This window comes from Mytilus trossulus, chromosome 11 (genome assembly GCF_036588685.1).
Source record: "Mytilus trossulus isolate FHL-02 chromosome 11, PNRI_Mtr1.1.1.hap1, whole genome shotgun sequence".
Lineage (NCBI taxonomy): Eukaryota > Metazoa > Mollusca > Bivalvia > Mytilida > Mytilidae > Mytilus > Mytilus trossulus.
Window position 1 is genome coordinate 17,849,724 of NC_086383.1, and position 144,179 is coordinate 17,993,902.

The following is a 144,179-nucleotide window of genomic DNA, read 5'->3' on the forward strand; positions in this document are numbered from 1 at the left end:
TTTCCACAAGATTTCAAAATTTGCGCGAAATCTTTAGACGTTTGTTTAATTTTTGAAAATTCTTTCTGAAATACATTTTTTCCGATTAATGAGCTTCCTATAAATTTCATTGCAGTAAACAAAATCTGTAGTTCTGTCTTCCAAATGTCCTTAATAGTTTTGATATCACATTTTTAAAAAGAAGAGTATAACAATGTTTTTTTAACCTAATAGAAAAGTTTCCAAATGTTCTCGAATTTAAAATTTCACTTTTATTTGAAGGTGTACATGTATCAATATTTTGAATGAATATTGACCGCGTATTTACAATTTTGTGGTAAAATAGTGGTAGTTTATTCATATCTAAACCATTTAAACTTAAATATTTACATACAAAAAATGCATCATTATATTTTTCATCGAATATCCGAAGCAAATACTTACCGATCGCATTCCATCTTTCCAATGGCTCATGCCTTAAACGATATACAAGTTTTATTTGTTAACTTTTTGTAAACTTATCTATACTTACCATACCCACCACTCCTTTTATTTCACTCAAATATCAGACATGTATATCTACATGATTCAATTTTCCGTCCCATATAAAGTTTCAAAATGCATTATTTAGTTCTTTAGTATATTTATTCGGAATTCTTCGTATTTCGATCTAGTAGGAACAGAGAGAAAGTATCATATAATTTTACTATAAAAGAGAGACGAAACTTATAAATCGAAAATAAATTAACAACGCCAAAAGTGTTTTACAGTACAACCCGTGACATCCTCTTAGTTATGTCCACTCTCTTGCATGGTCAACATCCAATGGTGAACATTTATTGGGGTATTCAATCTTAAGATGTTAACCATTTATTGGGGTCATAAAACATAGGTAGATTTTTTTATCTAATTATCTTACCTGTTAAAATCAATCAGGGTTGAAGTTTTCAGCTGGTATGTTTCATTAAGATTTACCTGTACAGGTAACTCAGGTTCCTTTTAAAATTGATATTTCAACTTTTTTTGAAAATGTAGAGTAAAATATTGATTTAGTCTGTAAATTTTTTTTTATTTTTTTTTTGTCTTTAATTTTATATAAAGTTTTTATTTTTCTAAATAATAATTGTTTTTTTTCATTTTTGTATGTTTTTTTTTCATTTCTTTTTGTTTTTTTATTCTTTTAATTTCTTCTTGGTAAGACTCTGGAGTAGAAATAGCAAAAAGTGAAAGATAAAGTTATTGACTAGCCTTTGTAATAAACACTTTTAATAATTGTTTTTTAGTAAAAGGTTAATGTACATAATGTACATTGTATTCAATTATTTGTTTGCATTATTAAATGAATTACTGCTATTATATAATAACTAATAATCATGCAAATGATTTCTTTTTAAATGAAATTATAAATAAGTCAGTTTCTTGAAAAATTAAGATGATCAATATCAATCCTTTTACAATTAATTTGATAATATCTAATATTATTCAGGTAAACTACAAGTATTATTATATGGTTTAGGAATACACTAATTTTGTTTATCTAAATATTTTCAAATCTCAAAACAAGAGTTGTGCACAAACAATCTCTGAATTTAGACTTATTTTCCAAATGCCCATCATCATCAAATTTTGATAGATGTTCATTAAAAATGCTAATCATAATGAAATGTTCATATATCTGAATAAAGTGAAACGTATGAAAAGAAATTATTTAAAGAAATCTTCTTAAAAATTATTAAATATGTTATCTTCAGTTTGGTTAATTTCTGTCAAAATCTGTCTCCAGAAAAAATTAAGTGCACTTATAAAGATGGTGACACTTTTATGGTCTATTAATTAAATCATAATTTTGTTCTGTGTATCATATTTTCGAAGTGCTGGACTGGCATGATACATATTTTTGGTATACATTTGAAAAGGATATTTCACTCAACAAAGGCAATGTTGGCATTTTAGATAAGTTAATACATGTAATAATTGCAGGGACTTGAATGAATTTAGACTTTTAAAGTCCCTAATAAAAAATGATTTAAAGAAAAATCTGAGAATAAAAACGTATGATAAAAACTATAAACTCGATTGTGTCAATAGGTAGAAAATTGTTGGTCATAATTTAGAAATAGAAAATAGTGGACAATATATAATTCCTGGAAAGGATAGTATATATATGTAAACTGTACCACTTGTTGGTCAATGAAGAACATTATTTATCTTCTCATAATAATGTCTCTTAGCCAAGAACAAAAACTAAAAGAAATGCTTAACCTCTAAATCATGGATCATGTTTAAAATATCATATGACAATAAAAATATGATCAAATTTTGTTGTAATGAATATTTCTAATATTTATATTTTATTCGATAGAGAAATAATGAATTGCCTAAATTTTATTTAGCATAAGTCCTCAGACAATCATAAACATTTGTTAAACAATGTTGAATGCAGATCAGTCTATCTACAATAATAAAACATTTTGATTTTAGAAAATTAATTTAAGAAACACCTTTTTAAAAGAAAAAGGCAGGCAGTGTAAATGTTTGCAGTTGAAAATGATATTCATTTATTCTTCACTTACCAAACAAATAGACTTAATACATATAAAATAAAAATAACTTAAATTGATTAAAAGATATTTAAAAGGTAGTATATCAAAACCAATAGTAATGAGACAATTTTTTTTTAATAAGCAATTTGTTCAACTTGTTTTATTATTTCATTTTGTTTTTGAATTTCTCGTCATAATCACAGTTAGCATTAAATTTGGCAAACACATAGAAAACTCCATCATTTTCTACATTAGAAAATGCCTGTACCAAGTCAGGCATATGAATCCACCATTTTCTACATTAGAAAATGCCTGTACCAAGTCAGGAATATGGCAGTTGTTATCCATTCGTTTGATGTGTTTGGACTTTTGATTTTGCCTTTTGATTTTGGATTTCCCTTTTTGAATTTTCCTCGGAGTTCGGTATTTTTGTGTTTTACTTTATACATGTATATTTTACCTGAGACATATGACTTGTAAGTTATATAATTTTAACACTTATATGCATACAGGATTTCCCTTTATCCTTGACTAGTTTTTTTATTAATACCTTGTGTATGAAAAAACAACAGGGGGTATGATGATGGACATATAGGGTCACCATGGCCAACATATTTTTTATGGCCACCATTTATATGATAAAGTCGCAGGTAGTACTGTACCTGTAAATGTAAGCTTCATACTCTTCCATACGTGTATACAAGTTTTAACTTTATCTATTATTTTTCTCCAAATATCATCGTCATCTATTTCATAACCATGACACCACCCCTAATGTTTTAACATGCCTGTGATCCAATTGATTTTAATATCAAATTTTAGTCGTTTTCTTTTAGAAGTCCCTAAAAGTAAGCCACATGTTTTGCAATAGTTTATTCTAGAACCCGAAGCTTTTTTCTAATTTTCGTATAAAGACAAAATTTTTAAAGTATTTCCTACAGATTTTTCATTTTTATTAAATACCTTGGTGTCATCTGCAAACATACATAATTTAGTTTCTATAAAATTCCCTCCCTGGCCTAGAGATTATTTATTAGTTCATATACCCTGTGTGTATAAATTACAAGTGGTGTTTGACTTATCACTTTCTCGACACGTCTTATTAATCTAAAATATTCACAATTATTAAGACGTATGACGACACTTCGCATCTAGAAAACACCATAAATAAAATATGTGTACTTAGTCTATATCAATATAAACTTTACAGACAATTGGTTTTAATGTTTGAGAATACTTAACGCTCTCTGTATGCTAAAATAACAAGTGTACTAAAATTATCATATATTACAGTTTATTCGTTATTTTTTTATTTTTTTTATGCCAGAGACCAAGGATTTTTATTTTGAAATAGTTGAAGAGATTTTCCCAACATTTCTTATGAGAAGATAAACAAAGTAATAAGACAGGATATCATTCTAAAATTATTGTACATTTAGAAATATAATTACGTTTTGTTGTGTTGAATTAGTATAAATAAATGTATGTTTGATGTTTACAGCGGGAAACTATGGTAATAGGAAACCCAAACTAACTATGACTATATTTATACTTCAATTTGTATTTGTTTTCAAAGACGTGAAATGAAATATATTATAATTGAAAAGGTCGACAATAAATTTTCATTTTGAATGCACAATATAGCGGTAATAAATACAAATGCAGCTGGTGATTAAATTCTGTCCTCAACATCTACAAGTTAGCTGCTGTAATTTGCAATTAAGACAACACTATTTCAAAGGACAAATGAATTAATAGGATACACACATTTACAGGTCTTCGTATTGTTTCTACATGAGCATTACGATAGCCTTGTAAAAGATGTGCCACATGTAAGGCAATATATCTAGGGTGTGTCTTGTGTACTAATATGATGCAGGCATTACCTGTAAATGGGGACGAAGTCTGTATGAATTATTTTTTGTAACTTATTCTGTATTCTGTAACTTAAATATTTGTTACAACAAAGAAACGGAAATATAACGTAACGTTTCCGATTTTGGTTCTGTTGTGAGGGATTTTAGTTGTGACGTTATTTAACTGTGACGTCATATTCAATGTAAACAAAGAAACGCTATCTTCAGGTAACGTTTTTTTCAAATCAAGGAAATATTAAAAATGAAATTGGTATTGCATTCCTTCCTATTTATACTAGACTGATAAATAAATAGTTTACTCAAATATTCATACAACACGAGACCGGAAAAAGGAAGTTCATTGTAGATTTCTACACAGGTCCGGGATTTCAAAACATGACATAAAAACAATTGAACGATTTTGAGTTCATTAGTACAATAAAAAATTCGGGAAATTTTCCCGTTTTTTTTTTTATTGAATTTTCTACTGTTATTGGGGACTTTGTCCCCATAATATGAGGCAGCCATTACCTGTAAATGGGGACGAAGTCTGTATGAGTTATTTTTTTGTAACTTAAATATTTGTAAAAAAAAAAAAAAAAGAAACGGAAATACCGTAACGTTTCCGATTTTGGTTCTGTTGTTAGGGATTTTAGTTGTGACGTTATTTAAGTTATGACGTCATATGCAATGTAAAGATGAAAGGCTTTCATCAGGTAACGTTTTTTCATATCAAGGAATTATGAAAAAATGAAATTGGTATTGCGTTTCTTCCTATTTTATACTAGACTGATAAATATATATTCTACTTAAAGTTTCATACAAACGAGACCGGAAAAAGGAAGTACATTGTAGACTTCTGCGCAGGTCCGGGATTTCAAAACATGACATAAAAAAAATTGAACGATTTTGAGTTCATTAGTACAATAAAAAATTCGGGAAATTTTCTTTGAAATTTTTATTGAATTTTCTACTGTTATTGGGGACTTCGTCCCCATATTATGTGTCTGTTTGTCATTTTCTCTTTATCCATGTTGTTATCAGTTTGATTTTGATCTATGAGTTTGACTTTCCCTCTGGTATCTTTCGCCCCTCTTTTGTAGAAAGCTATATATATTAAAAGGTTCAAAATAGCGAAATATTAATCAATACAGTGGTGAAGCTAAACAATATTCTAATGAAAGCCAATTACAGTAAAGGACATGCATTGCTAGCTTGCATGAAACAGACCAATAAACTATATGGCGGGGTTAATTGTGTTAATAAGCACCCGAATTTTCTAACGATTCTTTGGCAGTAATATGAAAACACAATGTATACAAATGTGAAAATCGGTTGACAAAGACTCTTAAAATCAATAACTATACAAAACAAAAACAATAAAAGCAACAAACAAATTGACATAGCAAAAAATAAACTCACAAAAATACTGAAGACAGAAGAAAATTCAAAACGGAAAATTCCTAATTAAATGGCAATATCAATAAATTAGCACATCAAACTAATGGACAACAACTGTCATATTCCTCACAGGCATTTTCAAATGTAAAAAATGGTAAATTGAACCTGGTTTTATAGCGTTAAACCTTTCATTTGTACGACAGTCGCATCCATTCCTATTATCTTAGATGCTCATAAAAAATAACAAGATTGGTATTGGCAGGAAATGGCCACAGCATTTATTAACAGATATGATATATGTACTGTTATATGAAATGCAATTTGTGATATGATATATGTACTATTATATGAAATGCAATTTGTGATACATGTAGATATATGAACTAAAATTAACTGATAAAAATGCATATGTGTCTTTGAAAATGTTATATGATGATCGCCGAATATGTTTGAGGTGGCAGACCATATATGAAAAGGGGAAGTTCAAGATAAGCTATTAACCCTGGAAATCAGAGGCTAAAGCTATCATACGATTACAATAAGTCTGTAAACTGCAAATATGTTATCTAAGCGCAGCGAAATCTGCCATAAATCAAGCGACTAACCCTGGATATCAGAAGTTATCGCTACCAACCCAAAGTTTAATAAAAATCAGAAAAAAACAACAACAAACTAATAAATTTCTTTCCAAGTTATCCATTCAATTTCTATATGCATGCACGTCCACTCCTCGTCCAGGATTAATCTTTTTTCTTGAATGACCGTCTCGTCATTAGAACTTTTGTACATCTTTCCACATAGAGTGATGATTTAATTGATGTAGTCTAGACAACACAATTCTGAAATAAACAAACAAAACCAAACAGCAGTATTTTCCTTATGAATTGCATTCTACTCATAGATTTAAGGGAGGGTGGGCGGTTTTTAGAAGATAAATCTATGGCTAAAAAATGCGTCTGCTTTTCCTAAATGTCGACGTCAAAAAGGAGGATTATGGGTAAATCAATCACTTGCAAAGATCGATAATCCAACTAGAAACCAAATACTATTACTTGACGATGTAGTATAACGACGGACAGTGATATGAGCACTACCGATAACCGCTTTAAATTTTAGATTTAAATCCTATTATCTTAGATGCTCATAAAAAATAACAAGATTGGTATTGGCAGGAAATGGCCACAGCATTTATTAACAGATATGATATATGTACTGTTATATGAAATGCAATTTGTGATATGATATATGTACTTTTATATGAAATGCAATTTGTGATACATGTAGATATATGAACTAAAATTAACTGATAAAAATGCATATGTGTCTTTGAAAATGTTATATGATGATCGCCGAATATGTTTGAGGTGGCAGACCATATATGAAAAGGGGAAGTTCAAGATAAGCTATTAACCCTGGAAATCAGAGGCTAATGCTATCATACGATTACAATAAGTCTGTAAACTGCAAATATGTTATCTAAGCGCAGCGAAATCTGCCAAATTGGCGGTGCTGCGACAATTTTAGCCTATAGTTAAAATTTTCACAGAACCGTCAACCGCCAATAAAATTGGGGGGAGCTGCGCATAGCTGTGCCATTTCAAGCAAAATTTGATTAAAATAATTTTCTGATAAATGAATATGCCATTATATGATATAAATTGTAAATTAACAAGCAACTATGTGTATTATTTATAAAACAGCCCAATAATGTCGATGTTTCGTTTAACTGTTCACTAAGAACATATATAGGCAACTAAAAACAGTCAAATAGATATAGGAAGATGTGGTGTGAGTGCCAATGTGACAATTCTCCATCCGAATAACAATTTAAAAAAAAACGTAAACCATTATAGGTCAATGTAGGCCTTCAACACGGAGCCTTGGCTCACACCGAACAACAAGCTATAAATTGCCCCAAAATTACTAGTGCAAAACCATTCAAACGATAAAAACCAACGGTCTAATCTATATATATATATAATGCAATGTTTGAAGACCGTCATTGCAGTCTTGGCAATAAAACTCGAGACCAAATCAAGTTGTAACAGGCAAATCAATATATAACCTTGATATAAATTGAACTAGCTAATGATGAAAGTAACCTAGTTTGATATTTTAAATATGTCATTTCCCAATGTGCACTGTTATATAGCTGTGAGGATCTTCCAATCTTCGCATTAGAATATTCTTCACCTTAGAGATAGTTAAGCCATCGGTAAAAACAAACCTACCATCAAATTTTCACTTCCGACCTTTTCAAAGCCAAATTACCTCCTCCCGGTCGTTGTCTTGCTTCCAAAATCACATTCTTAATAATTGACGACCTAACAATCCAAACCCTTATAGGAGAAACGGCAACATACACACAATTAACTGGGAATTCGTATATGTAACGCAAATATGCACACGCTTTCAAACACCTAAATATTTTATTGGATAATCCATCACAACACAAGTTCTCTCCATATATAGATATATGAAGATGTGGTATGAGTGCCAATGAGACAAATATCCATCCAAGTCACAATTTATAGAAGTAACCATTATAGGTCCATACCTATGTTGAATGAGTTCGACGAACAACGAGAATGTTTAATACCTAAAACATGTAGAGATCATATTTTGAGTATTGTAGAAAATTGGTATTTAGTCAAAATAGCTAACCATCAAAAGACAAAATAGCGGTCCACCTACTACAAGTCTATCTGGCAAATAGCAAAGCAATAAAAGCCACTGGACAAACACATTTGTCTAATTGCTCAGGAAGAATGTGTATAGTTGTATATTATTTTGAACTGTTTAACCATCAGACAATCTGTGATCAACTGATAACGTGCCTTGCTATAATTTGCGTGTAAATTTGAACTATATTTATTTATTTAACTTTCAATAATGATACACAATGTACAGTGCATCATAAGCCTATTTGGCTGGCTGAAAATTACTTGTATATATGAATGTAATTGTTTGTTATAATTCAGGTTGCACTTTAATATTAAAATACTCTATTCTATAGTTAACCCTCTACCAAACTGATCGGTCTTAGATGAAACCAAATGAGTTTCTACATATTTCTTGTAAATTTTGATATCAGTCTTGTTTAAAGCATGATTTGTAGACCATGTATTGCTCATATTTTGAACTGTCAACTCCCCAACCATACACAAAAAGACCACGACAAGCCAAGGAAAAAAAGCCTGGAATATCATAGCTTTGTATGCAGAACTTCAAATACCTGATAATATTGACAAATTACGATGCAATATCTCTCTTAAAAAGTCAACCACTGTCCATCTGAAGCAACCTTGAACGCTCCAAACCAACGCTTACTGTAAAATTTGAGTTAAGTCTTCATAAACATTTAGCTTATTGTAAATGCTTAGGCCAGATCAAGCTGATCGATGTGTACGTATTGTTGAATTAGAAAATCCTAGTTTAAAATATATGCAGTAAAAGCACAATGTCCTGCAAGGACATAAGCCATACATTGGCAAGACCGAAATCTTTCCCGAAACTGTTTAACAAATGTAAAGCCCGTGTAAACTTTTCGTACTATCTACTACCGAATTGTGTATTTGAAAGTCTATTCCAGTTTCGAAATGACTATATGAAAGTTATGTGTGGTATAATAAATGCTTCCGGTCCCAATGTACGGGATAGGATCACCCGAAAACGAGACAGAGAATCTGCAGCTGCATTACTTGAGCCTGGAATATACAACGCTCAAATCTGAAATTATTTACCATTAATAACAATACTAGAGGACGAATCAACATCCTTACTAACTTTGATATTTGCTTGTTAATCATCAAATATAGTGCTTGGTTTAAATATAATCTTAATAAATAATAATAAAAAAATATTGTTGCTAAATTGAGAGGTTAGAATTATCTTTTAACAAAAATTTTAATAAGATTAAAAGTATCTGATCCAAGTATAGCTCTTGATTGATTTTACATGATAGTAATACGAATTTACGTTAAATTTATTTGCGGTAGTTTAATTTTTGATTTATTCCCCGCTTTTCATATGATAACCTTAAGCCAAAAGTAAACCCCTCAGTCGGAGCTAGGAAGCTACACTTTTGTATAACCCCAAAGTTACATTCTTTTATTTTTTATTTTTTTTAATTCAGTTGTGTTTATTGGAGTCCACCCTTTATCCAATAGATGATACATCAATTTGGATTCGAAATCAATGCAATCCAACTTCTATACAAAATTAAACACAAGATTAATATTTAACAAAAATTCTCAATTTGATATCTCTTTAAGATCAATTGTAATAGCATGTGCTAAAAATTCACTTCATATTTTGCCCAGTATACGAGTTCGTATTGACGGGATACTGCAACGAGTTGCTTACACGTGCCTTAAATCTCGGTCTAAACAGAGGCCTAGTTTGCTTAAATCTTACATTTCTGCCTGCTTTCAGGAAAACAGTCTTGTATGGGGCACTGAATCATAAGTGGGTGTTCCTCAAAGCAACTTAAACAAGAATGAGTATAAGCACATGAATGATTCCCGCATGAACCTTGGTAATTGAATGCGTAACATATCAAGCGCCCCATTCTTATTGCCATTACCAATACTAGACGGAGGATACATAATGAGTAGCCATAAGTCAGGGTCAACAACAGCCCAAGAACCAGCTGGATCCTGTGACATTCTGAGACGAAATTTTTCATCGTACGACTTCCATCCTAGTGCGCACCACTTAGCGCCTAGCCGTATACTATGTATGTACTGATGTAAATCTTGAAAAACAGTCGAGTGATCAGTAGTACAAAATATACTAATATAGACTAAAAAAAAACGCATCTGTCCAGTTACCCAATGTACCTATTGAGTAAATTTCTGTTTTGTTGCTGTCTTGGTTGTATTCCAGGGGAGGGGAGTTACTGACTATCTTTTCAGGTATAACTGTGCCGACAGCACTTTCTAAATCATACCCGTTCTAACCAGAAAACATTGCAAAACATACCCTGTTCTAAACAGAAATATTGTAGAAAAAAAAATTCACCTTCTAGACATGCTTAGAATGCGAAAATGTATACCCTGTTCTAGACACGCTTGTAAAATGTATACCTTATTCTGGCCAGAGACCTTTATTTTCTAGACTAGTTCAGAAATATAAATCCTGTCACCAAACAGTTTATCAATGTAAGCAAAAAACATACGTGTTTCAATATCCAGTATCCAATCTGTTCTTTTTAATTCAACTAGAACACACCCGTGATATCGCGGGTCCGTGACTAAATTAAAGTATATAACTATGCGCAAGACTTATTTTTGTATTAGTATTGTCATCTGATAAAGTCATGCCGCCGATTATAAGATAGTTATCACAGTTTTCTCTGCTTTCAAATCTTTCTGTTTGAACCCGTCTAACTGGAACTTATCAATTATTGGTAATATTAATTATTTGGAAAACAAAAGATCCTGGGATGGAGTATTTTTTTAATCAACAGCATTGTCCTATATTAGTTATAAATAAAGTTGAATTCTTTGATTCGCTGTTTTCATGACGTCATGCCCGCTAACAAATTAAAAACTGTACCTATACGCCTTATTTTTAGTATTCGTATTGTTATCTTATAAAGTCTTACTGATTAAAATACTACAATAGGTAACAATTTGACAATTTAGTAGTGTCAACCCTGTGATTATGACCCGTGTATATAGCATATCCTGAATACACCGTTTGGTGGTGCGCCTGCCAAATGCGGAACGTACAGATAAGGTAATAGGTAACAGATGAATATACTATTGGTATCGGTATCGGACTCGACCCGAAACTTCTTAATTATTGGCAATATTAATGATCATTAATTACGTGGAAAACAAAAGGGCCTGGAGTGGTGTAATTTTTAATCTACACCTTTGTACTATATTAGTTATATATAAAGTTGAATTCTTTGATTCGTCGTTTTTACGTGATGACGGCTGACAAATTGGACCTCGTAATTTTAGTATTATAGATTGTTTAAAAATTAAACCTGTTCCAGACAGCAGGGCAAGAAAAAGCAACCCTGTTCTAATCAGCAAGACATGAAAATAAGGGGCCTGTTTCTGTGACACATTCTTACATATAAAAATAAAGGAAGACCCCCCTTTTCGGGGGGTATCACGAGTCCTGTGAAATAACGACTTTCTAATTATCCACAGAAGAGGCCTCTGAATAAGCTAATGGTAAGGACAGATCAACATAGTTGCCTGAAATGTTTTATAAACTTATCGACATTTCTTGCAAGCTAAATCTATGGCTAAAAAATGCGTCTGCTTTTCCTAAATGTCGACGTCAAAAAGGAGGATTATGGGTAAATCAATCACTTGCAAAGATCGATAATCCAACTAGAAACCAAATACTATTACTTGACGATGTAGTATAACGACGGACAGTGATATGAGCACTACCGATAACCGATTTAAATTTTAGATTTTAAATCCTATTATATTGACACTGATGCGTGAACAAAATGCCACAAATAGGGGTACAAAAACAACACGAACTAAAAGAAACATAGTGTTAATCTGTAGAGTTTTCAGAGTTACTTAAATCTAATGTAAAGATCAATTCCAACTTAAACAAAGACCATGTTTTACTCAAATATCTTTTAGAACAGATCGTTTGGATTGAAAAACAAGATAAAACAAGGGCCAACATGCTTATCTACAACTAACATTTGCTAAGGTATCTGCTTACTATAGGATGCCAGTTTCATTTATATTTGCAAACTCACAAAATATCCATTCCCTTCGAGACCCTCCCCTTTCAAACCAAAACCAACAGCCGCAAGTAACGTTTAACCATCAACGACAAGAAAAAAATAAAAATAAAAAAAAATACCGAACTTGAAAGTATCTAAGTTATCAAATAGCAATTTCCAACGCTTAAACTTATCGAACAAATGAATAACACTTTCATATTCCTGACATAGTACAGACATCGTTATGCTGAAAATATTGGATTAAACCTGGTTTTATATTTAGTTCTCTCTGTCAATAAAAATTTTGTATGGTCATATATAAAAAAAAAAACTAGCATTAGTCTGAAGTGGAACATATATATCAGAGTGACAAAGAAAATTTAAAATAGAAAACTAGAGTCTACTTCAATCTTTTTTTTTCATTAGCAGAGTCAATAAAAAAAAGAAGGTTTATTTACATGTGAACTAAATAAAAACATTGGCACATTTGCCTGAGAAAATAAATAATTTCTTGTCAGTTAATTTAAAGTTAATAATTTAATTTTGAAGAGGATTTGGAAACAAAAAGTACAGCAAGCCGGATTACAATACCAACAAACGGCCGTTTACTTGATTTGGCCGTTTTAACTTTTTTTTTGGATTCGAGCATCACTGATGAGTCTTTTGTAGACGAAACATGGGTCTAGCGTATATACAAAATTAAATCGTGGTTGCTTTGATGAGTTTATTTACTTGATGTATTTGCTACATGTAGCATGTGCTTCAATGTACTGTGTTACATTAAAGAAGCAATTACTTTACATACGTAAGATTAAACTGATTTATGATGAAGTTCAGTTCTTAAATTTTGTTTTAGGGTTGCAATTCATTATATTAAACATCCATCATTGTCCCTCCTTGTAAATTTGGTAAAAATAAAAGTAAATATTGACTATTTCTAACAAAGTTACTGATTTTCACATCCATCTCAATTACATGTATTGTCGAGGACTATTTCATTTCTCGTCGGTGCATTCATTCAACAAAGACAGATATGTTTGAAAAAGTAGAAAAGGAATTGTCTATTCCAAAGTAAGTTATATTTATATTTCTTTGTCTTTCGGGGAGTTCGAACATTTTGATTTTTTTTTTGTCTCAGTTCCTTTACAATGTGCGATACATTTAAGAAATTATTTTTTTGTTATTTCAGATTTTATAATCGGTGTGAATAAATATATGATGTAACTTTTCTGTGTATGTTAATTCACTATTAATCAAAATGATTAATAATCATATTAAGTTTAGTAATGATTAAACTAATATTAATAAAACAAATATATAATATTCGTCTTTATTAACCAGCATGCACAGCAATTTTATATTACTTTTCCAAAGAGTTCAAAAGATATCTTATTTTGTAATGTTTAGCCAGATTTACCAAATGAATGAAAACAAACAATCATAAACGTTGTTATTAATTTATTATTTGTTTACGAAGATCAGAAAGCCTCCATTTATCGTCATAAGAAATTGTTTTCTTATGAAGAAGAAGAAGACATTTTATTTCCAATTATGGGCCCCAAAGAGCAAAAACGTTACAACATCAATAATTTTCATAATACAATACAAAAAATTATATACAAAAAAGATTTATTAGAACTATTTAAGTTCTCAAAGAATAGGTAGATAAAAAATCTATAATATGTTTTTGTTTTTAAATACTAATGCATTTTAATGCAAGTGTGGTTTATATAGATAACAAACGTGAAGCAGCCCAAAAAAGAAAATATATATGTATAGTACATAATTTAACATATAATAACTAGCCAAAACAAAAGTAGAAGTTAAGCATGTCTATAACTCATCCTGTGTCAGCAACAAATAGGAAAGTATTATGGTTTCACAAAAGGCAACTTATGGACCATAGGCATGTCAAATGTGTGTAAAAGAGGGAAGAAAGATATCAAAAGGACAGTCAAACTCATAAATCTAAAACAAACTGACAACGCCATGGCTAAAAATGAAAAAGACAAACAGACAAACAATAGTACACATGACACAACATAGAAAACTAAAGAATAAACATAAAACATGATCTCAGGTACTCCGAAAGGGTAAGCAGATCCTTCTCCACATGTGGCACCCGTCGTGTTGCTTATGTGATTACAAATCCGGTAAAAAGTCTAATTCGGTAAATGTCTCCTTCCTACCTGTATCAAAAGCAAACAAGCTATATCATAAGTAACTTGAATGCAGTTGATAACAGGGGACGATGCTTCATGGATATAAGAGAACATTTGAATAAATAATATATCTTTTTAATAATATTTTTTTTTCTTTTAATCGGCTAATATGAATATATTTTTGAAAACGGTAATATTTAAATCAGTGCTAGACGACGAAACCGTCTGCACTATATTAAAAACAATGTATACGCATGTATATCATTGGTAGTAGCACTGACGCACCTTGATTATTGATATTATGTTTTTATTCGAATATAAACAAAACACATCACACGATTAGTGACAAACAACAAGTTGTACATAGTGTGTCAAAGGGACTTTTTTTCTTTAGCTTTTTATAAACAAAACAAGATGGATGGCAATTTAAGGTTCATCTCAAACATTTGTCAAAACGTGGCTTTATCTACACAACAACATCTCATTACAATATATAAACAAACCTGTGATATTGAGAAATTTTTAAGACCTTTCAGTACATAGTTATAACAAGAATGTGTCCCTAGTAAATGTATGCCCCATCCGCACTATCACTTACAATGGTCAGTGGACCGTCAAAATGGGGTAATTTGGCATTAAAATTAGAAAGATCATATCAAAGCGAACATGTGTACTACGTTTCAAGTTGATACATGCATGACTTCAACTTCATCAAAAACTAACTCGACCCCAACCTCTAACCTGAAGCAGGACAGACGGACAAGACGAATGGACGCACATATTTTAACAGAAAACATAATGCCCATAAATGGGGCATAAAAATATCAAACACAAATGGACACTGCCTACCAATATTTAAAATGTGTCATATTGATTATGTCAGCGTGATAAGTAATATTAGTGACAAACAACAAGTCCGTTTCTGTGTGTGTTACATTTTAGTGTTGTGTCGTTATTCTCTTACATTTAATGCGTTTTCCTCTGTTTTAGTTTGTTACCCCGATTTTGTTTTTTGTCCATGGATTTATGAGGTTTGAACAGCGATGTACTACTGTTGTCTTTATTAGGTATATAACCGCTTTCATCAGCAAAGCAGATATTCCATAACGTTCAACCAACTCAGATAATCATTATATATAGTATTCGCTTTTTCTGCTTAAAACAAAAATAGGAGAAATGGAAATTAAAGGCTACTGAATATTATTGCTAATGAAGCTGACATGTATATTAACAGTAGCACACTATGAACATTAGTAGGCTGTGTCCAACTAGGAAATTATTTTTTTAAACCCTTCTGCATCGAACCCCACTCTCCTAAAACATCAAAGGTCCAATTCTACTTTGCAAATGAGTCATTTTACATAGCTGTACTGCTTTAATAGATATGTCTGTCCATTATAAAGCTGCGACAGACACATCAAATGATGTAGTAATTTAGCTACCCATGGAACGCACCTCTTGCAAGATCTTGTCTTCAAACTTGCAATTTCAATCGTTCTATACAATGTTAAAATATTTTACAAAAAACAGAAAGTTTGTATCAATTTGTAAAAAAATATCTCGACATTTGTTAACGAAATATAAGGTCATAAAAAAGTATGGTTAACAAAGCTATTAAAATGCAAAATGTACTATCGGTTACGGGTTAACATCTCCGGTCATTACCACAATAGATGTATTATATTTCAAAATTTGTAAACAAACCAATTTTAATCACTCAAATGTGTATGTCAATGGAATAAAAATTAGCATTCTGCATTCAATCATATCACTATGATCCTTAGTATTCTAATTGGTCTGATTTCTGATGAGTTCACAAAACAATCAAAAATATATATTATAAACAAATTATTTACACATTGTTCATTACCAAAAATACAATGCCGCATCTGATATCTGTAGAGGAGGCCATCGCAAGACAATTATACAATGGGAAATTTAATAAAAGGTAAGAGATCTTATTTTGATTACATTCTGTGGTTTTTAATATGCATGTCCACTCCATCTGTAATACCCCTATTTTTGGCATCATTGCTTTCTATGCTTAATTCCGCAATTTCAAGCATTCCTCCCCATTCAGACTGTTTCGTCTTTTCTCAAATAAGTAGATTTAATGTCAAAAGTACACCTCATCCCGGTTCCACGAAAGTTTGGTAGTATAAAAACTTGTACGTGTACTTCTGATCTAGGCAAAAGGGTATATTTGACCTGGTGAACCCTTTGACATCCTTTACAAATTTTGTTTTTATTTTTATTATTCAAAAGAAATTTTAAATACGTATCAACCAAATATATTAATCACAAAGAAAACAAAACTTATTTGGTATATTATTAGAAACACTGCCCAGCTCATTTGATTTTTATGTTCTGAGTAATAGATACTTCGAATATACTTCGGTATATACCAAAGTTGTCACACATTAAGTGCTGCCACATTCCGTCGTTACTTTTGACTCTTGCATATAGATGTAAATGTCTTCCCTGTAGCAAAAAGTAGAAATCAATAAGTCTAGTGTCCGGTGTTTAGAAGTGTATATAATTTAAAAAATAATATACATTGTATTAAACATATTCAACCCCGCCGCATGTTTGCGCCTGTCCCAAGTCAGGAGCCTCTGGCATTTGTTAGTCTTGTATTATTTTAATTTTAGTTTCTTGTGTACAATTTGGAAATTAGTATAGCGTTCATTATCACTGAACTGGAATATATTTGTTTAGGGGCCAGCTGAAGTACGCCTCCGGGTTCGGGAATTTTTCGCTACATTGAACACCTGTTGGTGACTTTCTGCTGTTGTTTTTTTCTATGGTCGGATTGTTGTCTCTTTGACACATTCCCCATTTCCATTCTCAATTTTATATAGTATGTACCCAGGATTAATATCTTGGAACACAATTTTTATTTGCCTATCATTTCTGTTGCCTTGTTGCAGAAAGGTCGTATCAGCAGTGAATACGCTTTGTTATGACTATATGGTAAACAATTCTATGATTTTCTTTACTCTTTGGAAATTTAAGTTGAACTTAGAATATATAAGAAGAACATGTACATGTATTTAGATTAATAACATATATTCTTAATTTAATTTTAAATGATCAATAGATAGAAAGAAAAAAGTTAAAAATGAATTACATCACAGATAAATGTACAAAATATCAAGAATTGCAAAAATAAAGGGCAGATATTTAACACGGCTATAAATCAGTTTGATCACAGATTTTTGTTACATATTTATACCTTCTTTGTTCGGAAGTCATAAAAGGCAGAAAGCGGAACACTATATCCTGATAACTTTACACTGTTTTACCTTTTACATTATGTAAACAACAGAATACAGCTTGTTGTGGTAGGCTGGAACAATACATTTTCCTTGGAAATGCGTATATTTGTAATCATAAAATATTAAAAAAAAACAAAAAAAAACAAGTGGAATGGGTTCTGCTCATTGATTCAAGGCCGTACGAGGAGAAATAGCTTTGAACTGTCTTCATATATCAGAAACCTTTTTAATACATTTTGAAAATATAAGGTTTCAACTCCCTCAGGTAAATTGGCCTCAGCAAAGCAATAAGTTTTCTTCTTTCTCTGTACATGGACTGTCTAATGCATATTTTAATAAAAGTAATTTTCTCCAGATGCTTATCCTCGTGGTGAAATATCTCCGAAAATATATGTGTACAGGTAAATTGGCGCAAATGAGTCCCGAATATTGGCGCAATTGATACATTTGGGGAACAAAATTTGGCGCAAATGAACCCCTGAAAAACAGTAATTGGCGCAAAAATACTGATGCCGAAGAATTTGACTATTTTGTTTATGTTCTTTTTTGTTATATAGCTCAGCTGTTTCGTTTCTTATTCATCCTTGGCTTTTATCGTTATTTTTTAAGGTAAATCCTAAATGCGTGTCGAACGCATGCAACCTATATCGTGTATTTTCATATTATATTTTTTTTAATTGGGGAACACTTTCGTTAGGGAATCTATGTTTAAAATTTTTATCATTAAACTTGTAATGTAAAAGTTTATATTTAATTATTCATATAAAACTATAATATATCTCAGCACGTGTCAAATGACAAACATGGCATTAACTTATTTGTTTATTGAATGTACAATTAACATTTAATTTGACACATTCCCTGTTTCCCTTCGAAATTTCAGTCAAGGTAAAAAGACCAAACTTCATTGATTTTTATCAATCCATCAATGTATAAATAGTAAAATTTGCTACTGTATCACTCTTTAATTGTCATAACAAATTCATCATTTTGGGGGCGTTTTAATATGCTAATAAATAGCATTCCAAATTGAGATTTGAAAACGAAAAGTTTGAGAAATTTATTCATCTTAATCTGAAAAAAACAAAAGGGATGCGGTTTTTAGATTCTGGTACGATATCCCAGGATTTGTATTTCCTTTATATAATGATTTTCTTTATCATGTTGATAGAGGATTTCTGATCACAAGGAAGCTATTAAACCAAGAGTTCCAAGTGATATAGTTGAAGGCATCCCTTCGTAAATTTTTACGGACGCCATCGCGAGTTGGTAGACAGTTATCGAATATTTGTTTCACAGATGATATTGGATATGTTTCTCATGTCGTAACTACAATGATATCATCCCCTTTTCTCGTATGTTATTGTCTGGTTTGTACTAACTTGAGCAACACACGCGTACGACGGGGCCACATGTGGAGCATGATCTGCAGTGCCTACCCTTCCAGAGTTCTGGAGTTCTTGTTACTCAGTTTTTAGTTTTTTGTGTTGTGTTTTGTGTATCATTGTTTGTCTGTTCATTTTCTTTTTCTCTTTTAGTCATGGCAGTGATAGTTTATTTTCGACTTATGAGTTTTTATGTCCCTCTGGTATCTTTCGCCTTTCTTTTGCACAACCACATAAAATATGGAATTGTTTATTACTAGACCATATTTGTACTAATGCGTAAATTTGACAGCCCTTCACAGGATCCGGAACATAAAAAAAATATGTAAAACATCCGATGTGTTTCAAGTCGTAAAAGTTCAGTTTTTTTACTTCTTCGTGGCCATGGATATTAAACGTGACGGAACTACTGCATCATGGGAAACAGGAACAGATATGAATACCTTGTTTACATGTATAACAAAGTTTCCAGTTGAACTTATGTAAGGTGGGAGAGGAAGCCGGAATACAAGGAAACAATCCTAGTCAATTAAAGTTGGAGTCGAGTGCACCTGCCACTTGTATACTTAATATCGACATTCATTGGTATAAATTTGCTTTTTTAAGGCCAAAACTATTGTTCTACGTCATAAATCCAAAATATGATTTGTTGACAGTTCAAGTTCAGTTTGTCCCTAATTTTTATGTAAAGTTCAATGAAACTATTACTCTTTTTGTATGTATATCCATCATATTTAGTAAACAAATAAATCAATTATGAATTAATTAATTTTTTTATCTTCTAAAAATACCCTACCTAAGTTGTATGCAGATCCAATATAGATTTATGTCGAAAAGTGTTTGTAAATAAATATTTCACATTTATCACGCTAATAACTATGAAAGTTAAAAATACGATTGCAGTATGTCTAGAGTTTACCTGGGGTGGTGTTCTCGAAGCTATCTTAGGATTAGGACGCGTAAGTCTATCTTATGACGTCAATTCTTTGTCCTGAGTCGTGCAATAAGGTGTCTTAGGAGCATCCTATCTTCATCCTAGCATTTTAAAGTTTGGATTTCGCTTTTTGCTCATTATTTTACGTGAAAATGAAGATGAAATGAAACGCACCATTAACTCGTATATAAAGAAATTGTGCACGATTTTAAACTTTGAATTTCGTGTTTCACGATACGATTACACTACTGACAAATGTAATTCTCATTACAAAACAAATTGTTTTCCAGTTTAAATAAATAACAATCTTGTTTTATATAAAATTACATTGGTAATTATGCATTTAATTCTGTACATGTTATTATAAAATTCGTAAACAATTTTAATAAATAATTTCGTCATTAATAAATGTTTTGTCAAAAAATATTTTTAACGATTTAAAATGTCGACTTAGGATATGTTTAGGACGTCCTAACATAAGATTCGTCTGAGATAGCTTCGAGACTAACCCGAATAATGTCAGTCGTTATATTTCGCTGATCTCCGTCTTATCTCCGATTGCTACATTAAGGTCCTCGATAGGCTATTATAGGCCGCTAGAGGGCGCAGAATTATTCGAGTTACTTCGAGACACAACTTTCATTTTGAAATAACACAGTCCAAAACAATCTCCGTACAGCGCTCGTTTCCTTACCGTATATTTAGTACACTTTAATACAATGCAGTGATACGAAGTAAGTACGGAACGGATGTGAGCTCTACGCCGGTTCATTTATTAGAAGATTAATATTAACTTAGCCACTGAAATTGCAAAATAGTCCTTATAAATAAAAAAAGATGTGGTATGATTGCGAATGAAACAACTCTCCACAAGAGTCTGAGACCAAAAAAAAATGACACAGAAACTCTAGGTCATACTTAAAACTTTTTAAATCATGTTTGGATTGTTGATAAATGAACGAATACGATGCTAATAAAAAAATACTTCAGGCTATAAGAACATAGTAACTCACCCGTTCTCGTTCAATGAAAAACCAGTTTTTCCCCCTCTAATTTTCATAGTACATGGTTTTCCATGCACTATGAAATGCTATACATAAGTGACTTTTCATTGTCAGTTAATTTTGAAAGTGAACTTTTAATAACTGCACTAACGAAGTGTACAATCCCCTGACCAATTATTGTCTAACCTAATTATGTAAATTCACATTGCTGACTAGCAAAGTTGTTCCGCTAAATGTGATTAATGTGAAAAAATAATTTACTAAATATTATTCAATGTTATACTATTTTAGATCTGAATACAAATTAGTTTGGGCATTTTCAACATATATGAATACGAATAATTGATATAACTAATTAATTTGTTTACTAACTATGATGGATATAGCAAAAGAGTAATAGTTGAATATGAACTTCTCATAAAAAATAGGAACAAACTAAACAAACAAAGGAAAGGTCAATGAGTCATCTTTTGAAGGAATAATCGGCTTTTCATGAGCTTGTAATATAGTGGTTGTCGTTTGTTTTATGTGTTACATATTTGTTTTTTTCTTTTTTTTATATATAAATAATGCCGTTAATTTTCTCGTTTGAATTGTTTTACATTGTCTTATCGGGGCCTTTTATAGATGTCTATGCGGTATGGGCTTTGCTCATTGTTGAAGGTCATATGATGACATATAGTTGTTAATGTCTGTGTCATTTTGGTCTCTTGTGGACAGTTGTCTCATTGGCAATCATACCACATCTTCTTTTTTATATTTTCAAAATCTTAATAAATATAATTGTTGGTAGATGTGGCGTCGAGTGATTGTTTTTCAATTTCAACAAGCCAAACCTAGCACATGCCTTCTCCTTTCATAGTGTTAAAATGTCACAGGTAATTTTAGAAACTTTAACATGGTAACGATCAATAGATTTGCCATGACAACCGTAATAACTGTGAAGTAATAATCTAAGACGTTTTTGTCATAACCTTTTCTTATCATTTTCTTCATAAAGTGTAAAAATATCACAATCAGAGCGGTTATCAACGAAAGACAAGCAATAGTTTGATACAGGTAACGACTAGTAATTTAAAATACACATCGTAACGTATTTGTTTTTGTCAGTTTGGATAATACATGTATTCATAAATTGGATAAAGTTCTCTTGTAATTTTTGAGATTTTTTTTTTTTTAAGTATTAGTTTTGTAGCTGTCCTCTCTTAACCCGGAAACGGGTATATCAAACCGGTTTTTTAGAGATCATTTTTACTACGAATAAATTTATAAATTAGTGTTGCTTTCTGGGACTTATTCAGAACGAAACTGTTTTTACATCATGATAGAAGGTGATATTTTTATATGAGAATGATATGACTGTGCACTTCAATTAGACAATTTCCGATTAATTCATTGCACATTTTGAAAGCATACTTCTAAAGTTACCAAACTATTTGAAAATCTAAAACCCGATATAAACGTTGAAGAGCTGAGAAAAACTGAAAGGGACTTAATGTGATGATGACTTGTTTTCATTTCGTATAAATTAAACATAAAGCATTCAAATGTCAATAAAACAAAAACTACATGAAAAGAAGTAACGGCTGTCCTCGGAACAAAATCTGCATAACATGTTAACATCAATTTTACTTTGAATTGAAGCTTAGTGATTAATTCAAATAATTGTTCCAACGTATAATTATCAGAGATGTATGTTTAATTAACTGCAACATTTTCAGTAACAAAAGTCAAATCGGGTTATCTACCTTTGGCGGAAAGCGATCTTTTTGATTTCCTTCGCTTTGAATTTCTTCCTATCGTTATCAAACAATTATAAAAGAACCGTCTGACGATAGAAATGCAACTTATTGACAAATTCTTGTGTGATGTAAATGAAACGGAATATTATTAATCAAATATCCATACAATTTGTACTTTAAAATGTGTGTCAACATCTTAAAATGTCATCTTAACAATTTATGCATGTCTTTGTACTAACACAGATGTGGGGTTTATATCAGAAGTCAAATATATAGGCTTTCTGATAAACTGGTCCGCCATTCCATCCAAGTCTCCGCACCCAGTGGCGGATCCAGGGGAAGTTCTGGGAGTTGCAATTCCCTTTTTGAAACGCCGGATCAATTCATTTGAATGGGGACATGTGGTTGGACCCCCCTTTTTCTCCAGGGTTGGGAACCCCCTTTTAAAAATGGCTGGATCCGCCCCTGAGTCTGATGTTTAGTATATGCGATAGGTGACACAACAGGGGTTCAGTTTAGATTTCAGACCCCATGTATCCACCTGCATTTGTTGTGACGTATGCACTTTTAAAACTATTTCAAAAGGATTGGACATATCTCATCTTAACCGATTACATAATCTCATTTTTTTTTATGATACTGGAAGAATGTAGATATCATCGAATGGTTTAATCCCCCGTAGTCGTTTAAGTTTATGTGGTATGTCTACAATACAGTGATAAATTCTGATCATATCTTTCTCAATGTCGAGGATCACCTCTTAAAACTTGACATATATATCTAATTTAGGGCATTAAAGATACATAAATAGAAAATTGTTTAATATATGTTATAGTTTTAAAATAAGGTTACGAGTTCCAAAGACTTTTTAGGTTTAAAAACGATTGAGCAAGAAAACGTATTAAGAAAATAGTTTATGATATTCTTAGGCCAACGCTGACCTGACCTTACAATACTTAATTAATAACAGTTTTCTTAAAACGTGTTCTTGTTCAATCATTTTTAGTCCTAAAGATGCATGCCATGCATATCTGACCATAGCTCTGGTGTCAAAATAACCGTAACTCAAATAATTCAGCGTCCTCTGTCCACTACCGTTTTTCGGAAAACGGAGTGATTGTCTTGATCAGAATATAACGACTGGATTAATCGGGTTAAAACAACTGAGAAATATTTTCGTATGAAAGGCAAGATGTCCAGTTCAAGCACTAATATTTTCTTAAAAGAAATATGTTCTTTTCATCTATGTAATCTGTATGATGCGTCAGTAGATGAAGTTGTTTGGCATAATATTTGGTTTTTTAAATTGATACGTTTTCAGCATTTGAAATAGTTTTATCACAAGCCTTCAGTGAGGACAATTTGATATCAAATACTAAAAGAGGTGGGGGGCGCTCCCGTCATGATTCAGTGATTTCCTATATACTGTAAATTCAGAAATTATTGCGAAATTATTACGAGGTTTTTATTTTTGCGAATAATGCGACTGAGTTGTAAACGCAATAATTAAAACTCGCATTTTGTAATATTTTAACTGAATTAAGCATGACTTTTCCCAAAATCGTAAAAATTAAAACCGCATTCAAGTGTAAAATGACAAAATCGCAATAATAAATGCACGCAATAATTTCTGAATTTACAGTAGTCAACCGAATTTTCGCAACCAAAAGGGATACCCCACCCCAAAGGCCCCTGGGTCTGCCTATGAATATTCTGACGCACTATTTGCGAAATGTGTCATATTTTTACTTCTATTTAAAGCATCTGTTTAATTAATACATAAACAAGCTGATATTAAAATATGCACTGTAAATTTGAAAAAAACAGTTGTAATGTCAAATATATAAAACTTTACCTATATATCTTTATTTATAGGTCATCAGTAAATTATTGTACACATCTGATTCACATCTGATGATATCAAATCATGTAATTTTTTTTGCGGATTTAACTCGCGCACTTTTATTTTGAGACAAACTGCAATTAAAACATTCTACCTCCAGCAAATTTAAAATGTTTCACCCTTAAATAGAAAAACGCACGGACGATGAAAACAAGTTATTGGTAAGTCTCAAATAATTTTAAATTAAATAGTAGAGAGACACATCTCAATATTATATTCTTTTGCGGTACGAGATTTGCTCATTGTTGAAGACCGTATGGTGACTGATAGTTTTTAACTTCTGTGTCATATGGACATTGGTCTCTTGTTAATATTAGCAGAGTTAGTTTTAGTAATTTTGCAAAACTAATCTGGTGTTGCATACGAAAAATAAAAGAGGGGCAGTAAAAAATTATAAAATTGAATACTAAAAAAAAACATCATTATTTTGTAACAATGTCTTGGTGTTCTTCTTGAAAGTACAATGTAATACACCTACTCTGATCGTAAGTTATCGCTTCATGACGAAATAAAACAGTTTGTGTGCATTTGTTCTATACAAACCACCCTTGCAAATGTTCCTTAGGCCGCGGTGCATAGTTTTATTAACATGTGAATGGTCCAGTAATGTATTCCGTCACAAATATATAAAAGTGCACCCACTAAGCACTAAGTGTTGGTCAGGTACTATATATTACAATGCTTAATTTGATAATTGATTACTGTCTCGGAGTAATTTTGATCCTTTTAAAAAATATATTTATCTTTGACGTGAAAATCTCTGTATACTAATTTGCCTTATTCTAAACACACAGCGTATTTGCCGTAGGAATTTGTTTTTAATAATGATAAAGCGATTGCATCCAGAACTATAAATGTCACAATGGATTATAAAAATATGTTAAATACTGCAAAGTATTTTGTTATCAATTGATGATAGCTGGTTGCATAAGGTCCAGTGGCAAATGTTTCATTGATGTATGTTCAACTTTTTACCTATTCAAAAATTGCAAACCTTCCATGACATTGTCATTAAAACGCGTTAAATAGTATTCGTTACATAACTTATGGAGCATGTACCACGCGTACGATGTCATATATAGGTCATATAACTGTCCAAGTAAAAGTCTTACAATTACAATTGTAACTACAGTACTGATAAATTGCTTAAGCCAAATATTCCACCATATTTTCGATCAATGCTTTAAAATGGGGACATATAGTTGAAACTCCTCCTTTATTTTTGGTTCGAAACACCATTCCTTTTTAAATGGATCCGGCCCGGTACGCAATGACAGCAGAAAAGTGTTGAAATCATTTTTAACTTGAGTTCGAAACTATTTACTTAACTGCTATTTAAATCAGGGACCTCAATGCCATGACCAAGTTGACCAATACGTGGTTCGTCTACAATTAACAGTAGTCTTTCAATGTTGAGTTTGGGTTTCGACACCAGGGGTGGTGTTCTCGAAGGTATCCTAAGATTCGTCCTAAGTCATAGATAAGACTGATTTTAGGATGGACTTAGGATCGACTTAGGACACTCTTAAGTTGTTTCTCGAAGCTCTCTCAGACGAATCTTATGTTAGGACGTCCTAAACATTTCCTAAGTCGAAATTTTAAATCTTTAAAGTAATTTTTTGATAAAACCTTTATTAATGGCGAAATTATTTAACAAAATTGTTTACGAATTTTATAATAACATGTACAGAATTGAATGCATAATTACCAATGTAATTATAACAAAAAGGATTGTTATTTAAACTTGAAAACAATTTGTTTTGAAATGAGAATTAAATTTGTAGTGTAATCGTATCGTGAAACACGAAGTTCAAAGTTTAAAATCATGCACAATTTCTTTATATACGAGTTAATAACCGATGGTGCGTTTCATTTCATGTTCATTTTCACGCAAAACAATGAGCAAAAAGCGAAATCCAAACATTATTACACTAGGATGAGGATAGGATGCTCTTAAGACACCTTATTGGGTGTCCTAAAGTTAGGACGAAAAATGAGATATATCATTAGTTAAGAGAGCTTCGAGAACACGACTTAGGACAAAGACTTGTCATAAGATAGACTTAGGACACGTCCTAATCCTAAGATAGCTTCGAGAACACCACCCCAGCTCTTGGCGAGGTGTGTTCATTCAGATCCTCTTAGAACAAAGCTGACAAGTGTTCTACCTGTGCTTACAATCTTCCGTCCTTTTTACAGCTAATTTTCTAATGCATGTAGGCTAAGACTTTGGTTATCTTGCTTGCGTTGTTTGTAAACTGACAATTTAAATTGCAATAACTTTCAATCAAATTTAAATATGATATGTACTGCTTTAGTAATGCATGCCTATATTATTTGCAGATGTCAATCTCAATAACAATACTTTAGCTAACATTTATACAAACAAAGCAAACAAGCCAGCCAAAGTTTTACTCAACAAGCATTATGAAATTAGCTGTAAGAACCTTAATTTCTTATGTTTATATTCAGTATGCCATGATCTAGAACATTGAATTTTTAATAGGGCTTTGATTTATAAAGATCTCAATTCGAGTGCGTTTGAGAAATATGATGTAATGACCTTGTTAAAGTATTAAAATATCTAGGTGTAATATTTATGGACGATTTATTGTGCGTTCATTGCTCCCCAATTTGTACGGAAGTCAATATTTATGACATTATTTACATCTGAATATATTAATTCGGTTACCGTCACCCTATAACTTGTAAATGCTTAGTGTAACAATACAACAATTTAAATATTAATATCATTATTTATTAAATCGACAGTAACATAATATTTATAGGTTTCATAACGAGTGAGAATTAGATATCGCTTGATATCAACTCGAGTTATTTAATTTCAATATAATAATAAACGAGCCTGTGGCGAGTTTGTTATTACTATTTAAATTAAATAAAGAGAGTTGATATCAAACGATATCTAATTCTCCCGAGTTGTGAAACCTATTTCTCTTATGGTAAACATGCTTTTTGTGCTTAATAAAAAAAATCCGCGAAACGTCGACCCAGTCGCTTGAACATAACTGCATTGTGACGTCATATGTCCTGTTCGTCGTCAATCTTCAACATAAGACTTTTTGAAACATTTTGTACGCTTCAGAATGTAATAATATTTGAATAAGAATATATAATAAGGTGAAAAGTGTGCGTATTTTCTATATTATTGAAGAAATCGCTTATCTCCGTTGCAATGGAGGAAATGTACATCATTGTGACCTTTAACTGTCAACAATGACCTAAAGAATAGCCAATGAAAATGCCGCAATATCGTTTCAGGAGGTTTCGTTGGCCAATCAAATTAACGCATTTTTCGTATCACTTTTTCGTATCACACTCCGGACAGTGTGATACGAGAATTATCTATTCATTCGAGAAATAGATAACAGGCCCCAACCATAAGAGAATGATCATTACAATCATAAAATGTTAATTCTGTATATTTGACCTTATTTTTAACAATTTAGTTCATATCAATAATTCATTCTAGAACAAAACTTATCAGTAACAATTGTGTGTGTTTTCCCATAGCAAACACTGTTTTTGGGTTGCATTGGCGGGTCCAGGGAATGGGGGGGGGAGTCCGGGGATAGGAACCCCCTTTTTAATTACAGTTTATAAAGATTTTCTGAAACACTTTCTCTGTGCTTTTCAAAACACAATGCAATTGGGTGCAAAACAAAGCAATTGCATGAGATTTTTGTTTTCCGAGGACGTTATACATGTAGCACAGTTAACTATTATATCATGATCTCGGTTTTACTCATCTGTGAACGTATTTTTTTTGTTTTATCTCCGTCTTTAATCTCCAATCATTTTTGGCCATTCCTTATTTTAAAAACACGACTTTGATATATATTACGCTTGACTCGTGTCTATACAGATGAAGAAATCAAGAATTCTTAATTTAATGAAATTTGAAATTCAGTCCCATAAACTGGAAATGATAGTTTATTTAGCGCATAGCATTATTGATCATAAAAGTTTTGGATTCGCATAAATCAGCCTTCAAATTATCTATTTTAGTTGTACATGACCTGAGTGAGAAATGTTATTGTAATTGATGATTTTTAAAGGATAGGCGGAGGGACCAATTTGAGGGACGTTATTTTATATTCAATAGATAAAAAACCACTTAGAAACTGTTGCTACGACAAATACTTGCCACTGCTCCTGGTGAATTATGGCGATAGACGTTTGTTTAAGGATTAAACAGTTGTGTTTAGTATTTCAAACAGTAAAAGAAAAAAAAAATGAAGAAATGATAAATCCAAGAGCCTAATTCAAAATTTATAAGCTATTAATACATTCATTAATTCGATTTCCATATAATTCCATTTATCTTCATATTTTATATGGGCAATTACATATTGCTGTACCACAAACTACATCAATAAACCAAATAATCATTAGAATTTATTGGGCATGATACTACAGCGATTAATATTTCAACATATTTCTGGATCAAATAGATATCGTTGTTTGACATTTAACAAACAAATCACACTTTAATCCTCTACGAGTCTAAATAATTTGCATTTTTTCATGCCATAATATCAAAGTCGATATTGAATTTGTCATCGTATATTTATCGTAAATTATAACATTTCACACACAAATCATCCTTTAATCTGCAAAAATACACATAGTTCGCATTTTATATGCCAGATTATCAAAGGATTTTTTTTACTTTCTCGTATTGTTATGAATATATGCTGGGTTTTTTTATTTTGATTTTAACAAATCATCGTAACAAATAACACATCAATCTGCTATAATTACACATACATGTAGTTAGCTTTCTGTATGCCAAATTGTCAAAGTCAATTGTTTTCCATTTTCCCATATTGCCATTCATATAGTTTACGTAAATTATGACTTAACGAGTGACCGACTTCTTTTTTTATTTTATTTCAAAGGGTATGGGAACGTTTTATTTCTCACAGAAGGCAAAACGAGGTTGCATATGCTGATTACATGTATTTGTCCTCCTATATAGGCACACCTTAAAGACATTTAAGATTGTTATCATAAACTGATAATATATCGGTTTGGCTATTATAAATCTTTACCTCCTTGGTGTTTAATTCGTATCATTTCACATTTGCCCACTGCATAGGATTAAACTTTTTTTCACATCAAGTGCAATATACCTATTTAGAATAGAGACGACTTTGGATTTCTTCAATTTCAGAAAGGAACATATACGTATTTAATTCATACTGCAGAAATTTAAAATTAAAAGGTAAGTTATTAATGCAACACTTTCATCACTGTGCGACGACTATTTTGTTTTTTTCAATTAATCGTTTCATCTTAAAAAAATCTTGGTTAAAAGATCCCACAAAACATGGATAATCCCACCGTACGTCTGCGCCTGTGCCAAGTCATGAGCCTTTGGCCTTTGATAGTCTTGTATGTTTTTATGCCCCACTTACGATAGTAGAGGGGCATTATGTTTTCTGGTCTGTGCGTCCGTTCGTCCGTTCGTCCGTCCGTCCGTCTGTCCCGCTTCAGGTTAAAGTTTTTAGTCAAGGTAGTTTTTGATGAAGTTGAAGTCCAATTGACTTCAAACTTGGTGCACATGTTCCTTATGATATGATCATTCTAATTTTAATGCCAAATTAGAGATTTTATCCGAATTTCACGGTCCACTGAACATAGAAAATGATAGTGCGAGTGGGGCATTCGTGTACTGAGGACACATTCTTATTTTTTAATATTTCATTTACATGTCGTGGAGTTGAGTATAACGTACACATCTTTATTTATGGGCCAGCTTAAGACTACCTCTGGGTGCTGGATTTTCTCGCTGCGTTGGAGACCCATTGGGGCCTTCTGCTAGTATCTGCTCTTTGGTCGGGTTGTTGTCATTATGACATATTCCCCATTTACATCCTCAATTTTATATTTTTTCTTGAAAATAAGATTTTAAAGGACCAGTTAAAGTGAAAAAAACTCCCGATTTTAATTTTCTTTTGCTCGACACTGAACGTAGATACACAAGCTTGCCTTAGAAACAAGCAAACAAGTTGCCTGCATTCAAAATGGATATTTCAGTGGAATTGCAACAACCGGAAAAAAATCGCATTTATATAACATTTTTTTTTGAAAATTATATTCACACAGTTTTAAGACTGGAACAATACAATGAGCTATTAAGTCTGAATAGCTGCTTGACCTTGCAAGTTAGTGTACAATGTACTTCCGTTTTTGTTTTAATTTGTTTTACTTTGCGTTATATACTTTATATACTATTGAAAGCAAGATGATATGGCGAAAAAAAGTTTTCAAGCTTTAAAAATTTTCTATGACGTGCTTAACAAAATACAATAGCTGCAAGAACTTAAAAGTATGAGAAAAAAATTATATTGACAAAAATCAGTCTAGTTTCGTACTTACTGATTTTCGGTGCAGTTTACATTAGAAATGTGTTTGTACACTTTTATAGAACGCGAAAAAAATATAAACTAATAACTTATATGTTTGTTCTGCAAAGTGTGTCTTCTGTAAAATAGGTAGGAAACTTAGTACATCATTGTAAAACGCAGCTACATGTATTTATTTTAAAAGTTCTTAGGACACTTTCGATGACACGGTCCTTGCAAACGCCGACCTAACCAGACCTACAAACCCATTGCAATAGTGTTCCAACCAAGGTTAAGACGAAGAGGGCGTCCCTGCACGATGCATGGAGATTATTAATTTCGATAGAACGGGACAATATATTTATGCAACTCGCGATCGCGTAGCCATTTCCAAATTCGCATATATATCCATACATGTTGGAAAATGTTGTCTTAGGTCCGAGACCACAACTAATTCGTAGTGCATTTCTTTTAGAACATAAATGAAAATTAAAAAAATCCCTCCTGCGCTTTCTCAATGAAATTTTTACAGTGTGTTGTACTACTTTTGGGACTAATTATATCAAAATTATAGAAAACTTCATCGTCTCTAACTCAAATTATGGACAATTTTGGTGTCTTGAAATCTCTTGACAGCTTCCGAAGTGCTAATTTTTAACCTTTTTCAGCTGTACCAAATCACTACTTTCCTTTAAAATTCTGGACCCAAATTTTTTTACAGTGTAATTTCACCCCCCTACTTACAATTTGAGGCATTAAACATGGAGAAATAAATTTGGAAGAGGTATACAAATTAATGGCAAGTAACCCACTGTTAACACTAGGGACTATATAAAATCAAGGGACGACAATTGTGGATGGACCACATTACAGAGTTAGTCGCAGATTTTAAAGGAACGCCTTTCTGTACGGTTTCATGCTTATTTATTTGGAGACGACGAACTCGTTTTAAACAATGACTTTCCATTCGATTCCAATCGATTACTCTACGTTCGATTCACATCGATAACTCTTTAATCAATTCCAATCGATTACTCTACACTCGATTACTCTACATTCACTTCCCATCGATTACTCTACATTCAATTCCCATCGATTACTCCACATTCAATACCAATCGATTACTCTACACTCGATTACTCTACATTCAATTCCCATCGATTACTCTACATTCAATTCCCATCGATTACTCCACATTCGATTCCAATCGATTACTCTACATTCGATTCACATCGATAACTCTTTATTCAATACAATACCAATCGATTACTCTACACTCGATTACTCTACATTCAATTCCCATCGATTACTCCACATTCGATTACCATCGATTACTTTACATTAAAAAGGTTGACTTTACAAAATAGTGAACGACTTTACAAAATAGTGAACGACTTTACAAAATAGTGAACGACTTTACAAAATAGTGAACGACTTTACATGACCATCGATTCATGCATCATTTAATGTAAGTCCTGAAATCTAGAACGAAGTTTGCAATGTACTTATGTAGGGTAGTGATATAAAAATTTCCATTCATACATTCTCATATTTAGTTGGAATGTTCTGTCAAATTTGATGATGATGATGATGGTGATAATGATGATGGATAGCTGTTATTTACGTCAAGTGTCAAAATTTAATTTAAAATTGCATATACATGTATATTCAGGACCAACCTACTTTGCACTTGACTATCGCAGTGTGTATGAAGTTTAATTTCGTTAAATATCAAAGTAATAGTAATAGTATGAGTCGGCATGATATATGTCACCTTGCCCGGACATAGCATTATCATCACGATACTCCCTGATGTCACGTGATTCGCAGACGGTGGAGCAGAAAACAAACCCACCATCACATATTTGAGATTCTTTGAAAGTTGGTCTGACACGGCTTGGGATCGCATTCGTGACTTCCTGTTCTCAGGACGATCACAAGACAATTCACTTGAACTTAATTGACTTTTTTTATTCAATGGATAAAATTTGTATAGATATAATAATAAATCAAGATGCTGAGCACTACATACTTGAATTCGGGTAAATAAAACAAAAACTATAGACGTTTTGTTAATATCTAATATTGACGATCGTCCTGAATATTCATGAAATATTTGCTACTGGATGTTTAGCAACCAGCAATCAATCAATCAATCAATAGACTCTTATCTGCTCTATGGCCGGGTTGTTGTCTCTTTGACACATCCCCTATTTTCAATCTCTATCCTATCCTGACGACATACTGTGTTTGTATAATTTCCTTTATAATGCACTTGCTTAGATTATCTTTATCACGTCTGGGCTGTCGGCAAATTTGAATTTGTGTTTGAGTTTTAATTTCTTTTACTGCCATGTGTACAAAGAAGGTTTTGTTGGTGTGCTGTCAATGGTAGAGAAGGGTGGCATTTGTGTGTCTGTCGTCTATAGTATAGAGAATAGTATACACAATAAATATATATATAGTTTTTAGAACATCGGAAAATTACAATTTTTTAATAACAAATTCGTATGTCAAAATAAACTAGAAACGATATATTGCATACACTTTATACACTTGAATATTACGTTTGAATGTTAGTAACTATTTATGTATGCATTTTGTCTGCACGAATTCAGTCAAAATAGATAAAAAAGATATTACCCTTTAAAATATCTATGTACGAATTGACGATTTATAACATTAAAATGTTATATATCAAGGTTGCAGAAAACTGAATATATACATGTAAATTTATAAGAATTTATATTTCATTATCATAAAAATTACATCATACAATATATGAGAAAATTCTTATTACTAACTTCAGAAGTATGTTCAATAAATGTTTTGTCTTAATTCCAATTGATTAAAAAAAAAATGACGTGGATGTTGTAACATCACGTGACCATACATTTGCTAAAGGAGAATAAGTGAAAAATAATGGACTTTCATTCGTGAATTTATTGTATCTTTTACACCCTAAAACACGTTTTAACTACTGCAGTTGTATTATGCTTTTTACATTTAACCCATCAATTCTATAAAGGTAAGTTGTTTGTATTTTCACCTTTCATATGCGATACACAATATTTTGAATGAACTTTGATATTACATCAATAGAATGTTAGTAAATTGGATAATAATATTATGTGCATTTCGTTTGCACGAAATCATGCTGTTATGTTTCTCGTTTAAGGTGGTACCTAACACTACAGGCAGATAACTCTGTAAAATCAGCTGAACGTTTTAATTACGTTACGTTGTCAAGTAAAGGAATATTAAGCCTCTCAATGATCAAAATGAGTGAGCCTGTGATTCAGTGGTTGTCGTTTGTTTATGTGTTAAATATTTGTTTTTCGTTCATTTTTTGTACATAAATAAGGCTGTTAGTTTTCTCGTTTGAATTGTTTTACTTTGTCTTATCGGGACCTTTTATAGCTGACTATGCAGTTTGGGCTTTGCTCATTGTTGCAGGCCGTACGGTGACCTATAGTTGATAATGTTTGTGTCATTTTGGTCTTTTGTGGATAGTTGTCTCATTGGCAATCATACCTCATCTTCTTTTTTATATTGGCAAACTGCTATATAACCAGTGTAATTTTCCTGATCAAACGGTTGGTTCAAAATTTTTGAAATTTGTATATCTTTGTTAAAGGGTCAAAGTAAATACTTTGTCAACATTTTATGAAAAATAAACGAGCCAAAATATTTTTAAATATTAAATTCGGGGCTATTATATATCTGAATATACGGTATCATGGGTTTTATAGATCTATTTTGTTAATTTCTGTGTCGATTGTTCACTTATGGAAAGTTGTCTCATTGGCAATCATACATTTGTACCCCATTGTCTTTTTTTTTATAAACATTTCTAGATTCTCAGATCTGAAAAGATTGTGTAAGCATTGAATTGAGAACGGACAAGCTCTCAGTAACTGTTTGACAAGCCTGTTGCTGGCTTATTATAAGTTCAATATTTGCCTGTTTTAAATAACAACTCATTTTCAAATGATCACCAAAAGCTACAAACTATCATTCCTGTCGAACATCTGCGTACAACCAATCTTGATAATTTCTTTATGCATATAATATTAAAATTTGAAAACTGACGAGCAAACTTGGTGTCTTCATTTAAATTACTTGGGAAATGGAAAGTTGACAATATGGAGCATAGAAAGACATTAAACATGATATCGCACAAAGTTATACATTGCGACATACTGCCCTGTTACTTATGATGTTGACTGTGTGACGACCATTCTGTTTTCTTCTCGTTAATGCAGCTTGCAAGTGGAACATGTTGTTTGACCTGCAATTGATATATTCAGGGATCTTTCTTACTAAAAGGACCATCGTGTTACACAAATAAAACTCAGTAGACCTTTTCTACATAAGGACGCTTCAAAAAGTTTATGTACTGTAACAATAAATGCAGAAGGAGGGGTGTCAATAATTTATTGCTTTGTTTTTTTACCCTCGTCCACTAATTTTCAGGAAGAAATGTATTAAAAATAGAAAAATGAAAATGAATAAGGACACTGAATCACTAGTAGACTATGAAGTTTATATTTTGTCTTCCCTTTTGACGTTAAAGAAGTCTCACCTATAAGTCTTAGTCTTTTCCTGCGCCACTGCATATGAATTAAAAAAAATGATAAATTGATTTGATGACATAATATTGGATTAGTTTGACACAAAAGCAAGGCTTATAAAAGCTTTCAAATACATATAGAATAAAGCTAACTATCACACGAGAGAGTGCATGTAATTTAATGCATTGAAAAGTATCGATTGCGAAACAGAAAGTGCAACTGTAAGCTTCTGTATAATGTATGCAATGCTATGTAATAGGATTAGCATAGTGTTATAATTTTCTATTTGACAAAATATATCACAACGCATTATATAATGAATTGAAATAGATTATAACAAATAGTAGATACATGCACTAAAATTATATATTATTACTTAGGCTGATGCCGCTACAAGGCAGCACTCGCACCCGCAAAGTGGAAAGGAATTAATATAAGTTGCAAAACTTGTTTCCCAATCCACTATAAATAAATATGTTGAAACTAAACTAAACTTATTTTGTTTGTTAAAATTGAAAACATTTTTGTGACTTTATTTATCCACAACATGTTTGCATTTCGGAAAGAAACAAAAGCAGGGGAACCAGTCGTCTGGGTTCCATAGTTTAGGCAGTGGCCGATTAACGTTTTTTTTTTAAATCGGTTATGTCTTAAGATATATATTTTTTTTCAAATCATGAGTTGCTTTATTACATTAATATCTTTACCTAACGTACTTACATGTATGTTGCACAGAAACAAATGGAGTTCATGTATATACATGTAGTATGACAGATTTTGATACAAAGTGTGTATGAACGATTTCTATTTTCTGCAATAAGATAGACAGGGAAAATATAGCGTTCCAAAATGCGAGAGGTACTGACAAGTAATTATTCTAAAATAATATTTAATCATTAAATTGAATAAAGGATTAAATAGTTTTAATGGTTACATGTACTTCTGAAAAGAATAACACAATCTGCTTGACAATTATCATAAACATACTATACTAAGTTTAAAATGTGTCCAAATTGACAAACAAGACTTTAATATTTACATTCAGATTATATAATAGGAAACTTATTCAGGAGAATTTGAATGAGAATTCAAAACGGCTAAGCTCCAAGTCATTGGAGGACTATCACCAAAGTTCTACGATAGAACATATATAACGTATAAGACTCATTTAAGACATATAAGAACATGTTTTAGTCCTATGATGCTTTCGATAACCAGAATTTAAATATAAGTGGGTCTGGATTTGGGGGAGGGGGCGTCCTAATGTCTGTATTCTTTATTTTTAGCCCCACATTCTTTGCCCATTATTCTCTGACCTTTATATTTTAAAATCCTTTTATTCTCTACTCTCTATTTTTTTGGCCTATTGTTTTCTCTTCCATTTTTTTGGCCCAATGTTCTGTAGCATTGGTCCATTAATCTCTATTCTGTTAACCCAGACCCTCTTGTAAGGAGAAGTATGATTGCCAATGAACATTGATCAGATAAAATCATCTTCGGTGGGATTTTTAAACGTGCTGTACCTCCCATGGATAGACCACTGTAGACAAACCGTATTTCGTTCATTTTTTTTACATAAATAAGGCCGTTAGTTTTCTCGTTTGAATTGTTTTACATTGTCTTATCGGGGCCTTTTATGGCTGCCTGTGCGGTATGGGCTTTGCTCATTGTTGAAGGCCGTTCTACGGTGATCTATAGTTGTTAATGTCTGTGTCATTTTGGTCATTTGTTGATAGTTGTCTCATTGGCAATCATACCACATCTTCTTTTTGATATGTTCCTCCCATGGATAGACCACTGTAGACAAACCGTCAAGAGGGTTAATAATTATCTGTTTTTTCAACAGTCGTGTTTAAAGTCTACAGTGGAGTGAGCACTTGAAGATAAAGTGCATCTTAACAGAAAATTGCAAACTCTAAAAATCTTCCTTAAATTTTTCACATACAAATAACAACAAATATTAAGGTTTTCAAACTTTAATTATTTACAAAATAAAAAAAAAAAAACATAATAGAAAGGTACAATTATGATTGATTTGGGAACTGCTTTTGTAGACACCTGCTGTGAAGACTGTAAACTGCATTCTTGATGTCTTTTATTGCCTAGTTTTGTCTTGTAGGTTGCTGTCTCAACGCCACAATTTATTCAATTCAAAGTTGAATGACAAAAATATTCAATCATGCACAATGCACAAATCTATAAATTCAAATTCCAAACTGTAAAATTGTCCACTTGATACATGTACTTTTCTGATAAGATTCGAGTAGGTCGTGGTATATCTTGTCTAACGGTGTTTATCTTATACTTCAAATAACAGTGATACTCTAGTGGACACTAACTGTTTGTAAACAACTAAAAACAGATTATAGTATCACTAGAAACTAATGTTGACATAAGCTAAATATCTACTGAAGATAAAAACAATGAGAGAATGTTTTATCTTGCAATCATCCAATTATTGTATAAATAACATAGCGAATACATTTTTGCTTTATTTGTACTTGTACAAATATCCCACAATTTCTTCAATTCAAAGATCTTCAAAACTTATTGACAAAAATGTATCCTGTTACCCTGCTAATATGTTGAGCAAGCTATGATGATAATGATGTGGATATTTCTTTTTGTGTATCAGTTCATTTCGGGTCTTCTTCGCGGTCCGCGTCTAAAATATTTCAATTTGTTTTAATGAAAAAATAGAGACGATTTTCACAACTAAAGTTTAAGGTTCCAGATGTAAATTGCAGGATAAAAACAAAATATGTACATTGTTGGAAATATAAAATTTATTTGTACCTGCTATACGATACAGGAGAAATGCTCGACGAGCCTCGCTTTTCATCCTGTTTCTAAAGCTCGTACACAATGTACATATATTGTGTATGGCAAGTCAAAGACTTATTAATAAATAACTTGCATGCACAAAACTCTAGCATGCAAAATCTAATTAAAAGCATGATTTCTAAATCTTAATGTAGTAACAATGTAAACGAATTGATGGGAAAAGACGAGATATAATGAGACCACTTTCTAATTCATCCGTCACCGGAAAATAACTCGTCAATTACACACGCCTTTATGACGTCATTTACCAGATAGAGGGGGTCGCCTGTATTCCTGCACTATTTATTTTCATCAAGCGTCTTAGTGATCGTCATTGTGCAGGATAAACTAGAAATAATGGTTGTTATGTAGGTACTTAATGACAATTCCCTGATAAAAGCAATGGTTTTCCAACCACTCGCTCAACATTGGAATGGAAGTGACGACGCCCCTAAACTATAAGTTATATGGTTCGCTACTGACCCCATACGGATCCATAGAGGGTTAGTAAAATCCATAGGGGGTGAGGCCGGAGGCCGAGTCCCATATGCATTTTATTCACCCTCTATGAATCCGTAGGGTGTCAGTAGTTAACCGTATAACGAATTTATCGCACGCTAGACTTTTTCTGTTGCGTTTTGTTGTAAAATAAACAACGAAACACAACAACATTAATAGATGATGTCACCATTACCGCGTCACGAACCCCCTATGAAACTTACTAACCCCCTACGGTCTCATAGGGGGTCACCACGTGACGGCGTTAAACCAATCACAACGTGATAATTTACCCGCGGTGCGATAAGCACAAATGTCGTTCACTAAAACCAGAGTTTTTGACGAAAATGCATCGAACTCGAACGTTGTCTTGTGATACGATTGGTCATCATTATAGAGTCGATGGTATATCAATGATCTTCAATTGGGGAGAGATATTTTGTATTGATATTCGTAAAATGGTCCCTTTTCTCAAGAAATAGACTTCAATTACAGAATTTGAAAATAATCTAACAAATCAATACAATTCCAGGATTAAAAATGAATGTACGCATTTGATAATAATAATAGAAAATAGCTATGAGAATTTAAGCTAATCTTAATTTCCTATCAAATACGAGTAGGATAAGATAAATAGTCCAATATTTTGCTACATAAAGTCCAAACGCAAACATGTTTGCATGTAAGCATATTCATAAATCTACGAAATATTTATAACATGTTTTCTTTCCGTCCAGTAGCTAATATTTCATATATACTAAGGACAGAATAGTTAAAAGAAAAATATATTCAGAAAGATGAATGGAAATAAGCGTTGACTTCAAGGAAAATATGGTGGTCAAGGCAAAGTGTTTTCCTCTTTTCACTGAATAGCTCGCTTACGTACCGTATTTACCTAATCAGTATGTTACTGACATATTTGAATTTTTTAACATTCCGAGATCGTGATAATTTCCCACGGGTGTGTGTTGAATAAGTAAGTTACATGTATGTAAGCAACGCAATTATTTAAATATACGCAGATATATCATTTAATGTCAGATGTGACGTCCTCATTCTGTGCGGGCGTATACAGACAACCTTCCCATCATGCAGCAGGGTAAATAGTTCAGGGTAAAATGTAAATCTTTTGTCACGTGTACCACTATTAATCGAAATCTTATATGATTTGATATACAGAAATTCAATCAATGATAAGTATCATGTCATACCTTCTCCATCAAAAAGTATTCGAAAAAGAAGTTTAGAGTAATACAAGAACAAACGTAATAAAACAATAGACGATATTTTAATTCTAAATAATGGAAAACTTTCAAATCAAAGGGGTGTATGACCTCTTTACGTCACAACAATCCCTTCATTGAAAATGCCACTGAATCATATCTTTGTGCTTTTGTAATTAAAAAAAAAGTTGATTGAAGGTGCATGATAGTTTCTGTTAGTGTTACAAGTCATTTGCAAAAATTTACAATCAAGACCATTCATAGCATATGGTATCGCCAACTGTCAATGGTAAACATCGTTCATTGCCCTTTTGATGACTTGGTTATTGTTGCCGTTGTGTTTAATTCTCATAGACGGATACCCTACACTCTCTTGTATTTAATTTTTCATTAATTCTTAGAGTATTACACTGTACCTTATGGAGGTTCTGAAATAAGTCATTATTGATAAGACCCTGTAATCAGTATAAGCTTCTGAAATATATCTTGATTATTAATTTGGGACAAAGCAATGCTACGGTTAATCTCTAAAAGGTTCGTGTTGTTTATTCTTTAGTTTTCTATGTTGTGTCATGTGTACTATTGTTTTTCTGTTTGTCTTTTTCATTTTTAGCCATGGCGTTGTCAGTTTGTTTTAGATTTACGAGTTTGACTGTCCCTTTGGTGTCTTTCGTCCCTCTTTTAAGAATACATGTAATTGCAACATGTACACCTGCGTCTTATATTCTTTAAATATCAAACATATCACAGTGTCATCTACCTTACGGCTCGTGTTGCTGAACTTTATTTTTCTATGTTGTGTTTTGTGCACTTTTGTTAATAAAAAAAAGAAGATGTAGTAAGATTGCCAATGAAACCACTTTCAGCAAGAGACAAAAATTACACAGACATTAACAGCTATAGACAAACGTAGAACGGCCTTCAACAATGAGCAAAGCCCATACCGCATAGTCAGCTATAAAAGGCCCCGAAATGACAATGTGAAACAATCCAAAGGAGAAAACTAACGGCCTTATTTATGTTCTATTGTTCGTCCGTTTGTCTGTTTGTCTTGTTCTTTTTGAGAAATTACCTTTGTAGTTGTTAATTTCTGTATCATTTTGGTTTCTTGTGGAGAGTTGCCTCATTGGCAATAATACCACATCTTCTTTTTTATATTGTCAGTTTTTTTCTCAATTTATGAGTTTGAATGTCCCTCTGGTATCTTTCACCGCTCTTTTGTAAGTACAATGGTACAATGTATTTTAAATATACGAGTCTTGATGGAAGATCTTTCAATTCTTCCTTTATCTTTCTGTTAGGTAAATTTTCTCTATTTTTTTATTTTTATTCATTTATTTTTCGATTTATCTAAATCATAGCACCATATTAAAATTTCTTAGTCTTTATTTTGTTGGCCTATCTTTCTCAATTGTCTTTTTATGTCCATGTTTTGTTTGTAGATTTAACCCCTCATTATCTTGTCTCAAAACCACATCTTGTCCCCCAAACATCCGTAAAAAATTCAGTGATAATGTTTCCATATCGCTGTATCCCGGACTTTGGGAATGTGATATTTAACATAATTCCTAACTGTACGTGTTGGTATTCAGTGGTTGTTAGGTTAACGTGTTGGTTATAAGATACCACGGTGATGGTATCTAACATACTGCCAATTTCAGCACGTCAAGTTAAAGTATTTCTGTACATTTTGATGTTTAACATAATTCCTAACTGTACGTGTTGGTATTCAGTGGTTGTTAGGCTATCGTGTTGGTCATAAGATACAGCGGTGATGGTATCTAACATACTGTCAATTTCAGCACGTCAAGTTAAAGTATTTCTGTACATTTTGATGTAAAAACTACAAACTATTCTAGTAGTGATGACAGATCTTGAAAGGTCATACATGTATACTTGTCGGGGGTTGAGGTCACGTGGCTGAGGTCAAGGTTAACAAAAATAGTCAATGACGGGGTGTGTTTAGCATGAAGATACATTTATGACAATTGTAACAACGCAAGAATGATTATGTGAATATACGCAGTTAATTCAATCTTTTGTCTTCAATTCCCTTTAGCTCATCCGAACCTTTGCGTCCATTGTCGTCCGTCGTCGTCGCAGTAAACGCTAAGTATTCTTAAATCTTATATGAACCAACTGGAATAAAACCAAAATAGGCTGAATAATTACCAGGTATCATTTAGGTTTTATTTTTTTTGGTTCCTAGTTGTCGAGCAACCATCATAGTCGCCATGGCAGAATAGAGAATACAATATAACATGGGGGTAAAATGCGAATATTTGTCTCAAATCTTGAAAACCATAATACATCACTGAGATACTGTTATGAAAATATGAACGCAGCAAGTTATCAGAATATCAAGATTTCTTATTTTTTAAGACACAAGATCTAAGAAATAAGACATTGTATCTCGTTAAAGGTCCCACAATTTAAGAGACAATAAAAGTTAATCCAAAATACACAGATCACAATATAAATGAGGATTTTTTTGTTTTGTCTATTTTCTGTGTTTTATGCAATTTACTTGGAACACTTCAATAAAATTATAAAAATGTTAACGTAGAAACGATATATTTGTATTTGTTAAAATCATTACAAATATTCTTTAATTTTTTGGGGATATCATTTTTAAACGGTGTAGGTTCGAGATGGATTATTTTGAATTAGAAAATATTATACTGAGTACAACCATACTAAATTCGTCATTACATTTAAATGTACATTTTGTTAGGTGAGGGTGAACTATTTGTTACTGATAATAGATAATCTCATGTTTACCTTTTTCAGCCTACCAATTAATTACTTAATTTTAATTTCTTAAAACAGTGTTTAGCAAATTCAGTAACTATTAGCTTTAAGATGAAAGTTGTTTTCTTCTGTTCATGTACCCCACTATAGTAATTATATTGCTTATAAGGAACTAAATGAAAGTTACATTCAGAAAAACAGGACATGTTCTAAAAACGTATATATATATACAGCGGATATAGACATTTTGTAGGAGTTTTACTAATTATATTACGTATATACATTGCAATGATGCCGTTGGTAACTGAAATGAAATTTTAACCTGCAATTAGACAAACATGATCTTTATACTAAATCCATTGGATGTTGGATGTGTACGGATTGATAATTTAGTCTTAGATACATGATTTTTTTTATTTATTAATTTAGTAACTGTTGTTAGTGACTTTGCACTAGCTGTCAGTCAACTGCGAGTACTCTCAGATCTGTTCCTAGTGTTTTTTGTTGTTGTGGAATGTACGAGTACCCAGCCACGCTCACTTTTATTTACGTCCATCTGATGAGTTAAGCCTTTTTTAACTGATTTTCATAGTTCGTTCTTTCATGTATGTTATACTGTTATACCACTGTCCCAGGTTAGGGGGAGGGTGCGGATCCCGCTAACATGTTTAACCCCGCCTCATATGTTTGTATGTGCCTGTCCTCATTATTAATTAGTCAGGAACTTGCAATTAAGTGGTTGTCGTTTGTTTATGTGTTACATATTTGTTTTTCGTTCATTTTATTTTATAAATAAGGCCGTTAGTTTTTCGTTGGAATTGTTTTACATTGTCATTTCGGGGCCTTTTATAGCTGACTATGCGGTATGGGCTTTGCTCAGTGTTGAAGGCCGTATGGTGACCTTTAGTTGTTAATGTCTGTGTCATTTTGTTCTCGTGTAGAGAGTTGTCTCATTGGCAATCATACCACATCTTCTTTTTTATATGATAATAACCAAACTATTGCTTCACTGAACCAATGTTTATAAATTTCTCTATCTTTACATAAATTAGCGCTGTCACAAGGGAACATAAAATAACGATACCCTTTTCATATTTCATTTTGATTCTGGGCATAATAGAGCATGCTTAATTGTAATTGTATGTATGGAAACCTGTGGTGGTGTTCTCGAAGGTATCCTAAGATTCGTCCTAAGTCATAGATAAGACTGACTTTAGGATGGACTTAGGACACTCTTAAGTTGTGTCTCGAAGCTCTCTCAGACGAATCTTATGTTAGGACGTCCTAAACATTTCCTAAGTCGAAATTTTAAATCTTTAAAGTAATTTTTTGATAAAACCTTTATTAATGGCGAAATTATTTAACAAAATTGTTTACGAATTTAATAATAACATGTACAGAATTAAATGCATAATTACCAATTTAATTATATCAAAAAGGATTGTTATTTAAACTTGAAAACAATTTGTTTTGAAATGAGAATTAAATTTGTAGTGTAATCGTATCGTGAAACACGAAGTTCAAAGTTTAAAATCATGCACAATTTCTTTATATACGAGTTAATAACCGATGGTGCGTTTCATTTCATGTTCATTTTCACGTAAAACAATGAGCAAAAAGCGAAATCCAAACATTATTACACTAGGATGAAGATAGGATGCTCTTAAGACACCTTATTGTGTGTCCTAAAGTTAGGACGAAAAATGAGATATATCATTAGTTAAGAGAGCTTCGAGAACACGACTTAGGACAAAGACTTGTCATAAGATAGACTTAGGACACGTCCTAATCCTAAGATAGCTTCGAGAACACCACCCCTGATTCGTGTTGAAGACTTATGGAATGGGTTTTGTTCATTGTAGAAGGTAATACGGTGGCCTATAGCTGTTAGTTTCTGTGTCAGTTTTCCGCTTGTAGAAAGTTATCTCATTGTCAATCTTTCCACATCTTCTTTTTTATAATAATTTTGGCTGTTACCATCTAATCGTCATTTTTTGGTTATTGTAGGATATCTGTCGTATTGAGAATGACAAAACCCAAATCGTCTTTTATTCATAATACACTATTAAGTTAATCAGCCAATATTTTATAATTTATTAACCCAATCAGAAATTCAATAAATTGTTAGATTTCTTGATTACATAAACATGTACATTTGTATATATACATGGATAAACAGATATTTTTTTTCGCGATTTAAGCTCTCTTTTCATGATAACATTCTCTACGGAATCCGTAAAAGAACCATTTCATGCTTGTAAATCTTCCTGTTTGAAAACTTTATTACATCATCGGAGCATGAAGGCATATGACACGATGACAGCGCCAGTTAGAAATTATATATAGTATTGAATATCTATCAATGATAGAAATCTCACATTGGATTATCATCATTATGTACTGAATATATGGATCGTAGAGATCAATCCGGGTACTTTGAAGATTTTTTTCAAGGATTGTTATTTAAAGAAGTTACTAAAAAACATTTGGAAAATGGTGATAAGGTAAATATAAAGTATTTCTCATTTATTTGGTGGATTTTTTAATTGATGTCGTAAATTAAGCAATATTTAGATTCATCTGGAAAAAAGAACGTGTATCCTAAGACTACGTGTTTTAAAACAGACGAACGTCGTTGGACTGTACATACATGGAATGTATGATATACCTAATTATGAATGTTCAATAAGTGTTCTTTGAACGCACCTTACTAACTAGCAGTTACATGTAGTACATGCGGCTCCTAAAAAAATTGACTTGTTGAATTTGTGTTTCCATTTTTTTTAAATACACATCGGAGTGAAAAAAATGGGTTTCAAGTAAGTTAACGTATTTCATTATTTGTTAATTGATAATTCAATAATATTGAATTAGAACGTTTACTTTTTATGATATTAAAAATTTAAATCAAGATAATTATAAGCAGTATAATTCATTATTTTGATTACGTATTAAAAATATATTGCTGATACCGACAAATTAAAACTAGGAAAATAAAAAGCGATTTTTGTTTTCACGCGAACGAACATTTTTAAGTAGTTTTTCGACACTACTTAGAAAAACATGACACTTTAATAATTAGGGTAGGCGTTGGGGAAATCTGGATTCAGGATATTTTGTTTGTCATCTTCATAACCAGGATATTACTAAATTAGTTAGTGATCATAATATCTTTTTTTTAAGGAAAATACAATAATATATCTATTTTGCCTTGTACAAAGTAATGCTCGTCTTTGTAATGGTAGGAACTTAATGCCTTTTTTGTATATGCCCTTGCTTGTGTAAATACAAAATGCAGTTCTGCTTTTCAGAAATCACCTTAGATGAGGTTATAAAAGGAAGTTCTTTAGTGAACTTTGGACAGAACTTCATAACAACTTGGTGGTTATAACTGAAACATTTGACCAATAATCTCGATACAAATCACATAAAAAATTCCGAATTTGACGACCTAATAAAATGGTCAAGTACAGTGTACATTTACACATAATTCAAACACGCACACTTTTTTTTCATGGACCTGTATCAAAAGCACTCAACATTTATGAAATGTTTTTATCTCACCTAAATAAAAATATTGAGCTTTCTGCAAAATGTTAGAATTCAATGTTGCAGGAAAGGGGTTGACGTGTATGGGGGAATAAAAAGGGCGGGAAGGGGTATAGTATCAAATAAATTGATCTTAGTTAAAAAAAAAACATGATGAAGGCTAGATGTAGAAATATATTTAATGAACTCTTGGTATAAATACTTTATACAATTGTATCAAAGTTTAGTATCATTGAAGATAATTAGCATTTTCTCAATCAGTTTATTATTGACACACAGATATGTATAGGGATAAACAAATAATGGAGTTGATACACATTATATTGTTTGTTGACACAGAAACAAATAATACAATATGGCTCTTGTTGATAGTGATTGATGTTTAACGTTACAAGAGCTTTTAATCGATACAGCAAGAATACATGTTCAATATAACATAAACCAATAAACGCTTTTCTAAAAAGCTTGACTAAGGTTCACTGGGGTAAAGCTGATGACCGTAACTGCATTCACGGTCATCCCAAGATGTCGGATGAAAAATTAGGTAAGTTTTTTTATTGTCTGTTAAGGTGTTTCTACATCATTTTCTTTACAAAGCATACTTTGATACGATGTAAATTTATAAAAGATTCACACGGAAGTCACAAATCTCTACCGAGGAACGTGTATAAAACGGGAATTTGGATTTGAAAAATTCGCTAGGATGACCGTAAATCGTAATCGAGATGACCGTAACAGGATTAGCAATCATAACAAGGCTGACCGTAATTGGTTAAAAGATGACCGTAAATTGTTAAGGATGACCGTAAATTTTAAAGGATGACCGTCAATTCTAAGAAATATTCATATTTGTATTCATAACTGTTTGTCGAGTTTGTCTTAATAGAGGTTCGTTTAGCGGTTATAAATATGTTTTATCAATTTCTTTTCAACTATTTGCTGTATGTAGAGTTTATGACAATGATAGTAAATTGCATATTTCTCGTAAATAATTAAATTTTAAGGAATGACTGTAATATTTTTTCTGTCTATGAAGAATAACATAAAAAATTTGGTGCACACTGAATAACGCGCGTATCGGGTTATTTAACAGTGTGCATCACATTTTTTTTTATGTTATTTCGAATAGACAGAAAAAATATTACAGTCATTTCCTTTAATTCAATTCTAAATTCCATTTTAAACCATAGAAAACCATGAAAAACGTTGATGACGTCACGGTCACATGACTAAATTATGTCTATGGGCTCATAACAAAAAAACGTCAGCCAATCAGAAGACGCGTTACATCCAAAATTAAATTATTTATTGATAACAACGTTAAAATTTGAATACAAATCAAATATTTTATTTTTCCAATCAGGGTCCCAAAGCGGGCATTTATACAATTACCAATAATGAAAGTATATGCAACAAACATTGAAAATTATATAACGTGACAGATATTATAATAGACAAATGACAATAAATTTGTTCATCTGTATAGGAGACACCAATTCAATGGACGGTGCTGTAGGATATACTGTTGATTGCGATAGGCAATAACAGCAATCCTCCTCGTGTCAGAAGCAGATGAACAAAAATAAATAGAGAAACTGAATCCTGTCACTTAAAAAATATTTTTTTTAAATAACAACAATAACTAATTTTGCGAAACATGGAATATAAATCTGCTATTTGCAGTGTTTAACCAAGAATATACACAACTCTTTGCATACAGTTGAGTTCTCACAAGACAGCAGCCGTAGCAATTTCTCTTGGGAATTTAAGTTAATGAAATTGGAACATGATTCAGATGTGATATAAATAGTGTCTGTCTTCGTTATATTTTGTGCAATAAAAGAGAAAATGAACTTCATTTTCAATATTACCAGAATTACATTGCTGACATACGGTCTAAGGTTTGGAGGAGTACCCTGGTATCGTTCTATTTTAATCTGCAAATGGTGAGATGACACCCTCAACTTTGTTAATGATCTCCTACGCTAAAATTTTGTTATGATATTTATATAGATACTTTTCGAAACCATAATTATCCTTAACTGTCACATAAGTGCGGAGCTCTCCTTCTGATTTCTTGGTCAGTTGATCCTTCCAAAATTTTATGCACGTCTCTTTCAATATTTTCCTGATGGTATTATTTGGAATATTTTCCCCATCATTTAGATTTGCAAAACCAGGAAGAGTTTATTGTTCCACCATCCACCTTTGTTGTTATTTGCACAATCATTACGTTTGGAACCATCATTATCATGAAGGAATGATAAAATGTGTTGGAGAAAGCTATACCATGACGATTTATACTGAGAATATAGAGATTTGAATGCTGGTATGCAGGAAATTATTCTTATTTTTTAGTCTAAGCCAATAATTCAAAACAGACCTCACTAATTAAAAATACAGTGGAAACCGACCAAGTTAAAATAAGGCTGCACAATTTGTGTTTTTATTTGTGTCGACCAGAATGAATTTACAAAATTTACTGTGTAGCTTTTCACAAGTTAAATTTGAATACATTTTATCCATGCAAATTAGTTGGTTTCCATATCTAAATTTTGCTATCAAGGGATTGAATGAGCTCCAAATTTCACTTCCATATAGAGGGATAAGCTTAATAGCATGCTCAAAAACATGCATACAGTACTAGTTTTTAAGGATTTAGAGATAATATGCCTATTGATATTTACATGGTCTAGAGATTTTTCCAAATAGTTGGGAAGGTCATTGATGAAAATCTTAATAGGTTAGGACTTATGTTATCTCCTTGTATAACTCCAAACTGTGTAGGGAAGAATTTAATACAAATTGACAGCAATGCGACGAAAGTAGAAGAAACAAAAATTGATTAAGCATAATATTATCCAGCTGAATCAGATTAAAATCTTAACATCTGCCTTGAAATATACAAACAGTCCATTGACAACACCGGATCCGATGGAACTGCAAAATTTATTCGGCATTCAGTTGGTTTGACTGAGATTAAACCTTCCGTAACAAATGAAAAGCAATATGTTCAGTAAATATTCCATTAGATAAGGATTTCAATACGGAAATGAAGTCTTCGTATCGCCCTATCTCTTTTAGTTTTGCTTCAATATTTGGCAATAGTTCATAAATATAAAAAGATGTGGTATAATTGCTAATTAAACAACTCTCCAAAAGACAATTCTCCACTGGAGATCAAAATGACACAAGAATCAACAACTATAGGTCATCGGACGGTCTTCAACAATGAGCAAAGTACATACCGCATAGTCAGTATAAAAGGCACCCTAAATAACAATGTAAAAGAAATTCAAACGAGAAAACTAACGACCAAATAAAGTTCATTTTTAATTCCGTTGGACACCCTTCTTGGACATAATCACCACTGACTTTAAAATTGAAGGAACATCTTTTGAATGCTATAGTTAGTTCTTCTAAATTTATAATTTGGTTTTCACTTGCATAATTTAGATTTTTTACAGGTGCCCTCCAATAATATATATGCAACACTATCGTGCAAAGCAGGTGCAACATATATACACCTGTTTCCTTGGGTTATAAGTTACGGGCAGGTTAAAATGTTTACATAGTAAGCACATTGTCTACAAGATAGCTCATGTTCAAAGCTAGCAAGATTCCTCTTTCATTCGGATACAATTTAATACAGTTGGTGAACTATGTATTTGAAGCAAGTCTTATTTTCTTCTACCTTTAGGATAATGCAGTCTTATAAATACGTTTTATACCAACACAATTAATTATTTGATACAAAAAAGGTAATACAAATACGGATATCTGTTAGAATCGATGGTCATCCTTTATAAATAACGGTCATCCTTTACAAATTACGGTCATCTTTTTACCAATCACGGTCATCCTAGTTTTATGTTACGGTCATCTTAAAAATATTTTACTTACGATTTACGGTCATCTTAGCGATTTTTTCAAATCCAATTTCCTGTTTTATACACATTTCTCGGTAGTAATATGTGATTTCCGTGTGATTCTTTTATACATTTACATCGTACCAATGTATGCTTTGTAAAGAAAATGCTTTAGAAACACTTAAACAGACAATACAAATACTGACCTAATTTTTCATCCGACATCTTGGGATGACCGTGAATGCAGTTACGGTCATCAGCTTTACCCCAGTGAAGGTTGATGTTGTAGTTGTATTTTGATAATTTAATAGAGAAGTAAACAAAGGAAAACGATGTGATGTTCATAAACTAATTTACATAAGTTATCGATCTATACCTAAATTGTGTTAATTGATTGATTGTTAGTTGGTTAACGTCCAGTGGCAAATATTTCATGCTTGTTTAAGGGCCTGGAAAAGAGAACATGTTACTTATCAAACCAAAAATCTCCTGCACTAAACTGGACAATCGTTGTGTTCACTTATAGCTACCTTAAAGTTCCAATGAGGAGATTTAGATTCAATGGCACTAGTGGCGAGCACACGGTCGTGGTCATAACAAAGACGATGTCTAAATATAGAACAAACGAATATGGATTTATATAGATTATACCGTTGGTTTTCCCGTTTGAAGGGTTTTACATTACTAATTTTTGGGGCTCTTTATAGCTCTTTATAGCTTGCTGTTCGGTGTGACCCAAGGCTCCGTGCTGAAGACTGTACCTTGACCTATAATGGTGTACTTTTAAAAGATGATATTTGGATGTAGAGTTTCTCATTGGCACTCATACCACATCTTCCTATATTTATTATATAGTATCACTCTATTTTGTAATTTGATCATTGTCTTACTATAGAAAGAAAAATATTACCATTATCACAAAAATGATAACAACAATAATAGATGTATACATAAAGGAAAGTGTTTCCCTAATAAACTTGAGCGGACGATAACAAAAAGTCACGGAACAAAAATATACCATGTTATTCGAAATACCATTCGGTAAGTCCTAACTACAATGTACGTATACCACACAGCTTTAAGATTATAAATGCACAATATTTATTCCCAAAAAAGTGCTATCGTTCAAATAAGCCGTTTTTTGTCGAAAGAAAATGTGTTAAAATGTATAAGAAATTATGGTTCAAATGTATAATATGCTGGCGAGTAAATTTTATAACAAGCGTTTCGAGATCTCTAGGGACATTTTTGCCCTACCAGTTAAGGAATGACTGTAATATGTTTCTGTCTATGAAGAAATAACACAAAAAAATTGGTGCACACTGAATAAACGCGCGTGACTAAATTATGAATATCGGCTGATAACAAAATAACGTCAGCCAATCAGAAGACGCGTTACATCCAAAATTAAATTATTTTTGTTATGTTGCTGTCTTGTTGACTATTTCATTTGACAAACTAACGGAGAAAAATCTATTAGTTTTATTGATATTTATCGTTTCAAGTCCACATTTTCGGTTTGATTTAACTAGTATCTTATTTATTTCACAAAACTACAAAAGAGGATCGGTATGGGGTTTACAGGATAGAGAAATATGGACCTAATGCACAGAAAGTACACCAAAACATAAAGAATATAGAGGAACAAAAAGTGAAAAAAGAAAAAAAAAACATAATGTAGACAGTTCTAAAATATATACATTTGTAAATATTATGATAATGGGCACAACATAAATAAAGTGAAATTACAATAAGTTAAGGAATAGAGAAGAAAACCCCAAATCATGAACCTCATAAAAATATTGATGTGATCAACATCCTTGAGAAATTAACTTATTTTACTGTCAATGTACCACCTGTTAATATTGTATATTATTCAAGATTACCGATGGTACAAACGCGTGCATAATATGCATTAATGTAGTAACGGATTAGATGAATGCAAAGTCAATTTATAAAGTAGCAGTTTTAAATGTGAAACTGTTTTGCACCATATCTATAAAATTATCCTTGCATCAGGAAAAGGCAAATCATTTGCAATAAAATTTTAATAAAAGTATTTTAAAGAGCCTCCTCATGGGGTTTATGATGTGATCATTTGGCCGTTTATATACTGATCATCTTATTACCAGACCAAACAGGGGCGGATCCACTCATTTTTAAAAAAATGGGGGGGGGGGGGTGTCCCAAACCAGGACAAAAGGGGGGGGGGTTCCAACCAAAAGTCCCCATTCAAATGCATTGATCGGCCAAAAAAGGGGGGTTCCGACCCACGGACACCCCCCCCCCCTGGATCTGCCAATGCCAAATATTTCATGATTGTTTGATTATCTTGTTGAGATGATTAAGTAATTGATAATGATTTTGTGATTATAATGGCAAACCATTTGTGATCATATGATTAAGTTAAACACCCCCACGAGGGCCTCATTAAAGAGGGTGGTATGATGTAATAAATAATTGTGATATTTTACCATGCATGTTTTATATGTTTTATATGTAATTCATATTTCATGTGTGACTAAAATTATCAAACTATGTGCTTTTAAAGTATGAAGAAGACGAGAGGTTAAAAAAGAGTTGTGAGTTTTTAAATATTTTAGAAAAAAAATGAATTGAAATATTTAACTGATCATTATATTATTCGTTACTTTTTCGACCGTGCATGCGTGTAAATGTATATAGTATGCAATTGTATAGTATGTTAATTGAAATGAAAGAAAAAAATAAGGCACCTTGTATATTTTCCTTTCGAAAAGTGAAAATAAATGCAACGCACTATTTCGTATCCGGTTGATCCCACATTAAAATGAACGGTAGAAATTTTAAGTATTATTTCCTTAGACATTTTTAAAAGATGTGTTAGAAAATCAAACTATCATTATTAGTTCAGTATAATTTTGATCCTAATATTCCTGATGTAAGTAATTCATCTTTTCTGAATCTATACTGCATTCTCCACAATATATTATCAAAAGTGTAAATATTGAAATATTTCTAACCTTTTTATGTATGTACAATATGTAAACAAACAACCTAACAATTATAAGATTTAAACTGTTTAACTGAACCTTCAATTACCCCGGTTTGATAAACTTTACATACACGTATTATATATCTTGCTCTACGGTACGGGTTTTACTCATTACTGAAGACCGTACAGTAACCTATATTTTAATACTTCTACGTCATTTTGATCTCTGCTGGAGAGTTATCTCATTTAAAAACATTCAACATTTTTTTTGATAATTAATGATCACCCCATGTAACCCCGGTACAAATGAATCCGGACGTTGACGCGTGCGAAGCAAAAATCTGGACAACATTTTGGGATGAACACAATTGCGGACCCATCTCTAGAACTAATGTGAGTATATTTATATCAATGTGCATACATGTAGCATTATGCATATAATATCAAGCGTACGGATACATTAGATGCTAATATAAAAAAGAAGATGTGGTATGATTGCCAATGAGACAACTATCCACAAAAGACCAAAATGACACAAACATTAACAGCTATAGGTCACCGTACGGCCTTCAACAATGAACAAAGCCCATACCGCAAAGTCAGCTATTAAAGGCTCCGATAAGACAATGTAAAACAATTCAAACGAGAAAACTAACGGCCTTATTTATGTAAAAAAATGATCGAAAAACAAATATGTAACACATAAACAAACGACAACCACTGAATTACAGGCTCTTGACTTGGGACAGGCACATACATAAATAATGTGGCGGGATTAAACATGTTAGCGGTATCCCAACCCTCCCCTAACCTGGGACAGTGGTGTAACAGTACAACATAAGAACGAACTATAAAAATCAATTGAAAAAGGCTTAACTCATCAGATAGACAAAATAGACAAAAAATACAAGTGGACGTGGCCGGGTACTTATACATCCCGACACAAAAAGACACATTGAACAGATCTGAGAGTACTCGCAGTTATCTGACAGCTAGTTCAAAGCCACTTACAACTAATAAAAAAATCTAAGTAAAGCTCTTTCCAACATGATTTGATAGTCTGTTCCTATCTTGTGTTTTACACCAATGTTCTGGGTTAAGATCAAGACTATAATACGGTGGTTGTCTTCGATTGGTGTCTGCAATGTTTTGAATATTGTGTTTCTGTGTAATTTTTTTTTTCGGTTTTAAATTAAATCAAGTTTATTTAGCCTCTTCGGTATGTACTTTGCTTATAAGCGAACGTGATACGTAAGCATAAAGTAATGAGATGGGGAAAATGAAATCAGATAGATAGTCGCACGTGCCTATTCGTCCACTCGGTTACGCGAATCTGTAATTTGTCGAACAGTAATTTGTTGTTTGTTTTTTCTAACCAATTTACACACTTTCATGAATATAATAATATAGTTTGTTTATATGTTGTGTTGCTGTCCCACTGTCCCAGGTAAGGGAATGACTGTGCATCCATAAACATGTGTAACCCAGTCAAATTCTGCATGTGACTGTGCGAACCTGGACCATCATGTATTTCAAGGTTAATGGTTTTGTACATAAATCAGGCCATTGTTCTCGCTTCAATTGCTTTGTATTTGTCATTAGGGGCTATTGTGGCTTTTAACATGTATGCAGTATGTGTCTTGTTCATTGTTGAAGGTCTTTCGGTGACCTGTAGTTGCTAGCTTTGTGTCATTTGGTCTTTGGTGTAGAGTTGTCTTATTGGCACTCACGCCACATCAATAAATGACACTTCGTATAAACTATGAAACTCAAATATCTCCAAGTGTATTTCTACTATACGGTGGTCAATTAGATTTTTTTAACATAGTTACACATTATTATAAACATACAAACACCAGTTGTAATAAATATTCTTTATGCAATAGAAACATGTATTTTGAACTTATTGGCACTAGATCGCGCGTTTTCTCCCAAATATTTATCCATCAAAATACAATTATATATCAAAACAAAATCTTATTATATTGAAGCAACATATATGAACAGTAGATGTTGAATTTCCCTTTAAGAAACAAATTACCAAGGTAAACGTTCGTTGTATTCGATTTGAACGCGTCAATGTCCGTAGTTATTGTATTGGGGACCGGTGTATTAGGGGTTAATCGGGGTGATGATCCCAGAAATAAAGAAAAACGTGGTGCGAGCACTGAAATCGGTTTATATAACTATCTGTCATCTGCTGTTCTTTTGAAAGTAGATCGGCTATTTATGTAGTCCGTTTATTAAAATCATTTGTATGTAGTAGTTGGTTAAAAAAAGACAAATGCTTAGCTTACGACAAACATACATTCGCATACTTGATACTATAATAAGTAAGTCAATTGTAGTATGTACATTGAAACTGATTGGTTAATATTGAAAACTTATAAAAAAAATCAACGAGTTTTTTTGAAAAGTTTTTTTGCACGAACTTGACGTCATTTCCGTATTTGAAATTTTCTCATTATTTTCTTTAATGTTTCTCTGAATACCTTTGCAGGTTGGCAATACTTTTGGTCCTTTATGAATCGTCGATTCTATTAGCTCTTCAACGTTTCTTTCATGTTTTGATTTTTATAGTTTCTTCTCGAGCAGTACGCAAGACACATTAATTGAGCATCGCGTTCAGAAATAAAAGAGAAAAAAAAGATACCAGAAATGTCTTATCAATATCTTTCACTGTCCTTTGTTTAATGTTGACAACGCATCATTTTCTGAACAAGTAAATTCAAATTTTATCGATCCATTGTAAAATTTTCAACAGACAATCAGCTAGTATTCATTTATCATATTTATTCGGAAACACGTACACAATTAAGCATCCTTTTGAATATTGCTCTTTACACATCAGAAATTGATGACATGCATATCTGGTTAAATTTTAAACAATTGAAACAAAACAAAATCGTCCATTACAGGGTTATACAGGTAACCCATTGTCTATTTATTTTCAATTAACCGGAAAAATCCAGTTGTCATATTCAACTCCATTAACTATATCTACAGGAGCTAGGACACTGGCCGTTGGAGGGCGCTGCATTGTTCAAGTTAAAATTCAATCGATAATTTTTCAATCACAAAAATTGACGACTCTGTTTTGAACTCTTAGGCTATCTTAAGTCCGAAGTATCTTATCCTTTGATTAATCATAATCATTAAATAAATACGATGCACAGATGTTTCATAACTATGTCAATCTAGTGAATTTAGGTGAATGAAACCAATTGTGAAATAGATTTCAATAGGATGGGTTTAGGATGTGGAGTCAAGAACGTAGAACTTGTCGCTTACATAGGAAAGCAAACTCAAGGGAGTGAATCCAATGAAAGGGCAACAACTCAAGGGAACGAATCAAATTCAAGGTAATCACCGTGAGTGTTTACCTTATTTATGTTGTGAAAAATGGAGTTATTCGGGACTCAATTTGTTGTTGTTTTCTTTTACTGTTGTTGTGTTCTTTTCAACTTCTTTCTCTTTGTCATGGTAACGTCTGTCAGTAAGCAAATTGTCATTTTTCATTGTTTCCTACGTATTTTTCTTATTAGATGTTGTCTCTCATTGTCAAAATTGCATTGTGGTTAATATTTTGAAAAACGGTACAGCAAAACGTTTTGATTGGTTAAAAAGAGCCTCACATTCAACCAATGTCAAGTCTTTATTTTCTTTTTTTTTCTTTTTTGTCGTGAAAAAGAAATAACCCATAAGCGTTTTATTTGGAAATGGCGAACATTGATTTTTTTAACAATTGAATTGACCGACACGAATGCGCGTTGCGCTTGAGTGAATGTTCAGTCTTGTTAGACCATGATTTGAACTTTTTTTAATGTGTGAAATTATTCATTTGTATATTCTACAAATTCTAAGGCTCGGGTTGTTGTCTCTTTGATACATTCCCATTTCCATTCTACATTTTATGTTCGGGACTAGAAACAATCAACAACAAAACATAGAAAATTCTTTTAATAGATGTCGTCCTATTTTAATGTCGGTGAAATAGATTGTATTAAAATGATTACAGTTTTTAAATGTAGCCAATCTTATTTAATATTTAGTAATCTTTTTAAATAGGATTAATCCTTATTTAGACGATCTGGTTTATGCTAGTGTTAAAACAATACAAAATCATACATAAGGCTCTTGATGGGTGTTTACAAAATAGAGAATAAAGGACTAAAAAAAACAGAATAAAGTGAACCAAGGAGCTAAAATATAATGAATAGAATTAAATATGGATAAAAAGTATAAAGAAAAGGGGAAAATGGACATATTTTTTTTATATAGATTAGACCGTTGGTTTCCCGTTTGAATGGTTTTACACTAGTTATTTTGGGGCCCTTTATAGCTTGTTGTTCGGTGTGAGCCAAGGCTCTGTGTTGATGGCCGTACATTGACTCGTAATGGTTACTTTTTTAAATTGTTATTTGGATGGAGAGTTGTCTCATTGGCGCTTACACCACATCTTCTTATATCTATATCAATTAAAGAATACAAAATGAAGGATCAGCATATAGACCCTCGACCATTACAAGTTTAGAAACGTCATAAAAGATTTAACATTGCCAGATATTTTATTTTGAACTAACCCTAATAATCCAGTCGTATATACCATTCGTTACAAACAACCTATTGGAAATTTGGTGGACACTGACCGTTGCAGTAAGCTGCATTATTCGACTGACTCATATAATCCAGTCGGTATATTCCTTTTTTTTAAGATCTGGAGAACACTGGTTTGATCTCCATATTAAGTATCAGATTAGCTTAAATTATCCTTTGGTCAAACTTTTAATTGAATAAATAGGAAGCACAGTTGTTTTATAAGTATTTCAAGCTAGTGAATTTATTTGAGTGTGTCAGACATACTATTCAGATGGGAGTTAAGAGTGTAGACCTTGTAGGTTACAAGGGAAAGCAAGCCCCAGGGAGAGAATCAAATGAAAGGCCATCAACCCGAGGAAGCGATTCAAATAAAAGGTAATCACCGTGAGCGTTTAGTTATCTAGTTTATTTATTCATGTTGAGGGGGGTTCGGAAGCCTAGTGATCTAAGTAGTAGAATTACTGTATCCCTAGCCTGTCAATACCGAGTGAGTGAGTTAGAATCCCGTACGTGCAAGTTATGTGCATGCGTTCGACACCAATCTTAATTGACTAGGATTCTCAGTTGTCCTACTGAAGGTCGATGGTTCTCTCCAGTCACTCCGGCTTCCTCTATCATTTAAAACTGACTGAACGAAATAGCACAACAGTGCTGGATGTTGCATTACACGCATATCAATCAACCACTCAATCAATAATTATGTGGGGAAAAATTAAGTTAAGCGATACATAATGTGTTGCAGTGTTCTTCATTGTTGTTTGTGTTTCACGATATTGTCTGTCTGCAGCTGTCAACACAATCAGGATTTGTTATTGCATTAAGTATTTATTTATATTCCATTTTTTATTGTCAGAAATTCACCATGCATAATCGGTAATAGTTTGAAAAAGGGTAACGTTTTGATTGGCAAAAATAAATTAATCTCAAATTCAACCAATGAAGTGGCTTTTTATTTGTGTTCAGAACAATTCTTTACCTTTATTTGCATAAACAAAAGATGACCATAGAATCTTTAGCGATTCATCAACACGACGGCGTGTTGCGCTTGAGAGAGTAATCAAAGTGTTGCGCCTAATCTCTTTATGATTTTCGATAATCTCGAGATGAATCCTACCTTTGCGGGGATAACCTTTATGTCGAAAGGTTCCTGTCTCATTGAAGTATAATAAATTCCCAGCAACCATTTCATTCAATGAATTTCCTAATTTTCAATATAAATGTGGTACAGATGTTTTAACTTGTAGCTACTCTAAGTGTCGCTTGGTTTTTATGGAAAGCTGCATACTTAACTTTGAAAATACAATTGATTTGTATCAATAACCGCTGACAAAGGTACTTCCATTATAAAGCATTTGATGTTACACGTATTGCGTAATTTATCAGACTTATAATGTGACGTAATATTTAAATAAAACAGATGTGGATGATTTTTTTGGAAAAATTCAATGTATAAAGACTCTTAAATTAATGTCATTGTCCTCAAATTCACATTGCACAAGCTTTAATCTTCCATTTATCGACAAATACAAATGATAAGTGTTTTGAGATAAAGGGATTATTTCAATACTAATACAAGCACAAGGACAGATTTTATTTTACCATGAGTTTACTGTTTATAGTACATACCATCAGGGTCCAACCAATCACGATTATAAATTGCAGCAGTCGTGATATTTTTGCGCACACTTTTTATTCAATTTTGTATAATCTTTAAAGTTTTAATCTTCTACCAGTGGCGGATCCAGAATTGTTCATTAGTGCCTAAGAGGGGTCATGCTTCAGTGATTCCCTGTATAACCAACCAAATTTTCTCCAGATATGGGGTGGGGCGCCCCCTCCCCCCCTCGGTCCCCTAAATCCACCTCTGATCAGTATTTTATTTGTACATGTACTATTTTATATTCCATTAAGGAAATCATACATTTCTTCATATCATTTCATATGGCAGAAGTTTCAAACTATCACATATAAACAATTCAAGTATTTTTTAATCATCGGATTTTAGAAAAAAAACATAACATATATATTTCTTTATTTTCACATAGTTTTTTGGACCTTTCATGCATACAGTATCTTTTGAAAAAAATCGGATCCAATTTTTTTAATCGCATTTTGACCAAGATTTCAAGTGGAGCAATAAAACAATAAACGAAAAGGACAATTTGTTTTCGTTGTTGATACCTATGACAGACTGGCATATTTAGTTCGTTTGAAAATATACATGATTTGTTTTTTCCATTTCACAAAGAAATAATGCTTACAAAGTCGAACAACACTGTTTTCTAAATGGATTTACCTGATTTATAAAGAAAGACATTTAGAGCGCAGAAATATCAGAGAACTACAAAATGTATGCTTCCATACCTAGTTCACATTAATTGTATTTTTTATTTATTTGCATGGTTTCCTAAACAGTCTTTAAATCCTATTAGTATAATCTTTTAAACGTCACAGGAGTCCTTATTACAAGGCATTGAAAATCTACTGGAATTAATTCAAATATCATGTTTCATGACATAGTTTAGGTCTAATCAAAAGAATGAACTTGATATACTTACAATAAGTACTATGTTTCTTTCACATCAGAGAAAGATTTGAAAACTCATACCATCCTAATCATGTAGCTGTTTATGTGCATGTTCCGAACACAAAGCTTACAAAACAGGGATATAAGTAAAAGTGCCTGGCATCTTTTTCAATCGGAATCACACAAGTTGTCATGTGGAGTCAGAGTGCAAAGGAAATATATTTCTTTTTGACATCCTCGCATAGATTGGATTTCCCGCAATATTATATAGGCGAAGATGTGGTGTAAAACACCTCCAAATCAATCAATCAATAACCAAAGAGTCTATAGCCGCCGAATGCATATATTCTGGTAACCAGTAAGGTCAAATAAAATTGTGAATAAATAGGGAATGTGTCAAAGAGACAACAACCCGAACAAAGAGCAGAACACAGCCCGTTTTCGCTAATGTTAAAAGAACTTTCTCATTCAGTTGTTCAGGCTTGATCTTGTGTTTTAGTGGTTGAAGTTTGTTGTTATATATCACACTAACTTTGTTCTTCGTTTTGTTTTATATATATTAAATAAGTTTCCTCGTTTGTAGAGTTTTACATTTTTCATTTAGGGGACTTTTATAGCTTATTTTGCAATATAGATTTTACTCGTTGTTGAAGGACATACGATGACCTTTATATGTTATTTTGTTTGTCTTTAGTCTATGATGGAGAGTTGTTTCATTGGCAAACATACCACATCGTGTTAGTCTTAGTTCGTGTCATGCAAGAATTTGATTGGTTTATACGAGGGACATGATTTACTCTATCCCATGGCAACTACTCTATTACCCTTCACGGAAACGCCTGATCAAGTGTGCGCGCCTTTATTGATTTTGTAAGGTTGTTTTATACAAGACCTCAAATTTGAATATGCAAATTAGTAGACAGCAATAACAGAACATTATGTATAATAAACTGAATAATACATTGCTATTAAAGAGGTTTTTGCAGCAGATTGGCTTAACCTCAGTTGACACTGTTTTCTTAGGGTATTTTAAAATCTACTATATCAACTTTTTAGCTTACATACTGTTTTATAAATTACTAGCACAAGTACAGGAATGTCAATGGTGTCTGATCAAACAAAAGAAGTTGTAAAATATTATTTTTATTTTATAAAAATGTAATATATCAAATACATCTGTTATGCTATCATATAGGATGTGTTTCAAGTAATAATCCATTATTAACAGTGACCTTGTATTCAACGTCGCAAATCACTTTACATTAATCAGGATAATAGCGACAAAAGTAATGATTTTTCACATTAGATAAATGATAAATTTCATTCAAGAAAAATGGCATTATCTTATTTGACGGTTCGATTATAAATTGCTGACTCTAGAATAAAAAAATCATTGCATCTAAGATTCAATCTACATTTACACAAGGTCAATGAGTCCAGAAGAGAGATTCCGAAAGGTCATTTCTTGAATTAGGGCATATAATATCATTATGAAAAACTTTTGAAATCATATGATATGAGCAATTTTTTTCACGATTCATGATCACGTGCTTAAAAAGTAGACATGTTGACCAAATGCATTTCCCATCTTTCATTTTACGCTAAACCTTTTTAATTCTCACCTGATCGGTTACTCTGTGGACTGCAGGCGTACACGATACTTCACGTGATTTGTCAATTATCGAAACTGACAATCGACAATACAATTTCCGCTGGACTTTCTGCTGGAGTTTCTTATCACAAAAGTAAAATATGCCATAGCTCTAGCAAGGCGAAAGATACCAAAGGGATTCAAGTATAATTGATAAATGATTGATTGCTGTCTGCTTTTAAATATTCATAGTATTTCATGAATATTTAGCTAGGACTATGATATTAATAATAATAAATAACCCGGATATGAACAATTTTCTTTGATCAAATAATACAACCAAAATTGCAAATTTCGTGTTGTTGGGTTGAATGAGGATGTAAAACCTACACCACCTTTCCGTCCTATAAAACACTAAAACAGAGGTATTTTTCATTGATGATATTTACGTAAAAGAAAGAAATAGTAAATTAAAAAGCTATTAATCAAACAATTTATTTAAAGACCGCCCTTTATAATTACGATAAGATATATGAAGTCCACCACAACTGCAGCTATTTGTATATTTACCATTTATATCAACGTTACACAGTTAGCTTACATAGGATACAATACGAAATCTTGGGCAAATAAAGGAAAGTTAAATTTTAAATGACCATAACTTATCAGTAGATACTGTAAGAGTTGTATTCTTCTTAATCTGGAGTGGTCACTTAATTTTTAGCATTTGTAACTGTGTGTGTTTTATGGTTGGATCTCGAGAGTACTAGCTTTACGATATAGAAAGTTATAAAGGTAAATTGTGACATTTGTAATTAATACTTATTGTTTTGCATGAAATAGTTTCTATTATTATAGAAAATATAGTACAAATGTACTTAATAATTTTCAACGGTATTTTCAAACATGGCATATACGTGTCTCTCATTCTAAGACAAAGTTTGATATTCTGGGGGGAGTAAGGGATAGAAGGATCTTGGAAATAAATTTGATTTTTCGCCTGGTAAGAACTGGAAGTAATAATCTTGCTCAAGTCACTGAAAATAAACATTCTACATATAAAAATGTATGACATAATTGTGAACAAAAGTGAAAATACTTTTTTGAGCAGCTTTGTCGATTTCTACTTATACCAAACGTTTATAATTTTACTTTTAATACTGCAGCTCTAATAATTTTTTTTTATATAATTTTCTTTCTTACTTTAAAAGGACAGTTACTTTATATACTTAGTATGTTCAAAACATTGTTTTTTTACATCAATAAGGCCGTTAGTTTTCTCGTTTGAATTGTTTTACATTGTTTTTTTACATCAATAAGGCCGTTAGTTTTCTCGTTTGAATTGTTTTACATTGTTTTTTTTACATCAATAAGGCCGTTAGTTTTCTCGTTTGAATTGTTTTACATTGTTTTATCGGGACCTTTTATAGCTGACTATGCGGTATGGGCTTTGTTCATTGTTGAAGGCCGTACGGTTACCTATAGTTGTTAATGTTTGTGTTATTTTGGTCTTTTGTGGATAGTTGTCTCATTGACAATCATACCACATTTTCTTTTTTATATTGATATTATGCCTTTTCCTCACAAATATGGGCTCATATTTTAATTTGAAAATTTAGATGTCTTTAGGAGAAAAACAGATCGTATTACACTCGATGCGATGTAAAATCTTTAATAAATATTAGAGAAATATTCATTAAAATCAAATGAATAATATCCTTGATCTACAGGTTATATTCTTATATCTTATTTAATTATCTTTGTTTTTAATACAGATCCCCTATGGTAATTTATTTACAAGTTAGAAGCAAAGTATATAATATATTTAAGTGCGATGCGCAAACATTAATCAATCGCCAAACCTCAAAAACTTTCAAAATGGAAATTTTACAAAAAATCTACCGCAACCTCTTTTAATTTCTAAATATCTATAATATAATTCTATATATTTTATGCTAAAGGTTTCTATATAATATTGAAAACATACTATTTAAAACACAAATATACGATTTAAAACGACTTTTTTATAGTAAAATTCTGTAGTTGTGACCATATCTATAAATTGATTAAAATAAAATTTAAAAGAAAGAGGTATTAAAACTTGTTAATTCGTTATTTGACAGCAAATGAGTATTTATGTAAATGTACAAAATGTAGTTGACATGTAGACGCTCCTTAAATATCAACGTTTACAAGTATCTTAACCGGAACTTGCGCAGACTGATGCACTCTGTAATCAATCTCAGCCATATGAACTTCTCGAAGTCACGCCAAAATGGGAAAGGCGACATTCTATAAACATGTACAAATTTGTATTATTTACAGAAAACTACTATCTTATCTTTGATAAATATTGACTTGTCACACTTACCTTCGACTTATCTACCTTGTATACATGTATCCATACTGTTTGTCAACAAAGCAAAATCCAACTTGTTAGAAATCTATCGCAGATACACGCCAAGTTTTCAATGGATTTAAAAAAAAAATTGAGAACTTACATGTACATAGCATTCATTTACAGGATAGTACATTTGTAGTTAATAGTTAACCATGATACTGTTGTTTTACATTTGAATTACGAGTGTCAGTATACATGTATGTATGCTTAGCTAGACAACTCGTGCAACCTTTTGTTATGCTAAGTATACAATATTCTGATTGCTAACTTATTATACGTATATATAATACTCTCTTTTTTTTACATCTGATAATTTGAAGTCAAACAGTTTTGATCAAGAATGCTTCACAAAATATTGAGTTATTGAGAGTTTAACACTGAAGAAGTAATACATTCAAAATCATATCAATCAAAAATAAGATCAAAGATGCTGCTAATCCAAGAAAAAAAATTCTCGGTTTTACAAGGAAGAATATTTATGATGTAAAAATCGCGTCAAAAGCGACATAAAAACTGGCCATTCGAATCGCATTTGAGAAATTTCTCCTGCTGAACCTCCTGGAAATTAGTGCAAGTTACGCTTTAATATTAACGTAAGTAACACATTTTGGGCCAATTTGATGTTACATCTTTCATCAGTATAAATATTAAATTAAGTTCGGAAATATTTCTGCTACAGTACTATAATTGGTATATTATTTAACTTTCTTGCTGACTATTTTGATAAAATTGCCAATTGCGAAACTAAACTTCGACAAAACACAGAAGACACATTATAATTTGATTGTGACTTCAAGGCTGATATATATATATACAATTAAGAGGACGAGTTTTAAGAACTAAAACGGTTGAAATAGCGTAATTCTCGTTTTATATTACGACAGTCAAACCTATTTACAAATTGATTTTTTTTTCACAGTTCAATGTTCATTTGAAAGCGACAGTTTATATGTGCTTCTGTTTTGATAATTTGATAAAGGAACTTCCAGGCTCAACAACTTTTGGTTGGTTCGTTAAAGTGCTTTTAAAATAGAGTTGTCTCATACCACATCTTTTTCTGTTAACAAAATATGTTGTTTAAACTTTTCAAAATTAAACAATATGTCAATACATTTAAGTAAATTAAATAAATATGATGATAAAGTAAATATTAAGTAATGTAACAACCATAAATTTGCACTTTTTTCGTGCCTTTTATAGCTTGCTCTTTGGTGTGAGCCAAGGCTCCGTGTTGAAGATCGCACTTTGACCTATAATAGATATAGGAAGATGTGGTGTGAGTGCCAATGAGACAACTCTCCATCCAAATAACAATTTAAAAAGTAAACCATTATAGGTTAAAGTACTGCCTTCAACACGGAGCCTTGGCTCACACCGAACAACAAGCTATAATGGTTTACTTTTAGAAATTCTGACTTGGAGGGAGAGTTGTCTCATTGCACTCATACCACATCTTTTTAAATCTTTTATACACTATAAAAAACTAAATGAGGTCGAAATGAAAAAAATATACTAGTATCACCACTTAAAGATATCCGTTATTTTTGTTTTAATTTTTTGTCATATATACAGAACCCTCTATATATTTGTGTTGATTTGTCGAATGTAAAAAAGGATTGTTGATTATTTTATTGTTTGCACTTTAAAAAGAAAAAATACACGTCACGTTTTGATTAAACTCCAGTTGCTGATGACGATGTGCATGTAGGCTAATCACAACGTTTTGGTTACCCAGAATTCATCAGCTTCTGAAACAGCTAATTCGATAGGTACATGTATGAAAAAAAAGAGTCATATGCGTCGATCGATCGAGAAACAAAATGATGTTTTTATGATGTAAATAAGAAATAGTTCATTCCCTTACAGCGAATAGGATACTAAGACAGGATTAATAACAGAAACGAAATACTTAAATTTATTTTTTAACGTCAAGTGACAAATATCTCATGCATATTCATCAGACCGGAAACCAGAAAAAAGCAACATGGGATAGATTTAATCTAATTCAACCGAACATCTCTTCATAACACGAAAACCTGAAGAGGCGTTCCGACTATATTATCTATATGAAATGAATAATGTGTAGCAGATTAAAACATCAAGATCACAGTGACATATTATTACGAGTCATTTCTGATGTCTTGAACTTAAAACATAGTTCACTTCACTAGCTAACATTTAAATGTAAATTTAACAACGAAGGTCATGAATAAAGGAAAGAAAAAATATATCTAACGAGACGTAATAAAAGAGACAATCACTACTGCACAAAAGTTTAAAATGTGTTTTGGAATTATTCAATCGAAAACTTTTACATTAAAAGCATAAACGTCCAATATAAAAAGGATTAAGACAGTTATGTAATGTAGTGTTATTGTCAGATTTCCCGTGCGACTTTCGTCCTCGCCCAAATCGTCATCTTTGTGGTCTCTTTCACAATACTAACCGATTATTTAAATTACACTGTAGTGAGAAAACATCCCCAAAAACGAAATTTAATGATTTGGGATCAAAAGGGAAATGTGCATTTAATGCTATTTAATTTTGCACATTTTGCAATCTCCAACGCAAGTTGGTTACTGTCATTATTGAGAACTGACGCTCATTCGATCCGGACATACTCCGTTTTAGGTAAGGAAAATTCATTTTAATTATTTTACATCATTGACAATCAAATGATTGAAACATAATGTATGTACCAATAATTTAAAAAAAATGAAATGGATTGTTTGAAATTGGATTAACTTAAATCAAATTTAAGAACATTTTTCTCCGATTTTATGTGCTTTCTATACAAATAACACCGACTATTGTGGCAATGCGCGTACAAAGACATTTACGTTTACTAAGTACAATGTAATTTTTCCATGTTTATTTTGTTATTCTTTTAAACTCTTGTAAACGTATTATATTTTGATTAAATATAATTCCTTGCTTGGGGTTTTCATATTCGTCCTGAAATTGCATGTTATATTTGCCACTGGACGTAAGCAACCGACAATCAATCCTTGTGATTCTTTCTATTTGTTTGTTATTCCTTAATTCCAAATGATCTAAATCGTTTCAAGAAACGTATACGGTGTCATATAAAGAAAAAAAACTTATTCATGCATTTGCAATATTTATATTTCACGTTTTGGTTCAATATCCTGTCGGTCAGAAATTTAGCAGTGATAATTCTAAATACATTTTTTCTTTTGTTAGACAATGCTATTTTCATTTTTCCTATAACTTTTCCTGTTGATACTTCGAGAATTTGAAAGTGATAGGTAACCTTTGCACATGTATACATATTTTAACCTATAATGGTTTACTTTTTAAATTGTTATTTGGATGGAGAGTTGTCTCATTGACACTCACACCACATCTTCCTATATCTATATATGACTGAACGACACTTGTCAGATCATTTAATGAATCAATAAAACATATTAGTTTATTTATTAACTGAAAATGAAAACAAAAAAACGAATTAAAAAAATATTGAATTGCCTTTTGCATGTCAAAAAATTAAGAGTTAATAACTGGCTCTTTATTGCTAAGGATATGTCACAACTTGTGATCTTTCGAGTTATCAATTAGATTTCGCCTCAAAATAAAGTGCAACTTGTTTTCATTTTTAGACATCAAAAAAGCAAACGACGTGCGTAAAACAGTAAATGTGTTTGATACTGTTATACTTTTTAAACAACATTACTTTAAATGGTGCAATTATTTGTACCTATTTGTTATCTCATTAAGTGTAACAGATAAAATGTTTTTTTTTTTTAAATCTGAAGCAATAAGATACGATGGATTAAAAGATATTCATTGTAACAAAATTAATAAGTGTTCCTGTAAGAATGTAGATATTTATCCTTAGTTGATCTTTAGTCTGACCGAATTATATAATCGGCTTATCTTATTTACAAACTATAAATCTGTATAAATCTGTATGTATATAGTTTATAGTCTACACATCAGCCTAAAAATTTTAATTCTGTAAATGTGCGTAAGCAAAATATTATGTTCTGCCCTAGCCGAGATTCGAACTCGTGCTACTCAGATATCGTGACACCAAATCACCTTACACTGTATCCGATACGCTAGACCACTCGGCCACCTAGACGGCATTCGGTGGTCTGGTGGTACCTTTCCTCGTCAGTTTTAATCTAGCGTCGTAGTATATATAAATAGTAAATATAGTCTAAATATTTTGGCTTTAAATTGACATAATGAAAAAGTCCACGGAACTGTTACTGATCGTATTTGGCATCTACACAAAGTTGCCTTGTAGTAATTCTCCTGATGTCAAACATAAATACTTGGTGATTTGGCATCTAAACAATGTGGCCTATATATTATTCTCCTGATGTCAAACATAAACACTGGACGTATTTGGCATCTAAACAATGTGGCCTATATATTTATTCTCCTGATGTCAAACATTAACACTGGCCATATTTGGCCTCTAAACAATGTGGCCTATATTTATTCTCCTGATGTCAAACATAAACACTGGACGTATTTGGCATCTAAACAATGTGGCCTATATTTATTCTCCTGATGTCATACATAAACACTAGACGTCTTTGGCATCTAAACAATGTGGCCTATATATTTATTCTCCTGATGTCAAACATAAACACTTGCCATATTTGGCATCTAAACAATGTGGCCTATATTTATTCTCCTGATGGCAAACATAAACACTGGACGTATTTGGCATCTACACAATGTGGCCTTATATTTATTCTCCTGATGTCAAACCTAAACACTGGACGCATTTGAATTATACTTTTTAGTATATACTTTATAAAGTTGGAATGGGAGTCTAAATATTTTGGCTTTAACATGACATGATGAAAAGGTCCACGGAACTGTTACTGATCGTATTTGGCATCTAAACAATGTGGCCTTGTATTTATTCTCCTGATGTCAAACATAAACACTGGACGTTTTTGGCTTCTAAACAATGTGGCCTATATTTATTCTCCTGATGTCAAACATAAACACTGGACGTATTTGGCATCTAAACAATGTGGCCTATATATTTATTCTCCTGATGTCAAACATAAACACTGGCCATATTTGGCCTCTAAACAATGTGGCCTATATTTATTCTCCTGATGTCATACATAAACACTAGACGTCTTTGGCATCTAAACAATGTGGCCTATATATTTATTCTCCTGATGTCAAACATAAACACTTGCCATATTTGGCATCTAAACAATGTGGCCTTGTATTTATTCTCCTGATGTCAAACATAAACACTGGACGTTTTTGGCATCTAAACAATGTGGCCTATATTTATTCTCCTGATGTCAAGCATAAACACTGGACGTATTTGGCATCTAAACAATGTGGCCTCTATTTACTCTCATGATGTCAAAAATAAACACTGGACGTATTTGGCATCTAAACAATGTGGCCTATATTTATTCTCCTGATGTCAAACAAAAACACTGGACGTATTTGGCATCTAAACAATGTGGCCTATATTTTTTCTCCTGATGTCAAACATAAACACTGGACGGCATTTGGCATCTTAACAATGTGGCCTATATTTATTCTCCTGATGTCATACATAAACACTGGACGTATTTGGCATCTACACAATGTGGCCTCTATTTATTCCTCTGATGTCAAACATAAACACTGGACGTATTTGGCATCTAAACAATGTGACCTCTATTTATTCTCCTGATGTCAAACATAAACACTGGACGTATTTGGCATCTAAACAATGTGGCCTCTATTTATTCTCCTGATGACAAACATAAACACTGGACGTATTTGGCATCTAAACAATGTGGCCTGTATTTATTCTCCTGAGTCAAACATAAAAACTGGGCATATTTGAATTAAACTTTTAAGTACATACTTTATAAAGGTGGAATATAAGTCTACATTAAAAATGATAGAATGTGTTCATACTTTGCCTAATTCCTTATCAATTCCTTTTGAAAAATGCACTATTTTAGAGTTACGGTGGTATTCTAGAGATACGGACTGGAAAATGTAGAACATGGGTATCTAATCCTTCAACATATTCTTCAAGGTCGAATAAAAACTAATGTTCTAAACGAAATACATTAGAACGTATATGTTTTCCCTTAGTTGAACATTAACCTGATTATATATAAGGCTTATCTTATTTACAAACTATAAATTCGTTGGACTTAACCCATACGCATGAAACTGTCTTAGTCTATAATAGTATATTATACATGGTTATCATACACAATTGATCATATATTACACTCAACCTGAATTACTGTACCAATATAGTACTGCCGTACATTGGTAAGTGAAAGTAAAAGTCATATGAAACGAGTGACTTGTAAAAAATAAACTTTATCCATTTCTTGAACAAATGCATGTATATATTATCAACTTAGTCTTCTGTGCACGATTACATAATTTCTACGCACACATAGCGTATAATCGTCACTGATATTTTTCTTTCTGTCTGTTATGATGTGAAAATATGTCAGCTACTTAGGCAGCAACCATTTGATTTTCTGGGGGGGGGGGGGGGGGGGGGGGGGGGGGGGGGGGGGGGGGCTATGGGTTTTTTTTTCTGTGTAAACTTTTTTTTTCTTTTCATTCTTTTTTAGCATTACATATAGTGGCAGCTGAGGGTGAAACAAACAATTTTTTTTTCTCAGGCTCCAAAACAAATTATTTTTTTCACCAAAACCTGGAAACAAACTTTTTTTTCCAAAAAAAACCATAGTCCCCCCCCCCCCCCCCCAGAAAATCAAATGGTTGCTGCCTTAATTATCGTGTTTTGAAGCCGTAGTTTATCAATTGTCACCTTGGATTTGAACGGATTGATAATTTAGTCTTAGATGCATGATTAGTTGTTCGAAGCTTTGAACTAGCTGTCATTTAATTACGAGTACTTTTATATCAGTACCTAGTGTCTTTTTGTTGATGGCATGTACAAATACCCGTCCACGTCCACATGTATGTTTGTCCATCTGATGAGCTAAGCCTTTTTCAACTGATTTTTATCGATAGTTCTTATGTTGTACTTTTATACCACTATCCAAAGTTAGGGGAGGGTTGGGAGACCGCTAACATGTTTAACCCCGCCACATTCTGTATGTATGTGCCTGTACATCAGTAGTTGTCGTTTGCTTATGTGTTACATATGTGTTTTCCGTTCAATTAATTCCAGGACCTTTTACCTAGAACACAACAATTAAAAAAATACATTTGCTTGTTCAGCAACTATTCAAATACATGCAATTCGAAGAAAATATGCTCCCTTACAAAATTCTTGCAAGTTACAGCTCATCTTCACGTAATACAATGAGAAAAAAAAAGCATGCACAAAGTTAGGGTGAAGATATGATGATCTTAAGACGCCTAATTAGGTGTCCTAAAGTAAGAACTAACAATGTGATATATCCTAAGTTAAGAGAGCTTCGAGAACAAGACTTATGAAAAAGTTTTGTCATAAGATGGTCTTAGGACACGTCCTAATCCTAAGAGATACTAATGGGACTTCCAAACTCATAAGATCTCATAAGTCGAAATAAAATTATTATATATAATTTATATATTGTTGTGATGAATTGGAGCACTGACATTGAAGGGAGATTTTGAAACATGGGTCATATAATACACAAATTGCTAAATAGGTTTAAAGAAAGATATATCAAACAGTATACAAGTTTCAAAACTGCTGATTTGCAACATATACATATAGCCAATGTACATGTTGTGTTATCTTTGACATTGCAGAGTGTTTGATCAGTTTAAGTTTTCTCAATGTCAAAAAGCTTAAGGTGGTACCTAACACTACAGGGAGACAACTCTATAAAATCAGCTAAACGTTTTAATTACGTTGTGTTGTTAATGGAATATTAAGCTTCTCAATGATTAAAATTAGTGTTTGTCAAACTTCTATATAACCAGTGTAATTTTTCTGATAAAACGGTTGGGTCAAATTTTTTGAAATTTTTATATTTTTGTCAAAGGGTCAAAGTAAATACTTTGTCAAAATTTTATGAAAATTAAACGAGCCACATTAATTTTAGTGAAAGTGTTGGGTACCACCTTAATATGAAGATGGTTTTTTTTTTAAATCTGTTGGTTTAATTATGGGAAATTGTCACGAATTAAAACCATTACGCATTAAGGCAGTATGTTACACATACAATACAACTGAAATCAAGTGACCGCAAATGTAAGCTGTTTCTGTGAACTAGCTACACTCATATTACAATATAACCTGGCAGTTATTATATTTATACAATTTTGAATTGATTTATTATGTGAAACATTTTCTTTTTCGTTTTTACGGTTGAAACTGGGGAATACTGATGCTCATTTTTCTCGAACTAAGTAGAGCTTAAATGGGGGTCTGAATTGGGGATGGTGTTTTATTATTTATTAATTGTTTAACATGTCACTTTTTCTATATTTATTTTAATCTTTTTTTTAAGTGATATTTTTGGCTGTTAATTCTCTATTCTTTAATATATAATTGCACCCCATTACTCTCTAATATATAATTTTACCTACTTTTATTCTCCTTTCTGTCAATCCCATCCAAACCCGCTTGTAGAAGGCGTTTATTAATATCATAGAATTATATTCACTATATTCAATTTTAACATAGCGTGCTGTTAATATTTGTATCGTTTTTTTTAGATCACTTTTCTGAGAATGTCAAGAAAAAAGTAAAACTTGACATATATGGAATAAAAAATTACTAGAGCTTAAAATAATTGATGTTTTGACTTGATTTTTAAAGTCTGATTTATAAAATCCTAGCCTGCTATGTTGTAATACAAAATCGTAATGACATTCTAATGTCTTTTTTCTATGAATGACACAACTATAAAATATAATTGAAAATGTTTGTTTTTTACTTTAGGAAAAATCGACCGTCACTAAATGTACTAAATACCTCAAGTATTATAGAAGCTGCTTGATTAGAGAATACATTGCAAACTTAAAATCTTTATTCTAATTACACGGTACTTTAATGACCTGTTGAGATTTTTTTTGTAATTATTTTATGCCTGAAGAAATCAAAGATGGATATCGATTGAGAAAGGCATTCATTTATTTGCTTGAAAATTACGACAATATTGGTTATTTTGAAATATATAGCTGTGTTGTCCTTGATTGTGTTTATTTATAGAGTCAAACGTATGTTTTTAAAATTGATGTAATGTGAGTTAAAAAACACTTTTATTTGAACTATAATCACCAAAGTGCACTTAAGATAAATTTGCTTATCATAGCTGTTTCAGAATTTAATGTATTCAGAGTATTTAGAGACTTCAGACGCATGGGCGTATTTCTTCAAGAGTAAAAAATAATTAAAAATATCATGATTCCTTAGTACAAAAATGTACAATGCAGGCACAAAACAAGACAGGTTTATTGATAAACTTTGACCGTGGGAGTTGAAAAAGTAGCATAACAAATATATCATATTACTCAGTCTGACTTGATACAATCATTTTCTTATGGAGTTCGGTGTTTTTGTTTTTTTACTCTTTATAGCTCCTACATTGCTTTTCTTAATGTGTTGTATTCAACCTTTCAGAATAAAAAGAATTATAAGTAATTTTTGTATTTGTTTTGATATTTTTATCGTTTGGTATCTGTCTCACACCAATTAGTCACTGACGTTTAACCTTCAAATCCATTCACTCGCCCTCCAAGACAAAACCGGAAGTTGTATCACACATGTGCATCACACGTCGTGTCTTGTTTTTGAAAAGTAAAATGTGCTTCAACTAAAATGTACATAAAATAATGTAAACCGTCATATATTTGCGATTAAGAAGGATTTTGACTATATGTCGTTACAAGTGTCTGGAATGAGTACATTACTGTAGCAGTTCTAACGTAACTTGAATAAGGCCGTTTAATAGTTTTCCCGTTTGAATTGTTTAACATTTGTCGTACGGTGACCTATAGTTGTTAATTTGTGTGTCATTTTTGTCTCTTGTGGAGAGTTGTCTCATTTGCAATCATACCACATCTTTTTTTCATATGAATTCTACCAGCGTATCTACTAAGTATGGAATTCTAGTGTCCATTTATTTAATGTAAAGATCATTACAATTTGAGTGTATCAAGAGTAAAAGTCAGATCACATAAAAAAAAAGCAAATTAGCCTTTTGACTTTTTTTTTTATTTTAACATTCAGCCGGAAATTAAAAAACCACAAGTAGCTTTTAAACTTAAATAATTGATCTTTTATTGGTTTTGAAATTCAGGAATGGATATTTCACGTACTGCTTTAGTAATGTAATGAATCCTATACCACAGTAAAGATGAAAGTGATCCGCTCTATGTTATAGTATGTTCATGCTTAAAATAATACGATTTACAAAGAATTAATCAGTATGAGTTAAAATTATTATTAATAATTTTACACCTGGTTCGTGCAAATTGCTTCAACAATCCAATATCTCGAATTATGTAAAATTGTTTTCATATATCATATACAGCGATGTTCTTTTCTTTACCCATATATTTATACATATATGAAAAGTAGTTCTGGTATGATTGTCAATGATGCGAATCTTCACAGGAGACCAAAAAAAACATAGAAATTGATAATATAGGTTAACAATGAGCAAAGCCCATGTCTGTATAAAATGCCCATTGTATGTGGATCTAAGACAAATCATGATACATGAAGCTTTACATTTTAATGAACATTTCAACGTTTTATCAGATAATGAAAAAAATATATTTTTATTTAGTAATGACAATGTTGCTGCTATAGTTGCCAAAACCTGCAACAATATTTTATTAAGAAGAAATAGTATTTTATTTCACTAGTTTTTAAAGAAACAAATGTTTTAATATCATTAAGTAAAAATGTATATTGTGTTAGAATTTTAATTATAAATGTGTAAAAATATGTTTATACATGTGTATGTATATAGTATATTTTAAAAGTCTCTCATAAATCTTTTTAAGATTGGTACATGCAATGCAAATGTTTTAATGTTTTAAATCTATGTATGTGAATCTCATTTTATGTTTGTATGTGGTGAGACTATAATAAAATATTGAATCTGAATCTGAATCTATAATGATTTGGTTCAAGTAGACCATTATTATCTTATAATGTCAAATGAATTTGTCGTGCTTCATGACAGTTATATTATCCCTTTGTCGAATATAATTTCTGCTTAATTGCAATTAGGACTTTTAGAGCTAATTAAACAACCCGATAATCTTCACCATTTCTTCGATTTTATCATGCACTAGTTATGTTTCAACTTCTGAGAATGAACGTTCTTACCATACATTAATTTACCTACTTACATTTCATCTGACATTATTCTCTGAGCAGAAGATGATTATAGCACATGATGAACTGAAGCGGAGTTATAATGTTGTCATCTTACATGGTAAACAGATCAATTTCATCTATTGAAAACGACAATGATCTGCAAACTAAACATTGAAATATGGTTGTTAATTTCAGGATAAAAACAAACGTTCCGAAAATCACCTCCGGTATGGAAGCGTATGTGATGTACATTGCCAACAAGCTACAAGAAATACGGTTTGGAAAACCGAGTGAAGTACGGATTCTACACTTCGGAGAATTAAAAACATGGACATTTTGGCGAGCTGTACTAGCAGAATTTGTAGGAACATTATTATTTGTATTTTTGGGATGTGCATCTGCAGTACCCATGACTGGAGAGTCACAATCAACTATTAAGGTTAGAATGATTTACAATAGCGTCTTGATAATACAAAAGTTGAATTTAATAATTTTTAATGCATATAAAATCAATCTTTTTTAAATGTAACAACATCAGTTTTCATTATGTGTTGAAACTCATAATTGTGAAAATTCACCAGTAAGATTTCTTTTGAAAAACAACAAGTGTTATTTCATTGCATGGTTTGCTAGTTAGTATCAAACCTGTTACAAACAATAAAAGTTATGTAGTCTTGTTTTGTTTGACGAAAGTGCTGAATTAGGCATATAAGTGCATTACATGTTATCTGTCTATAAATATGTATGTATTCTATAGTCTTTTATTATTTACAAATGTCCAATGACTATGACCCTAAGTCAAAAAAAAAAATGTTTTTGGTACAATCCGGTAATAATTATCAAAAATAACCAGTACTGTTTTTCATGTACACACGTCTTAAATTAAGAAATTATTTAGCAGTTTTTGTTTCGTTTTAATTTACAATATCAAAAGGTTATTTTGTTGAGTTGCTGTCTCCCAGTCAAATACCCTGATTTCATTTTAAATTAATAGAAAAAAACAAGCATATTGATCATAAAGTTTCAAAAATCGAAAGAAACCGGAAAGTATAATTATGGATACAAGGAAAAGATCAGAAAAAACTTCTTATCTGTTAGAACATTATGCCTTATGTCATAGAAACATTTTTTTTTTATCAGAACCTCATTCAAATGTCTTGATGAATATTTTGCTTTTAGACTAAAATACAAAATGAAAATGTGTCTGTGAAATTAACACACAGCAAAATATAAAGCTAATTGTTTTTGAATCGTCAATAAATCAGTACCTCTGGTAGGAAAGGAATATTTTGTGGGTTAAAGTCATAAAACTTTGCTCAGTGCTCGGAGCACACAAATCATGCTTGAAACATGAAATCCAGCATTTTGAATGTTTGATTTTGGAGCATGAGTACAAAAAAACGTACTCACTATTTAGGCCAAATGTACATTTTTAGGTACATGTAGCTAGCATCTAGTCAAGATCACTACCGGTGGAATGTTAATACCCTAGTGTATCTGTAACCACTTCATTAGACTGTGTTTCTTGAAATTTATTTGATGAATTAAGACATTTGTAACAAGATAAGGGTTAAGTCCCCCAGACAAAATTGAACATCGGTACATGTGGCTATTTTTACATTTGAAGTACTTATTAATAAGTCCGGTACAAATGTAACTAATTCGGAATATAAGAATCCTAGTTTGAGCTTTTTTGACGAATTTACGTGTAAATACAGAAAGCGCATCGGACGCATAAGTGTAAAAGTGTTACTTTCGTAAAGCTAATGGCTTTCACTAAGCTACACACAATTGTATGACGCGTTACACTCATTGGCAAGCAATAAAACACGTATAAAATTGAGAATGGAAAAGGGAAATGTGTCAAAGAGACAACAACCCGACCATAAAGAAGACAACAGCCGTATATATGAGTGTATCTGATTTCATTGACACATAACAATAATATGGATGCAAACAAACATAATAACGGTTAGAAGATGTTAAATTTTAAGGCAGCATGTAAGCATTTAAGAATCGCTTCCAGTCTGCGAGCAACTTATAACGGTTAAAACAAACCTGTCTTCATCTACAAAATAATACATTGTGTAATTTGCACACATTTCTGCATAGTAAACATAATTTTAAAACAACACTTTAACATAACTGGTTCCGTGAACATGTATACTTACTCTTCTTTATTTCTAACATACATATATATATATATCATTGTATTGACAGATTGCATTCGCTTTTGGAATCTCCATAATGGCTTTAATTCAAATGTTCGGACATATTTCTGGTGGGAATTTTAACCCTGCAGTGTCATTTGGATTAGCAGCAGGCGGTATCATTACACCTGTCCGTGCAGTATTATACACAGTAGCTCAAAGCGTCGGCGCAGTACTCGGAGGACTCATCTTAAAAGGGTAATTACAAACAAAAGAGTGCAAAATAGTACACACACAAGTTTCAAAGCATTTCACTGTAACGACAATCTTTTAAAAATACTCAATATATAACTAAACGTATCATCCCGGACAGTCAGGTTAAGGTTAGACAATATAGATGCATAGAACTCAGACTGTTAACTGTTTCAAATACTGCGGCTGTAAATTGAATTTTTCTACATGCTATGAAGGGGAGAAAAACATACCGAAACAGATACAGATATATAGCAATATAATATAAAAAAACACTTCACTATGTTAGACATCATTAATTTCATTTCTACCGTCTAATTACTTTTTATCAATAATTCAAAAAGTGAATAGTGGTATATATTTGTCAACGAGGCAACTCTCAACTTAATTCAAAATAACGAGGATACACAATGAACACATCATTACCTGGGACATTGTCGTAAAGTTCATATTAAATATCAAAAATAAGCATTCAAACAATTCACACATGATTCCACTTATCAAGGTGACACAAAGCAAAAACAAATAACTTACATTGGCGACCACATTAACAGCACCAATTTTCAGGCATCAGATGATAATGTCGACATAATGTGTCACCTAAGGCCTAAATTTTGGAAAATCAAAAACTTATTTAATTTTTCAATTTCGATATATTCGAACAATGGAATAACCAATAAATGTTCTATACATGTTTATCAATGACCGTGGAAGACATCTTTCAATGACGATATGTTTTATTATTTTATTTTTTTCAGGGTTACCGTATCAACATACCACAATAACCTTGGTGTCACGTCCATTAATCCCCTTTTAAATGTTGGACAGGGATTCGGTGTGGAAGTGATTTTAACTTTTGTTTTGGTTTTTGTAATTATTGCCACTATAGATTCAAATAGAACAGATGCTGGTATGGCATCGGTAGCTATCGGATTAACAGTTGCAGTGTGTCATCTTGCAGGGGTAAGTTTCTCCCTTAAACGAGGGGCATAAAGGGGGTGTATCTGTACTGAAGAACGAGAAATAAAATTGCCATTTCAAGATGAACGAACAATTAAAAATGTCTAGCACGTTGATCTTTTTAATGATTTCAAGAAAAAGAACCTTTTTCAGGGCTGCACCCAAAATAAAAATGCAAAACAAGTTGCACTAACATAATCCTTTACCACCCTCTGATACGAAATGTCTTGATAATGTACATTTTGTTTAAGATTTGAGAATGACAAAAATCTTCTTAATCATGTTATATACACGCTGCTTTAACGTTGTCTATTTAAAAAAATCATCGTATTAAAGAAAAGAAATAAAAGACAATTCATTTCCTATATTAATTAAGTAATAAGATGAACGATCTGTTTTAGTTAATATATATTTTGCTTGGAAATGCTTCAGTTTGCTCGAAAATAAACATTATATTTTATCAGTGGTTTGTTCATTTTACTTTTGGTATAGTTGATTATACTTTAAGTACATTTTCTGTCACATAGCTCACAAAGTTTTGTTTGTGTTCAAATGTTTGGCTTTTAAATATTTGGCTTATAAGCGTTTCTGAAGAAGGCAAATCTAGAAACGCGCATCGAATGCATATATTTGTATTTTGACTGTATCTCTGGCATCTTTTGCACCTCTTTTCGGAAGAGCTATATTTTTTTTAATTTCTAATCGATATAAACTGAATCTTGGTTACACAATATATTCGAAACTTTGTTTACAGATTTTGTTTTCTATACTGCCATGCTATATAATTATGATAAAGATCCTAACTATACATTTGAAGTTTACTAATAAATTAAGTGTTCGGAAACTAAGCTTTGAACTGTAATGAGCATATCAGAAACTTTGGCTTTGATTATTTTTGTTTTTGCTTTGCAACCATTTTTCTCAAGCGTTTCTGCGTATGATTGTTGAAGACGCCAATGTTGTACACGTTTTAATTGGTATCATTCATTTATATTCAATAAAAAAAAGATATCATATGATTGCCGAAAGTCCACTATGACGGTAGTTAAGAAAGAAGAAGAATGAATTTTACACCGACACATTTACACTTGTATTGTCAGACGAGTTTAAGTCCTTTTTATTTGTTTGGTTTTGACGAGAGACGCTTCTTGAGTACAAAAAGTTTAATCCTGGTATCTTTAAAGAGTTTATATGGTAATAATTTATCGACTCGACAATTTATTCTATAATGAATGCGTTATTCTGTACTATTTAAAAGGTTTTGAATGTCTATTGTCACTCATCTTCTTTGATGATTTGAAATATAAACTAATCAATTGAATTAAAAATGTAAAATAAAAAAATGAAACAAAAAACCCCAAGATGATGTTAGGTTAGTTAAAGGGTTTTTATTGTAATTTAAAAGTTCTTCTTGGCTTACAAACAAACTGTTCCACCTTGTTGCATATAATTACATTCTAGTTTTTTTTTTATTAATTCCTTGGTATTTTCCTTACGGGTTTTTCCAAAAACTTTTAAACGAATGTAATTGACCTGATTTTGCAACAAAAAAAAACCCTGTAAATCCGTAATATATATATATATATTTCAGGAATTGATAAATTGGTCTTTGTTTTCAAAATGTGGTAAATGGGTAAAAAAAGATAGACAATCAAAAAGTATATTCTTTCAGTACGTTCACATGGTTGTAGGTGGGGAGTAATTTATCGTGCCACTCTAAGAAGAATCTATTATGGACAGGAACACATATTTTGCATTGCTATGGATTTCCTATGATCTATTTAATCAGTCCTTGTAAATAACCTTTCGTGAGCTGGAAGTCACAGGACATTAAACATAACTGTTCATTACAAGAACAATTAAACTATCTTATTCTTGCAATTCGTTAGCATTGTTTTTTCTTGAAAATTACAACCTAGAAGTCTCAAAGCGAGCACTGAAAAAGCCCAAACACAAAGTTCATTTCATGCCTTATCAATACAGGATTAAAAAAAAATCTATAGTGTATTAACCTCAATGTTTTAAGTAAATCATTAGATAAAGTTCTTGAGAGAAAATATCGATTTTGATAGAAGATATTAATACGATTCTAGTCTAGTTCATTAACGATTAATCGGTGAGCTGTAGGAAGTTCGTATTTTTAATGTGTTTTTGTTGCAATTCTTTTCTTTGGATCATCTCTTTATGATAAGAATGATAAAGGACTTTTTGTTTCGAATTATCCTTGGAGTTCGGCAATTTTGTTATTATTTTTACTTACATATATCAAGACAAAAGAGATGATTTCAGCTTTCCAATTGTGAACTTTCCATTTCTAAGTAGCAACATTCCAGCAGCACATACATACGGGGTATATATCTCCCAATTGATACGATATTCCCGTGCTTGCATTTCCTATCATGATTTTCTTTATAGAGGGTTGCTGCTCAAAAGGAAGCTATTAAACCAAGAGTTCCAAATGGTGACGTTGAAATCATCCCTTCGTAAATTTTACGGACGCCATCACGAGTTGGTTGACCGTTATGAAATAACCGTTTCACAAATGATATCGGATATGTTCCTTACGTCGTAACTACAATCCCCTTCCCTTTCATGAATGTGACCTACCGAATTAGACTATTTACCGGATTTGTAATCATATAAGCAACACGACGGGTGCCACATGTGGAGCCGGATCTGCTTACCCTTCCGGAGCACCTGAGATCACCCCTAGTTTTTGGTGGGGTTCGTGTTGTTTATTCTTTAGTTTTCTATGTTGTGTCATGTGTACTATTGTTTTTTTCTGTTTGTCTTTTTTATTTTTTATTTTTAGCAATGGCGTTGTCAGTTTGTTTTAGACTTGTGAGTTTGACTGTCCCTTTGGTATCGTTCGTCCCTCTTTTAATGTAGAACCACTATTGCCAAGCAATATGCAATGTAAAAGCAGAACATGTATAATTATACCGTACAAATATATTAAGTGTTTCATGTTTGACAATATTAGAATAAACAATTGCAAATACATGTGAAGTTTTCAGTTATCGCCAAAATTGCAGTTTTGTAAGACTTACTTTTAAGATAACTTTCATTATTTATCCTCATTGATAACGACACTTGGATTACCTGATTTTCTTTGATTCGAACAGTAATTAGAATGCATTTGTCAACTCAATATAGGCGTCCTTAATCAATAGATTGAAGCTTTGCTAAGTACAATATGCTGACATGAACGATATTATCAGATTATTACGTGTCATTTTTCATATCGATCGCATGTATTATCAGCCCTAGGTTTAATATCAGCCCAAGAGCCGCATGGTTCGAGGGCTGATATTGACTGAGGGCTGATAATACTTGCGATATGAAAAATGACATGTTATGATCTTTTTATCATATGCTTCACTACTTTGTAATGTTTTTCACTGAAAACGTAGCATTGAAGTGTATTTTTCGGAATTTGTCGAGTATCACCGGAATGCCATGTGATAACGTTACGGAAAGGCATGTGATAACAATCGAAGTATGTGATAAACTTTTCATATCAGCCCGCTAAGCACCAATTCGAAAAATATGAAATTTACGTCAATTTAATGATATTATCATACGGTAAAATTTATATGTTATTTAGTCTATGTATATGATAATAAATGATATCAATTGAACATGTTGAAATAAGTGATATTGTGGAATAATTTAATAAGTTCTGGATTTTAGGTCATACAACTATACTCAGAATTCTGAGTCTAAACTGTCTTTGCCTAGATATTTTATACAATTTACTCTTATTACTTTAAGTGTTTATCTTCAACACTATCTGAAATGAAGAAGTTTGAAATCAATGTGCAGATACCAAAAACAAACAATTATTGTATGACAGGCTCGTTTGGTTCATTACTATGTCGTAGTCTAGCGCTTGATTTTGCCAGGTCTTATGGATTTCAATTGTCTTTTAATAACCGGAGTTTGGTATTTTTGTTAATATTTTTGAATTTTGTTTTGTGGTCACATCTCACATCAATGTCGTACAAAGTGAGAAGTTTAGCGCTATAAAACCAGGTTCAATCCACAATTTATAACATTTGAAAATACCTGTACCAAGTCAGGAATACGACAGTTGTTGTCCATTCGTTTTTGATGTGTTTTGTCATTTGATTTTGCCATGCGATTAGGGACTTTCCGATTATATTTCCTCGGAGTTCAGTATTTTTGTGATTTTACTTTTTACTTTTATCAATATCGAAAGTAGAATTTGGAGTTAAAACATGAAACAACATGTTGGGGTGCCTTATCCATGTTCATATTTCTTTAATTTGTCATTTAATACTCTTTCGTTCTAAAGTGCCAGTCTGCCCAAGAATCAGGCAGTGGTGAAAACATGACAAAAAAAAACCCCACCCAATCTGACATTGATTTTGGTTCATAATATGTAGTTATGCACTAAAACAACATTCATTTCCGTTTTCTGTTCTGGTAATAGAAGATACAATTTGGTTGAAATGCACTAGAAATTAACGAATAAAGGGAGATAACTCTGTTATTTGCTATAATTCTAACCAATTTTCTAACCAAGTTATTTGATATTACCAGACTCACACAAACAAAAGACTTATAATTTTTAACCCAGGATGATGGTTAGTGTTAAATAGCATGATTAGCTCGGTGTTTTTTTTCTGATCATATTTTAATTTTTACCGAAATTGCCTGATTTTTACAAAGACTAGCACTTAAATAACATGCATATGTTTTGTTTAAATCTGAGAAGTCAATTTACAATATTGTCATTTCATTTCAGATTACCTACACTGGTTCCAGTATGAATCCTGCCAGATCACTGGGTAGTGCTGTCGCCTCAAACAGTTTCAACGATCACTGGGTAGGTTATGTGACAGCTTCTGTAAAGATGTGTTCCTTCAAAAGTATTCGTGTACACAAACACATTTTTTAATTAATTAAAACACTTCTGTTGTAAACCCGCCGATAATTTTTGGTTAAATTTGCAAATCATAACCAATGCCTGGTGACTGCATGAATTTGTACTGTAAAGAAGCAACAACAAACACGACACATCCTCATTTAATTTCATTGATCCTTCTGGTGTTCGTATGTAACCTTCATTACCTTCTTCTTAACCGATTTATGGGGTTAGAAGATCGATAAATGAAGGCAATAGGAATCCACTGCTGTTTCATAGTCATAAACAGATTACGCGAAAAAAAAAAAGATCCGGTTTACAAACTGAAAAAGAGGAAAGCAACGGAACAACAGAAATACTGAAATGTCACAAAAACAAACTCTAAAATACATCATTAACATATAAATGTGTTACAATTCCCCTATACTGCCATTGTCCTTAACCGGAGATCATCATTCATTTTTGTTGTAGATGCTGCTTACACTAATAAAACTATCAACACATACGTGTTCGTAATGACTGAAAAAAAGCCTAGAGTACCTGAATGCAGAATTCAAATTATTGGATATATTTTTTTATAAACTAAGAAAGACAACTTTTGTTTTAAAAATTTCTAAATAATTATTGTGAAGCATTGTTATAAGGTTATCTGTCATATCTGGTTAAAATTCACTTCCTCTCTTTAATCCTAAATTTCCATTCCATAAAAATACCTCCATTTCAGTTGATTTTTCGAGAATGAATTTAAATTCGTGGATTATTTTATTTTTGATTACACAACTTCGTGCATAAGACAACATTATAATATATTGATAATTTTTACTTTGTCGAACACATCAAATGGTGTTTCATAAAAACGAAATCAACGAAAAACTATTGCATATGAGTATATTTATCCTTTTAACTGCTACAAATCGAAAACTAGAAACATTAAAACCATAATATTAAAACAACTTATATCACAGGTTTACTGGGTCGCTCCTATACTTGGTGGAGTTATTGCAGCAGTTTTATATAAATTTCTTTTCTCGCCATTCCGTAACGCAATCCCGATAGATGAAGCTGTAAACGAATTATGTGAGTATCTTTCAGCTTTGGTTGAAAATGCATATTTTATATGTAATTTACTTATTCTCAGTTACTAAACTTTTGAAGGTAAAAGGTTAATAATAATTCTTTATTTGCAAAACATACAAAAAACAATTTTGGTTATGGCAAATACATTGACAAAACAAACATAATCAAACATAATGAAATGGGCAATTTAAATCATATAACGGGATGAAGATTGATTAAAAAAAAAACCTTCATCAACGTTACCAGTCTAATAATTCGGTATACAAGACTGGAGTCTTGTCTACATAAACATTTCGATAAAACAATCAAACATTCCAATGTCTTATATCTTTTCATGCATTAAAAAGTATCTGCATCCCTCTTTATGACATAAATGACGACCGGATCAATTAAGTGCGATTAGCATTTTTTAAGTCATATTACCTACTTATTACTTATATATCGCAACAGTAGGTCTTTTTATGGTGTCACATTGCTTTTTTTAACCAAAAGAAATAAATAACAAACTTACCAGAACCAAATGAAACTGAAAGTTTTGTCTTCGAATTTCCGTTGCTAGATTTGCAAGGGTCATGAAAGAATGACAGCAACTCATTTTGTCTTCTTGTCCAATACAATCCAACTCCTGTCTATGTTTGCAGCATATGCATTTAAAATTATGTTATGTGAGTCTAAAACCTAGACATGATAGTGATAGTCTAGCCTCATGAGTCATGTCTAGACTATCTGATCAGGATCAGACTTATCCCAATGGCAGTGGGAATGTCTTAGCCACATGGTTTACTATGTCTTTGTTACACTCTTTCAATGAAAATAAGTTTTTGGCTACACCATATTCATCAAAAATACCATTATTTTTTATCCTTCTGCACATTTGTTGATTTCCCTCCTTCTGTTATTGACCTTAAATCTACCTTTTATTGTGAAGAGTTTTACAAAGGGAGATAATTTTATGTATATTTTTCAGTTTTTCATCTTTTATTCAAATAAGCTTATATCAATTTGCAACAAAAATCCCGTTAAGGAATAGTAGTTTGTAGTGAACCATAACGTTTAACAAAATATTGTTTCAATTTGAGTGACTTTTGAGGTTTTATGGACATTTTCAGTAAAGGCTGAATTCAAAATTTAGAAAAACACATTTATGTCAATAAAAATAAAAACAAAATTAAAGGTTGAAATAAGATCAAAATTACAGTTTATTTTAGTAGAAAGTCCGAATTTTGAGGTAAAACTATTTTTTTGGTCATATAATACTTTTAACTATTATAGCTTGTTGTTCTGTGTGAGCCAAGGCTCTGTGTTGAAGGCCGTACATGTACATTGACCTATAACGGTTTACTTTTATAAATTGTAATTTGGATGAATAGGCACTCATACCACATCTTCCTATATCTATCTACTGAATGTTTTCTATTTCAATGGGTTATGTTTAAAAACAGGGATTTGAAGCAACCATTAATTTTGAATTAGGAGAAAAAAACCTGAGTCAACGGACTCTTTAATATTGACAATTTGGAAAACAAACTCAGGGTGAACTTTGTAATCGAATATATATTTTATCATGATTATTATAGATTTCTTGAGAGAAAGAAAAAAGTCTTTCTATTAAAATTAAGAAGGCAAACACATCAATCTTTTAGTTTCAGAAGAATTCTGAATCATTATAAATGTATTTCAATGAAAATTAAATCAGTGTTTGCTTCAAGAAAATTATGAAAATAACCCCCCCCCCTTCTGTTTCTCCCAGAGACAAATGGTCAATGCTCTTCTTCCTATATTTATGAGTTGATGTGATGTTTCTACAGTAGGTCTTTTTATGGTGTCACATTGCTTTTTTTAACCAAAAGAAATAAATAACAAACTTACCAGAACCAAATGAAACTGAAAGTTTTGTCTTCGAATTTCCGTTGCTAGATTTGCAAGGGTCATGAAAGAATGACAGCAACTCATTTTGTCTTCTTGTCCAATACAATCCAACTCCTGTCTATGTTTGCAGCATATGCATTTAAAATTATGTTATGTGAGTCTAAAACCTAGACATGATAGTGATAGTCTAGCCTCATGAGTCATGTCTAGACTATCTGATCAGGATCAGACTTATCCCAATGGCAGTGGGAATGTCTTAGCCACATGGTTTACTATGTCTTTGTTACACTCTTTCAATGAAAATAAGTTTTTGGCTACACCATATTCATCAAAAATACCATTATTTTTTATCCTTCTGCACATTTGTTGATTTCCCTCCTTCTGTTATTGACCTTAAATCTACCTTTTATTGTGAAGAGTTTTACAAAGGGAGATAATTTTATGTATATTTTTCAGTTTTTCATCTTTTATTCAAATAAGCTTATATCAATTTGCAACGAAAATCCCGTTAAGGAATAGTAGTTTGTAGTGAACCATAACGTTTAACAAAATATTGTTTCAATTTGAGTGACTTTTGAGGTTTTATGGACATTTTCAGTAAAGGCTGAATTCAAAATTTAGAAAAACACATTTATGTCAATAAAAATAAAAACAAAATTAAAGGTTGAAATAAGATCAAAATTACAGTTTATTTTAGTAGAAAGTCCGAATTTTGAGGTAAAACTATTTTTTTGGTCATATAATACTTTTAACTATTCAATAAAAAACAACCAAAAATGTCTATTTTCAACAACATTTTTTAGCAAATTTGGTACTTTTATAGAATTGCCCTGTATTCACATATTTTGAGATAAATTGTCATTTTTTATACATAGAACTATTAAATATACTTAATACTTTACTATGAACCCAAAATCAGCTGAAAACTCAACAAACCCTTTCATAATTTTTTTTGGATTTTGCATGGTTTTCTCGTAGACATCCATTTAAGGTGGTTCCTAACACTACAGGGAGAAAAATTGTAAAATCAGCTAAACGTTTTGATAACGTTGTGATGTTAAGGGAATATTAGGCTTCTCAATGATCAAAATAAGTGTGTGTCAAACTGCTATATAATCAGTAATTTTCCTGATAAAACTGTGGGTTCAAATGTTTTGAAATTTTCATATTTTTGTCAAAGTGTCAAAATAAAAACGGGCCAAATTAATTTTAGTGAAGGTGTTGGGTACCACCTTAATCTAGAACTAAACAAATATTGTAATGCTTTTTAATGTACCTTACATGAGATTAAGATGTCCAAATAGAACAAACAAAGATGAGACTTATATTCATCCTTTGGATATGATAAACACAGGAATCGCAATAGTATGTTAATGTTTTTAATTATTCTATTTGAGTTCTTGACTAAACTTTGTCAAAAATACTAGGATGTTTTACTACGTGATATGTTTTATACTTAAGTTAGCTGTATTTTGAATAAAAAAATGTGAAAACTTAATATAGTACAAAGTTTTCGAGATACTAAGGATTTTTTTACCACATGAATAGGTACCCATAAGTTAGCTGTAGTACAAAAAATACAGCTTAAATAATTTAATCCTGGGGTAGTAGGAAGTAATCATGTTAATTCTTATAGCACGTAAAAACTAATTGTAATGTAGTTGAAAAAGTACCACCCATACACACGATTTACAGTCATATAGATACATTTTTTTTAAATTTTTCAGTGCAAGATGGGGACATGATTGTTATTCCAAAAGATTACTTCACTGGACGAAGTCAACAAAAAATACACACTGTCAACAGTCAATTATAAGATACTATTTGTTTTCTAAACAATCTCTTATTGACATCTACAAATACAAAGTTATTAGATAATACACTGCTTACTACATCACTGTCTTTATGGAAGGACGTACACTACTGAAATTCAAGAAGACTTTTTTTCCTAACAAAAATGTTGGAATAATACATATGCCAACACATAGATATGTCCGATAGCTTGTCTTTCTTTTCTTTTTTATTGATATAAGCATTTACATTTTTTAATTGAAGGTGGGGAAAAGATATTATAGCTGGTAAATATGTGAATATTTGACCCGAATTATAAACTAAGTTTGTTAGAATTGTAACATAAGCTTCATATATCCCTTTTAAATATTTTGTGATTTCATTGTTTCGTACAGAATTGCAAGTACGCAAAAGTCTTCGAAAAACACAGTAACACAAACTGCTGTGATCTGGTTCAATAGAGCAATCTTATGTTATATTCCTAATAGGGAAATTGTTTTGTTTGAAACATAGGTAAACAAGAAAATGTGTATTTTAACTAAAAAGTGCATTTTTACATCGTGTCGATATTAGGAAAATCAACAATTCTATGTTCTTTTTGATGGCTAAAAAAAGATACAGTTATACAGTTATGTATGCATAGCGTTATTATTATGTTTATTCAATCAGAAGGGATATATATATATATATATATATGATGGTCATTAACTATTAGATATACTATTGGTGCTTATATTAAGTTTGCTAAATTTGAGATGATCCTTACAAAGCTAGTTCAGAACAAAATATTAAAATGCACTAAAATATATGTTCATACTGTTTTTATTATCACATGTCACGTACTTTGACCTATTCTTGACTTAGTGAATAAGTTAAGGAACACAATAGCTAAACATATTGATTGGTTATAAAACTTAATATAATACATGTTCTTACAATGGAATCATTGAAACAAAATCTGTTAGTCTTTTTAAAAAGTCAGATTTAAAAATATACAGGCATGAACATCTCAGCCCAGTAATCAGCACGTCGGTGTTGACATGCATATCAATTGTATGGTCATTGTTATAAATTTCCTATTACAAAATTTTGAATGTTTTCGAAAATATAAGGATTTTCTTATCCCAGGAATAGATTACCGTGGCTGTATTTGGCACAACTTTTTCGAAGTTTTGGTCCTCAATGTTATTCAACTTAGACTTTTTTGGTTTTATATCTATTTTGAACTGAGCGTTACTGATGAGTCTTATGTAGACGAAACGCGCGTCTGTCGTATTAAATTATAATCCTAGTACGTTCGATAACTTTTTTTTACGTCGCTTGTTTCAGATAATACTTTTATTTGTTATGAAAGTCAAAAGATGTTCTAAGTAAGGTACTGTTTGAACTTAGATGTTGATGTATTTCAGAAGGTTGTACTTTTAATGCTCAAATTATGTGAACAGTGTCTTTATTTTATATGTTATGAATAAGAGAAAATGTTATCCATTTTTAACATTACAATATCGTATATACATATATTCCAATGGAAAATGTAAAATGTATTATCTGTATTATATACATGTATAGAATGAATTTTTACTTTAAGTTTTAAACTGGAATGTATAAAAGTAGAGGATTTTATGTTACTATGACCTTTTTAATTATCAGCATGAATTGAATCTTTATTATGACAAAGGAGAAGTTTAATGATATGTATAAAATAAAACAAAAATAATGAAATAAAAAGGAAAATATAAAAAAAAAATAGCAGCAGTACAGTATCAAATTGTTTCTATTTAAGTGAGGCTGACAATTTCGATTTATTATGATATTATATTTTTAGTGATAAAAGCTATTTCATTGCTTGGGACAGATATCATTCTTTTGTCGTTTTTTTGTATTATGTTCTGGCGTTTGAAAAGAAATAACAAATACTTTTGAAATATTTATGTCATCAAATGAGGTTTCATAAGGTTCTAAAATAAATTCATTTCTTGGAAAAATGGAAAGGTCTGATATTTTGTTTCCCTTGTTTATGCATACATCACTTGGCATGTACATTCACACTAAGGAAATCAGTAGACGTAGACCACATAAGATACACAAAAACCATTCAATAAAATAAAAAGGGTTCACTTTGTACAGGCACATATAAATGTAACAGGATCAATGTTAAAAAAGAAATACACTATCATAATAATGTTTTTATTATCATGTTCTTATCATCGTAATTCCACTTAAATAAGTAAACACTTTCTGTTATGTCAAACAATGTTTGTCTTGTTACTTGTACTATATGTAGATATACAGTTATATTATATAATCTTATTTTATTTCTTTTATAATAAAGTAATTATTAACATGTAACAGATGTCAGTTTTATTTTAATATTAAATAGGGACGAATGATATCATAGACAGAAGAATTCGCCTTTTCAGAATGTAAAAGACTATGGGTAATATTGTTTGTACAACACGATGACAATAACGTCACGTCATTGGTTGAATATCAATTGTTTAGAACTATTTTCACCAATCACAACGCTTTTGAAAATATTAACCGAATGCATTAGTTTCTGATACGGCTAATTAAAACTCAGTATTTGAAGAGAGACCGTTGAGATCATAATAAAAACGAAAACATATAGAACAGCAACCCTATTACTACTTTACTTTTAATATTGATTAATTGACGGACCTCAACAAATACAGACCAGACTGAAGGGCATAACGACCACGATAATCGGAAACATTCCGCAGATTTCAGTCATGTGATCATGGCTAGTGACTTTTGTTTAGGAATATTTTGAGTCGAAAGCAGCAGGACAAGACGCTTCTTTCAATACCGGATTTTGTTTACATCTGTCTTGAGGTGCACTGGTGTTTCAGTTGTTTCATGTCCCCTATTTATAGATTGATATGGCCAAAGTGTATTTTGCAATGACGAAATGCTTGAAATTGATGTCCAGTGGTGCTGGATAAAATATATATGGTACACAAAGATTACACAAAGATTTGACCACCACCCTATTGCAATAAAACAAATGTCCAAAGTTTTATATTCATATTTGCAATATTATTATAGGATTCGTGGCTTAAGAATGTTGTCGTGTTCTATGTTCTAATACTGACATTTGAGATTTGCTAAACCTTCAAACTACAAACATATGTATTCCAGGCTAAGGTCAGAACGTCGTAAAACGTTCCAACATATTACACAATGCATTTGTAGTTTGAATTTCTGATTAAGGTTCTGTATATTTAGTGCTATGTTAATCTATCATGCACAGAAACAAATATTATCGTGTGTTACTTAGCTTGGGATAGAATAACCGAATCCGTTTCAATTTTCAAACATAAAAGGCTGTTCTATCATAAAATATATCTTTTTAAAGTTTTTAGTTTATCTTAAAATTATTTATTTTGAATCCTAATAATGCAAATTTATTTCATAGAAATCGTCATGACATTGTAAAAACACAATCATAATATAAAAAAGAAGATGTTGTATGATTGCCAATGAGACAACTATCCACGATAAACCAAAATGACACAAACATTAACAACTATAGGTTACTGTACGACCTTCAACAATGAACAAAGCCCATACCGCATAGTCAGCTTAAAAAGACCCCGATAAGACAATGTAAAACAATTCAAACGAGAAAACTAAGTTTGTTTTGTGCAAAAAAAAAAATGCCTGTATCGAATTTAACGTATATGTCCAAAACTGAAGCCTCGGTCATACCTAACCAGATAACTGGAACGGACGCCTAACGGATGAAAATAAAAATTGTCCGTTGACAAAATTGTTATCCGTTGGAAGTCCGTTGATGTAATGGCCGAATAAAACGGACGTGTTACGGATGCATAACGGACACACACCTGATATGCAACGTACAAGAAACGGACACGTACCGGACAGAATTGATGTCGAACGTACATCCAACGAGCACCGCATAAAACGGAGACCTAACGGAAGATTTCCGGATAAAACGGATGAACAAAATATACGGAAAAATAAAAGGCGACAATAATAGTACATGTAAATTGCATAAATATACAGAAAGTTTCTGTGTAATTGGTTTTGTTTTGTTCTTAAAAATAGGGCAGTGTCTGGCCTGAATAAGAACTGCTTGATTGTGACGACGTTTCTACACTCTAAGATCGATTTTGAATAATAGGAATTCACGAACCTTAAGAAATCTGACTTACCAATAATTGGCATTTCTGACGCAAACTTTTCAATTGGCATTAATCCGATTCAGATCCGTTTATCATCCGTTTAATCCATTATACGTCCGGTAGAAGTCCGTTTCTCATCCGCTCAACATCCGTTTTATCCGTTAAACGTCCGGTAGAAGTCCGCTGGTGAATCTATCTTCCAGACCTCCAACGGATTCATAACGGGCAAGTAACATATACAAAACGGAAACGAAACGGACGCGAGTACCGTACAAAACGGACGCCTAACGGACGTTCAACGGACATTTTATCCGTTGGATGGACGTTCAAAGTTTTGAGCATGCTCAAAATTTTGCCACCGTACAGAACGGACGTCGACGGATAAAACGTACGTTTAACGGACTAAACATGCAACGGATATGGACGGACTTGTAACGGATAACAACGGACGGCTTACGGACATTAACGGATTAAAAAAAAAATTATCCGTTCGGCGTCCGTTCTAGCTATCCGATAAGGTGTGACCGAGGTTTTAAGTTGTCATTTTCATTTAGTTATACTAGATGCGTATATCTATTTAAACATACTTGTTCATAATTCCTACAAGTTTTGTTTAATTGTGACGGACGTTGGTCTTATTACTTAAACAAATATAGCTTTTAAAACTGAAAGAGGGACGAATGATACCAGAGGGACAGTCAAACTCATAGATTGAAAATAAACTAACAACGCCATGGCTAAAATAAAAAGACAGAGAAACAATAGTACATAAGACAAAACATAGAAAACCTCAGACTAAGCAACAAAAACCCCACGAAGAACTGGCGATGATCTCAGGTTATCTTGCAGATCCTGCAAAAATAAACTAAGAACTGATAAGTCAATCCAACATATGTTAATAGTACACCATTTTTTTTTAACTAAGTACAATTTCATATTTTCCCAAAAAATCATCATGAACATCTATCAAAAGACGGAAAAATAGTATTTTGGAAAAACAACTTATAAATGTTAATATTCTTAATACATCTAATAGTAGGATACCAAGTCAACAAATGTTATTGATTCTGGAAAACGGAACCAGTATAGAAAAAACATGGTATCGCCTAAAATTTAATTCTCAGGATTTCCATAGTGAAGGTAGGAGTATATGAAATTATAGCAACGTTCAAACACTTAGAAGTTCAGGGCAGATATTTGAAATTATGCCGCACAGCCCTTTATTTCGATCGATTTGTTTTGGATTGGTTCATTTTTTTTGTTAACTAAGAGGACATGTTATTTATTTTCTGCATTTGTTTATAAATAATAGATATAGGAAGATGTGGTGTGAATGCCAATGAGACAACTCTCCATCCAAATAACAATTTAAAAATTAAACCATTATAGGTTAAAGTACGGCCTTCATGTTTAGACAATTCATTATGTACCATTTAATTAAAATTAATCATCATCCTCTGCAGAAATTATTCTTCTATATTCTAAACTGCATATACATGTATTGCATACAATCACCGTATTAAGGATTGGTTATATCTAGCCTTTTTTGAAAGTATAACCCTGAGCGGAGCGAGGCAAAATATGTATTGAAGGGTTTTTGAGCCACTGAAGGCCAAATGAGGTATAGAACAAATGATAATAACTCATGCTTTCTGGGTCTTCCCCCAAAATGTATAGCTTCAGTGTAAGACTTTTAAGTTTTTAAGGACAACATTAAAAGACCAATATGCATGATAAAGCAAAAATGTAATTCAAGTTAAGTTTGTTACTTCTGTTTTGTTTTAAAACTCATGATGAGGTAAATAACAAAATTACTAAATTACCAAAGAAATGCAACACTAACAGAATACAGAAAGGCAATAAATAAACAAAAGACAAATAAATAAGAAACATTGATCCCGAAAAACTCAGAGGCTACGACTGAGGGAGAACAGAACTAGCTTGTTCCAATGCACTCGCCAAGAACACAATTTGATGGAGACAAGCGTTTGGTTTTGAAATTTCCCACATGAGGCATTTGCTTCATATTGTTATGGCACTGTAATAAAAGTGAGGTAAGTTTTCCTGAGAAAATAAACCTCAAGTCAAAGAAACCAATTTCAGAAATTTCAAATTTTTATAAATAATATGTATAGTTTCATTATCAAAAGATTTGGGAAGTGTTTACCGATTTTTTTTTTTAAAAAGAGATGATTTTATGAAGAATATGGTGCCATCTCATACTTTCGATTAGACCCTCTGAGTTATTTATTTTCCATACATTGCAAGTCAGGTATTTATTTTAAAACTACCACAGAACAAACCATTCATTTTTGTGATTTTCAAGGCTGAGTTCTTTATTTTTAATATCCTTCTCGCCCAAAATATCATATGGTCGTCCCCTAACGTAGTCCGACATAAGCCTATAGTAAGACACCAATTGCATAATAAAGAAAGTTTTTGAATAAACCTTTCATACATTATCCTTCAATTTCAATAGCGATACACTGTATTTGTAAACTATTCTTCTGTTTTTATTGATGTAGATAATTATAATTTTCCGCGTTTCGAAGTATAGAGGAAAATTATTGTACTAACGGTTCTTTCAATATATGTATGGACACGTGATATTAATTGTAGTATCACGTGAATGGTCATTTTGGCGGGTTAATTTCCCTATCAGACCATTCTCTCGCCAACTTCGAACTGGTCAAGTTCATATTTAATGTTGGTTCATTAATGTTTAATTTTTCTTGTGTTTTGTATTATATATTGGTATTTTTGTTTGCTATTACACATTTTGATGGTATTTTGTTTATGTAAACATAAGCTAACTTTCAGTATTGTCCAAGTACAACTCTCGAGACGATCTTCCGAGCATAAGGGTTTGGACAAAGGTTTCCATATCGACTAAGGTTACTTGGTTGTTGGTTTTTCCTGGCCGGCGGGTTCGTTTATGACGGAGTCAATGTTTTCATTTGGTATTGAAAGCATTGTTTATATATATGTATATAGATATTATTTGCATAAATATTATGTTTGTTATGATAGATTATAATAAAATCCGGTGTCCTTCTAGTCTTGTGGGCGATCGGCAATTATAAATTGTGTTTGATATATTTATTGTTATATATAAGTATAGTGTGTACTTTCATAGATTTGTCAAATCAATGCACTACTGTTTAGCTTTAAACATATATCTTTTTAATAATAATATCTTGACTTATTAATTGATCTTTTAGTGAACATTATGCAAATGCCTAAACATGACATATAGTGTTATTGAGTACAATGTTTAAATTTAAATACATTGTTTTGTAAATAACAGGTGATATCCTGTATATTACACACTACCACTATTCAAACGGTTGATACATGTATATTAGAATACTCATATTAGAACGCGTTCAAAGAATAAAATATATGTTATCATTATGGATTTATTTTAACTTTAGGTTCACTTCAACATCAAATAAAAAATAATGTTTAAACTGTTAAAATACAATCTCGTCAATCATTTACCTATATTAGTTATCGTCCTTGATTTAAATTTAGAAAATGTTGTCATGTGGTATAATCACCTATTCAGCTGTGATTTTGATTGAGTTCAAAATGGCTCAAGCTGCGTCCAAAACATGTGAAGTTTGCCTAAGTGCCCCTGGATCACAATACTGCATAGACTGTGAGGAATACTATTGTGGAAATTGTAAGTTGCTACACAATAGACTGAAGTTATCGAGAAACCACCAGTTTCAAAAGGCTTCCGACCTTATCCCGGAAGGTAAATCTAAATGTTATGAACACAAAGAAGAAATAACCTTAATTTGTAACACATGTAATGCACAGATTTGCACACGATGTGTGACAGGAAAACACAATGGGCATATATTCTCCCAGATTGTCGATGTTATCGCTCAACTAGAAGGAGAAAGCGAAACAAAAATTCGTGCCAAGACAAATGAAGCAAATCAAAGCATAAAAAAGATTGAAGAAAGCTTGAAGTCGTTTGATAATTCTGTCGAGTCTGTTATTAAAGCCATCACTGACGAAGGCAGAATGATTAAACGTATGGTTGATAAAGCCGTAGCTCAGATGATTACCTTAGTGAAAGAACAATCCAAGAAGGAGAAAGAGAAACTGATGATTATGTTATCTGATGCTAAATCCGTACTTGATGACGGACAGGCCTTAGACAGAAAGAGAACAGAACTAAAGAAGATCCGTCAGGATGGAAGTTTGGTACAAAAGATCAATAACATGAAAGAAGAAATAAACAAACTCAAAATCTCTTCTCTTCCAGAGTTTCCCAATATATCCTTTAGTCGGAAATCTGTAGCTGAAGATGACATCAGGCAACTGATAGGGACATATACTATTAGGTAAGTATAAAAATATGCGTTGTCTTGATACAGTTTTCTCCATTAACTTTGCAAAACCATAAGATATAGAATAATATTATTTTTAAAGTTAATATATTGCAACAAATGATTGTCAAATATACATACATGTACCACGTATCAAGATATAACATGAATAAAACATAAAAAAAGACCTGTTACTTTTCAAAAGTACTCCAACATGTTATATTTATTTAAGCTTATAAGCATAACGTATCTTGATACGACATATTTTGAAAATGTAATATTTTTTATTTCAATTTTATTTGGTATCCATAATGTTATTTGCATTGATAAATGACAAAAAAACGTTCTGTAAATATTTGTGTTGATATTGACTATATTAACATTGATCCGTGATACTGAATATTTGACATGTTATAATAAAACAGTATTTATATAGTAATTCTACTTGAAATCAGAGAAAGTCAAGATTCCACATAAGGCAAACATTATGATTAATCAAACAATATTAAAACATATAATAAAGAAATACCCTTTTTTACAGCAATTGTTCACCAATCTTAGAAAAAGTGGAGTGCCATGGCAAATTATACGGATGTACTAAATGTGGGTAAGTTCTTAGAATCAACTCGTCTTTTCGATTATTATTTCTACACATACAAACTTACAAATATAGCTAGTTGTTCAAATTACAACTGATTGAAATATAAGATACATGTAGTTAAAATACATTATAAACATTGTACAATTATGTATATGTTATATATACTAGTAACTGTCGTCATTACATTCCTTATTTCGAGATAGTATCGGTCTGGTACCGTTTTAAAGTTAATACGATAATTAGTATAAATAGTTATCAAAGGTTCCAGGATTAAGTACGCCAGACGCATGTTTTATCTACATTAGACTCATAAGTGACGCTCATATCAAAATAGTTATAAACCAAACAAATACAAAGTTGAAGAGCATTGAGGATCCAAAAATTCCAAAAAGTTGTGCCAATGAAGACAGAAGTAAATAAAATGTAAACAAATATGATCATCAGACACAGAGTAGTATACAAATTTACAATTTCCCCCTTGAATATGTTATACCGTTCATGTGTCAGTCAAATGCAATTAATTGTATTTATTATCATTTCAGGGATGAGCAAATTATACAATTGCACTCTCTGTAAGTTTTCATATTTCTAGTTGCATATGATAATATAAAGGTTGTTCCATTTTTCTTTAAACAAAATGCGAAACAGTTGTGTCTTTTTTGTTCGAGCTGTTCTTATGCCTGTGCATCTTAAAATGTTTTGTGTCGTTATAACGTTATGTATTTGTTGACTGCTTAAGACAATTAGAAAGGGAAAAACATTAATTGCAGTGTATCTTCCCTTATTATAGGTAATGCGACACATGTTATTAGCCGGTTGTAGAATTTCCTAAATACACTAAAATCATCCATTTATAAACCACAAGAAATGTTCAGCATTTGCACATACTAAATTTCAATTTGACTTGCATTTAATCCTTTTTTGTTTTGAAACCGTCTACTTATTAATCATCGTCCCTGCCTACAAGCAAAATGAACTGAAAATTTACCCCGTATTTGAAGCAAAACAGATGTGTTTGTCAAGCATATAGCAGATAAAAATACATGCTGTTTGTTTCAGTCGTCGAGTTACACAAGGTGATTGGTTTATGAAAACCACTATTTTTATATTGTCTAACGTTATTTGTTGATTATTTTGTTGCTGTTAACGGCACATATGTTGCTATTCCAACCGTCAATTCAACACAATACAAATGATTGCCTTATCAAAACATGATATTTGTTTTATTGCATATACAAATTGACTGGAGTTTATTTAGAAATTTCGGGATCTTTATATCAAACCGGAATAACCTGTTCTATATAGCTTTAATGCCAAAAATTAAATACTTATGTTGCAATTCATTACATTACATTGCTCATAATCATAAAATTCATCAATGATTGGGAACAATCTAATGTAACAATTTGTTTTTCAGGTAGTAAGTAACAAGTTCAAGTTTGATTCAGAGATGTATTTATAATTTAAACGGCAATGCCATACACGGAATATATGTAAAATAAAAAATCTAGTTTCACCTTATTACAATTATTGATATTTTTAATTGGCTGTTGACCACAATCATAACGAACAGATAAATTACACAATATTTGATGCACTAAACCCGTCTTGTCAAGCATACATAAGAGCAAGAACTATAATGTCTAAAGTTTATGACTCAATATGGTTTTTTCCTACATGACACATTCATTTTGCTGTTATTTCAACCCTCAAGGCAACACAAATAATTGATTTTTCTTAACCTTAACATTTACTTCTCGAAACTTATTCCGGAACATGTTCTTTTTTTATTTCATTTATTCGGTAACTGCATACTATCGGTTTGAACTTTATATGGTGAAGAAATTGGAACCTCGTCAAATCATTGTAGCATGCATGATATATGTAACGGTCTGCTACAGTCTGTTCAAGCTAGAACTTATTTTTACTAATTTCAACAAATTACTGTATACCAGCAGCAAACAACACTTTGAAACTCAAATAAAGAACACAGATGTCGTGTTTCGTAATAAGTTGGTTTTTGAAAATTCAAAATGGTCAATGAACTATAATTCAATTTGAAATAATAGCTAATTTTTTTACACAACTTCAACAATTGATAAACTATTAAACAAAGATTAAATGCTTTCATATTTTAAATAAAAACAAGAACGCATACACTTTAAACTTAACGGATGTTCATTAAATGCTCAATTACGTGCATCAACAATGTAACATATTTTACTATTCCTGATACATGCTATGTAATAATTCTGCTAGAGTATACATAGTCATTTACAGTGCGTAATCAAATGTTAAAAGTTCATGCCAAGCGAATATTCTAAACGATACTAAGAGTTAACTTTACTGTTGATCGGTTGATTTTATGACAAATATCTTATGTTGTTTTATATCTTTTTCTATAATTTTATTTTCTTATCATTTAAAAAAAACAGTGTTCATGTTTGAGAGCCATACATGTGATACTAAAGTTTGTAAGGCAATTATATTTTGCCATGTAAATGATGCGCATTGTTCTTTCCTTTCCTCCGATAGACTGCACGACTGAACACATCACCTGGATCGTATAACATACAGTGAACTATACAGATAGCTTATCGTTGAACCAACACAGGCTTTGAGCATCTGCAATCGCTTTTAGTCGAATACAAATCTACAAAATGATAGATGGGCAATTAAAGTTACTATGTGGTCTAAAATATTTCAGATTGTGTTTTTTTTTACAATATATATTGTTTCAATTTTTGCACATCATACCACTGTCCTAGTCAGAATCCTTATATTTAAATAAACATTCATTTAGCTAGATCACACTTGTTTTGAATGTGTCTTATTACTTTTTATTTTCAGCAATTACGAATGCTTCATGTGCGGAGGGTAAGTGATTTAATATTGAAAGTATTTGTTTGGAACCACTTATTGTTATATAATTGAGGTGTAATTTTTCGTTTGTTAAAAGACAACAAAAACATTTTCTTCATTATGTTGCCTTGATAATTGAAATGTGAAACACGATTTAATTCATATAATGTACAGTATATAGTTACCGTAAACTAATCATCGCTTGACAGGTTTTTCGTTGCTGTCGGTATCAATATATCTTTTAGATTTGTCGCAGAGCTAATGCAAACAAATCATAGTTATGTATGACAAGTAAACATAAATAGATGCACTCATTCAAAACAAGTAACACAAGTATGTTCAGTCTGTAGAATTATATTCAGTTATTCATCCCTACTGTCCTACATTTTTTAAAATCTTGTATATTGACCTTGTATAATATAACTTTTTATCAGACAGTTTTTGACGTCCGTCCACTAAAGTCATTGGAGATGTACTGACAGACAACATACATAATTTATCTTTTAGATTAATTCGCTTAAAACTAATGTTATAAAAGGCTTCTTACATTCAATATAATTTTGTTGTCGATGCTTAGAAAACTTATGACTATATGTTTGTTGCATTAAATAGCCTGATGATGTTTTTTTTCATTTTTTTGAAGACTTTCATCTTATTTTGTACGTTTTTTGCGAGAAAATTCACAAAGTGGTCAGAAAAACTTGAAGCATGTTATGAAGTACATCTTTCACCAAACGATCGTTTATTGCTACAGATAGATAGATCGATAGTTTATTTCATAAAACGTTGCAAGTATAAACAGTAAAAAATGCAGAAAAGTTAAAAACATTCGCACAAGTTATGAAATGTTATAACATAAAACGAACAAAGAAAGTAAAATAAATAAAAGAAGATAAAAATACACACAGTTAGAGTAAATTCACATGTTTAGATATGCTAAAACTATGCTTGGAAAGAAGGACTTATATTTGTATTGCAGAGAATTGTAATATCAATTACATACTAATTAAGAATAAAATATATCCAGCATAATGCCATTTCTAAAACGAATATATTTATGTATTACAGAGAGATGCTCTATTATGAAGACGTTTAGCGGAGTATATGCAACATTACAATATATTTCCAAAATATAATCAACACTATTACAATGATGTTTGAAGTAACTGATGTGGAAATTATAATTCCATTGACAACAAACCATAGTTCAGTAAATATAACCTTGAAACTGATGTTGCTGTTTTAACATTAAGGGACCGTTCAATATTTACCAGATGGATTGACCAGTGCATTCTTCATATTTTTCATAAAAAAAATGTATGCCCATCCTTATAAATTCTGACAAAAAGTCCTTGCCCTTTTAAAAAAATCTATAAAAAAAGTCCTTGCCCCTCTAAAACTTTAGGACAACCAAAAATAATTTCGGTTCTTTTTTTATTTTAAATGTTTTATTTTTTTTTGTCTTGAAATCAAAGAATGGATTTTTGTGTTAATACAAAATTTAAAATGTGCTAGTTAATTCCTATATGCATATATTTATGTGTGTATCAGAACCATACATGTTATTGTTTTTTAAAACCAGTATGAATATAAATGTTGAAGGCCGTACCTTAACCTGTAATGGTTTACTTTATAAATTGTTATTTGGATGGAGAGTTGTCTCATTTGTACTCACACCACATCTCGCTATATCTTTGTACAGATTTGATTTTTTATATGCAGTTTAAATATGACTATCTGGATTTAGCCTTCACTAAAACTTTTAGATTTTTTTAAACCTTTTTATTAAATCTGTAAGAATGACAACAATACACCAAATTACCAATCAACTTGACATTCTGTAAGATCAATATGTATATGAAAAAGCTGTAAAATTTTATGAAAATGCAATTTGATTTGAAAAAATTATGAAAACATCAAAGGATGACTATCTTGAATTAGCCAAAACTGAAAATTTTAGCATTTTTTAAAACCTTTTTATTGAATCTGTAAGAATAACAGCAATACACCAAACTACCAGTCAACTTGACATTCTGTAAGATCAATATGTATATGAAATAGCTGTAGAGTTTTATGAAAATTCATGTTGATTTGAAAAAGTTATAAACAAATTTAAAGATGATTATCTGGATTTAGCCTTAACTGAAATTTTAGCTTTTTTTTTTTACCGATTTATAGAATTCATAAAAATGACAGCAATACATCAAAGTACCAAACAAACTGGCATTCTGTAAGATCAATATATAATTGAGATAGCTATTGAGTATTGTGAAAATCGAAGTTGATTTGAAAAAGTTTAATTTTTTTTTTAAGGTGACTGTCTGAATTTAGCCTAAAATGAAAATTTGAGCTTTTTTTCCTACACTACCTATCAATCAAATTCTTAAATTTAACAGCAACACACAAAACTATTAAACAACTTGGTATTCTATAAGGTAAACATATTTTAAAAGATAGTCCGGGCAGAAAATTCTAGTTTTTTTAATCCTTTATTAAATCCTTAAAATTAACAGAAATGAACCAAGCTACCAGTATGTTTTGAGTGCCAGCAAAAGAAATTTCATACACACCGATAAAATTGATAGCAAAATGTTCCTATAAAATATGTTCTGGCCCATCCACTAAATATTTTTAAAAAAGTTCTCGCCCATCCAAATTCTTACACAAACAAGTGCTTGTTCCGCCCCATTTTCCACCGGCCCATCCATCTGATAAATATTGAACGGTCCCTAAACATTGAATGAGATGCTACATGTATAGACATGATAGATAATATTTTATTTACAGTACTTTGGGTAACAAGTATGTTTATAATTGATGTAGATATTGAATACAAACATAATGATTTGTTTTTTATTTTAAAATAACTGAAATCGAAATATTCCACGTAAAACAAACAGCTATTACATATTTATTCTGACTTTCTATTAAATAAAACAATCGTTGTTTCAAATTTCGTCAAGAAAATAATATTTTTTTTTCAAATTTGGAAACATACTATTTGAATACTGCAAGACTGATGTTATACATAGAGCTTGCTAAAAATAGTCCAGTTGTTTATTTGATAACGAATTTGAAATCATGTTAATCGTTCGTACAATTGCTTTTAGATATATCTTGTATTGGGGTGAAACATTTCATGACTATTGAATTGTTTGCTAATTAAAGTTGCATGCGTACTTCAAATTGGCTATTAATTATCTTGTTTTTCAAATGCTACAGAAAGAAAAATAGTTAACAATTCTGATTAAGTAATGGAATGTCAAATTGATTGAACAAAGAAAAAGAAAGTCCCTTATCAAAGGCAACATTAAAAGCTCAAACACATCAAACAAATGAACAACAACTGTCATATTCCTGTCTTTGTACAGGCATTTTCTTAAGTCAAAAATGATGGATTAAACCTGGTTCCTAACATAGCGTAACATTTCACCTGTATGACACGAGCATCGACTTCCATTATATTGATAACGATGTGTGAACAAATAAAATAAAAGAGTACTAGGTTAAAATGAAACAACAAAGGAAACAGCAGTAAAATATTGAGTTATAATCTTAATAACTATACAAAAAAACAAATATGTAACAAAGAAGCACAAAATGACACACACGAGTACTCAAATTTACCATAGTACAATGAAACAATGAGATGATGTATATGCCTTGAGCCACGTCATATATGTATCAAAGAAACATACAGAGGCATATAAACAAAGCCCCCATTAGCATAAAGAAATACACGATCGATTGCAAAAATGTTTTACACTATCACTTTTAGGTACAATGTACGTATCCAGCTCATATTGATGTATTTAGTCTAACAAGTTTCATATGCATAAGGAAGATATAAGAGTCAACATTTTCATTTGTTTGATACTTCTACTGGTACTAAACGGACACACTGACAACACAAAGGAGTTCGAGTTTTTCGGTATTGACCTTCTTTTTGTGAGTGCCTTTACCTTGTGTTGCATCATACGGCGTGTATAATTCACAATTTGTACAACTCTTTGGAATGTTGTTTTACGTAGCCGTCATGAACACACTATCCTAGCATTAGCACACAGTTTACAGGAATACAAGTATCATGCATGTTTGGACCTGATAACAAGGTCTAAGGTAGCACTCCACAGTTAGATGTGTAGTTTCGCCTTTTGGCCCCTGTGAATTTTTCAAATATGAGAGTTAGTGTGCAATAAAATTAATTTTTGGATAGCTAAGTATTAAAATAGCCTTTGTATTGGGTTTATATGAACATCAAGGTTATGTAATGTATGTAATATAGGCTGTTTTCTGTATGACAGTCCGTATTTGCATGTCCCTACCATACATTGGTCTGGCAATTATTGTAATGTTTTTTTCTAACTTTTTATCGCACGAACTTTGTGATTGGATTTTACGAGAAAATGAGACGAAAGACACCCATTTTTTATTGGACCATTAGGAAGATTTAGGAAAACAGTTTCCAAAAAGGTATCACTCAAGGGCATTGAAATTCTAGTTTGATCCAAATTTTGGGGGCAAATGTGACATGTTCACCCCCCTTTTTGCAATATTTTTTGGGAAATAAATACAGAATGTTGCCATGGATACACATACAAGGAATTAATTTTCACCCTTTTAACTTTTGAAAATCAAATCTATGGAAGATACTGATTACATACATATGCACATGTACAACACAAACAGTTAGGTTAATGTATTAGAAATCCAGGAATAGGAGATGATAAAACATTTTGTGGCTCATTTTTGATTTTATTTTCTAACTGTGGAGTGCTACCTAAAGTCGTTATGTATATGTATACTATTAAACGAAAAGACCTCATTTTGGGTGTCGCTTCTCTTCTTTCCACAATTAATTGATCAACACGCCTCTGTGTCCAATAAGTACAGTACATAGTGCCATTTGTCATCCGTTCATTTGATTATTCAGATTGTGTTATTTTTGGAGAAAAACGAGAAAAAAGGCATCCGGATATTGTCCCGTCATTGGACGAAATTTTAAGTCAGATTAGACTTCCAGGTTGCGTTCTTCTGTATACTTTGAACATACATATACAAAGAATAAAGTGTATTGTCAGAATTCTATCTGCTATCATTTTCAAGTTTACTATCAACGGCAGTCACATACTTTATTAAATAGAGAGGGTCTGTATTCTATATCTATGACCACTATCGATCGATTAGTAAACTTAGAATTAAAAGTAAATACACTATATTTATATAGTAACGAATGTTCATAATATACAGATAAGCGCTAAAAATATTCATGTGAACTTTTGATACATTTTCTGAAATTCTCCAGTCATTAAATCTTTTACAAAATTCATTGATTACAAAAAAAAAGAAGATGTGGTATAATTGCCATGTTGAGTCAAATCTCCACAAGAGACCAATATAACACAGATATTAACAATTATAGGTTACCGTACGACCTTCAACAACGAGCAAAGCCGATACCGCCTACTCAGCTTTAAAAGTCCCCGAAATGACAATGTAAAACAATTCAAACCAGAAAACTAGCAGCCTTATTTATGTACAAAAAACAAATATGTACCACATAAACAAACAACAACTACTGAATTACAGGCTCCTTACTTGAATGTTCATAACATACTAAATGTATGTTCATATTGGAATTGACTGAAAACCAAAAAATGGAAAATGGAAATAAAGGAGGATGGATAAAAAAAAACATTTTCTTGTCCCCAATAACCTATGACTCGTGATACTTTTGCTGAAATTCTCCAGTCATTCAATATTTTACAAAATTCTTCCAACACCACTTTAAATACTTTAAACTACGCTCTGAGTGCCCGCGATTTCGCGGGTGTGTTCTAGTGTTGTTTTAAAATACAGTGTTTACTATATAATAAGACAATATTACACTGTTTATATTTTGATTATCCTCATTATAATGTACTAAGCTGAACTTAAACATTACAAAAGGATATACTTATTCTTGCAATTGAAATAATTCTTTTTATTTCATTTGTGGTATTCAGATTGATGACAATTTGTAAAAACTCAAACAGTCCTTTCAATTTTGCTAATTTCTATGATTTTTATAATGAAGACTGAAGGCTTTGATGCATAATACATAAACAGTCAATGTTAACTAGACGTTTGCATCCAACACTGAAGCATTCAGTCATAATTACATGCATGTAGAAATAAGGAGGAATGATGTTTCTGATTTGTTTATTTTCCAGAGCGACATTATGCATTCAACAAATGTATCCACACAAGTTGTCATCATAACATAACGGTGTTGCTTTATTTAGCAGTGGTTTAATCTTTATATTAATTTGTGATGAACCTGCTGTTTCAATTGTTTGTACAATGTACATGATGTAGGATCTCAATAGGTTCGCTATATATTATATCAAAACTTTCAATTTCTATAGCAATATTTCAACAGCGGCTGCATACAGAGGATATTTCTTTTAAATCATAGTTTATTTCTAAATGTGTTTGTTTATATATTGAGGATGATGAAAATTAATTATAATGATAAATACATATACCTTTTTAAACATGCCCGACAATTAAGATTCGCATTTTCATATGCTAGCTGACAAGAGAGCATAACCACTATAAAGAAACACTTGTCTTTCTACGAGTAAACAAATACCTGCTCTTGCTCGTGAATTCATCATGCTTGGTGGAGAAGCCGAAAAATACAGTCTTAAAGTCATTAGATCAGGGGTCCAACATAATAATTGAATTTGTATTCGAGGCTGGTCTGCTACCAGCCAATCCCATATACAAGTATATAATTATGAATATAAAATGTTTTTTGTCAGTCGTGTAACACCTTCACTGGTGATCCTATCACGTTCTGATTAACATTTTGAGTTCTTTTTTTCCTGAAATTACGACACAATCTATATAAATTAATATCAACGGAAATTAAATATTATAACACATTAAAAATCAAAAAGAAGAATCTATCTGATAACGACAAACAAAATCAATACACATATCAAATAATAGGTTCATTAAATTTTGCAATTATATCTGAAAATCAACGTCATTATCAAAACCATGAAAAACAACTCCAATGAATCGTCTGATAGGTACGTATATATACGTGGTCTTATGACAGTGAAGTTTATGCGGGAATCTCAATAATCACGTGATATATAAAAATCATGATTTCTTTTGTTTTTCATCATCTTAAAAATATTTCATATTGACTAAATTTATTATGAATGGGTTTCATAGTTTAGGAATACTTAGTTAAAACTTGAGTAACGCATTTAACAAAATGTTTTGGTTACCAATAACCGGTCCCGTTACGTGCGTACGTCGAGTTAGTTACGTATGTCATTTTATTGGAAATCTCTATCATAACCTGACCTAATCACAAAAGGAACACGAACCTAGTGACTTGACAGTCACAGTATAAATATAACAGTTATAAGAGTTGAACAAATCATGTTGAAATAAACATGTTATCAATTAAAAATACTCAGTCAAAAGAAGATGACTAAGTGGACAGAGCCTGATAATTTCTTTGGAGTTCAGCTGTCCTAATGTTCTACAACTCATTCACAACATTATTCCCAACATTATGTTTCATCCAGTAGTTGTCAACTCCAGACATATATGATCTATACAATTGTTTGTAAAAGGTTGTTCTTTACCATGTATGATAGATGTTGATCTTGTTAAAATACCATGGTAACCTTTGATTGAAAAACACGGTGGGTATGGTTGTCCTGCGAGAGAACGTTCTGTTCTGGTGATTCGGTCATGACGGGTGCTGGCGATCAATGAAATAATGTAAACAAAGACGACAATGATGATTTTTGACGTTTTCACTCATAAAAATGGAAGAAAATAGTTGAGATTTTTCAATTTTGTTTCTTATGGGTTCATATGTAAACCATTAAAAGATGACCCTCTAAACTGTTTCAGTAAGCGTAACACAAAAATGCTCATTTCCAGAAAAACTAGAACTGAAAAAATAAAACTAAAATGCTCATAGAGTCCGCTTTATATACCGCAATCCACACGACAAAACTATTTTGAAAAAAAACATTGCAATTTAATAAAATTTTGCATTTTCTCAATTTATTCATGTCCTAATACTGTGCTGGTGGGTCCTGTCATTGTGCTGGTTGGTCCTGATACGTTGCTGGTGATTTTGGATAAAAAGTTGGTCACATTTGAAACAAATATGACAAAATCAATAAAATTGGGCAGATAATTGTTGTCAATAGGATCTTTGACTCCTATTTTAGCTCTTGTGCATCCAGTCGGCTGTTTAATATGTGTTTTCAAATGATCGTAACTTGTATTACATAATTACATAAAAGGGCAACATCTTTCGTCCAATATCAGATAACAATATATAGTATCTAAAATAAGAATATTTTATATTAAGATATTAAATGCTCCTTACATTGATGCTTCAACAATGATCAAAGCCCATGCCACATAGACATGTTTGTTAGCTCTCCGGATACCCCTCCCCACTTCCCCCAAACCAACCCTCCTCATTTCCTCCTTCATTGTTACAGTGGTGTACCAACACAAAAATTTATCACATAAAATTAATACAAAGACACACATTATTGAACAACGAATGCTCGCAGGTACGGAAAGCTAGTTCAAATTCGCATTTTCAACTTATAGATAAAGCATGTTCTCACATATATAAAAATTCCAATCGTGTCGATTACAAAAGTCTCAAAACTTAAATTCACATTTTTGATGTTTGATGAAGCAGAACTTTAAAAGTGTGCAGTGAATCTTGTGCTCACAACAGTTACTGTCATAATTATGTTAACAGAAGACTTATAAAGGAATTAATAAGGTACCACGCAATATTTTACAGTTCAATTTAATGATATTGAATGGAAGGAAATGGTTTGGAAGTTCACATAGGACAAAAAAAATTGATAGTATTTTTGGCGAAATACTTAAACGCTTCTTTGCATTATATAGTACAGCTCTTCTATATAAAAGCATGCAAAAAAACCCACTTTGATTGACTTGCTTGCTATGTTTGCTTGGATGTTTTCAAACAATAGGAAGGCGGAGTTTCAATACATACTTGGATTTGATTGGCCAAATACAAACTGACAGGAATTGAAGTTAATGTTTATTGTCCAAACAAATTTTAGTATATAGTAAACAGACTACTTACCTGTCGTTTACAAACATCAAAACAATCATAGCAAGCAATTTGATCAACGGATATCTTTGCATATATTTATAGAAGAGCTGGAAATTCTAAAAATAAATTCTTGTTGTCGTAGATGGTTAGATCTTCACAAAAATCTCAATAACTTTGTTGGAACGAATAAAGTTTTTAAATCAAATTTTTGTGGACTTTTTAGCTTCCACCCTGACGAGGCATGTTAGCTGTTCGTATGCTGTTGCACCTGACGCACAAAAACTTTCACATTTCCATCTTCTTTTCTGAAATATTTTCCCCAGTTCATACTTGAGAGGATTGTTATCCTAGTAAAAGGTGTAACCAATGAATCCTAGTAAAAGGTGTAACCAATAAATTGAACATAAGCAACATTCCAGCTGCACCTGCATACGGGGTATATATCTCCCAATTGATACGATATTCCCGTGCTTGCATTTCCTATCATGATTTTCTTGATAGAGGGTTACTGCTCACAAGGAAGCTATTAAACCAAGAGTCCCAAATGGTGAAGTTGAAATCATCCCTTCGGAAATTTTACGGATGCCATCACGAGTTGGTTGACCGTTGTGGAATAACCGTTTCACAAATGATATCGGATATGTTCCTTACGTCGTTACTACAATCCCCTTCCCTTTCATGAATTTGACCTACCGAATTAGACTTTTTACCGGATTTGTAATCACATAAGCAACACGACTGGTGCCGCATGTGGAACAGGATCTGCTTATCCTTCCGGAGCACCTGAGATCACCCCTAGTTTTTGGTGGGGTTCGTGTTGTTTATTTTTTAGTTTTCTATGTTGTGTCATGTGTACTATTGTTTTTCTGTTACTCTTTTATCATTTTTAGCCTTGGTGTTGTCAGTTTCTTTTAGATTTACGAGTTTGACTGTCCCTTTGGTATCTTTGTATCCTTCTTTTAAAAATTCCTCAATACGATATATACGTGTAATTCAGTATATGTGTCAATTTGTTCGAAAAAAGTCGAAAAGAAGAGAGTTTTTTTAATGTCATGATAATCTGTCGCTTTCTAGATCTATGCTTAGCATTTATTTCAGATGACATGGACTCCTCACCCTGGTGACCCTGCTGCCTTTCATAACTTTATCAGTATACATATATTAATAGATAAACAAAAGACTGCATCTGGTATTTTTGTATTTAAAATGATTCGTTTTAACGAGAATATGTGTGGTGAATGGAAACTGTAAGGGTCAAAAACTTTAAGTGCTTTTAAATGTTGCTGGACCCAATTTCGTTATCTGATCTGATTTTTTTGAAATGTGCAAGGTAGATAATCATTGGCCTTTTGCCCTTTTTTACTTGGTAAGTTTTGCCCTAATTGCTTGAACTTTTGCAATATTAAAGCCGATTTCAATGAGTGTGTAGACAAAGGGAATATCTTTGGTTATCTTGCTTGCTGAACAGAAAAGTCATTTGGTAACATTTGGTCAAGTAATTTCAGAAAAGATCTTTTGGTCACGACGTCCGTACAGCTTGACCGCTGGTCTCCAACTGACTATTCGCATAGAAACGATATAAAATGTATTACATAATCTTACTTAATCATAACTACATGTAATAATGAAATTTGTCACGTAATGCTATAAACGAATGATACTATTAAAAACATATATATGATACAAGAAATGGACAATGCTAGGATTAAGATGGATTAACTTCTTAACGTGTAGACTAACAATTTGGAGAACAATAGTCGCTTGCTTTTAGATAAAGTTTGAATTGTTACGAAATTAAACAAAGGGGAATAAATTAAATAAGATAACAGTTAATTTTAAAAAAACTTTAAAAAAACTAGGGGTATTTTTTCTCTCTCATAATAACAGTAAACAGATTCACAACAATGTCAATTTCAAGAAAGCAGACAACAGTTAATTAGTCAATAACAGTAAAGCATCAACGATCTAGAATACATGACACTTTTAACTAAAATATAAAGGCACAGAACCAGGACATAGGAGCACAGAACCAGGACCGTTTTTCTTATCACCAGCACAGCGTCAGGACAATTCCATTTAACGAACTTGCACGACTTTTGCAATATAATATTGTTGTGATATACTTTGCATGGTACTTATGGCGCATCAGAGAAAAATTAAGCAACAAAACAGTCGTTTTATTGCCGTTCTGATACAATGTAAACAAACCAACCAGCACAGAATTAGGACCCACCAGCACCTGACAGCACCAAATCACCAGCACAGAACGTTCTCTCGCAGGACAACCATACCCACCGTGAAATAGGTACTTACATTGTTGACATTCTTTTGTCACACCGTCATCACGATCAAATAAAACAGTTAAAGATAGGCAATCATTGGAGCGAGGTAAACAGTGTATTAGGTATCATCGAGGTATATTGAACTATTCTCAATTATTTGACTTGAAATGCATTTCTACCAGTATTCTATAATCTTTACCAGTATCAACGATCATATTTCGAGGTAAAGATCTGATGAGATTTGCCAGATTAACATAATATAATTTAACACGCACAGTATTTGTTCATATAACATATGTATATTCTTTCATTACCTTATCGACAAAGAAGACTTTCATTTTTCATGTTACTTTATCACAAATAAAGTCGACCTATTGCTTTTAGTTAAGGTCTAAGAAATAGCCCAAAACCATAGACATGATGTCCGGGTCAATTTAGACGGCAATTTAGACATTTACACAAACTATATACATGGTTTTATTAATTGTATTGTATAAAGGAAGTTCTGATTTTGCAAATCGTTTTGATCTTCCCCGTCGCTAAAAAACTGATGTGTCCTCAGTGTATGTTTATATGTCGTCCGTTATCTTGATATTTAAATGCAGGGAAGAAAAATGATATCAGTATATATCTAATGACCACTTGCGCCTGAGCTGCTTAATGTAATGAGAACAAACCGACACCGTGTGTACATAAGATAGTAGTCTGTCCATGTTTATTATCATACTATATATAGAGAAGGAAATTGTATAATACGGTACCTCCATTAAAACAAATTTTCTGAACGACAACGGTTGTACAAACCATGTGTTATTTTAGCCATTGAAACATCACATACATTCTTATACGGATGACCCCTCCTTGTTTCATTAATGATTCTTCTTCCAAAGTACCTTGTTTTACAATAAATTTGTTAAGTGATTCGATATACGTTTTGTTCATCATGTCATGTTTCACTGTTTCTTTTTAGAAAAATGTGTATGTGAAAAATCAGTTTAATTATTTAAAACAACACATAATTAATCAAAGATACATACAAGTATATCTTATAGTATATCACATTTGAAGTATAAACATGTTAACTTTTAAAGAGTACTTTTTTAAAGCTATGATTTTTGTTCATGAAGTAAGATTGTTTTAATATACGTTTGATATATCGTCTAATTTGTTTGTTAAATCATCCGTTATGTTAACGCATTCAATCATCTTTTTATGTAAACTATACACATGCTAAACAATATAGATAATTTTATTGAGGACAATGAGAACACTGTTTACATAAACATAGATATAGGAAGATATGATGTGAGTGCCAATGAGACAACTCTCCATCAAAATGAATATTTATAAAAGTAAACCATTATCATGATTATAGATCATACATAGTTTGTCAAATAACAGGTGTTATCATGTATAATGCACACTACGACTATATAAACGGATAATATATTGGTGTAATTATATTACACGTTCAGGTATACAATGTCCGTTATCATTATACACGTATATATTTTAAATTAAAGATCAAATCAGCATTAAATAACAAAAGAATGTTTGCATTGTTCAAATACAACATCGTCAATCATTTAAATATACCAACTATCGACCTTAATTTACATTTATAATTTTATGTCACGTGATTCAATCACGTGTTATACCTGTGTTTTTGATGGAGTCGGTAATGGCTCAAGTTGCGTCTATAACATGTGAAGTTTGCGTGAGTGCCCCTGGATCACAATACTGCATAGACTGTGAAGAATACTATTGTGAAAATTGTAAGTTGCTACATAATAGACAGAAGTTATCGAGAAACCACCAGTTTCAAAAAGCGTCCGACCTGATCCCGGAAGGGAAATCTAAATGTAGTGAACACAAAGAAGAATTAACGTTATTGTGCAATGCATGCAATATACCAGCATGTACCAGTTGTGTGACAGGAAATCACAAAGGGCATACATTTTCCAAATGGATCGATGCAATCACGAAAATACAAGTGGAAAATGAAAAGAAAATTCGTGCCAAGATAAATGAGGCAAATCAAAATATTATAAAGATTGAGAATAGCGTGAAGTCGTTTGATAATTCCGTTGAATCTGTTATAAAGGCCATCAACAATGAAGGAAACATGATGAAGCGCATGGTTGATGAATCCGTAGCTAACATGATTGCCTTGGTAAAAGAACAAACCAAGAGGGAGAAGGACAAGCTGATGAATATGTTGTTTGATGCTAAATCTGTACTTGCTGCTGGGCAGAACGTTGATAAGAGAAGAACAGGTTTAGATAAAACGAGGCAGGATGGAACAATGGTAAAACAGCTGCAAAATCTGAAAAGAGAAATTAACAAGCTACGTATTAAGCCCCTTCTGGAGTTTCCAAATATATCCTTCAGTCCCAAATATCTAGTTGAAGATAATATGAGGCAACTTTTAGGTACATATACTCTAAGGTAAATAGAAACTCTAAAATATCGAGAAAAAAGTATGTGTATGGTAGAAGTGTACAATAACTGACAAAAACACACCACCCGTCAATAGTTAGGCTTCAGTTAGACCGGATCTTTTCCCAACGACCTTCAATCAACACACACTCTATAATATGACAATAAGTTCAAATGATGAAATAGCAAATGCTGACGCAGACACTGTTTTCATATTAACGCAGAGCTGAAAGATACGAAATAACTCCATCCACAAAAAAAAAAGAGAACACAATCAAATCAGCTAGATTGCTGTCATTCCTGATGAATATGACCCTGTTGTATAAGACGATAATACTTGAAAGTAGCATTTGCTTCACATAAAAGGTGCATAATCTGGCTACGCTAATTACTGACTACAGGTATAATAAACATTCGGTTTCCAACAATTTCAGGGCTGTTGGTATAGTAATTTGAACAAGTTAGAATGGACAAAGTAGTTAAGAATAAAATCAAAATCATATTAGTCACTATTGTTTTATATAAACTGTATATTTTCTAAGTGCAAAAGTAGCTTTTTAAGGTCAACTGTTGGAAAGTAAAGTTTCAAAAAACAGTTTTCAAAACATTTATTATTAAATGTTTGTAGGTGAAAATAGTTGAAAATAATATTAAGATTTGCATTCAATTGGTTATAAATTATATTGTTTTCTTTTTTTCGAAAAAAGAATATAAACTTAAGAAGAATATTGTGAAAGGTGATAAAATAGGGGAAGTAATTACTGAACTGTTTGTTTCAACCATTTTCGAAATACACCAGTTATTTGTGACCTTAAGGTAAGGTTATTGGTGTTATCTTCATCAAGTTCCATGTTTTCATGTGTTGTGTCTGGAACCATGCACTTAATTTTTCACTTATTTGGACAGTTTAGACAGCTAGCTGAACTTTTGTTTATGCAAGCATTTCCAATTTGACTGTATTTACAAGCGTAAAATGTCAAGATATTCGCCATAAAAACAGCAGGACACCCGAGAGACGTAAAAACGATGTATTGACATGAAGGCGTACAATGTCAATATTAAACATATTCTCAATCATGTCAATATAAATCGCGATAATTGTTTTAGTAATATTTACAACGAAGATAAAAAAAGTATTTTATATCATCTTTTTTTCAGCAATTGTTCACCGGTCTTAGAAAAAAAGGACCAACCAACGTGTGACGTATACAGATGTTCTGAGTGCGGGTGAGTTTTTATAATCAACTCGTCATTTCCATTATTATTCAAAATGAAAGGGAGATAGAACACAATACATTATTCAGTTTCATGTAATCTGTAAACACAGAAAAAAGTTAGAAAACTGATTTGAAGTATGCACTATTTGCATATCAGTCTTATCTGTTATACAAAAAAAAAAAGAGGAAGAAACGAACAACCTACATTGAAGTACATTTTATGGTATATCCTTCCGTCTAACTTGCTCTCTTTATCTTATATTAAATCTATATTTGATTTTAATAAATCGATATTTTCTATTACTTTTCTATAACATTGGATATGAACAAAGGATGAATTCTTATTAAATCCTAAAATATAGGATTGTTAAAATAGGAATGAAAACTTAATTTCCGAAAAAAGAAAAAAAACAATAGCTTTCAACTTATTCAATTCCTATCTAAATTGAATTAAACTATTGAGAACGTTCAACTCGATGTTTCATGTACATAAAAAATAACAAAAATAAGAAAAAGTATTTTTAAAGTCTATCAGGATCTGAAAATACTTAAACTTTTAAAATACTTATTCTTAAAAATATTCTACATTACTTGTTACACGAAATTCAGTATCGGCGTTTTCGTAATTGTTTATATCGGTTTAATATAAAGATTCTTCGACAAAAATGATAATTCTGAATTATTAAGACAAAAAGTTGAAGAAACGCCTCGTACTGAGCTAATAAATTTTTTTGATATAACTGTTAATTAATTAATTATCATTGTGGGCATGAAAAGATGCAGCAATTGGTAGTTTAGTGATGATATATGGTCCAAGATATATGTTTCAAAAACCAAATAAAGTAAGAAAAATATGAAACTATAACCACCTGCACAGTAGACATTGTTCTTAGATCCCTACTAAGTGTATTTTTTGTTGTTGGAATTTACAAGTATCCGGCAACGTCCACTCTGTGTAGTATTTGTATTTGTATCAATCTGATGAGCTAAGCATTTTTCAACTAATTGCATAGCTCGTTCTTCAATTTTACTGTTATACTACTGTTCCAAGTTTGGGGCCCAGTTAACATGTTTAAACCCGCCATATTCGGTATGTATGTGCTTATGGCAAGCCAAGAGTCTGTATTTCGGGGGTTTTCGTTTGATTTTGTGTTTCACATTTTTTTTTATCTCACCTTCTTTTTAAAATTAAAATTTTACTTTACACGATACTATGATAACGTCTCTCTGATTCTTAGTTGCATATCGTTCATGGTTTGGCGATAATTGACGTAATTTTGACGTTTTCTCTCCGCTATATGTAAACGGTACTTTCTACAAAAACGACGTATAATAACAAATATTTGACCTTAAAGTGTTAATGTTTACTATAGTTGAAAGTGTGCCATACAAAATAAAAAAATAATAATGTCGAAATATTTGTAAGTTAGACGATTAAAAGGGAGAGAAAACAACGCAATAAAGAGAGTAAAAGGTAGACGTCTTTGTCACATCAACGGTGACAATAGTCTCCTGTTTGTTAACGCCCCACAACCCGTGTTAAGATCGTAAATCACTATCGTACATGTTTAATACAACCACAAGCAAAGTTAAAGAGGATACATGAATCACATTTTAAGTATGTCCGTCCGTCAGTCTCCATTTTTTTGTGGCCCATGTCGAATTAAATCAGGTAACTTATACATGTAAACAGATTTATACTACAATCAGCTATGTTACTATACAGATAAAGCTATACGTATAAACGTAAGCTTTATACGTCAATGATCTCTACTGACCTATAGGCCGCGCCTACTTACCGGAACTACTTTCTTCCAACAATGTCACGTCACTTTCATGGGCATTGTGTCAACAATCGTTAAATTGTCGATAAACTGTCGGTGTTAAATAATGGAAATAATAAATAACAGATTCGATAGTTTTGTTTTCTTACACCAATTATATTTTTGTTTTTATAATTTTTGACAATTTCAATGCATTCTTGAAAAGCCAACATATTCAAATGCCATAAACCCTCCCCCCAAACTTCGGCTGCTAAATTTCCAGAAAATGTCAGACGAAGTCGCAAAATCCAATCTCCTGTGGTCTCCTATGAATTTATTACAAGATGAACAAGATGTTAATCCAGATATTGATGGAGATCTGGAAAATGTCCTGATCCAAATATATATGTTGGCTGATCAAGGAAGTACTGAAGTATGTCCTGAATATTCCCTTGCAACAAACACCTCTGAAACTACAAACACATGTATTGCAACGGTTCCAACTGTTCCAACTATTCCAGACACAACACATGAAAACATGGAACTTGATGAAGATAAACAGTTTGATGAAGAATTTTTACATCTTGATGACACTGGTGTACAAAACTTTCTAGATAAACAGCAAAACAAAAACACTGCAAAGAAATCCATTTATGATCTAGCATTGGTTACCAGGTTTCTTAAAAAGAAAAAGGAAACAAGAGAAATACAAACTATGCCAGTTGTTGAGCTTGACTCGCTTCTTTCTGATGTTGTTCTAACTGTAAGAAAACAAAGATGGCCAAGAGTATGAACCGTCCACTATAAGTAGTGTAGAGAGAAAACTGAGGCGCCACAACTATTGCCACTCTATCATGGGAGATGACAATGATGAGAATTTCCACCTTACCAGAGAAACATTGAAGGCAAAGCAAAAACTATTGAAACAAAAAGGCAAGGGCAACAAACCTAAAAGGGCCCAGCCATTAACAGATGAGGAGATTACCATGCTGTTTGACAAGAATGTTCTTGGTGACATTTCTCCAAAAGCCCTCCTCAACACAGTATGGCTGAACAATTGTGTTCAATTTGGACTGAGAGGCGTCTCAGAACATTAGTCACTTCGGTATGTTTTGATATGAAATAAAATTTAAAGTTATTGTTAAATGCAATAAAAATAGATATCAGAAAATTGTAAAAAACTAACATAAAAACCAACAATAAAGTGATATGACATACATAAATCACACACCTTTATCTCCTAAATCTTGTCCAGTTGTTTCATAAGCAATCATATAACATCACATTGGTTTTTTTTAAACATGCATAAAAAAATCAAAGGAATAAATCACATTTTATTTCTATAAAATATTCAGAAACCAAAAGGATAATTTTTACTGCACATTTTCTCTAGTAGAAACCACATGGATAATTTTTACGGCACATTTGCTCTAGAAACCACAAGGATAATTTTTACTGCACATTTTTTCTAGTAGAAACCACATGGATCACTTTTATTGCACATTAGCTCCAGTAGAAACCACAATAATCATTTTTAATGCACATTTGCTCTAGCATGTCTAGAATGTAATTCAATTTTAAAACTTAAGGTGAATAAACAATGTATACATTGTACAAATAATGCATCTGTGTATATTGTTGATTGATTGATGGTGTATAAGGCCACTTTCCGCCCGCACAGTTATGCATGTTTTGTGGTAAACAGTTACGTGTAACATATTTAGTGTACAAACTGCATCTGGTTGTCGCTTTTAATACACTGAATAATACATTTGTACATGCATAATAAATCCACTAGATGAATAAACTTAATACCAACTCATTCTTTACTTTAATCTCCATGTATGTTTGTATCACATCTTCATCTGTTATAAACTACTGCCAGTGAAATTTTGCATCATACATGTAGTATAAAAAGTTTTTGTCACAGCTTGGAGTTTTTAATTCTATAAGTATTTCTAGCAGAATACTTGAGATCACTTGCAAATATGTATCAAATTCAGACATGAATACATGTTACAACTCCTTAGAACTTTAGTGAATGGTATATGTGTAGTGTTCAAAGTCTTGCAGCTAGCCGAACAGAATCTGAAAGTAAAAAATAAATACAAAATTTAAATGAGACTAGCCACTTAATTAAGATGATAGGAGTATAATTCATAATAAAAAAAATTAAAATACACAACAAACATGACATAAAGTGTACGATTAAATAAGAAATTTTGTTTTCTCGTTAAAATAGGACATTTTGGCCAGTAATGTATTTTCTATACATTGTAGAAGGCTTTAATTTTAGATACATTTTATCAATCTACAAACAAAATTAGTCCAAATAATTACGACGCCTGGGATGGCTTTATAAAATTTTTCCTTTGACGCCTTCCTATCGATGTTAGGCGTCAAAAAATATATAATAGCCTTTCAAGATGTCATAATTATTTGGACTACAGCAAAGTAAAAACTAATTGTCTGATATCATGACATTGTTAACTCTGATTGACCTAGTCCACTTGTGGAACTGTTCATTCATAAACTATTACATTTTCAAATTGTAAAAAATATGATAACACTGTTGTTGTTTTTTCAGTTGGGGAGATGTTACTTTAAACACAGCATCTGATGGCACAAAATACCTAGAATTGAATGAAAGACAAACCAAAACTCGTACAGGAGCAAATGTCGCAGATGTTAGAGAAGTGTCACCAAAAATATATGGAACAAATGAGGATCATGATCCAATTATGTATTATGAAATATATAAATCCAAGAGGCCACACAATTTCTGTGATGCAGAGGACCCATTTTACTTGGCACCGCGCACCATTTCATTGGCCGACACACGCTCCGAAATATGGTTTCTTCGCCAGAAAATAGGAGAGAGAAAAATGGGTGCAATAGTTAAATCCATGAAGATTGAAGGCGGGCTAGATGTAAAAAAGCGTTTAACAAACCAAAGTGCCCGAAAGTATCTTGTTCAGAAGCTTAGATCAAATAAAATTCCTGACACGGACATTATGCAAATTTCGGGTCACAAAAATGTGAATTCCAAAAACAGTTACAGTTCAATTGCAGAAAACAAACAGAGAACAATTTCACATTTGTTAATTAATACAAGCAGCGAGGAATCTTTAACTTGTCACACTTCCACCGGGCCAAACGTACCGTGCACATCAGCTTCAACAGTCCTCCCATCTTTGTCTCAGCCTGTCAACCAACATAACAACCTTGTTATGATGGCACCTTCTATTAGCTCTCAAACCAACATGTCGAGCCGTATAAATTCCATATTTTATGGCGCTACTCTCCACATCAACTCCCTCAATGTTTACATGTACACACCGCCTCAACAGTTATGGCCGCGCGCCATATTTCGTTGGATCACAACGTGTTGTAACCTTTGTCAAACTTTTGTAAATTTAAACTTTTTATGTCTTCAAACTGTTAATTTACATATTATATCTATTACATGTCCCTCTGTAATTAATCTTGTTCATTTTCTATTTCAATTTCCTAAAAATATCAATGTCTTATCGCCTGGACGTTTTAAATTACTACGCTATAAAGGGAAATACCCATAAATTGTACCCAAAAGAGGGAAATTCTCAAAACTTTTTCTTCTCTTTAACAATAAATATGTTACGAAATTTATTTTTTATATTTTTTTATCGATTTCAGTATACAAACAATATACGTATTGTGTCTTGAAATATGCATTTTTATTTGTATTCGGCACACGGTAGAAACTCGCATTTCCCCCAGTTTCTTAGCCTCATACAAATAAATTTCATATCTCAAGACACTATACGTATATTGTTTAAATACAGTTCATCCAAAAACCAATGATTGCAAATATAAAATGCATTGCTTTGAACCATAACATTGATGTTATACACACTTAGTTCAGAGATGTATTATGGGATGGCACGTTGTTCGTCATCAATGAAATCAGTTCATTTTGACATTGGCATTGACATTGAGCCATCAAGTTTCCAAACATTGTTTGATTCGTGCTTGTCTGGTTTGTGTCCGGTCTATATCTTTTGAACCGTTGATCCTGGGTTTTCCAAACTGAATATGAATATACATCATATAATAGGGGATGGTCATAAACTAAAATCAGGTCACTGTGATATTGATCCAATCATAATGAAATCCTGCTGCGACATATATAACTAAGGTTTACCAAATTTCAGATACAGAAGTCGGTTTCACAAAAAACTTAAGACAAGATTAATCGTAAGTAAACGGAACTATTCATGACTCACGACCAGTTTATTCGTAAGATTCGTTGTGAAACGGACCCCAAATACAAAATAAGAATGCGGTGATTTACAAACAAAAGTTATGTCCCACAGTGTGCTTTTTTTTTACATTTGGGATTATATAATTTACAAACCCTTGAATATCTTAACGTAATTTTTTTTTTATTACGACTGCATTTATTTTCACTCACATTTGTGCAGTGAAAAGGTTTGCAGTTGAAAATGCAAGCATTGATGTCTTACCAGTATTCAAAACTTAGATATATATATACAGATATTCATCAACTAAAAGGTGAAGGTGGAATTTGCGGGTAAACCCATATATAGTTTTTTTTTGTCATTCTGGAGGAGTTTCTGTGAATAATCTATTTCTATAAAAGAAAAGAAATGTATCTGATTTATCGCTGTTACTGAAATAATTCTGTGTAACAGAGGCTTTCAATGATTTCAGTACATGCACAAGCTCCCTAATGCATATATTTTTCCTTCACAAGAACAAATTTATCAAATCCTGCAGAAAGTATGACGTATTAAAACCACTCATCCGTACTCGTACATGAATAAACCTACTGCCGTATTTGTTTGTTATATGACGCCATGTTTTTGTTTGCTAGCTTTCAGAACATGTCGTTTGAATGATGGCGCACTTAGTGGTAGACGTGACACGATGGCAATCGTTTTGGTTGGAAGTCTGATATGTAGCTTGCTGAAATCGTTTTGATTAGACTTATACATACTTATTTTTGGCTTCGGACACTTTAAAGTGTTCTTGCAGCACCGACCTGTAGACGTGTCAATATGAATTTTGTTTAATTTGTGATAGACCCGCCATCTATTGATGAATTCGAAAGCGTTAAAAGAGAGTTTTCTTGGAAACAAAGATAGACGATTAGCTGTTAGAACCTGTAAAAGCATGAACTGCTGGTAAAGGAACACAATATTTAACAAAAAAAATATACATGCACAATAAACATGGTGCATCGCCAACCGTAATTTCCACTTGTTATAGAACTCGTAACCAGCACCCAGTTGTTCCATGTCTAGAATACAACGAAGTGGCAGGTCATTGTTGACCCTTTGCCATTAGTCCTCTTTAATTGTTAATCCGTATTTAGAATAAGAAGCCTGAAGATATCATATTATAAGCGCGGTACCTTTGATAAGTAGGATTAAAAGGACACAAGATCTTTGTATACCAGAGACTAAACGCTGTGAGGTAAACACCCAAAGTTTATTGTATGGCCTAAATCAAGAAGCAATAGCCAACACTGTATAATAAGATATAAAGGTTCTAAAACAATTAAAATTAAATACCCAAAAGCTTGATTCATGCTCAAAACTACAAACTAAAGCAAATATCATAAAGAGCAACTAACGACAACCATATCAATGCATAATGAATAACAAATTAATTCGAAAGATTTCCGGCATATGATCAATTGTTTTCGTTAGACTCGCGTTTCGACTACATAGGACTCGTCGGTGACACTTGAACCAAGTAAAACTTCAAAGATTATTTAAAAATACGTAATCCTATTTACAATACGGCTTAGGTAATATATACCTGAGGTAGAACATTTATTGTATTTCAAATATCTACTAAGAATTAAAAAATTGTCAACTGAATGAGTAGATATCCCCATATATTAAAGTATTTATAGAATGTCAACATACAGGCTTTTGACGTGGCACTAGCATATACACTATGCTTTCTCTAAAATACTGACCAAATTTGCATCATCAATAAGTCTACCGTCAGCGATGGTTAAAACGGTAGGAAATTTAAAAGGTGGACATATATTACGTTCAAGTTCATGGGGAAAATATCAGATTTGACCCATTTAACACATTTTTGCGTACTTTTAGTTGCAAAACTAAAATGTGCATTCATCCATTGAGAAAGAAGTATTTTCCAATAGTTATTCATAAGCTCTGCCTTTTGTAAGTGCAAATTGACTAATAATAATGAGATATTGGGTTTCTACCAAGACTAAAAAAACGTTGACGTCTCAGCTTCTATGGTCCTTCGATTTTTTTAAAATACTTTGCGCACTATTTTTACCAAAAAATTGCCCTCATGGTTCTTCATACTCTTTTTCGAAGCGTTTAGCTCCGTAAACTTGAGGACACTAACAGAGAAAACGATTTCGGAAATTCGATTAAAAAGGGGGAGTGTGTAAAAGTGTACCAAATCCAGAATAATACAGTGATAACAATACTTTATTAATTAATAATGAACTTTTGAATAATACGAACATCATTAATTTGGGTTTCAAGTCGAAAGTATCTAAGTACGAAATGAAGAAAAATATTAAAATTGGCACCATTTTTATAAAAAAATCCAAAAATGTTACAAAAATCTTTTTTTTTTCGTAAAAAATTACTTCTTTTTTTTTTTTAAGTATTTTTTTTTATAGATTCACATGTTAAACGTATATAATTTTTGCATTGTAATAACAGAAAATAAAGCTACATGTTAATTGTTCACGCTTCAACTTTGTTGGTCATTTTCCAATTTGGAATTATTTCTCGATTTTAATTCAATTTATACAAAAATTGCACCGTACGATTTTGTTTACGACCGAAGAAAAAAGGAAGTTCAGATATTATACTATAACATATAAAAAATTCACCTGTGTATTGGGTGGGTGCATTAAATTCACCAACTAAGCATCTTTTCTGAAAATGTCACTCGCCTATTAGGAGTAATAATTCTTCATAGTAAATCTTTGACATTATTTAACAAAAACTTCTCCTATGAAACTACTGAGACAAATTTAACAAAACTTGGCCACAATCACCATCAAGGAAGCTAGTTAAACAATGTGTCAGATAATCCTGCCTACCAACTTATAGGGCTGATATCGCTAAAAGTAGAACACAGGGGTTAACAGCAAGTTTTGTCAATTACTTTATCATGTTTATGAACCGTTATAAATAGAGAAAAAAATGAAAGAAACACATATGTTCATAATAAAGAGGTTGACCAATTGTCTAAATATACATCAACACGGTTAGATCAATTTGTATAGGAGTTATTATCAATAAATGACAAATTTTGTGATTTTTTCTTCATTTTAGCCATTTCTCATAAACACTATGATATCTAGAGATAGATATTTTTTGTCTGTTATGTCTTATTATGATAGATAAATAAACACTCTTAAGCACAAACATTATCAGCAAGGCAAGATCTATTAATAAGCCATTTTGGAGAGTGTGCTTTGTTTCAGATTCCCTTAGACCAAGATGAACGACATAGGCTCTTCAGAACCTCTAGTGTGTTTTTGTTCATTTTCTCGTTTGAATTGTTTAACATTGTAATTTCTGGGCCTTTTATATTTTACTATGGGCTTTGCTCATTATATAAGGCCATATATTGACCTATAGTTGTTAACTTCTGTGTTATTTGATCTCTTTTGAAGAGTTGTTTCATTGGCAATCAGACCACATCTTTTTTTTTTTTATATGATGCATTTGGCTATAATGTTGTGATACATTTTAAGCACATAACTCCTCAATCATTTTAAGAAATATATAAGAAAAGCAAAATGATGTATGCCTTTTTGTGCTTCTTTGTTACATTTGTTGTTTATTTAGTGATATTAAGATGATAACACAATATTGACTGTTGTACTCCTATTTTTGACATTTTTACTCTTTGAGTATGTTTGTTTTGTTCATGCATCGTTGACAATGTAATGGAATTTGATGCGACTGTCATACAAGTGAGAGGTTTAGCTAGCTATAAAACCAGGTTCAATCCACCATTTTCTAAATTAGAAAATGCCTGTACCAAGTCAGGAATATGACAGTTGTTATCCATTCGTTTGACGTGTTTGGACTCTTGATTTTGCCTTTTGATTTTTGATTTTCGTTTTTGAATTTTCCTCGGAGTTCAGTATTTTTGTGTTTTTACTTTTTTTTTAAGAGTTTTAATATTCCGCAATTTTGGTAATAATGTCGGACATAACCAATTTATAAGTGTCATTTTATTTTAAAGTGTTGTATTTGTTTTTTGCAAAACAAATGAAGAATCACAAAATCCATTTAGTATGAAGACAAAAACTTTATTTTAAGAAAAGACATAGAGTAGGGGTCGTATGCATATCTCAAAATCTGTTTCACTGTCAAATGTATCATACTAATCTAAAATCAATAACTTTTAATACAATACATTTATTTATGTTTAAGGCAAGACAATTCAATACCTATAGGCTTGTAAGTATATTCTATTTTTTCTATAAGCATGTTAAAATATAATATATAAAGCCGTTTTTAAATTTGTTAAAGACTTTTCAGAGTCGTGACCACACACAATCATTACAATTTCAAAAGGACAGTCAATTCTAGTAGACTTCTCTGTTTGGCTATAATGTTAAAAATAAAATATCTTTGTTTCTGCAATTGATGACAAACATCATTAGTGTTAAACAAACTATGACTTTGCTTTATGGTTCAGTCAGTATGAAGCAGGTTTAAAGTGATTCAGAGAAATATTTATTACTCAAATTGTAATGCAATACCTGCAATCAAGTATACGGTTAAATAATGAAATATTTTCCCCTTTGAAGGTTACAAACCTATTAATTTACAAATTGGTCGCTGACCTAAGTCAAAACAAATTTTGAATTGATACCATACTTTGAAGCTTAGTGCATGTCCGTGTGAAGTATACATCAAACCAAAAACGATGATGTTTAGATCATATGGTTAGATAAAAGTTTTCTTTACAAGACACATATTATGCTGTTCTAGTGGTCAAGTCGACATATTGTTATTTGCCTATCAAAAGATCATTAACTTTGCATTGCATATATCAATAGTTTGAAGTTCTTTGAAGCCATATTAGTAAAAAAATCACACTAGCTTTACATATGAAATTGACAATTCAATTCTGATACATTATTTTAAACTAATACCGGATTTGCAGTTCATGGCATATCAATACTCAAAACTATAAAATTCATTAAAGTTTGTGAAAAACTAATACCATAATTTCTTTTTTTCAGTGCGTAAGTAGCAAGTTCAAGTTTGATTGAGAGAAGTATTAAGTATCTTACCTGCAACGCAATATATGAAATAACACTGACTTAAGAGAGAAAAATACTTCCTTTTTGAGATTACAATCCCATATATTTATTCATCTGACGATAAGTACGAAAAATAAGTACTGAAAATCGATAACACCATTTTTGTAGCATAACACCTGTCTTGTCAAGTATGCATAAACGTAAACACTATGATGTCTAGATGTTTTTGGTAGGGTTCGTTTTACTTAGTCCTTAGCTTTATATATTGTATATTACTAATCTATAGATATAGGAAGATCTGGTGTGAGTGCCAATGAGACAACTCTCCATCCAAATAACAATTTAAAAACTAAACCATTATAGGTTAAAGTACGGCCTTCAACACGGAGCCTTGGCTCACACCGAACAACAAGCTATAAAGGGCCCCAAAATTACTAGTGTAAAACCATTCAAACGGGAAAACCAATGAATGTTGTCTTTTTCGTTGTTAGCCATATCATTGTCAGCTTACTTTCCTCTGGAACTCATCCCTCTTCTGAAGTTTTTCTTTCATTATTTTGTATTCGGTAAACACGAAACATCTTCCTATTTAAGACGAACATCAATTTTTACCATTACATATTTTTTTCTTCACAAAAAGAACTTGAAAATTAGATAGAAAATAATCAATGAAACGCACATATATTTGAATTGAAAATGAAATAAACAATTAAGATCTGGTTAAGAATTCCATTCAGTTGTAGGTCTGACAATACCATTTATTTTGTGATTTCATGTGTGCACAGTATTGTTTTTTCTCCTATTTTTTTTAGCTGTATACTAATTTCCTAACCAATTGTGATAAAAAAAACCTCATGATAGTTCGGGTCACTGCGAATACCGTTTTCTCTACATGACATATATGGTACCGTTAAAATTAACGGATGCCAAGTTGGTTCTATATTCCACATTCCACATTCAACATTCAATTTGTTTATTTTATTTTTTTGTAACGTTTATTTTCAGCATTCAAAAATATTCTAAATTATTAGCTATCAGTTTGAGAGAAGGAAAGTACTGCAATTTACATGCTTCAACTTAAAAAAGCAAATATTGTAGAGTTTTTTTACATGTAAAAAACACAAAACCAAAAAAAATGTAAAACAACACACAAACAAAAAATTTGTAACAAAAAAATACTGTAGAGTTCATAACATGTTGTAAACTGAATTAAGATTAAAGAAATATTTCCAACATAGTGCCCTTTTATAAATCGAATATATATATGTTTTACAGAGAAATGGACTATATTGAAGACGTTTAAAACAGTCAAGGCAACAGTTAAATCTTTAACAAAATTAAATCAACATTTTTTTAATAATGTTATGAAATAGTGCCGTTAGTGATGAGAAAACCATTATTCCAATGACAAAACAACTTATCTTTTAGTATATGGAACTGTTGATTGTATATAACGATATATATGATTGTTATTTTCAACTCGATACGTTAGTTCATACCGTTTGATTTTGTCGATTTTTATTGACTTCGTCTTTTTATTTCTATACTTTGAACTTGGAAGTTCTTGATTTCTGTTGTTTGACTGCCATCTTCACGTTTGCAAGACGTTCACTGTGTTGTGATTGAGCCTCTCCTAATTAATATTAACAACTGTCGATAATATTTACTCGGGGTTTGTAATGGTTAAGTGTAAGTGACTTATTTCTGGGTTACATTATGTCGATTATTAAAGAAGCATCCCTGCATAATTTTGCACATTTAAATGATCAATTAGTCGTGCGTCAGGTACAGGACATTCTCTATTTGACTTAAACTGAGCAGTATTGCTTCTGACAGAGGCTTTACATTGTTAACTCGGTTCCAACCGTAATTCAAAATAAACATGTCTTTTGCATTTTAAGGAAAACGTTGCTTTCAAAATATTTCGTTAACAAATAGTTTGTGGACATGATATTATGTGAAAAAAATTACAACTATTATAACAAAGTGCTCTTCGAAACGTTGATTATAGTAATAATCCTTTTTTTTGCGTATATGGTCCCGTAAAATGCATGCATAACTCAATAGTTATCAAAGGTACCAGGTTTATAATCTAATACGCCAGATGTGCGTTACGTCTACACAAGACTCTGCAATGAAGCTTTGATAGAAATAATTATCAAGCCAAAACCAAATACAAAGTCGAAGAGCATTTGATGACCCAACATTCCAAAAAATTGTTCCAAAAAAGGATAAGGTAATCTTTGCCCAGGATAAGATAATTCGAAATAAATCTTACCTTTTTAAAAATGAAATTCATATAAATGACCATATAATTGCAAGACCATACATCCAATGTTCTGACATCAATAAACAGTTTTGGACATTGTTTCCTCAGTGATGATTTCATCTTGGGTGATTCTAAAGTTTATCAACTGAATTATAAGAATATATACTCATATTTCATTGATACTATAGAAAAAAAAGATATGATGTGATTGCCAATGAGACAAAGGGACCAAATGAATCAGAAATTAATTAAGCAACTACAGTGGTCACAGTACACATCTACATACAAATTCATAGTTCAAAGCAAATTACACAGGTGGTGTATTAAAAACCTCTCATTTTTGGTGACATAATTGGATGTTAATTTAAAAAAGTGGTATTCAAAAATGAGATCGCATGAAAAGCTTTCACAAGGAAACCAGTTATATATATGTGTGTTACAAGGATATAATAATGAAGATATGTATAATGCTTACAAGAAACTGACATTATCTATATTGTATAGAAATATGCAGCGACACAAGTTCAACGAATGACGTTCAAATTTAAAAAAAAAATCAAAATACTCAGTCAATAGAACATGAATGAGTTGAAAGAGTCTTACATTTTCCCTGCATGTGCGAATTCTATACAACTGCATACCAACAATAATATTATAATAATAATATTTTCTTTTTTTTGTGTTATGAAACAAATGTAGTTACTTTGGTAATTATGAAAAAGGAACTGATGGTGTTAATTTGCTTTTGTCACATCATGATTAAAAAAAAATTCAAAGGTATTTATCAACTGAAGCGAGATATGCAATGTATTATGAGCCAATCTATGTTTTAAGTCGCCGTTTATATGCCCTCATTATCTTGAATTTATCATATTGTTCTTCCTTGCGCTGGTAGGGGAAGATTTTTTTAACGTTTCCCACACTCATTGCGATATGCTTGTCCGTTTGTATACATGGTCACATAAATGGTCTGTTTGTTTCAGTAATAATATCATCCTTATATCTCTTATGCGTCATCATTATATGTGTGACTTGTAGTTCTGTTGTTATCATTCACTTTCAGTGAATACGTAATGAATCAAAACCGACACGTATTGTACATGCACCAGTCCATGGATATGATGATAATATATCAAGAGAAGAAATCTTTATATACAATACCTTTATCAAAACCAATTTTCTGAACTACAACAGTTGTGCCAATCTGATATCATTTAAGCCATTCAGTCATCACAGTCATACGACACCTCCTCGACAATGTCTCAATGATTTCTTGTTTTACAACACATCTGTTTAGTGATGTTACATAGGCTTTGGTGACAATATACTGTTTCCGTGTATTTTCCTACACACTGAATGCACCAATATATTTCAGTTATTCCACCAGATACATGTATATATCATGGATATAATGTACCACGTCTGTATTATTAAAGTGTAAACGGTTAGTACACCTCTTTAAAGCTATGATTGTTGTTATGAATAAAAGAATGTAAATAAAGGTAACATTATAGTACGGTGACCAGACCCAATATTTTTTTTTAATTTAATCGTCAAAAATACATTATGACTATATTATATATCATTGGATTCGGAAAAATTAGTATTTTTGAAATATCGATGTCGTCGAAACGAAATGTGGTAACAGTTTTGCATAAAATGAGGTCAAAGATCAAATTTTTTTCTTTTTTTTTCTTCCATACTTTTTTGACGAAATATATTACAATTTAGGTTAAATTCTAGATACAGACATTTTCATATATCAATTATCAATGAATTATCTCGAAAATGTTAAAAAAAATGGATAAGAAATCGATTTTTTCTGGATATTGGCATTTTTCAAATATTTGTTCTATCACACAAGTTCAACACATATTCTGTTAAAATTACAATAGTTACCTTGCCGGCTGACATTCAACCTCATCAATAAATGATATATATTAGTTTTACCTGCATCTTCTGTCATGACGGCATATTTTGCATTCTATCATTCATGAAATTCATTTAAAATAAAAAGCACTCAATACTTCGAAAAAAGTTACAATTCAACATTCCAATCAAAGAGATCCGCACAACAGAAGTTTATGTTCTGGTTAATTTCCAAGGAACATGATTTGAAATTTTCTACATAATTCTGACCCTTTACAGGATCAAAGCCCCCGACATGTAAGGTTTTGTAGTGAACTAACAATTGACTCTTTCACATGCAGATTTTCCTTTCAATGAAGACACAATATCCTGCAAGAATTATGCTGAAATATGCCCTTTAAAATACACGGGGTGTAATGAATCATTTTACTCTCGCCAACCGTATTCTAAAGGTGACCGGATAGGGGTTTAGAAATGTGTAATGCAGTCCAAGTTTTAGTTTGAAACGAAGTACGTAAAACATACTGTTTCAGTGCCGTCTCGCAGGAAGGTAACCTGATTAAACTTACATCTTTACTAATGGCAAACTTGCATATTATTATGATGGAGTGAAAGAGATAGATCATAAACATTTGAAATTATCTTTTATGCCATAACAAGGGCTTCATCATTGTCAATATTACCGAAACACTAAAAAAGACTGAAATAGTCGAGCGTGTCCTTCGAAGTCTTGTAAAGTTTGTATAACTACTCCAAACAGAGACGAAGTTGCGTCGCATCCGGTAAGCACATGTGCTGCAGGCAATAGTTTACGACTTGTTGGGGAAAGACAGACACATAGTTATTGAATGGGTGAAATCTCCGCCCATCATTTACACTGCTAATGTCCCACATCTGCAACCAACCACAACTCGCTTGTATGTGACCTTTTTTTTTTATAGTAGCGAACACACAGAGCAATAACAATTGTATAAGAGGTCCGTGTGATTGCTCTTCCACTCTTTCACATTTCCCTAAAATCCGTGTAAAAGTTTAAGGCATTGGGCATAGGCCTTCCTTTGAGTGCTGAACAAGCTACAACAGCCATGAGCAGTGTTGGTGTGAATAACGTTGACAATTTCGGATTTAACAAACATTCTGACTATATAAAGCTCACATCAGGTGGAATCTTATGGGATTTGTCAAAGTTTTCCAGTCAGCAATACCTCTCCGCACTATAATCTGATACACTTTGATGAAAGCTGCATGCAGTCTCTGTGCGGCGTTCCCATTCGGCAGACTTTATAAAGTTGTTCGTGTCGTAGAGGTCAAAAACATTTGCTACTATGTGCGCCATATAAATTCATGAGGACATATTTTTTTCATAGTAAGCTGCAAGGTCGCCTTATGTTTTACATTTTTTAGCATTAATAAGTTGAACCAATGCCATAATATCTCTTATATAAGTTGTGAGTGATGGTATAAAGGAAGATAGAGAAAGTGCACAAGAGACTTAAGATTTGATTTGCTTCACAAAATCCGATTTGCATGATTTTCTCATGGTGCCGTCATTTTGAAAAGGGGATAATGGAATTGGTTCGACAACACATGTTCTATGATAACATCATCTCTATATTTTGCCAGAATCAGTGCACGTCTAATCACAACTTATGGAATTTATGCGACCTCAAAGTATTTCCCCCGATTTATATTTAAGGTTTGTGTTTGACTTTGATGTTGGACTATAACAACTCCTTGTGATATTAGGAATGAGGACTAGTTATAAAATGTTAAGACATGTTCAAGCCTTCCTCGACAACTGTGAGCAAAGAACCTCGAATATGTCTTGAAGCATGCATTTAAGATAGAGGTATCGATAAGACATTCAGGGTGGGATTCCACATCAAAGGGATCAGTCATGGATCATTTAGATGGTTCATATTGGCAATAACATGACCGGGCATGTTCTTCATCTCTTTTCATTGCTGTTGGCTTTGTTTCTTCTTGTGAATTTGCATAATTTGCAGCAATTCGATCCCCTTTCAGCATTACACGTCTAATGGATTCTATGAAATGTCTATGAAGGGTCCATCTAACAAGCGCAGACTTTTGATTTGTTATGCCAACAGTGCCATCGTATCCCCTTGAGGCTTTTATAACGGTCTTTTCTGTTGCTATTTCATAGTACTGTTAACATTTCCAGGAATCTGTCTGTAAAGCAAAGTAGCCATCTATAAAAGGTGATCGCATGTTCTCTGAAAATTGAGGAATATCAAGTATCCACCTTCGTGCGGTACGGTTGGTTATAAAAATATAATGTTACATTTAGGATTACAATCTCAAGGAAGAGATTAAATTCCCTCTCGTACTGCTCTAACATTTGACAGCTAAATATCTACTTCTTCAATGAACATATTCCAGTATGTAAATGTAAGTAATACATCACATCCCAATTGCGTATATGTATCTATAAGAGGCTGTATATGAGCTTCGAATAGCTCCGCCATATGAGCGTTATGCATTTTGTCTTGCTTGAATTGCTGAAATAGGGCTTCAGAGACAAATGCATTTGAAATTATTGATTAATAAAGGTACAAAGGTATGAAATATCATATAAATGTTAATTAATTTACATATTATGTTAAAAGAATGAGGAAATTAAATTGGAACGTACTCTATTAAATGCAAAGTATTCGTAGTGTTAAACTTTTACAAAAACTCTTTAATAACGAATCAATTTTGCAAAAATTTATTTGAAATCGTAAAAAAAACCATGAATAAGGTGTAACAACAATGTTTATAATAACAGAAATCATATCACGGATGTTCTTTTACAATGTTGACCTCAAAACTTTTCTTAGTCGATTTTTCGTTTAAGTAAACTAACGTACTTCAAAGCCAATTTTACAAATATTGCACCGTACGATTTTTTGACGACAAGTCAAAATGTTAAGTTTAACCTTTTAACTACCAATACTGTGATTTATAACCGTTTAGTTCGAATGACAATTAAACTCCTTAAATAAGCGACTTTTCCTTACTCGGTCACTAAGCTATTAGATGTTTCGTCTATAAAATGTAAAAAGCAATTTGTGAATCATTCGTCGTTCAATATATAAAATGTTCGTTATCATTATACTAGTATTCATTGTACACTTAATTTCACTTCAACATAAAAAAATAAAATTTGTTAAATACATTAGTTATCGTCCTTGATTTAAATTTAGAATATGTTGTCATGCGATACAATAAACAGTTTACCTGTGAATTTTATCGCGTGCATAATGGCTCAAGCAGCGATTAAAACATGTGAAGTTTGCGTGAGTGCCCCTGGATCACAATACTGCATAGACTGTGAAGAATACTATTGTGAAAATTGTAAGTTGCTACATAATAGGCAAAAGTTATCGAGAAAACATCAGTTTCAAAAGTCTTCCGACCAGATCCCGGAAGGAAAACCTAAATGTAGTGAACACAAAGAAGAATTAACTTTATTGTGTAATACATGCAATGTACCGGTATGCACCAGTTGTGTGACAGGAAAAATCACAATCGGCATACATTTTCCAAATTTGACGATGCAGTTGAGAAATTACGAAGGGGAAATAAAAAGAAAATTCGTGCCAAGACATATAATTTAAGGTAAAAACAAAAATATGCCTTTTTTTTTTAAATTGATACATTTAAAAAAAAAGTTAATGTATTGGAACAAATGATTGAAAAATACACATACGTGAAGATTGTCAGCTTGATACACCTCTACTCTTTTTCAAGAGATCTCCAATCAACACGCAAAGTAAATTTAATCATATTAGTAACGACTGACGTGGATAGTATTTCATGATAAAGGAATCAGTTACCAATTAACACCTTCCACAAATGATTTAAAAAAAACACAATCAAAAAAGCTAAATTGCCCTTTAACTGTTCATACTTACCACATGAACGTTTAAGACGATATTACTTTAAGTTAACGTCTTATACACAATATGGTGCCTTATCTTGGTAGTATCCCCTTTGACTAAAAGTTGAAGTAACCCGGCCTCACGGTCATAAAACTCTTGAGAATGATTTTTGTATTCATATTCGAAAATCAACCAATCAAATTGCTGGATTTCATGTTTCGAGCATGTTTTTTGTGCTCCGAGCATTGAGCAAAGTTTAATGCCTTCAAGGCCTGGTGTTACCATATTTGCCGTGCTTTTTGAATAGTAGCTTGAACAAGTTTAATATTAAAAAAAACATTTAATACAAACGTCATATAAGTCACTGTTGTATTATACAAACTTTAATTTTAAGAATTTCACACATCACAAGTAATCAGAATACTATTTACATTGATGACACATGTAATCATGAATATTACAGTTTTATACCTTAGTTGTATTTATCAGAACTTCCAGAAATGACAATAGCGGAATCTTCAAACAGGCTATAAAGCAGTCAAAGAATTCTTAAATCATATTCAAAACTATATTAAACATGCCGATATGATCAAGTTAGTATTACAAAACATATGATAACCACTTCATTTACCATATTGATTACACGATAAATCATAACAGTATTTCCAATGATAATACAAGTACTTTTTTTACTATTTGCATTGATAACACAAAAATATTTTCAACAAGGGTATGATTTTTTTAAAGTTAACATCAACATAACATACTTTCAGAAATGTTAACGTTTCGAATGTACATATTTACTCGTATGCATAACTTTATATGATAAGACACATTTAAAACTATAATATTTTCGTATTTAATTGTATTTAATTCTAATTTAAATATTATTTGTATTGAAAAATATCCACACCAGTTGTGAAAATAATTGTGTTGATCTTTACTAGACGCCTCCGGGTGCGGGAATTTCTCGCTACATTGCAGACCTGTTGGTGACCTTCTGCTGTTGTTTTTTATTTGGTCGGGTTGTTGTCTCTTTGACACATTCCATATTTCCATTCTCAATTTTATAACGTCTTAACACTGAATACTTAACTTGTTAAAAGACAGAACAAAACCTAAACAGAATTCACAATTTACTGTTACGCGGAATCATAAAATGTCTTGATAGAATATGTTTTCAAAGGCATTTATTATACTTTTCATGCAACATTTAAACTTTAAATATAGAAATACTGTTTTATAGGAATCGTTCACCAGTCTTAAAAAAAGAACCTCAAAGACGCTTATACAAATGTCGTAAGTGTGGGTAAGTAATTCGAATCAACTTGTCTTTTATACTTTTATACCTACAGCATAAATAAAATACAAAATAACAAAATACCGCTATTTGTGCAAGCTACAACTAATTGAAATGAATGAGAAACTAAACATACCGTGCACAATAGATAATTAAGTATAGTATAATATAAAACTATAGTCAGTATGTACCTACGTTTGACGTAGTATTGTTCAGGTATCGCAGTTAATACACCAATCAAATGTAAATGTTCAAATAGTTTAAAACATACTTTTTAAAGACAATTTTTAGATTTTGATGATTCTAGCCGGTTAAATGGCTGTTTCATTGCAAGATTTTTTAAAGTTTGAAATTGTTAATTTATAAAGATCAATGTGTAATATTTTCTCAAAGATTAATGTTTGCGATTTTTTTTAACCCTAGACAATTTGTTAAATAGCCAAAATATGGTTGTTAACAGTATTTTAAAATATAACTAGCAACACACACTATGCAGACAAAAATTGAACACCGTAAGCAATGGTTGCATAGCAATCGGAATTTTTTTTGGAGGGCAGGGAAAGGGGGAAATTCCGAATTTAAAGGGATCGACCATGGTCGTCTGATAAAAATAATCGAAGAAACAAATTGAATATGACTTAAACAAAATGTTTATTTTAATTCGTTATTAAAAGGCACACAACCTTATGCATCCTTTTATTCATTCATCCATCTAAATGTTTCAATGTACTAGATATTGTTCATTACATTGCTTTACTATAGGACATGGATATTTACAAAATTATACATATGTATAATAAAGGGACTAAAAATGTACAATTGTTGAAGACCTGAAAAGAACACTCAACTCCCCTCAAAGGAAATCATTAACATTTATGCACAAGGAGAAATTGGGAAGGTATAACAGTTACATATATAAGAAAATTTTAAAATGCTACACCAACATGACCAATTTTAAAAGTGTTGTTTTAAAAATAGTATACATTCACGCTGTTTTCCTTACACAAAATTCAGTAAATTCAAAAATAGACGTTGTGATAATTGTAGGTTCGATTGAAAAAAAGTAGCTGAAACAACGTGATGATTCTGAATTAATCAGACAAAAAGCAAAGGAAATTATTACTATTTCAATATGTAACATTGATTGACATAAAATCTAAAATACATGTCGGTTTTTTGGCAAAAAAGAAAATACATGTATAGTGAACTTTAAACTAACTGCATAGTAGACGTAACCGTTTTTTTTTAGTTTTATTTTACAGATATTACTCACTCATACTTTTAGTAATTTTAATATGTTTGAAATCTTTTATGTCCATTACTAAAAAAAGAAGACATTACTCTATTCAATAAGTATGTAGACAGAAGTAAATAGATTGCAGAAGAAAACACAATCATAAGACTTAGACATGATAGAGTTGTAAATAGATATCAAAAATGGTTTTATAGAATATGTCATATCATATAGGTATTAGTCAAATTCAATTAATTGTATTCATTATTGTTTAAGGCATGAGGAAACTAAACCAAGTCACATCTTGTAAGTATTTATATTTCTACAAGCAAATAACAATATTGAGGTTGATTATTTTTTTCTTAAAACAGAATGCGAAAACAGCTGTGCCTTCTTTATACTTGGACCTTTGTTTTATTTCGTTACAACGATATGCATTCGTAACCTGCTTTATATGAGTAACACGAGTAACAGTAAAATAACTTGTTGAATTTCTTCACTCTTTATAGATAGAGAGACACCTGCTACATGTATTAACCGAAGTTAAGATTTCATGAATACACTAAGAACATCCATACTCAAAACAAAAACTCAGATCCATGTAAAACATTTGCACATACTGAATTTCAATTTGACTATGATCGAGTCCTTTGTTCGAAATAAAACCCTCTTGTCATCGATGTAGTTGCAGGACTGTGTGAAGCTACTACATATAGAATAAAAGGTAGTTTCGTTTTTGATACTGACTTTATCATGTGGAATATCTTGATGAGATATTCCACATGATATAGTCAGTATAAAAAACGAAGCTACCTATTGTTTTGTTTATCGGTTATTATGACGTCACACAATATATTACATAATATGTTCAGTTAGTTGATACTCGAACATATTAGGCAGTAAGATCAAAGAAAAAATATACGAATTACCGATAAATCATTTTACTCAACCAATGGACATTTAAATCGTATAATTAACTTAATCCGTAATCCATAATCAGAATATGGTGTTACATCCTCAAAACATAACTAATCTCATACAATTGTGTACCTCCTACATGTCTTATGTTGTTTTTTAGTAATTACTGTTGGGGATTTCATTTGAATAAGATTTAACTTACAGGAGATGGGAATACCGTTTAAGACATTTGCTTACGGTATATGTATACTTGAATTTGTTTCAACGACTTAGATTATTTTTAAGAAAGGTACAATTTTCCCTATTCTGCATTAATTTGTTAATGTCAATTTGAACATATTTTGAGCCCCAAACACAGTGCCAATATAATATATTTGTCTGCATTTATATTTTGTAAATAAATATCATTCTGTTTATTTTCCTTAATAATTAGGCAAAGTTGAATTATTTGTAAACACTATTTAGCTGTCAATTAAAGCAAGTATTTCAGCCATTGTTATTTACTCAACGGTCGTTGATCACAAGCAAAGAGAACTAGAGATTGACGCCATATTTGAAGCATAACATATGTCTTCCTAAAGCAAACATGCTGCCAAAAATTGTGATATTTAACGTCATTTGTTATCATTCAACACATATGTTGCTGTTCCAGAAGAAAATTCAAGCCCATACAAAACATTGCTTCATAATTCTTGCATTCACAAATTGTTTGCAGTTCATTAAAACATTACAAACAAGCATTACTTATTCATTAGAAGCATAAATTCTGATAAACTGTTCTATATCGCGTCAATGTCAAAAATCAAATACCCGTTTTGCAATTCATGAAATGGCAAAACACATACTTATACAAATATCATTGATGATGGGGAACAAACTAAAGTAACATTTTATTATTTTTTCAGGGAGTAAGTAAAAAGGGCAAGTTTGATTCAGATAAATACTGTATTTATAATTAAAGCTGTAATGCAATGCAATACATGGAATAGTTTCCCCTAAATATATATGGCAGTCATTATTATATACGCGTTGGCTGTGCTAACCACTAGCTCAACGAACAGAAAACTGACATCGCAGTTGAAACATAAATCAAATATAGTAGAGCAAAAACTATGATCTCGACAGTATACGGCGCAACATTTTCGTCTTTACTTGAGACATATATCGATGTTGCTGTGTAAACATTCAAGGCAACATAGATATCTGATAACCTCTTAAATATAGAAATCATTTCCCACTTTGAAGAGTGCAGTCGTTATTGTTTACTCATCGACCATTGACCACAAGCCAAACGGACAGAAAATTGCATCGACCGTTGACCACTAGCAAAACGAACGGAAATTGACACAATATGTGAAGCATGAAACATTTTTTGTCCATAATATATAGGAGCAACAACTATAATGTTCGAAATATATGGCTCATAACGGGTGCTCAATAAAAGCCACATACATGTATGTGACTGTTTCAGCCTCAACGGCAGATGAAATTACTTATTTATCAACCCACAATATTTTACAAATGCAAATTGAAATTGCTTGGTATTCACTAACTACTGAGCTGATAGTACTCTTGGGAAAATAAATCTCCACCAGCATTGGTATCGACCCAGTGGTTGCATATAAACTCATCACAGATACCAGGGCTACAATTCTATATTGACGCCAGACGCGCGTTTCGTCTACATAAGACTCATCAGTGACGCTGGAATCAAAAAATGTTTTGAAAGGCCGAAGTTGAAGAGCATTGAGGACCAAAAATTCCAAAATTTTACAGAATACAGTTAAGGTAATCTATTCCTGAGGAAGAAATGCCTTAGTTTTTCAAAAAATTCAAAGTTTGCTTTGTTATCACTTAATTTATAGTTCTTAGTATATCGATAACAAATCAAGTAAACACAGAAGTGCTAACGACTGGGCTGGTGATACCCTAAGGGAGATATATCTCCCCCAGCAGTATTAGTGACCTAGTGGTTGCAAATAAGCTCATCATAGATACCAGGATTAAAATTTTAAATGTACGGCAGACGCGCGTTTCGTCTACATAAGACTCATAACAAACAAGCATTTACTGTTCTATATAGCTGTAATGTCTAAAATTAAATAACCACTTTACATTTAATGACATGACAATACACGAAATTATGTAATTATGTTATTCATCAATGACGGTGTAAAATCTCATGTCATTATTTTTTTTTAATTTCAGTCTGTAAGTAGCAAGTTCAAGTTTGCGTTAGAGAAGTATATATAATTGAAACTATAATGCAATACACATAAGTTTATCAAATATTGCAATGATTATCATTATGCTTTATTTATTGTTGACGACCTCGAGCAAAACGATCAAAACATTGACACCATATTTGGAGCATAATAGCAGTCTTGTCACGCATACATACAAGCAAAAAATATGCTGTCTATAGTATATGGCTCCCTATGGTGTTTCTCTACATGACACATACATACAACTTGCTGTTCCAGTCGTCAAGGCAACATCAATCATTGATTCATCAAGACATCATATTTTACTCATATCTTATAAAAAAAAAAGCAATGGAAGCTTAATTAGGTCTTTCCACTTTTCTGTGGAAAGACCTATTGTTTTTCTTCTGATTATTTTTTTCTTCTTCCGCCTAATTTTGTTCTTGCGATAAAGATTTGTTTCGCAATATGTCGCTTAGATATTTGGTATATGATATCGAACAGTTTATGCGCTTTTGAAATTTACCCTGCGTAAACGAATACTTTTCTTTGTAGGAGTTATCTCCCCAAACACTGTTTTCCTTGTAAGCGCAACTCCTTTGCAAACGTAAAATATTATGACAAATTTATTTTACAAAATTGCTCGTTATATCCTTCGCATGATTTGTCCTATTTTGACCGAAGCGATACGAACGCTCCATATGAGAGTTATTTCCCCTGATGCATTTGATATAAGTGATATGCATTTCTATCTTAAACCATAAGTGCTAGAGACCAAGGATCTTTTGATTTGAGGTCCTTGGTCCAAAAAAATAAAAATAAGGTCAAGGTCAAAGGTCAAGATCATATTCTAATTTTTGAATTTGGCTTATTATCTCTTATTTCCAGAAACTGTATAAGATAACGACAAATTATTTTCCCTAAATTGTTTGTTGCGACATGTCGTTACACGTTAATTTTGATTGCAAGGGTATGTAGAACGTAAAAGGGAGTTTTCTCCCCACTTGTATTAAAACATACGCGTATGGTGATATAACTCATTAACCAACTATAAATAAGACCTATGGTCTTTTGATTTGAGGTCCTTGGTTTATGACCTTGAAATTGATCTCAAGGTCATAGATTAATTTAACGTTCTAGTTTTTGACCTTTGCTTTCAGCTCATATGTGTACATGATATAGCCATGAGACTTTTGGCGAAAGGTATCAAACCATTTAACCTTGAAAAAAACAACCGGAAGTGACCTCGTGTAAACCGGAAGTAGCTATTTTTTGTACTTTATTAATAAAAAAGTATATATAACCAGATCTTTTTGGAAGCAGTGTCAATTAAATATTCAAATATTATCGGAAGTAACATTTTTCAAACCGGAAGTAAAAAATTATCTCCCTTATTTTTTTTTTGTATAGAAACCATATATTTCTGGAATCAGCGTACAATAATCTATCAGTGTCGATTGAAATGACATTTTAAACATAATTTTACAACTTTTATATTAAAATACATTATTTTCAGTGGAAAGACCTTCAATTATTTTTGTATTTGTTTGTTAAAGAAAAGGGACGAAAAATACAAAGAGGGACAGTCAAACTGCATACTATCCCTTTTCGGGAAAAAGATCAAACTTTCAAAAAAAAGCAAATACCGTATCTATGACGAAGTCAAATTGAGTTTTCTGCAGAGTAAGATGATAACCCTGATTCAATATTATCTTTTTAAATTCAAAAAAGAATGTTAATGAGAAAATACAAGTAAATGTATAGTGCATAACGTTATGTTTCATGCGTCATTACTAATATGGTTAAATTAAACATACACGTATATCTCTCCTACAAATATCATAAACTGTACAACACCATAACAAATATATGTATTATACTTCACGTTAAAATGCCACACTTTGATTGGCTTAATAGTACGAGGGTGTTAATTTACTCTATTACATAGCTGAGAGGGTGACAATTACATGAATTATTTTGAATGTTACCCTCTCGTCTAGACCAATAAAAATTCTACAATTTGAAGGACTATGATTGAATACAATACTTAAGTTTTACATTTTGGCTCAGAATATCCAAAATTTCTTATGATCTGTAATGTGTTTAGGAAAAAATGCAAACATTTATTGTACACAATTTGAACGTTGATATCCCATAATATAAAGGTTATTTTTTTTTATATTTGTAAAAAAACATGCATCCAAACACAATACCAATAACGGAATTCATGAACTGTAGATGATGTGCATCAATAATGTAACATTTTCTACTTTGTCTGATACCTGATGTAAAATGATTGCTTTAGAGTTTTCATATTCCTTAAATGTTTGTATTCAAATGAATGCCACGCAATATTTTAAGCGGAACGAAAAGCTAAAGTACTGTAGATGTGGTTATTTAATTACCAGTACTTATCTTAATATATATGTATATTGTTATGTTGTTTTCATTTCTAATGAGCTTTCTGTCAACCATTTAGAAAACTGGCTACATGTCAGGGACAAATAGAAAAAAAATTCAATACCAAAGTTTTTTCTAACATTAAATTTTGCCTTGTAGACAATGTGCATTGTTTATTCCTTCCTTCCTTCCTTCATTCCTTCCTTCTTTCTAAAAAAATGCACGACGGAACAAAAAATCAGTACCTTTAAAGCAAACAGTAATGTACTTATATAAATTATCGATATCGTTGAACCAGCATATGATTTTGCAATCTACAATTGTCTATTTATCGAATACAAAATGTAAGTGGATAAATAAGTAAGTTGTTCTACAAATGAGGGACGAAAGATACCAAAGGGACAGTCAAACTTATAAATCTAAAACAAACTGACAACGCCATGGCTAAGATTAAAAAGACACAAGGACAAACAATAATACATATGACAAAACATAGAAAACGAAAGAATGAACAACACGAACCCCAACAAACACTAAGGGTGACCTCAGGTGCTCCGGAAGGGTAAGCAGATCCTGCTCCACATGTGGCACACGTCGTGTTGCTTATGTGATAACAAATTCAGTAAATAGTATAATTCGGAAGGTCACATTCATGAAAGGGAAGGGGATTGTAGTTACGACGTAAGAAAAATATCCGATATCATTTGTGAATATATCCGATATTTCATATTGTTTTTGTTAAATGAACATATTTTGTTTCAATTTCTGCACACGTCATTACACTGAGCTGGTCAGAATCTGAATTGTTTAGTATACGCTAAAATAAGCACAAACTTTTATTGAATGTTTTTAATTTCAATTAATTTTTAGGGGCGTATGGTGCGACAAATGCCGTAAGTAAGTATTCTAGATATGCAATACAAATATTTTGCATCAAATTAGAAAAAAAAGGTTATATTACCATATCACTAAAATGTGATCGCTCGTTGGGAAAAGCGCTACATAGAAAGTAAACGATGATTAAAAAAATATTCTATCGAGGTTTCGGCGATAATATCAACTATAAAGAAGAGTAATTTCAATTAAGAACATTCTTTTTCGTTC

At 31.7% G+C, this 144,179-nt stretch overlaps 3 protein-coding genes across 9 annotated transcripts; all 3 read left to right on the forward strand.

The window, feature by feature from the left end:
* Window positions 1-22,252: 22,252 nt before the first annotated feature.
* Window positions 22,253-89,708, forward strand: LOC134690808 (aquaporin AQPAn.G-like). Of its 7 annotated transcripts, none has more exons than XM_063550885.1 (7): window positions 22,253-22,310; window positions 76,108-76,351; window positions 78,133-78,320; window positions 79,073-79,277; window positions 84,046-84,126; window positions 85,131-85,242; window positions 88,839-89,708. In XM_063550885.1, the coding sequence occupies exons 2-7, from the start codon at window positions 76,142-76,144 to the stop codon at window positions 88,925-88,927; spliced, it is 885 nt and encodes a 294-aa protein (XP_063406955.1). In that variant the 5' UTR covers window positions 22,253-22,310; window positions 76,108-76,141; the 3' UTR covers window positions 88,928-89,708. The 7 variants fall into 7 exon arrangements, with proteins under 7 accessions (XP_063406955.1, XP_063406952.1, XP_063406949.1 ...); XM_063550882.1 differs by lacking the exon at window positions 22,253-22,310 and adding an exon at window positions 30,018-30,144; XM_063550879.1 differs by lacking the exon at window positions 22,253-22,310 and adding an exon at window positions 45,480-45,640.
* A 6,910-nt stretch (window positions 89,709-96,618) lies between these two features.
* Window positions 96,619-103,723, forward strand: LOC134689571 (E3 ubiquitin-protein ligase TRIM71-like). Its single transcript, XM_063549543.1, has 5 exons — window positions 96,619-97,426; window positions 97,953-98,018; window positions 98,555-98,584; window positions 100,863-100,889; window positions 101,943-103,723. Exons 1-5 carry the CDS (start codon window positions 96,660-96,662, stop codon window positions 101,968-101,970), a joined length of 918 nt encoding a protein of 305 aa, XP_063405613.1. The 5' UTR covers window positions 96,619-96,659; the 3' UTR covers window positions 101,971-103,723.
* A 10,241-nt stretch (window positions 103,724-113,964) lies between these two features.
* Window positions 113,965-114,735, forward strand: LOC134689793 (E3 ubiquitin-protein ligase TRIM71-like). The gene has a single exon (XM_063549762.1). The coding sequence runs from the start codon at window positions 113,965-113,967 to the stop codon at window positions 114,733-114,735; it is 771 nt and encodes a 256-aa protein (XP_063405832.1).
* Window positions 114,736-144,179: the final 29,444 nt, after the last annotated feature.

What these genes read in the sequence shown, in the direction of transcription:
- LOC134689793 (XM_063549762.1), top strand. Translation starts at nt 113,965, where the DNA reads ATGGCTCAAGTTGCGTCTATAACATGTGAAGTTTGCGTGAGTGCCCCT.
- LOC134689571 (XM_063549543.1), top strand. Translation starts at nt 96,660, where the DNA reads ATGGCTCAAGCTGCGTCCAAAACATGTGAAGTTTGCCTAAGTGCCCCT. An exon ending in ATAGGGACATATACTATTAG is followed by an intron (nt 97,427 to 97,952) that starts GTAAGTATAAAA and finishes CCTTTTTTACAG; the next exon opens with CAATTGTTCACCAATCTTAG. An exon ending in TACGGATGTACTAAATGTGG is followed by an intron (nt 98,019 to 98,554) that starts GTAAGTTCTTAG and finishes TTATCATTTCAG; the next exon opens with GGATGAGCAAATTATACAAT.
- LOC134690808 (XM_063550878.1), top strand. Translation starts at nt 56,775, where the DNA reads ATGGGTTTAGGATGTGGAGTCAAGAACGTAGAACTTGTCGCTTACATA. An exon ending in GGAGGACTCATCTTAAAAGG is followed by an intron (nt 78,321 to 79,072) that starts GTAATTACAAAC and finishes TATTTTTTTCAG; the next exon opens with GGTTACCGTATCAACATACC. An exon ending in ACAGTTTCAACGATCACTGG is followed by an intron (nt 84,127 to 85,130) that starts GTAGGTTATGTG and finishes CTTATATCACAG; the next exon opens with GTTTACTGGGTCGCTCCTAT.